This window comes from Geotrypetes seraphini, chromosome 1 (genome assembly GCF_902459505.1).
Source record: "Geotrypetes seraphini chromosome 1, aGeoSer1.1, whole genome shotgun sequence".
Taxonomy (NCBI): domain Eukaryota; kingdom Metazoa; phylum Chordata; class Amphibia; order Gymnophiona; family Dermophiidae; genus Geotrypetes; species Geotrypetes seraphini.
Window position 1 is genome coordinate 407,863,509 of NC_047084.1, and position 144,179 is coordinate 408,007,687.

Sequence of the window (144,179 nt, forward strand, 5' to 3'; positions counted from 1 at the left end):
GTTATTTGCGTGAAAATACGGTAATCCCATCTACCATGCCTGCAAGTATCACACCTTCCTTATCAATTAAATTAACCATTGTTTCAAACCGTTTACAAATTCTAAACAGAAAGATACTGGGACATACAATAGTTTCTATATTCAGAATAAGATTCCAAGCTATAAAAGCCTCCTCTCTGCAACACACATTCAGCTCTCTTTTTCTCTGTCTATCTCTCTGTCTATCCTTCTCTTTATCTATGGAACCTGAAACTTAGACCATCACCCCATCCCCCTTTCTCTCTCTCTCTCTCTGGCTCTCCTTAGAACTTCAGACTCTCTGTCTCTTTGCCTCTGAACTCTGTAAGGCAAGGAAACTGCTTTGCTCTCTACTTAATTGTAATGCTTATAAATATCGCTTTTCTGTAAGCCTATTTCTATAATATATTCTTTATGCAATCACCTCTGGCTGTGTTTCTTATTGGATTCTACTCCTGGTGAATCTTCTGTGAGGGAACTGAACCTGGGACCTGGCGTGTGTAAGGGCGCCTCTCACATAACCCCTATCACCATACATTGTGGGGGCCACTAACAATCCTTACACTGGGTTTTTCAAATTTAGCTAAATTTGCAACCATAACTGGCCATTACAGTTTTGGCCAAAATTGAAACTAAAATGGGCTGTATGTTTCTTCCTCTCCCCTGCTCCCCCTGAGTTCCATCCATCATCTTCTCTGTCCTCCTCCCCAAGTCCCATATATCTTCTTCACATTTCCCTCTCTTCCTGAGACCCATCCATTGTGCTGTTCCCCTTCCCCACCAAATCCCATCCATTTTCTCTGATCCCCTCTTTCCCTAGTCCCATCCATCTTTTTTTCTGTTTCCCTCTCCAGAAATCAATCCATTGCACTCTTCTCTTTTCCCCACCAAGTCCCATCCATCTTCTTCTCTGAACCCACAGTCCCATCCATTTTTTTATGTACCCCTCTTTCCACCCTTTTCTCTTTACCCCTCCCCTGAATCCCCTGAACATTATGTAACATTTGAATCCAAAACTTGATTTATTTGTCCCCAAATTAATTTCCAAAATATATTTATAAACGGACAAAAATATAGCAGATGATCCAAAGTCCCTATATCAATATGACAAAATGCCTGCATCTATTAGACTTAGAACTATCTATTTTATTTAATCAAACTGGGGTCCAGAAAATTCTTTGTAACAAAAATAACCATGTTTGTCTCATAGATGCTGACGCTGTGCACTTCAATCTCCAAGTCCAAATTCGTGGCCAACGAGACACAGAAATATACTGTTTTATCTCAAAGCTCCAGATATCTCTATGACTATTCTTTGTCTTTCTATTCAAAAATCCAGAATTCAATTTGTACCACTGGGCAGCCTGATGTCCTACTAAATCAGTTTGGTAGCAAAGGATTTGCAGACTAAAATAATTTTTTTAATGTTTCCATTCAGGGAACCCAATCTGAATAGCCTGCTTCAACTGCAACCACCTATATTGTTGAGACTTTAAAATGCCAAATGATTGTTGCAGCTGTGAAAAATCAAGCAGTTTTCCGTTAGACATAACATCATCTAATGTCCGAATACCTGCCTGTATCCAATTCTTCCAGGCGATCCCAGCACCGCCTATTTGGATCTTGGAGTTTAACCATAAGGACTGCAAAGTAGAATTCATTATAGGAACATCCATTAATTTATCAATAAATTTGATTGTTTTCCACGTGTCCAATAAAATCACATTTTCCTTAGCATAACTAGATATTCTGACACTTAATATATGTGAAAGTCGCATTGGGGACATGATTTTCCACTCTAGATATAACCAATCTGGTTGATGTTCCAAATGCTCAGGGAGGATCCAATACATACCTTGACGCATTATATAGGCTTGATGATACCTATAAAAGTTGGGAAAATTTACCCCACCCTCCGCAATTGGTTTTTGTAGAGATACTAAAGCAATTCTTGCTTTTTTCCCCAGCCAAATAAATTTTGTCAAAATAACATTTAGCTTTTTATAAAATGACCTTTGAAAATAAACTGGTAACATACCCATTTGGTAACAAACTACAGGCAAGATCATCATTTTGACCGTTTGAACTCTCCCCCACCAAGACAAGTGCAAAGGGTTCCATTGCTCACACGTCTCCGTGACTTTTAGTAATAAGAGATTTTTCATTTATCTTTATCATTTCTTCCAATGTACTTTTAATTAAAATACCTAAATATTTAATACCATCACCCTTCCAGATGAAAGGAAATTCATCAAATAGTCCTTTTGCACAATGTATATTTAATGGAAGAACCTCTGATTTACTCCAGTTTATTTTGTAACCAAAGAATTTCCCAAATCTATAAATCAAATCTAATAAACATGGAATGGTAATTTCAGGATTCCTCAAATGAAGCAATATATCATCTGCATATGCAGAAACTTTGTATTCCCAACCTGCATAAGGAATACCACGTATCTCCTTCGCTTGTTTGATAGCCAATAACAAGGGTTCCAAAACAATATCAAATAGCAATGGAGATAACGGACATCCCTGTCTAACTCCCCTTTTCAAATAAAAACGTGCTGAAAAAGTACCGTATTTTCACGCATATAACGCGCGCGTTATACGCGTTTTTACCTACCGCGCATACCCCTCGCGCGTTATATGCGTGAGCGCGGTATACAAAAGTTTTAAAACATAGTTCCCACCCCGCCCGACGCCCGATTCACCCCCCCAGCAGGACCGCTCGCACCCCCACCCCGAACGACCGCTCGCACGCGCTCCCACCCGCACCCGCATCCACAATCGGAGCAAGAGGGAGCCCAAGCCCTCTTGCCCGGTCGACTCCCCGACGTCCGATACATCCCCCCCCCCCGGCAGGACCGCCGACTTCCCGACAATATCGGGCCAGAAGGGAGCCCAAACCCTCCTGGCCACGGCGACCCCCTAACCCCACCCCGCACTACATTACGGGCAGGAGGGATCCCAGGCCCTCCTGCCCTCGACGCAAACCCCCCTCCCCCCCAACGACCGCCCCCCCCCCAAGAACCTCCGACCGCCCCCCAGCCGACCCGCGATCCCCCTGGCGACCCCCACGACCCCCCCACCCCCCTTCCCCGTACCTTTGGTAGTTGGCCGGACAGACGGGAGCCAAACCCGCCTGTCCGGCAGGCAGCCAACGAAGGAATGAGGCCGGATTGGCCCATCCATCCTAAAGCTCCGCCTACTGGTGGGGCCTAAGGCGCGTGGGCCAATCAGAATAGGCCCTGGAGCCTTAGGTCCCACCTGGGGGCGCGGCCTGAGGCACATGGTCGGGTTGGGCCCATGTGCCTCAGGCCGCGCCCCCAGGTGGGACCTAAGGCTCCAGGGCCTATTCTGATTGGCCCACGCGCCTTAGGCCCCACCAGTAGGCGGAGCTTTAGGATGGATGGGCCAATCCGGCCTCATTCCTTCGTTGGCTGCCTGCCGGACAGGCGGGTTTGGCTCCCGTCTGTCCGGCCAACTACCAAAGGTACGGGGAAGGGGGGTGGGGGGGTCGCCAGGGGGGTCGCGGGTCGGCTGGGGGGGCGGTCGGAGGTTCTTGGGGGGGGCGGTCGTTGGGGGGAGGGGGGTTTGCGTCGAGGGCAGGAGGGCCTGGGATCCCTCCTGCCCGTAATGTAGTGCGGGGTGGGGTTAGGGGGTCGCCGTGGCCAGGAGGGTTTGGCTCCCTTCTGGCCCAACTACCAAAGGTACGGGGAAGGGGGGTGGGGGGGTCGTGGGGGTCGCCAGGGGGGTCGCGGGTCGGCTGGGGGGGCGGTCGTTGGGGGGAGGGGGGTTTGCGTCGAGGGCAGGAGGGCCTGGGATCCCTCCTGCCCGTAATGTAGTGCGGGGTGGGGTTAGGGGGTCGCCGTGGCCAGGAGGATTTGGGCTCCCTCCTGGCCCGATATTGTTGGGGAGTCGGCGGTCCTTCGGGGGGAGGGATGTATCGGACGTCGGGGGGGGGGGGCATCAGGCTTTCAGGATGGGGACAGACCTCCAAGGGGGGACAGTGCACGGAAGTCAGGGGGGGTGAACGGAGAGTCGGGACAGCGCACGGAAAGTCAGGGCGGGCGAAAGGAGCGTCGGGCAGCATGCGCGGTATACCCGTGAGCGCGGTATACCAAAGTTTTTGTACATGTCATCGTGATTTCTGCGCGCTATACCCGTGTGCGCGTTTTATACGGGTGCGCGTTATTTGCGTGAAAATACGGTATTATTAATATGTAATCTAGCAGAAGGGGAGCTATACAAGGTTTGAATCATTTGTATAAATCTAGAACCAATACCAAACCAATCCATAGTCTGATACATAAAAGACCATTCTACTCGATCAAAAGCCTTCTCTGCATCTAAGGATACAGAAAATGCCAGATCATCCATATTTTTTGCCAAATTTAGCATATGAAAGGCCAGTCTAGTGTTGTTTGAAGAATGTCTATGAGCAACGAACCCCATTTGATAAATACCAATAATATAAGGAAGAACTTTTGCCAAACATAAAGCTAATAATTTAGCTAATATTTTCCATCTACATTAATCAAAGAAATCGGTCTGTAATTAGAAACCAACATGGGATCTTTATTTGGCTTGGGCAAAACAATAGTTAATGATTCTGCCATAGTACCTGTTATACAACCATTTTTCAGTTGATCTTGATATAAATTTAGTAGATGAGGTAGCAATATGTTTTGAAATGATGTATAAAATTCTACTGTAAATCCATCACCACCTGGAGCGGATCCAACTCTAAGGGACTTCAATGCAGATTGTATTTCTTTTTGTGAAATGGGTGCTTCTAATTTCTTTTTTTCAAGCTCAGGAATTTTAGGCCCCTCAATCAACTTTAAGAATTCTAATCCATCTTCCTCTTTAGTTAAATAATCCTCAGAAGAATACAAGTTTGTAGAAAATAAAACTGTTTATTTATACACTGCACATATCCCACACAGTCCATAATTGTGTACAAAAGACCAAAACTCAAATACAAACATTCAGGAAAAACACAATAAAAACAAGCACTTAACGTAACCGTCTCTCCTAAAATTTAAAGCTCTTCAAACTTCTGGACATAACGGGCAGAATTCTTTATAGGACGCCCAGTCTCAGAAGCCGCCTAACCTATATAGAATCGTGTCTGTCCTCATGGACAGATGCCTAAGCCTGCCTAACCACCACGATTCTCTAACCAGCGTCCATGTCACAGGCGCCGGTTAGAGAATCATGTTGCTGCTGAGCTGATTGCAGCAAGGGAATCTCCCTGCCGTGATTAGTTTAGCGGCAGGGAACCCATCCCCCCACCTCCGTGAAGACAACTAGCAGGAGGGATGCCCAGTCCCTCCTGCTGGAACTCCCACTCCCCCCCTATATATCCCCAGGCAGGAAGGATGCGCAGTGTATTCACTTAGGTCCCAGATTCCCTTTTCTGCTTTTCTTTTCTTTTCTTTTTTTTTTTTGGGGGGGGAGTTGTTTTGTGTTTTTAACTGTCTTCCCAGGATCACCTATTTTACATTTTGTCCCCATCTGTCCGCTCCCCTCTCGTCTCTATCCTGAGCTTCTATCCTCTGTGTCCACTCCATTCCCCTGCTTCCATCATCCCTCTGTCAGAATTACCCCTTTTCAAGCAATGTCCCTGTGTCCAGCTGTCCTTTTATGCTCCCGTCTCAATTCTTTCTCCCAATCAAGCATTCTGCTCCATGTCTGTCCCTCTCTGTGCCCAGCATTACTTCAGTGTCCCTCTACTTCCACTCAGTCCCTAACTAGAATCTCTTGTCTATGATATGTTCTTGGTGTGCTTGATCTTCCACCCCTGAGCCAGCATCTCTACCATACTCCATCAAGTCTGCATCTCTCACTCATCCCTTTCTCTCTCATGCCTGTACCCCCTCCCAACCAGCATCTCTTTCATCCCTATACCCCCCCAGTATCTTCCTCATCCCTGTATACCCCCAAGTCAGAATTTCATCCCTGTACCCCCCCCAGCCAGCATCTCTCATCCCTGTCCCCTTCCAGCCAACATTTCTTACACTCTTTCCTATACCCCCTGAGCCAACATTCATCACCCAATCATTCCCCAGCCAGTATCTCCTACCGTCTCTCCGTGAAGCTGCAACTTTACCTCAGTGTGCATTGTAAAGGGGGGCTCAGGCGGCTCGCTAAATACACAGTCTGACTCTGTCTGCTGTAGTCTTGCATGTGACACCTCCTGACCAATCAGCAGCAATGATCTCAGTGTGCTTATGACCCGGACCGATCTCATCATGAAATTTCATTGGTTCTGCTGCGGCACAATGGACCTATCAAAAACTACCTCAAAGTTCCTAAGGTCATTTGTGATTGGCCCGTTGTGCTGCAGCAGAACCAATGAAAAAAAAATTTGTAAACTCAGTTACTTAGAATACCCGCCCAAAATAGCCCATTTGCGAAAGAAAATAGCCCAAAAACGCACCACCCACCCAAGCCCTTTATTTCCCACCATGGAGCATAAAAAGTAGCCCAATTGGGTAGAAAAACCACCCAAATGGCAACACTGCCAGGAAGTGACTTCAGAAGGAGAGCCAAGACTGGCATGAGCAGCAGGAAGAAGGTACTGCTCACAGTCAGAGATTTCAAGAGGTGGGTGGGCGGAGAGAGGTACCGGCGTCCCTGCCCACATAGCACCCAGGGCAGTCCACCCACCCTTACTACACCACTGGATTCAATGGAAGCAAACCCTGGACTGGCTCGATCTGTTCTCCTTTTTCTAGAGCAGGGGTGTCAAACTCAGGCCCACAGGTCAAATTTGGTCCACAGGGTAATTAAATTTGACCTGAGATTTGGCCCGCAGTTCCTTCCCTCCCTCCATCCCAGCTTCCCGGTCTCATCTTCAAGGCAGCCTGCAGAGGATCGCCGGTCGGCTGCAGCGAACCAAGCAGGCTGCCGTCGACCTCCGCAGGACGTTCTGTCTGCCGCGATCCCGTATGTCAGCCTGCTAGGTTTGCTATAGCTGACCGGTGATCCTCTGCAGGCTGCTTTGAAGATGAGACTGGGAAGCCGGGATGGAGGGAGGAAAGGAATGCCAGGCCAAATCTCGAAGGTGAGAATGGAAAGAAGAAGGGGGGGAAACATTCAGGACTTTGGGGCGGGGAGGCGGGCCTTGGTATAGAAGTATATGGAGGGAGAGAAGGAGGGGTCCAAAGAGATGTGCATATGCCGGACTGAGGGTGGGGGGGGAGGGGAAGACGTAATGGGTCTAAAAACAGGGGAGAGGGAGAGAGATGGTGGACAATGGAATAGAGGGAGGGAAGGAACAGAAAGGGAGAGACGTTGGACACATGGGATGGTGTGGAGGGGGGGATAGAGATACTGGATAGGAAGGTAGTTGGGAAGAGAAAGGGAGAGTTGGTGGACACTGGGGTGGTGGAGGAGGGAGAGATGCTGGATGAAAAGGTAGTTGAGAAAAGGAGAGATGGTGGATCTGGGGATAGTGGGGTCCATCGCTACAGCTGCAGGATGTAGACAAAAAAAAGGAAAGATGCCAGACCTCCGGGGGAGGGAAGGGAAACGGAAGGGGAAGACAGAGATGGCAGATGGATGGTTAGCATGGAGAAAGAAGAAAACGACAAATGAGCAAAAGACCCTGGCAAGCGAGTTAACCAGAGCCTGGGACCACCATGATTTGAATAATGACCAGACATCAAAAGGTAAAAAAAATAATTTTGTTTTCTGTTTTGTGATTACAATATGTCAGGTTTGAAATGTGTATCCTGCCAGAGCTGGTGTTAGACAGCAAGCGTGAACTAGGACCTAAAAGAGAGAGGAAAAGTCTTTTTTATTTATGTCACAGAGCTGGTGTGGCGGTGGAGAGACTATAACCCTATTCTTCTACTAAGACTAAAGGGTCCTTTTATTAAGGTGCGCATTTAGCGCACGATACATCGGCTGTGTAACTTAATAAAAGGACCCCTAAGTATTTTTATAAAAAATTTGGCCCGTGACTTAGCCTATGTTTTAGATTTCGGCCCCTTATGTGATTGAGTTTGACACCTCTGTTCTAGAGCCAAATGGTAATCCTATCTTTTAGTCCTCATTTTCATCATCACCAAGTTTTCATTTAGGAGGAAGTTATTAATGTGGATTATTGTTTAATCAGGTTATTTTAGCACAGGGTCCCATTGCTTTGGAATTAATGTGTTTTGTTAATTGTGGGATTCCTGCTTCATTTTGAGGGGAATTCTATAAGAGGGTACCCATATTTAGACACCTACTTTCCTTATAGAGTATAAAAATGATCCCATAAAATTGGAGGGTACTGTGGCCAGGATTCTCAAAAAACCACATTAAAAAGCAACAGTCTACTAACACAGCCGTTTTGATAGCGAATTGAAAAAAGCGAGACATCCTAAAAAAAAAATCGCACATGCAAAGGAAGTTGGTGGACAGCAGCGAAGATTCGCTAAATTTGCATATGCCCATCGCTGGTGATAGCAATGGGCACATGCGAAGAAAAAACACGTAAATCCTACCCCCCAAACAAGCAAACACAACAGCAAGAGAGATGCCCGCTCTCTTCGCTGCCAAGAAATGCCTGCTGCCGCCAAGCCACATGCACTCCCTGCAGCAGGAGAGATGCCCACTCTCCCTGCTGCTAAGAAACGCCTGCCAGCATTCGGCCATGCACACCCCGCACAGTGGGAGAGATGCCCAGTCTCACCGCTGCCAAGTGACCCCCCTGCCATAGAACACCTCCCCCTGCCTCTGATGCCCCCTCCCCATTACCTCCAAATAAATGCAGACTCCCTCTTCCCAGCTGGTCTGCATCGTCGTAAATGGGCCTTTCCCTCTCCGGTGCATCTTGGGATGCACCGGGGAGGGGCCTGAGGCTTTCATTGGCCCAAGTTGTTTAAGGCCTCTCCCACATAAAAGAGGCCTTAGGCATCTGGGCCAATCAGAGCCTCAGGCCCCTCCCCAAATGCACCGTGAAGGGGCCTAAGGCTCTGACTGGCCCAGATGCCTAAGGCCCCTCTTATGTGGTGTCCAGGCCAATCAGAGCCGTAGGCCCCTTCATGGTGCATCCAGGGAGGGGTCTGAGGCTCTGATTGGCCCAGGTTGTATAAGGCCCCGGGAGGGGAAGGCTCATTTTCCACAACGCAGGCCAGCTGGGAGGAGGGAGTCCACGTCCCTTCATGCATCTATTTGGAGGTGAGGGGGCAGAGGTGGGGAGGGGCATCGGAGGCAGGGGGAGGTGTTCTATGGTGGGGGGTCACTTGCCAGCGGGGGAGAGTGGGAATTTTTCTCGCCTCGGGGGGATGTGTGGCTGAGATTTCTTGGCAGCGAGAGAGAATCGCCATTTCTTCCGCTGCAGAGGGGGTGTTGCCGCTGTTCTATGGGGGAGGGGTATTCGCTGCTGCTGCAGGGGAGGGGTGTTGGGAAGCAGCAGGAGAGAGAATGGGTATCTTTCCCACTGCATCACAACAGGCTTTCTAGCAATCTCTGACACTGACTGGCACCCCTGGACCAGTCGATTATTTTTGTTCTCAAAAGCTGACGCTTGGCATTTTTTAAGAATCCACCGGATGGCTCATTTCAGTGTTGAAGAGCCCATTTGCATGCCATTGTCTGAGACTGCTAGAAAGATTGCTATTGACAGAGATAATCCGTTTTGATAACCCGCCACTAAAATGCATACAGACTAAACTGTCTAAACAGTTTAGTGACGGCATTAAAGTTTTGAGAATCTGGGCCTGTGTCTTTAAAAGATGAAAATACAGTGGAAGTTTGGTTTACGAGCATAATTCGTTCCAGAAGCATGCTCGTAAACCAAAATACTTGTATATCAAAGCGAGTTTCCCCATAGGAAATAATGGAAACTCGCTTTGATACGTTCCCACCCCCCGAGGCCAGTGGTGCTGCTCCCCTCCCCGCTCACAAAGCCTCCCCCACCCCGTGCGAACTGCCACCCCCCGCTCGAACAACTTGAACTTACCCCCCCCCCCCCCCGTCTGGCACTGGCACGCAGCCCAGGAGAGGGAGAATTAGAAGGCCTTTAGCATGCGCAGATGCATGCTCAAGGCCCGGCAGAGGCAGGAAGATCTTCTAGCGGCACCGGCACATCCTGTGGGTTGTGTGCCGGTGCCAGACCGGGGGGGGGGGTAAGTTCAAGTAGTTTGGGCGGGGGGTGCCGGTTCGAGCGGGGGGGGGGGGCCTTTGCGAGCGGGGGAGAGTGATGCCGGTTATCGGCTGGGGGGTGTGCTCACAAATTGAGTCAACACTCGGTTTGCGAGAGACGTTTTGCGAGAATGTTTTGCAAAACACTCGCATACCGGGTTACTCACAATCCGAGGTTTGACTGTACAGAAGAAAGAAGCTGGCAAGCTCCTGCTGTTTTGCAAAGGTCTCTAATCCTGGTGCTGTGGTTACTAAGCAACAGTACACAGAGTGGGGGAGGGGACATTCCAGAGACCATTTTGTTCAGTTAGATTTGAGCTGAGTGAGGGAGAAGGAAGGAAGGAATAAACATTTCTCCTGTGTTTTTTTCTGTGAGGGAATCACATTTTAGTTTGGAACACAGAGCAAATAATTATTAAAACTGTGAATCTGAGAGTCTAGATAACTTTAACTGTTCTCTTTAATGTGTTGTGTATTTGCAGCTCTTTTATGAAAGAAATTAGCATATTTGTCTTAAATATTATAAGAGGAATTTGAGACCACAGCTGTTCTTTTTCTCTGTCATAGCTGCTTATTTATGTATATTAAAGAGAAATTCACAAAAGGATTCATTAAAAGCCACTCTAACAAAAATTTAATTAAAAAAAGTTGAAGAAAATTTCAGCATCAGAGTTACATTAATGTTTAGAAAATTCTATGTGATGTGCATCATAGATTAAAACAATCTTGCTGCTATTAAGAGTTCAACACACACAAGCCTATATGAGACAAAATTAGAAAATCAAAAACAACCACACTTAAGGGAATTTTCAAGTACCTTTTTTATTTCTAATCTTAATGTATATTTTCTGTAAACCGCTTAGAACCTAACGGATGTAGCAGTATATAAGAAATAAATTACATTACATTACATTACTTTCAAAATGTTTGCAGCACAGTAAACACACACACCACGTAAATGCTAAGGAGTGATCCACAAATAGTTTCCCAAGAGTCTACATAGAAATAAAATAGGGATTAGCAAGCATTAACTAAATGGTTTAATATTGTGAAAATGATCACGAGGTAGGAAAAAGCATCATATCCCCTCCTCCAACCCAACAATATGTTAAAATTGTAGATAAATAGGAGGCTTTGTAGGGGTTGATATAATCACTGGCATAAAAAAACCTCCTCTATAATCTTTCACTATATAAAAGCCTTATGCAATGCAGTAGAATCCCTAAGTTGTTTAAACTACATTGAGAGACTACAATGATTAAGCAGCTAATGCTTCATCAGAGCAATACTGATTGTGTCTGAAAGAGATGTGCCACCTGTCGACGATGGCCAGCGTTTCGCTTCAAAAAAGCTGCCTCAGGACGTACAGGTAACCAATCTCTTAGTGAAGCTCCGAGTCAAAAAACATGGCATGCTGTACAACCCCAGAGAAAACGAAGCAAATGCATTTCTTCCTGAACAGTGCAAGATATAGACAGCAGATGAAAATTCTCAAAATTGACACAGTTCAATCACTAGATTAAAAATAAAATCATTCCCCCTACCTTTGTTGTCTCCTTCCCTCCATGCTGTGCCTCAAATAGGTGCCTCCCTCCGGTGGGTGTCTTGTCTGCTGGCCATTTTATGTGGCTCACAGTGCACCCCCGGTGTTATCTTCTGGCCAGCTCCTTCTTCCTCACTGCCGCAGTGTGCACAAAGCTGCATGCGGTGGCTCCTCGCCCATCTCGCGCCTCATCCAGAAGCCTTTCTTCTGACGTTGTGATGTCAGAGAAGACTTCCGGTTGAGGCATAGGATGTGTGTGGGAGCCTCCGCCCGCGGCTTTGTGTCAGCAGTACTTCTTACTGTCATTTTTACACAGTGTTAGACAAATTCCTTACTCCTTATTCCATTTAATTTTTCATTACCACTTTATTAATATATTCTGTATAATGTTACCTCTTCATGGTACTGATTATATGACCCCATGCTCTATTAGAATAATATGTATTAGTACGTAATATCTTTATAGTTTCTCTGTTGTTATGTAACTACACCTGATTAGATGTATTATGTGCAAGTGTTATATACCCTTTAAGGTGTTCACACCTTTTGTGTTATTCTGCAATAATTAACACCATATGAAAATATTAGTATTTTTATTTTTCACAGCTATGATCTGTTTTGAGACAAGTACCTCACAACAGTAGGCAGGTGGTGGTGATGGTGGTGGTAGGGAGAGATCTTCACCCAATTTGTGTACTCATTCTACTGTAGTTCTACCTTCATTGGTACCAGAAGCAGTTAAAGACCCCAGATCGCACCTGCCTCTCAACACAGGCTTAGTGCCACCAGCTTCTTTGTTGTTTTGGTTTATTTTTTTAAAACACTGAATTTATAAAGCATACAGTTTTCTTATAGAATCCCTCCCTGGTACATCAAACATTTAAAACTAATTCATAAAAACAAAGATACTGGATCATGGCCAGAGTTTCCCAGACACCTGCAGGGTTTTCATTTAAAAGAATGTATATATTTTTTACATATCCATTCCTTGCAAAACTTAAAACAAGTTTCATAAATATTTTTTCTTATAAGTTGTTTGAATATGACAAGCCAATTTTCTCATCTAGACAGCACCTGGATGCCAGTCCTGAGTTTGACAGCACTCCTGGCGCACCTGTAGTACTAAATTCAAATGGGGAGGGAAGTAAGTTTGTAAAACATGTATGTGGAAAAACATTTCCCATCTACAAAGCCTTCTAGCACTTCAGTGATGGTAATATCTCTGTATGTCCACCCTGAATGGATTTGGGAATGACCAGGGGCATATAGTGTGATTTTTGTTATATTCTCAGTTTAAAGGCTCATGCATTTCATAGGTTTGGAGTACAGGCCTGCTTCTTTTTACCTTTACTTTTACCCAAGATCCAGCAGCAAAGGGTCTGCAAAAGAATATTCAGTGATTCCCAACAGCCAAGCTCAAGCTCCAGACAGCGACGGGAAAATGCGTCATGCCACCACCGCCACTGATACTTACTCAACTCTAAATGGTCTTACTCAGAATGGTAGCTGTTCCCACCAGACTGGTCTCCACGAGATTTGTGAATTTTCATTGGTTCAGCTGGGACACAATGGACCAATCACAAACGACCTCAGAGTTCCTAAGGTCATTTGTGATTGGCCCGCTGTGCTGCAGCAGAACCAATGGAAAAAAAACCAACTTCTTCTTTCAGCCAGTAAAAACCACATAGGGTACTGGAGAGTCACTTCAGTCCCCCTCTCCTGATTAACCCCATAAAGTATGGCCCTACTCAGAAAGTTTTCTGTTGTTTAAAGGAAAATGTCATGCCTGCCAGAGTATTTTTTGATGCTTTATTTCTCTTTAATGAATTAGAAGAAAAAAAGAAACCATATAAACCACCACACCTTAGTAAATAGATTCCAATGTATTTTAGATTTTGGTTTCTTAACCCTGATGGTATTGACTCCAGGCATAAGCAGCGGAACACTTTTTTGTTTTGGGGTTCCCAAAGCTTCACCCCAGATCCTGCCCCTGACCTGCCCAAGCTCCACCTCCATAATAATAATACTACTGTAATTGTAAATGCCATTTCTTCCATTCATTTTTCATATACACACAATATAATAGATTGTGAGCCCACTGGGACAGACAGGGAAAAATGCTTGAATATCTGAATAAATTCATATAAACCATTTTGAGCTCCCTTGGGAGAACGGTATAAAAAAAATTAAATTAAAATTAAATTATACAAAGCAGGAGTGGGGAAGTAGATGTTGGTGAGGGAACACGGCAGAGTGCTGACCAGGAAGCACGCTGGCCAGTAGCAAGATGCCGCTCCCAGCCTTCCTAGAAGTGCTTCTTTCCCTGCAGGATCGCCGTTGGACCCTGTTATGGTACTACTGGCAATTTATGGGAGGCCATGGCTCCTGTGTGCCCCACCCCCACCCCACCCATTCTGATGCCTATGGCTCCAGTTCCATTTGTTTAGCATCAGGAATCTGGGAAACTGTACCTTCTTTCCTGCTCTTCCTGAATATCTAAGTGTATTCATTTACTCTCCTTATTGAGATAAAACTATCAACTGAACCTTCTTGAGCATCACAATTTGCCCTTCGTGAGTCATACAGCTAGAAGGTACACTTGTGACATTTTTTTCTTGTGAAGCCCTGGTCAAATCTGACAGAATAAGGGATCTAGCTAGGTACTTGGGACCTGAGTTCACCACTGTTAGATCATAACCATCAGGAGTACAGACCTATTCACTAGTTCAAGGCTAATGCAATCACCGGAGAGGAAAAGATCTCAGAAACCCTGCAGACACTCCGTTCAGGATAAATTCAGTCTGTATGTAATCCGGTTCCAGTTTCATTCATTGATCTAAAAAAAACCTCTCTGGTACATTAAAGCTTTTTTTCTTCTTATCTGTTTAACTTTTAAACTTTTTTGTTTTGTTCTTGTGAATTAATCAAAAGATACTCAAAACTGGGGGCACAATAAAAGTCAAGGAATTTTGGACTTATCTTAAACAACGCCAGTAACGACTCCTCAATGAACAACTTCAGCATTCACTGCCTCCCCGGAGTGACCCATTTCGCTCCACAAACAGGGGCTTTGTCAAGGATTGTCACAGGAACTGTCTATAAAGCAATAAAATGTGTGTCATAAACATACCAGCATGTGAACAAAACACTGAATGAGCAATAATCGGAAAGCCAACTACATAACACCAGCGTGCACACTCTCACAGGGAAATTTCAGTGCTTAGAAACCCAAACATCAGCGCAGGAGTTGCCATGGAGACAACTCACTCAATTTTACACTGGCGCATGCGCACAACCGCTGCTTCTAAAATCAGCTGGGAAAGCAGCCGTCAAAGGAGGAGTGAAGTCTCCTATTGTTTATACCAGTGTTCTTCAACCACCGGTCCATGGACCAGTGCTGGTCCACAGAAATTTCCTGCCGGTCCACAGGGCCAGCACGTGCATCAGGCCCAAAACAGTGTTCTTCAACCGCCGGTCCATGGTGCGATCGATGCGGCGTTATCTTCGAGCCAGCTCCCTCTTCCTAACTGATTCAGTGCACAAAGCCACGGGCAGTGGCTCCTACGGGCATCCTGCGCCTTAACCGGTTGCAATGTCAGAGGGAAGGCTTCCAGATGAGGCACGGGACGTGCAAGGTGCAATTAGTACTATTATGGGGGTGGGGTCTGGGGTGGAGATTGGGTAGAGATGGGCGGGTTCTGGCCCACGACTTAGCCCATTGTTTTTCAACCGCCGGTCCACGGACCGATGCCAGTCCACAGAATAATTCTTTTATTTCTGCTGGTCCATAGATGTAAAAAGGTTGAAAAACACTGGTTTATACTACTGATACTAGTGCACATGCACATGCACATGATACTAGTGCACATGCACTTAAACCTTAATTTACATGATGTGGAAGGCAGCAGTGAACCTATCAAACAGAAGACTCAGAAAAGGCTATTTGTGAGAAATAATGCATAGAAACTCACCTTTAGACAAATATTATCTTAGATAAAATTGATTTTAGAAAAGGATTTTAGAAAAATATATGAACTGACATTTTAAAAAACACGCTTCAATTCAGGGAACTGTTTAAACTAGCAGGGAAAAGCGAACCCAATTTGAAAATCCATCTTGCCTCTCTCTGCAAAAGACATTTCTTTTTGTTCCCACCTCTTTCTTTACCAAGCTCTGTATCAATGCATAAGCACTTAAGTTCAGTGAACTTGTGCTTACAGTCCATACAATGAGACCAACGGTTCTGATAATTTACATAGTTTGTAATTATATTTATGTTTGTCATTCTGGTACGTAAACATCTGGTGGATCTCCCAACATAAAATTTGGGACAAAGACATTGAAAAATGTAAATAATAAAGGTTGTTCTGCAATTCGTGAACTGTCATAGAACAAATTCTTTGTTATCTACAAGATTTTTTAAAGATTTGATCTCTAAAGTTTGCTCACATATAATGCAGGAAAGACCCTTGTAATGTCCAAAAATGTCTTGTGTTTTTGCCTCTGTTCTTAGTATTGATGGGCTTAGAATCTCCTTTAGATATTTCTGTCTGGAAAACGCAATCCTAAAATTGGAATCTTGAAATGTCTGGTTGGAACAAACTATCGGCCAATATTTTCTAAAGATGTTGGAGATATCTGTACTCTGAGGGCAAAATTATAACACGCACATCTGAATTTGTTTGTCCTCATCCTTTTTCTTAGATGAAAGTAAAAAAATCTCTATTATAGTGCAGAGCTCTCTTGTAGGCTTTTTTGACTATATTAGACAGATAACCCCAGAAATAAATTTCTTCTGTAGTTCTTTGGCCTGATGTTTGAAAACTGAAACAAAGGAACAATTGCATCTGACTCACAAAAATTGGGAAAAAGGCAAGCTGTTCTTTAAATTTGAAGAATGGCAACTTCTATACTGTAACAGAGTATTTCTATCTGTTTGTTTTATATAAGTAGAAGTCACAAATCTCTAATCTTGTTGTTGAATCTTCAAATCCTAAAAATTCAACTCCTGACTTGAATAATTAACAGTGAACTTCAAGTGTTCATCGCAGGAATTTAGCTATCTAATAAAGGACATCAGATCTTTTTCTTCACCTTTCCACAGCAAGATGATGTTGTCTATATCAGTGTTTTTCAACCACCGGTCCATGGACCAGTGCCGGTCCACAGAAATTTCCTGCCGGTCCACAGGGCCAGCATGTGCATCAGGCCCAAAACAGTGTTCTTCAACCGCCGGTCCACGGTGTGATCGATGCAGCGTTATCTTCGAGCCAGCTCCTTCTTCCTAACCGGAAGCCTTCTCTCTGACGTTGCAACTCAGAGGGAATGCTTCCAGATGAGGCACGGGATGTGCAAGGTGCAATTAGTACTATTATGGGGGTGGGGTCTGGGGTGGAGATTGGGTAGAGATGGGCAGGGTTTGGCCCCCGACTTAGCCCCGTGTTCTTCAATCGCCGATCCACGGACCGATGCCGGTCCACAGAATAATTCTTTTATTTCTGCCGGTGCATAGGTGTAAAAAGGTTGAAAAACACTGGTCTATATAACGCTTTCAGGTATGTATAGCATCTTGGAACGGTGAGCAAGCAATCCAATCCATTTCAAATGTTCCCATATATAGATTGGCCACTGAGGGAGTGAAGGTGGCACCCATTGCCACTCCACTAACCTGTAAATACAATTGATAGTCAAACAAGAAGAAATTTTCTTTCATGTCAATGCGACTCAACTGCATCAAGAACTCCGTGGCTATCGTCATTGGTCTCATTCTCTTTTCTTTTTTTCTTTCTTTATTTATTCAATTTATTTAATACAAACAAGCAATAAACATACTTGTACACAGATTACAAAAATTATTGAAAGGAAAATCTACGACCCCAAATCCACTTAATACAGTGTTTTGGTTACTCAATTATAATTCAAGTTATTTAGTCCACAACTATTTGAGAGAGACTTAAGAAAAAATAAAAATAAGAAATAAGACAAAATCTTATCCAATTTAGAAAGCGGCACTTTCTGCGGTGCTACAGCCATTCATGGCAGGTTACTCATTTTCAGCTACAGGCACTACTTGCTCTTTAGATTCTATAAATCCTATCAGTTGTTTAGATTCAAAAAATAAGTAATTATTATTCTGATGTGAAACAAAACATTTTACAGGAAATTTCAACATAAAATTTGCTCCCAAGGCTAGGACTCTTGGCCGTAATGCCAAGAATTCCTTCCTACGCCTCTGAGATCTCAGAAAATTCTGAGATCAGGAAATATTCGAACATTAGAACCTAAAAACTGATCATTAATATGATGAAAAAACAAGCGTAGTATATATTCTCTATCACTTTCTAAAGCAAGAGTTATTAACAGGGTTTTCCTTTCCGTTATAACAGGGGTGTCCAATGTCGGTCCTCGAGGGCCGCAGTCCAGTCGGATTTTCAGGATTTCCCCAATGAATATACATGAGGTCTATTTGCATGCACTGCTTTCATTGTATGCTAATAGATCTCATGCATATTCATTGGGGAAATCCTGAAAACCCGACTGGATTGCGACCCTCGAGGACTGACATTGGACACCCCTGCATTATAACCTCTAAAGAGTTCTCCAGAAACATCGTTAAGTTCATGTTTTCATGATTTGTCCCTTGAATCTCATTAGGAGTGGAAACTTCCACAGGTTTCTTTTCTTGAAGATAATTAGCTCTACAATTGGTGGCAAACTTTCTGTAGGAATTAGCAAAATTTCCTTAAAATACTTTCTTGCCATCTCCATTGGTGAAATTAAGGGACATTTAGGAAAATTTAGGAGTCTCAGATTATTTTTCCTTAGTTGGTTCTCAAAACTTTCCATTTTCCTGGCAGTAAATGATCTTTCTTTTACCAATTCCAAGTCCAAAGTTTTCATTTCGGATATTCTTGACTCCTGTTTTTCTAATTTCTCACTTAAATCTTTAAGGACCAAACTCTGTTGCTCCACTTTAGAGTGGATAGTCCCATAATCAATTTTTAAAGTGGAAAAAGACAATTTGAGGTTAGTGTCCATAACTGATATGGCTTGCCATAAAGCCTCCATATCTATTTCCTTAGGCTTCTCCAGCACCCCAAAGTTAATATTACTTCCTCCCGAAGCTCCTCTCACCTCCTCTGCAGTGTGGGAAAACTGCTGCTGTTCTCTGGCTTCTTCAGCTCCCGATAGAATTGGAGCTAGCTGTCCTCCTTCTCAGAGGATCAATGTACCTTCCGGGGTCATCATTACCTCAGGAACTCCCGACTCTGCACTGCTTCCGGGTTGTGGTGGTGGCTGCCTCTGCTCCGGGCTCAGCAATGCCCGAATCTGCTGGCTGAGTTCGCCCGATGTATTCGGGCTTGCCCCTGAAGTAGCCCCCGAAGATTCGCTCAAGCGGGCCAACGCTCCCTGAATTGTAGTCTGCACCAGACGTGGTGCCACTACCGCCGCCGGAGGATTGCTGCGAAGGGCTCCTTTCCTCTTTCCCATATTGAGGTAAGAGGGTTGCTAGGTCACTCAGCAAACGCCTGCCGACTGCAAGAGAGGGAGCCTCCTACTCAGGCGTCCGCTCTCGTCGCCATCTTGTTTCTCTCTCTCTCATTCTCTTTTCTAAGAACTTGTCAATAACAATCTGTGCTTCATTTTGAGGAAATGATGTGTAAAATGCAGCCACATCCAAACTTACCATAGGAATGGAAAATCAGTTTGGGGGATTCCGCTCAGCATGTTGATGGCATCCAAAGAATCTCTCAAATATGATGGAAGCTTTTTCACCTCATATTTGAGGAAAACATCTGCAAAACAGGAAAGAGGTTACAATAAAGAATCTTTGGAGGACATTATTGGATGGCCAGGTGGATGCTCAAGATATTATGTATCTTAGGTAAAGTATACAGAGTGGGTATAGTGGAACCCTGCTTATTCAAAAATTTGTAGTCATTATAGTTTAAAAAACCTTCTGTCATGCCCTTTTTTGTGAGCTGTGAAATTCTCCTCTGTAGTTTCTTTGTGGGGACCAACCCAAGCCTCCAGTATGTAGATTCAAGAGCAATGTTAGGAAATTCTACTTTACGGAGAGGGTGGTGGATGCCTGGAATGTGCTCCCGAGAGAGGTGGCGGAGAGAAAAAACGGTGACTGAGTTCAAAGAAGCGTGGGATGAACACAGAGGATCTAGAATCAGAAAATAATATTAAATATTGAACTAATTTATAAGAACATAAGAACATAAGAAATGCCTACGCCGGATCAGACCCTAGGTCCATCTATTCCGGCGACCCGCACACACGGAGGCCAAGCCAGGTGCTCCCAGTTGGAGACCCTGGTTACCCATATCCATCAATATGTTTTTCAAGGAAGTATACATCCAACTTATACTTGAAACCCGCTTCGGTGATGGTATTTTTTAGTAGGGACCATGCTTGATCGACCGTTTTGATTCCGGGTGTCTTTTTCATGAGCTGTTTTTTAACCATGACTCTCATGCCGTCATAGTTCCCTTTTTTGAAGTTAAAGGCTGTGGTTTGGGTCTTGGTTTTTTTTCTCTTCCCAATGCCAATTTTAAAATTGATCATGCAATTTTAAAATTGATCATGCATTTAGGGGCAGTACTGTACCAGTACTGGGCAGATTTGCACGGTTTGTGTCTATATATGGCCATTTGGGGGAGGATGGGCTGGAAAGGGCTTCAATGGCTGGAAGGGTTTAGATGGGATAGAGTAGGTTTTAATAGAGATTTCAGCTAAGAAGAAAAATTTAAAAAATTTAAATTGAATCAGGTTGGGCAGACTGAATGGACCATTTGGGTCTTTATCTGCCATCATCTACTATGTTAGACTGGTCTTCAAGTTGACTCATTATTTCATTTTTGTAATCTTTGGCATCCTGCACTACAATGGCTCCCCCCTTAACTGCCTTTTTAATAACCAGGGATGGATCATCTATCAAATTCTTTGTCACCTCCATTTGTTCACTAGTTAAATTGTGGAAACACTTGGCACCTCATTGAAAAATAGTGTGATCTCTTTAATCACACACTGTTTAAAGATACTTAATGCCATGCCTATGGGTCCAGGAGAGACCGTGGAATGGAGACGTAGAATAGTTTTATCTTGTGACTCTTCTTCTATGTTGTCAAAGAAAATTCTCAGTTGTAATTTACGCAAAATTTTTCAAAATCTATCCTGAATTGAAAAAGATTGAACCACCTAGTAACCCTAATCTTGACTACATCAGGCTCCAGCAAATGTTCTTCTTGCCTGCCCTTCTCAGACCTCAGCAATATTTGCCCTGTTCCCTCCCTTCCAAGAACCCACCAAGCTCATTCCTTTCTTTCTCCTCTAGTTCAAGTAAACAATCTGTTCTTTTTATGCATGGAGCATTGCATAGCTGATGATAGCTAAGCCTATCCTCCATACTTCATGGCTGATGATAGTGCTTTAATCCTGAACAATTTCTTCTTTTAGCCAGTAAAAACCACATAGGAAATTACTGATTCACACCAGTTGCCCCCCCCCTTCCTTGATTAACCACATTAGGAGTGCCCTACTCAGAAAGTTTTCTATTGTTTAAAAGAAATCTTCCTGTCTGTTAGAGTACTTATGAATGCTTTATTTCTCTTAATGGATTAGAAGAAAACAATAAGTCATATACATCACCACACCTTATTAAATACAGAAACATAGAATATGACGGCAGAAAAGGCCGTCAGCCCAACACGTCTGCCCACTCAAAAGAACACTCCCCTAAGCAATTTCCCGAAGTGAACCAACATGTTTATCCCATCGTTTCTTGAAGTCGAGCACATTGCTGGCCTCAACTACCTGACGTGGAAGGCCATTCCAACGATCAAACACCCTTTCGGTGAAGAAGTACTTCCCGATGTCACCATGAAATCTCCCACCCTTGAGTTTGAGCGGATGCCCTCTTGTTGCCATGGGACCCATAAGAAAAAGGATATCTTCCTCCACCTCGATATGGCCTGTAAGATCACCAATCTGGGAGGAGGTGAACTCCGACCTCCGGAAGTGCCTCCGCCTATGGTGGATTGAGGGCGTGGGGAGGTGCTCTAACATCGGGGCTCAAGGATGTTTCTAATCCCATGGAGATCGCTGCAGTCTCGCCTCCACAGTACGTCTCTGCCTTCTCTGTCTCTTCCATATGCTCTGTTACTGTGCCTCTGCCTTCCATCTCTCCCTTCACCCCCCCCCCCCATATTGATCTGGCACCCATCTTCTTCCCTCCGCTTCCCCCACAGTCTGGAATCTATCTCTTTCTCATTTCCCTTCAGCATCTGTTCCTCTCCACCCCACCTTCCCCAGTTCCCTTCAGCATCTGTTCCTCTGCACCCCCACCTTCCCCAGTTCCCTTCAGTGTCTGTTCCTCTCTACCCCACCTTCCCCAGTTCCCTTCAGCATTGTTCCTCTGCACCCCACCTTCCCTAGTTCCCTTCAGCATCTGTTCCTCTCTACCCCACCTTCCCCAGTTCCCTTCAGCGTCTGTTTCTCCCCACCCCACCTTCCCCAGTTCCCTTCAGCGTCTGTTGTCCTCCACCCCACCTTTCCTCCCTTTCTCCCTCCCTTCCCCTTACCTTCACAGCAGGCAATTTCTAAATGTGCTTCCTACAAGCAGCCGGAGCATATAACAAACAGTAGTAGAAATAACAGAGGAACAAATAATTTACATCAGCAAAGTGAATAAGAGTCAGAGTAAATTCAGTATATTAAAAACTCTTAAAGGGTCATTAATCAATCACTGAGTCTTATGTTCACATACTAAATCCTGTGGAGCCATCACTATCATTAAGTCAGTATAAAACACATATGATCACCAACATGAAATTACAATAAAGGCAAACATTAACACTGCAAATATAAGGGCACAAAGAGGATATAACCAATTTAATAGCATGGATAAGGATAGCATTCCCATAAAAAAAATTTCAAAATTAATATAGTAGATATACCAATGGAGCCCTCAGTTGGAACACAAGTGCAAATTAATAAATCTCCAGGGAAGAAGTATAGAAAAAGACTTTATCCTAATCAAATTTCAAGTTTTATTAAAATTTTAATGTATCTCAATATCGTGAATTCAAAGCAATTTACAATTCAAAACAGAGTCTTAGGGCTCTTTTTACAAAGTCACGCTAGCGGGGTTAATGCGCATGACTTATATCACACGCTAACCCCCGCGCTGGCCAAAAACTACCGCCTGCTCAAGAGGAGGTGGTAGCGACTAGTGCATCCGGCGGTTTAGTGCGCGCTATTATGCGCGTTAAACCACTAGCGCGCCTTTGTAAAAGGAGCCCTTAGTTATTAACTACAATAGACACACAAACATTGCAGATTGATACATAAGGGAAGTGGGAAGAACTACAACAGGCATAGTAAAGAGAACATGAAAGGTAAGTACAAAAGGAGGGTAAAAATTTTAAAAGCATAATCAAGATTAAAAAAGAAAACTAAAATGGTTTTGTTTGTTTTTTAATTTCTTGGAACCTAAGACAGAGGAAACATGAGTTTCTGCGGTGAACGGGGTCAAAAGAGAATCCGAAGATTTGGTCTCAAAGGCGTCCTTGAACCACCAGCATTTTAACAATCCTTTAAATTTACTTAATGATTTTTCTTCCTTAATAAATGATGGTAAGGAGTTCCATATTTTAGGCGCTGCAACCGCAAAGATCGTATTTTGTCTTGTATTTATTGTACTAAGTGATGGAATTATTAGAAGGTTTTTGTCCTCTGATCTCAAACTTCTAGTAGGAATATATGGAATAATGTATCTTTCTAGGAATGATGGGGCTTTAGTTGTTAATATTTTGAATGTTAATAGTGTTATTTTATAGGAGATTCTGTGGACAATTGGAAGCCAATGAGCTTCTTTGAGCAGAGGTGTCACATGGTCAATTTTTTTCTTATTTGTTATAATTTTAATTGCGGTGTTTTGAATTAGTTGTAGTCGATGGATTTCCTTAAGAGCGATTCCTTTGTAGAGCGAGTTGCAGTAATCTAACTTTGAAATGATCAGTGAATGTACTAGGACATTCAGTGATGCAGAGTCCAAGAATGGAGCAATTGATCTGATCATTCATATCCTCTGAAAACAACCTCTCACTACTGCACTAATCTGATTGTGATATGTCAATTTTTCATCAAGAATAACCCCCAACACTCTAATCTTAGTGACTTCCTGTAATTGGATATTATTTATTTTGATTGGGGCAGTGAGTTTTAATCCTTCTTTCCAAGGGAAGTGTATTATTTTTGTTTTGTCTGTATTCCTTATTGGTTTATTTTTGTCGATTATACTTAATTTTTTATTGACATTTTGGAATTCCTCTGTGAAATATGAGTCTAATGGGAGTAAAAGTTGAAGATCATCCGCGTAGGTGAATTCTGTAATCCCAATAGACTGACAGAGAGCTAGCAGAGGGGCTAAAAAGATGTTAAAGAGTAGAGGGGATAATATCGACCCCTGCGGGATGCCATAGTTGGTAGATATCATGTGTGAGGTTGAATTATTAACAATAACTTTTGATGATCTATCTGAAAAATAAGACTGAAACCATTGAAGCACAGTTTCACTAATTCCAATGGATTTCAGTCTTGTTAGAAGATTGTGATCAATGGTGTCAAATGCAGAAGAAAGGTCTATGGATATAAGAAAAACAGATTGGTGGTGGTCCAGAAAATAAGGGATAGTTGTAGTCATACCTATCATCGAATGTTCTGTAGAATAATGTTTCCGAAATCCTGTTTGATTAGGATGCAATATTCCCGTTTTATCTATAAATTCGGATATCTGATTGAATACTACTTTTTCAGTCAATTTTGCAAGGAATAGAATATTAGCTATTGGTTGAAAATTTGCAGTGTCATTGAGATTTGCCTTTGGATCTTTAAGAATTGGGTGGATTATCGCATGTTTCCAGAATGGGAGAGATCCTGTTTCCAGACTGCTGGTGATGATTTTATGTATGAATGGCCCTAATTTATTGAAAAAACGTTTTAAGATAAATGGCAGAATAGTTTCAGAGTTATTGTGTTTTATGTTTATGGATTGAAACAACCGCTGAATATCGTTTATAGATGGTAGGTTGAACCGAGCACATTTTGGAAATGGCAAGATATTATCAGGTTTTGTGGGGTCTAGGTCAGGTTTTGATCTGAATCGACTTCTAATGCTGATGATTTTTTCTTTAAAGTAATGTGCTAGATCTTGAGCAGTGATTGTAATGAATGTAGACAGTGCCTAAAAAAAAAGGAAAAAAAAAAGTCTTGACAATTGTACATACATTCAGTCTGCTAGGACAGTACATTCTTTTAAACTCAAGAATCAATTTCTAAAGCTATATTTATGGAGAAGATAATGACAGGCAGACAAAACAACCTAGAGGCCATTGCCAACAAGTCTATCTCATCAATTAAGCAGCCTTTATCAATTATATGTACAGTTGACTCCACCTAAGTGCACGTCAGTTAAGCGCACACTTCGGTTATGCACAGCCTACCACCACGGTCCCCGTTTTTTTTTTTTTACATTAAAGTCAGTGGATGTAAACTCTGGATAATTGCAATTCTGATAAGCACACAATCCGCTTATGTGCACTGATGTTATAGGTCCCATCTCTATTCGTTCAAGTTACGTTCACTCCGGTTATAAGCAATCATGTTCTGATGTGGATGAGCCATGTGTTTAGGAACAGCAGTCTAGGCCTGGCCAGGTGTTTGAACTTTCAGAACCACACAATTGCATTGCATGGACAAAAACCATTGTCTTTTTTCCTATTTGATATTTGATATGTTAATTTGAATATTATTTATTGGCTTATCTTTATCTTTCTGCACAAGTGGATACTTGATTTGTAATTTGAAAATTATGGGGATAATAAAAAAAAAAAAACAAAAACGTCTAAAAAGTGTCCTAAGTGGCTACTTGGACGATCAAAATGCCTGTTCGTCCAAGTACCCATAACCAAAGCTGGTTTTTAGACGTATCTAAAACCAACTTAGGCCTTTCCCCTTCCTCTAAATGCACAGAGAGAAAAGAGGTGTGTTTAGAGGAGGGGAAAGGGCGGGCAGTGGGCGGGAGGTAGGCCGACCTACACCTAGGCGTACAACAGGTATAACCAATACAGTTTAGTCGGCACTTAGACCTTTTTCACTTAGACGAAATAAAACCAGGTCTAAGTGCCGAAAAACGGGCCGCTGAGCTGATGGCCATTGGCACCATCAGTTCAGCAGCCCGGCAACCTAACCATCGCGGCAGGAGAGATGCCTCATCTCCCCTACCGTGATGCCATCACTCTTCTACCTGAACTGCCGCGACCCGCGGCAGTTCGGGTAGAGGAGTGATGGCATCGCGGTAGGGGAGATGAGGCATCTCAACTGCCGCGATGCATCACTCCCCACCCCAAAACATCAGGGCAAGAGGGAGTTCAAGCCCTCTTGCCCCAGCCAACCGCGGCACCCCCGACATATCGGGGCAAGAGGGAGGCCAAGCCCTCTTGCCCCCCTGACTCACCGAATCCATCGGGGCAAGAGGGAGCTCAAGCCCTCTTGCCCCCCCCAACTCCCTGACTCCATCGGGGCAAGAGGGAGCCCAAGCCTTCTTGCCCCGCCGATCCTGCCCCCCCCGGACTCGTTCGGGCCAGGAGGGAGCCCAAGCCCTCCTGGCCCAGCCGATCCTCTACCCCCACCCCCCACAACATTACGGGGCAGGAGGGATCCCAGGCCCTCCTGCCCTCGACAAACCCCCCTCCCCCCAATGTCCGCCCCCCCAGAACCCCCGATCGGCTCCCCCTCCCAGCCGACCCGTGACCCCCGGCCGACCCCACGACCCCCCCCCACCCTTTAGGTAAGTTGGCCGGTCAGACGGGTGCCAAACCCGTCCGTCGGGCAGGCAGTCCTCCGACGAATGGGGCCGGATTGGCCCAGCCTAACCAAAGCCCCGCCTACTGGTGGGGCCTAAGGCGCCTGGGCCAATCAGAATAGGCCCGGGAGCCTTAGGTCCCTCCTGTAGTAGAGGCAGGCCATAATCAAAATAAGGACGTTTGTTTTGGTTATGGACACTTTCCCTGCTTCTGGGTTGAACGTTTAGGGACTTAGGCCAAAAGGGGACTTAGACACTTTTTTTGATTTTGCCCCTCTATATATATAAAAATCATTGTATGTGGCTGAACGTGTCCACCATGCTGGACAAAAGTCATTGTCTTTGGCTGAATGTGTTGATATCTTAAAGAGACTTGACCAATGTAAGCATCAGGTCTCTATTGCAAAACATTACAGCGTTCATTCTAGCTAGATTTCTTAGATTTACAAAAAAAAGCAAACCATGTTGAAAGACAACAGCAATCCTACCAGAAACAGAAAAGAATTGGGAAGGCTAGAGATGTTGAACAGACGTTGCTGTGATGGTTTGCTGAAGCTAGAAGTCGACAACTGCCAATCAGTGGGCCTCTGCTGATGGAGAAAGCAGCACAGGTATCCAAAGAACTGGGTGTAGAAGACTTCAAAGCAACAAATTGGTGGCTAGAGAGGTGGAAAGTTCGTAACGGCATAAAATTTAAGCAGCAGCATGGCGAAAAACAAGACGTGGATGAGTTTGGTGCAGAGAAATGGGTCATAGAAGTGTTGCCATCAGTCATTGGTGGATATAAACCATGCAACATTTTCAACGCCAATGAAACGGGCTTATACCGGTGTGCCATAGGGATGGAACATTGGCTTTCAAACGCAGCAAAACTGTTGGCTTCACAGTGCCAAAGGAACGATTGACATTGCTGCTCAGTTGCAATATGGACGGTAGTGAAAAGGTCGAGCCACTGGTGATTGGGAAGAATCGAAATCCTCGGTGCTTCATAAGAACATAAGAACATAAGCAGTGCCTCTGCTGGGTCAGACCAGAGGTCCATCATGCCCAGCAGTCCGCTCACGCGGCGGCCCATCAGGTCCAGGACCTGTATAGTAATCCTCTATCTATACCCTTCTAACCCCTTTTCCTTCAGGAAATTATCCAATCCCTTCTTGAACCCCAATACCGTCCTATCACACCCTCCGGAAGCGCATTCCAGGTATCCACCACCATTTGGGTGAAGAAGAACGTCCTAGCATTGGTTCTGAATCCGTCCCCTCTTAATTTTTCCGAATGCCATCTCGCTCTTGTAGTTTTTGAAAATCTTCAAAAACATTATACACTGTGGCACTGCCGGTGCCGGTTTGAATGATGGCCCCCGATCAGCGCTCAAAATAGACCGCGCTGGACGTGCCTCCAGGAGAAGCTGGAAGTCCTGCTGGTTCTTGGTCAGTAAGGAAAAACAAACAGTCAGGAACAATAAAGTTTCTAATATACCTGAGTCTCAATTTATTGAATTTATAGCCCCTTAGCCAGGGGTGAGTCCATTTATTTCATGAACAAACAAAAAAACATGAAAAGAATAACCGGGCTGTAAAACAAAAGCCCACACCTTCCTTATAGGTATTAAGAGGTAAGTAGTGTAACAGTCTATAATAGTCCAGTCCTAATAAGCCTGCCGTCCCAAGCAGGGCAGGAATAAGGCTGTTACAATCTCTCAGTTGTATGAAATTGTTCCAATTAGGCCTGGCTTGCAACAGGCCTGTCCCAACCAACTCAACAAGCAGTTGGTGGGGGAGGGGAGTAGCTGAATCCACTTCTTCAATAAGCTTGCCACAAATGGCCCCACAATCCCACCCAAGGATCTTGTGTGGATTCTCCCCACTCTACTACCCCTGCACACAGTCCCAAATCAGCCGCAAAAAGGCAAAAAGCAAAAAATCTTACAAACAAATTAAACCTGGCTTTAATGCTACCAGATCCAGGCACCTTCATAACCGTGAGCTCAGCACTGCTCACCGGGCTCCAAACAGGTGCTTACAGGTTTCCCAAAAACCAGAAAAGAAAAGTCCACCAAAATTAAGCACAGCAAAAAAGTAAAGTCATAGTACTCAACTCTCATCCTTTGCTGATGCTTCTGGTTCCATGGCAGTGTCCATAACCTCCATGGGCTCCGGGTTAGCTAGCTGGCTGGCTGGCTTCAGGAACAGGGGCTGCATCAATCATTTCAATATCCTGGTTTCCCTGAGACTCAGGAGACCCGTCCTGAGAACCTCCTTCCTGGGCTGACCCAGGGTAGACTAACTTAGTCTTTCTCAGGGCTGCTTCTAAAGCATTGAGGCGACCCCGCCCTGTCCTGAAAGGGGGAAGGGCAGCCTGTAGCTTTTGCTGGGTTTTTCCCTGGGCTCTAATTAGGCCCAGCAGCTGTGAATTACCTGAGCTTGAGGTTTGCTCTGAGGCTGTTCCTTTGTATAAGGCACCTCCCTCTGCTCCAGGCTGTTCTCCCCATATTCCTCACCTTCCCAGGGTTTTATAACATGGGGTTTGAATGGGAATTCAGAACCTTATTTTCTATTTGTGTCTAACCTGTCACATTGGTTAGCCCTCTTCAAGGCAAGGCTAGGGTTAGGCGGAGCCTTCCCTGACACAAGCCGAGCTTTAGGGCTAGGGTTGTGACATACCCACACCCTTAATGGCTGCCCGTCCCTAGTCTGTGGAGGAGTAACCCCATCCTCCTGGATTCTTGACAGGCTGTCCACATTGGTACTAAGTTTGCCCGGGCAATGTTTAGTAACGCCTCCGTGGTCTGTTGCCTTTTTTCCCTTGACTTAGGGGCGGTGTGTCTGGGTCCTCAAAATCCTCGGGCCACCTTAAAATGGGGGTCTTGTATTTCCCTTCTGAGGCCCCGCTGTCATAACCCTTTGGACTCTCCAACCCATCCACCCGTTGAGCTAAGGCTGCGATAACCTGAGTCATTCCCCCTAGCTCCTCTTTTTGCATTTGAGTGATTTGAGTGATTTAAAGATGTGTATGGATCTTAGGACAAAGAAAAATCGATTATTTTTTAACCGTTACCTGGTTTTTTATTTATTTATTTTTATTTTTTTTTTATATATTTTTTTTAATACAGCTATTATAACCTCCCTTTTTGTTCTCCCCTTTTATGTTTTTTCTTCTCTTCTATCAAAAATTGTAACTATTCCCCCTCTTAACCACACATGTCTTGTATGTCTTACCCACAAAATTATTTTAAACTTATGTCTACACTCAGTTTGTTAAGTGTGTTAAATTTTAACTAACAACAAATTTGTTTTTATGTCACCATTAACATTGTACTTGTTTCATTTATTAATATATGTTATTATTATTGTACATCGCCTAGCAATTTAAATAGGCGATTCATCAAGAATAAATAAACTTGAAACTTGAAACTTGTTCTTTTAACTCACTCATGCCTTGTTCCATTTTCTTAAAGGTGTCAATGACCCGGTCAAACTGCTGGGAGTGGTGCTCCAGCTGTTCGTCCTGAGCTTGTTGACGTTCAACCCAACTCTCTGCTCTCCCTGTTTTATTCGTTAGTTCACCACACACTGTCTTTATTTCTTTGACACTGTGCTGGACAGCTTGCTGTTGGGCTTGGCTTTCCTTTATCTGCTCCTGAACTAACTTTATTTGAGCATTCATTTGTTCTAACAGCTTCCTAAGGCTTTCGGATTCCCGCTGCACTGGGCTGTGATTTCCTCCCTGGATTTCTCCTGAGCCTGGTCCAGCGGATCCTTCCAAGATAGGAAACTAGCCTCTGCCTGTGACTGCAGGTTTGTTTCCCATTTTTGCTGCGCTGTTCCTAACTCTCCCCTCAGAGTTAATATTTCTGCACGTAGTGCAGACAGGGTTTGCTTCCTCAGGACTCCTGTTATCGGTACCTAAGGATTCAGGGGAAGGTAGAGATCCTTGAGCACTATTTCCCGTGGACCCAAACCCCTTCTGTCCCCTCTTTGTATCGGGGAGCCGCTCTCGTTGTTCCAACTTGGCGTGCCAAATTCTTTCACACACCATTTGGGCGATACGGTCCCCAGCTTGAACCCTGTAATCTGTATCCCCATGGTTAACTAATAGTACCGCCAGATTCCCTCTAAAGTCAGGGTCAATTACCCCTGCAGCCACATCCAATGAGTGCTCCAGGGCTAACCCTGACCGCGGGGCTATCCTAACATAGGAACCTGGCGGGGGTGACACTTGGATGTCTGTCATTACCAAGGACCTGCTTTTAGTTGGGATAGTTTGCGCTTGCGCAGCATAGAGATCGAACCCCGCTGCTTTAGCATAGGCTCGGGTCGGTGCCAAGGCCTTATCCGAAAGAGGGGCCCAGCGAATAGAAGGACACCACCCCCTTTGCCTTGGCCCCCTGAAACGACGCCACCTCCCTGTAGGGGCAATCACTCTATCCCCCAACACACACTTCCCCGGGCTCCCCCTTCCTTGAGGAATCTCTACACGAGCCTGAGCTAACCAGTCTCTGCCCAGAATTAATGGGTAAGGAGTAGATTTTAAGACTGCTACTTGTATGCGGGTTCTCTCCTTGCCATAATGTAATGTAATGTAATGTAATTTATTTCTTATATACCGCTACATCCGTTAGGTTCTAAGCGGTTTACAGAAAATATACATTAAGATTAGAAATAAGAAAGGTACTTGAAAAATTCCCTTACTGTCCCGAAGGCTCACAATCTAACTAAAGTACCTGGAGGGTAATAGAGAAGTGAAAAGTAGAGTTAGAGGAAAAATAAAAATAAAATAAACATTTTAACAAGACAGCATTGATCTAAATACTTTGGAAGGTAGAAGAGAGGAGAGAAAGGAATAGAAGCAGAAGGGGGAGCCGTTGAACAGTAGAATTCTGGAGAAATTTAAATGATAGAAATAGAACAAAACAAAGACAAAAGGCAAAACAATAGATAAGATTAAAGTCATGGGCCCTAGAGGATACTCCCTAGACTCCCCATGAATACAGGTAATGGGAACTTTCTCTGCCCCCAAGCTCTGATCCTTTCCCAACTCGGACCAGAGTTTACCCGAAGCCACCGATTGCTCGGCCCCGGTGTCGATGAGGGCTGAGACTTCCCTACCTGCCACAGAGACTAAAGCCCAATATGCCTCAGGAATCTGGGTGTTTGTCCCTTGGGTTACCATCAAGTCCCTCCTGTCTCTACAAAACCTCTGGGTGTGCCCCGACTTTCCACATCGATAGCAACGGAGCACCTCCTTGTGCAAGGTCTCCTTGGGTTTGGGATACCCAGTGGTTTTGAGAGGTTGAACTGGGCTCTTAACTGCCTTCCCCTTCTCCAAGCTCTGTGAGGAGGCTGTTCGCTCTTCAGCATTAGCGCCCTGGGCGTCCAAATACGCCTCAGCCACCTCAATAGCCTGGTGAAGGTTCTTGCACCCCTGTCTCCGAATCCAGCCCCGTAGGTTTTTCGGGACTGATTCTAGGAATTGTTCCTTTACCAACTCTAGGAACAAAGCTCTGGGGTCCCCTAAATATGTGTGCAGCCACCTCTCAGCTAATTTGGTTAACTTCTGCACCAAAGCCTTGGGTCTCTCTTTATCTTGCATTATAATAGACCTAAATCTTTGTCTATAGTGCTCAGGAGTGAATCCTAAATACTCCAGGATATGGTTTTTAACAGCCTGGTAATTGTTAGCTAACTCGGGGTTTAAGGTTTGAAATGCTGCTAATGTTTCTCCAGCCAGACAAGGTAAAAGCCTGACAGCCCACAGTCCCTGCGGCCAACCAGCTGCAGTAGCTACCCTCTCAAATGCAGACAAAAAGTCATCCGGTGCATCTGCCGGTGTTATTTTGCATAAGTTCAAAAGCGGTAGAGGGTTAGCTGCTACTGCCGGTTGCTGTGAAAAATTCAGTCCCGGCTCGCTGCCCATAGTTGGCGAGGGTCTCTGTAACAGTTGTGTCAGTATCTTAGTCTGCTCCCCCATAGCCATCACCATCTCATCCTGCTGTCGCCTTGAGAGTTCCTGAGAACGGTAACATAGGTCCTGGTTGGCTTTGAGCACAGCTTGCAGGTCCTCACTCTGCTTCTGTCTTTCCCTGGCCAGGAACGCCATCAGCTGCTGCTGGTCCATCTTCCTCCCGGGTCTGGAACAGAAACAAAAAAAAACAAAACCAAGTGCGGTACCTTCAGACAGCCTAGCTATCTCCCCTCACCAGCCCCTTAGCTCGGGTACTCTTACCAGAGGTGCTGGTGAGTCTGTGCTTTGGTTAATAGGCCTCCTTGGCCTCCAGTCGTTCTGTCTGCGTTTCTGTCCTCTCTGGAACCCGGTCTGATCCTTGTTGGTCACCTTCTGGATCAGGTCCACCTCAGGTAAGGCCAGGTCCCCTCTGGTTCCGTCCCCAAACTGCTTCCGCCCAGTTGTCCGGATATCCTTCGCAGAAGACTTGTCTCCCTCAGCAACCACCGACAGAAGAGCCTTGAAACCAGTCGCTCCAGGACAGGAACAAACAAAACAAACTAAAACAAAAAAAAAACCCAAAAACGTTTTTGTTTTTTTTTTCCAAAGAAAAATTCTCAAATGTCACCAGCAGGAGGCACTGTATCCCACTCCTGATACCACTTGTGGCGCTGCCGGTGCCGGTTTGAATGATGGCCCCTGATCAGCGCTCAGAATAGACCACGCTGGACGTGCCTCCAGGAGAAGCTGGAAGTCCTGCTGGTTCTTGGTCAGTAAGGAAAAACAAACAGTCAGGAACAATAAAGTTTCTAATATACCTGAGTCTCAATTTATTGAATTCATAGCCCCTTAGCCAAGGGTGAGTCCATTTATTTCATGAACAAACAAACAAACAAAAAAAAACACATGAAAAGAATAACCGGGCTGTAAAATTCTCAAATGTCACCAGCAGGAGGCACTGTATCCCACTCCTGATACCACTTGTGGCGCTGCCGGTGCCGGTTTGAATGATGGCCCCCGATCAGCGCTCAGAATAGACCGCGCTGGACGTGCCTCCAGGAGAAGCTGGAAGTCCTGCTGGTTCTTGGTCAGTAAGGAAAAACAAACAGTCAGGAACAATAAAGTTTCTAATATACCTGAGTCTCAATTTATTGAATTCATAGCCCCTTAGCCAGGGGTGAGTCCATTTATTTCATGAACAAACAAACAAAAAACAAACATGAAAAGAATAACAGGGCTGTAAAACAAAAGCCCACACCTTCCTTACTGGTATTAAGAGGTAAGTAGTGTAACAGTCTATAATAGTTCAGTCCTAATAAGCCTGCCGTCCCAAGCAGGGCAGGAATAAGGCTGTTACAATCTCTCAGTTGTATGAAATTGTTCCAATTAGGCCTGGCTTGCAACAGGCCTGTCCCAACCAACTCAACAAGCAGTTGGTGGGGGAGGGGAGTAGCCGAATCCACTTCTTCAATAAGCTTGCCACAAATGGCCCCACAATCCCACACAAGGATCTTGTGTGGATTCTCCCCACTCTACTACCCCTGCACACAGTCCACAATGCAGTCCCAAATCAGCCGCAAAAAGCAAAAAATCTTACAAACAAATTAAACCTGGCTTTAATGCTACCAGATCCAGGCACCTTTATAGCCGTGAGCTCAGCACTGCTCATCGGGCTCCAAACAGGTGCATACAGGTTTCCCAAAAACCAGAAAAGAAAAGTCCACCAAAATTAAGCACAGCAAAAAAGTAAAGTCATAGTACTCAACTCTCATCCATTGCTGATGCTTCTGGTTCCATGGCAGTGTCCATAACCTCCATGGGCTCCGGGTTAGCTAGCTGGCTGGCTTCAGGAACAGGGGCTGCATCAACCATTTCAATATCCTGGTTTCCCTGAGACTCAGGAGACCCGTCCTGAGAACCTCCTTCCTGGGCTGACCCAGGGTAGACTAACTTAGTCTTTCTCAGGGCTGCTTCTAAAGCATTGAGGCGACCCCGCCCTGTCCTGAAAGGGGGAAGGGCAGCCTGTAGCTTTTGCTGGGTTTTTCCCTGGGCTCTAATTAGGCCCAGCAGCTGTGAATTACCTGAGCTTGTGGTTTTGCTCTGAGGCTGTTCCTTTGTATAAGGCACCTCCCTCTGCTCCAGGCTGTTCTCCCCATATTCCTCACCTTCCCAGGGTTTTATAACATGGGGTTTGAATGGGAATTCAGAACCTTCTTTTCTATTTGTGTCTAACCTGTCACATTGGTTAGCCCTCTTCAAAGCAAGGCTAGGGTTAGACGGAGCCTTCCCTGGCACAAGCCGAGCTTTAGGGCTAGGGGTTGTGACAACACCTGCCTGTTGAATATGAAAGCAACAAAAACGCATGAATAACGGCAACACTTGATTTAATGTTTGCAGAAGTTTGACAATCTGATGAGAAGGCATAGGAGGCACATTGTAATGCTGTGTGATAACTGTGCAGCACACAGCAATGACGTACGACTAACCAACATCAAACTCATGTTTCTTCTGCCAAACATGACCTCTTTGATCCAACCGATGTACCAAGGGATAATCACAAACTTCAAACGTCATTACAGGTCGCTCGTCCTAAGATATGTGATAGCAGTGATTGATGCAAGCATGGGATCCAGCCCCCGAGCTGCTGAGCTCACAAGAAAAATGACGATGCTCGACTCTCTTCACATGGTACGGGAGGCGTGGAGTCGAGTCTCATCATCAACGATTTCAAATTGCTATCGACGGGCGAGCTTCATTTATGTATCTGATGAGACAACTGAAGCTGACACTTCGTCCACTGAACTCCCAGTTGGACTCTCGCCACAAGAGTTTGAGCTGTATGTCGCCATTGACAACGATGTGCCCACATCATCTGACAGCACTAATTCTGATATCTGTTCAATCATAAAGTACACTGCAGACAACCAAGAGTCTGATGAGGACGGAGCTACTGCTGCAGTCATCACAACTAATGAAACACCTGCAGAGATTGTTTCCTTCTCGCACATGCTAAAGTCCCTACACATGCTGCATTGTTATCTGGAGATAAATGGATGTCACGACTATGGACAGTTTTACAGCATCAGTAGTCAGAAACACAGCCTGAATCGTGCAATCTGCATGCAGAAAACAATGACTGATTATTTCAGTAGAATGTTGATTTTAAAAAAAGGTTTACAGTGTATTGCATTAGACAGAACAGTGCTGTTTCTATAACTGAACCGTGTTAAATTGTATTTAGTGTGTTTTTTGCAGAATAAAAGTTTTATTGCATTTGACTACAGCATACTGTGATTTTCCATGCCTAAAAAGTGGTACTCCAATTAAGCGCACACTCTGTTTAAGCGCACATGGCGGTCCGGTCCGGAGGCCTTGCACTTAAGCGGTTCAGGGGTTTTGGCAAGACCTAGCAGTTAATAAGTATAGAGGCACTATCATGTCAAATATACAGGACTGATGGAAGTTAAGCAAAGATCTGCAGTGCAGAATAAACAGACAATTAAAACCATAAGAAAAAAAATTTCCCCTTCCCAGCCAAATCAAACTTGATGCCGGCAGGAGGAAGAAGTAAAATAGCTTTAAAGTGTATCTTCAGAGAAATTTGGGCAGCACTGATATTGATTCCAAAAGTACCCGGCCATTAAACCGAATCAGGTTCAAGATAGAGTGCCACCGCGTGTTCCAAACGATCAGTCAAGTTAACGCTGACCATTAATACTCGGTAAGAATAAGTTACATAAACAAAAGGGGCCTATCTCATCAAGCTTGTTAGCCACTGCATATCAGTATCAAGTCAGTAACAGCGGGATCTGGATAGGCCCTGCTGTCAGCCTATATATCCAACCCACACTTCTTCTCTTAACCCTCTCTCTTAACTCTACCCAAAAACACTCTACAAAAGATTCATTGACAGAACCCTAGCATTCCAAGCGGGCAAATGGAACAATTGCCTAACCGACCTCATCTCCAACTCTCCGCCCTATCACCTGTTCAGGAAGTCACTAAAAACCTACCTCTTCGACAAATTCTGCTAACTCTGCCTGCCCTCCTTCCCTGCACCCTCCCGATCTCGATACGCCTCCATTCCCTCTGACTTCGCCCTCCTTATCAAGCCACTTATGGCCACTCTAACCCAATCTCTGTTTTGACCTAATGGCCCTTCAGGCCTCCATAGTATATGCCTTTTCTTGGCCATATATTCAACTTCACTGTAAATGTAACACCGTTATAATATGTATCATCGCTGTAAATGTACAGTCTCTTCTTTAGTTCATGCCTTTCACTGCCATATATGTAACATCGTTGTAAATGTAATAACGCTGTAATATGTAACTTCGCTGTAAATGTACAGTCTCTTCTATTGTTAACCGCATTGAACTTCCATGGTATTTGCGGTATACAAGAATAAAGTTATTATTATTATTATTATTACAATTAGCCGCAGCTCAGTTTATTAACCATAAACATAACATATCTTAACTTCATTAACATAATTAACATTGTATAAAGAGCTCCTCCCGAGCTACCAGATGAATTAGTTTTTATTCCCTTGACCCCGCCACCACAGCAAGAGTCAGAGGGGTGGCATGTCCCTCATGCCCCTTTTCCGGGTCACCTGACCCACCGGACACGGCTCTCCGCCGTTCCAACGCTGATGAGCCTCATGACCCAGTAGCTTGGGAATCTGCCACAAGCCTGTAACCTTACAGGCCCCCCCCCCCCAATAAACAGAGCTGTGACTACACTCTCAACCCCAGAACTCGCTCACAGCATACGGTGAAATCATCCAGGAGGAGATCCCAACTGATATCGGACAGGTTGACCCGATCTATATTGGCAAAAAAAATCACCCCAACCAAAATATAAAAGAAAAAATCCAAAACCAACCACAATCACCAGAAGAGGAACTATAAATCCAATAGAATTCTGGGCTCACTACGAACTACAACCCAAAACTGAAGAAATATAGGACTTCCCAACTAGATGGGCAAAGTTTAGCAAAGAAGTGTTAGATCAAATAGCACCATTCCAAACTTACAAAAAGAAAGAAAGGGAACTAAATGAAAGGTTACATTCTGAATTACTAATTCTAAAACAGGAACTGAGAAAACTAGAAAGAATCTGGCAAAAAACAAAGAGGAAGACAAAATACCCTGGAAACAAAAAATGAAAAACTACAAAAATTTGATTAAAGAAAAACGAACAAAACACTACGCACAAAAAATAGAGTCACCCAAAATAAATAGCAAAGAACTGTTCAAGTTGGTAAACAGACTACCGTATTTTCACGCAAATAACACGCACCCGTATAAAACGCGCACACGTGTATAGCGCGCAGAAATCACGATGATAAGCACAAAAACTTTGGTATAACGCGCTCACGATTATACCGCGCATGCTGCCCGACTCTCCGTTCACCCCCCTGACTTCCGTGCACTGCCCCGCCTCTCCGTGCGCTGTCCCGACTCTCCGTTCACCCCCCCTGACTTCCGTGCACTGCCCCGACTTTCCGTGCGCTGTCCCGACTCTCCGTTCACCCCCCCCTGACTTCCGTGCACTGCCCTGAATTTCCGTGCGCTGTCCCGACTCTCCGTTCACCCCCCCTGACTTCCGTGCACTGCCCCGCCTCTCCGTGCGCTGTCCCGACTCTCCGTTCACCCCCCCCCCTGACTTCCGTGCACTGCCCCGCCTCTCCGTGCGCTGTCCCGACTCTCCGTTCACCCCCCCCTGACTTCCGTGCACTGCCCCGCCTCTCCGTGCGCTGTCCCGACTCTCCGTTCACCCCCCCCTGACTTCCGTGCACTGTCCCCCCTTGAAGGTCTGTCCCCATCCTGAAAGCCTGATGCCCCCCCCCGACGTCCGATACATCCCTCCCCCCGAAGGACCGCCGACTCCCCAACAATATCGGGCCAGGAGGGAGCCCAAATCCTCCTGGCCACGGCGACCCCCTAACCCCACCCCGCACTACATTACGGGCAGGAGGGATCCCAGGCCCTCCTGCCCTCGACGCAAACCCCCCTCCCCCCAACGACCGCCCCCCCCCAAGAACCTCCGACCGCCCCCCCAGCCGACCCGCGACCCCCCCTGGCGACCCCCACGACCCCCCCACCCCCCTTCCCCGTACCTTTGGTAGTTGGGCCAGAAGGGAGCCCAAACCCTCCTGGCCACGGCGACCCCCTAACCCCACCCCGCACTACATTACGGGCAGGAGGGATCCCAGGCCCTCCTGCCCTCGACGCAAACCCCCCTCCCCCCCAACGACCGCCCCCCCCAAGAACCTCCGACCGCTCCCCCAGCCGACCCGCGACCCCCCTGGCGACCCCCACGACCCCCCCACCCCCCTTCCCCGTACCTTTGGTAGTTGGCCGGACAGACGGGAGCCAAACCCGCCTGTCCGGCAGGCAGCCAACGAAGGAATGAGGCCGGATTGGCCCATCCGTCCTAAAGCTCCGCCTACTGGTGGGGCCTAAGGCGCGTGGGCCAATCAGAATAGGCCCTGGAGCCTTAGGTCCCACCTGGGGGCGCGGCCTGAGGCACATGGTCGGGTTGGGCCCATGTGCCTCAGGCCGCGCCCCCAGGTGGGACCTAAGGCTCCAGGGCCTATTCTGATTGGCCCACGCGCCTTAGGCCCCACCAGTAGGCGGAGCTTTAGGACGGATGGGCCAATCCGGCCTCATTCCTTCGTTGGCTGCCTGCCGGACAGGCGGGTTTGGCTCCCGTCTGTCCGGCCAACTTCCAAAGGTACGGGGAAGGGGGGTGGGGGGGTCGTGGGGGTCGGCCAGGGGGGTCGCGGGTCGGCTGGGGGGGCGGTCGGAGGTTCTTGGGGGGGGGACGGTCGTTGGGGGGGGAGGGGGGTTTGCGTCGAGGGCAGGAGGGCCTGGGATCCTTCCTGCCCGTAATGTAGTGCGGGGTGGGGTTAGGGGGTCGCCGTGGCCAGGAGGGTTTGGGCTCCCTTCTGGCCCGATATTGTCGGGAAGTCGGCGGTCCTTCGGGGTGGGGGTGCGAGTGGTCCTGCCGGGGGGGGGGATGTATCGGACGTCGGGGAGTCGGCCGGGCAAGAGGGCTTGGGCTCCCTCTTGCTCCGATCGTGGATGCGGGTGCGGGTGGGAGCGCGTGCGAGTGGTCGTTCGGGGTGGGGGTGCGAGTGGTCCTGCTGGGGGGGTGAATCGGGCGTCGGGCGGGGTGGGAACTATGTTTGAAAACTTTCGTATACCGCGCTCACGCATATAACGCGCGAGGGGTATGCGCGGTAGGTAAAAACGCGTATAACGCGCGCGTTATATGCGTGAAAATACGGTAATAGACACTACCCAAATCCTGCTACAGGATAATAAATGTATACCCTCGGCAGAAACCCTTGCCACTTTTTTCAACAATAAAATCTTAGACGTAAGAGCGACCATACCTTCACCCTCACCCAACTTCGAATTCCAATTCGGACCCCACGAAAAAGAAACCAGAGTAGACATGCTCTGGAACCATTTTGAACCTTCAAATTGGCACCTATTTCTAATCCTGTTCAATAAATATACTAAATCAAACTGCCTACTGGACGTATGTCCTTCCAAGACCTTGAAAACAGCTACATTAGATTTTAAAAAGGATCTATTTAATTGAATAACAACCACTCTCACTGAAGGAACATTCCACGAGGAAATGGGAAACATACTGATCACACCCACCCCTAAAGATCAAAAATACTCACTAGCCCTGAAAACCAACTGCAGACCCATAGCAAGCATTCCCTTATTTACCAAGCTACTCGAAGGATTGGTCAACTTGGTGCTAGTGAATTATCTAGACAAATTTAATATACTCAGTGAACACCAATCAGGATTCAGAAAATGCTTTAGCACTGAGACAGTCCTAGCCTCAATCCTTAATCACCTATACGGCTTATTCAGCAAAGGAACAAGTGCTCTGATCTTGCAACTGAGGAACAAGTGCTCTGATTTTGCAACTGGACTTCAGCAGTGCTTTTGATCTTGTTGATCACAAAATAATGCTACGCTGCCTAGATGCAATAGGACTTACGGGAAGAGAAAGGAACTGGATACAGGGTTTCCTAACAAAGAGATCATACCGTGTGGTTAGTGGTGGGACATACTCAAACTCCTAGAAAAACCCCTCGGGAGTACCACAGGGTTCACCACTATCACCTACACTATTCAACATCTACATATCATCCTTAGGACACTTAGGCTCTGATTCTGTATAGGACGCCCGGGAGAGGTGTCCTATACAGAATCGGGCCTACACTAAACCCCGATTCTGTAACCGGCGTCCATGTTACAGACTCCGGTTAGAAAATCGGGTTCGATTAGACATGGCCGCTACACTTATCGCGGCAAGGGATATGTATAGCGGCCACCTGTCCGATCGCCGGCAGGAGGATGCCCAACTCCTCCTGCCGGAACCCCGTACCCCCCCTCCCCCCCAAACTCATAATCGCCGGCAGGAGGATGCCCAACTCCTCCTGCTGGAACCCCGGAACCCCCTCCCTCCCAAACTCATAATCGCCGGCAGGAGGATGCCCAACTCCTCATTTTGGAAAGCCGGACCACCTCCGGACCCCCCATGCTAACGACCCCCCCCAACTAACCTTTAAATGTTGGTTGGCTGGACGGATCTTGCTGCCGTCCAGCCGACAGGCCCGCCTCGTGGAAATGAGACGGGCCCGCCCTTCGCCGCTAAATCCAAGGCCTGATTGGCCCAGGCTCTAGAAGCTTGGGCCAATCAGGCCTTAGGATTAGTGGGGATGGGCGGACCCGCTATGCCTAAGGCCTGATTGGTCCAGGCTTCTAGCGCCTGGGCCAATCAGGCCTTAGATTTAGTGGGAATGGGCCGGGAAGGGGCGGGCTCGTCTCATTTCCACGACGCAGGCCTGTCGGCTGGACGGCAGCAAGACCCGTCCAGCCTACCAACATTTAAAGGTTAGTTGGGTAGGGGAGTCGTTAGCATGGGGGGGTCTGGGGGATCACGTGATGAGCTTGCTGTGAGCAGACGTGCGCCCTCGAGCTCTCAGCCCTCCGCTCTCTAAACATCGGCAAAAATCAGTAAAATACTGCCTGATCGGCATCGCGGTTCTCGGGGACCATCTCTCCGCTCTGGGTGAGAGTGTGATCTTTGCAGCGGCGGTTTGCGGCGGGAATGCCGGTCCGCTCCGTGAAGACACCAAAAAATAAATCTGCCTGCCCTGCACCTAAAATGGCGTCAACGCCGACTCTGTCTCCAGCCCCAGCGCAATGGGGAGAGTGGGCTCAAGAGATCTCCCGAATGGTGACCGCGGCACTGGAGGATCGGCTTCACAAACTTCAATCTGCAGTGGATTGTATACATGAGCATTTCGAGTCACAGGTGACTCGAATTGCGGCGGTGGAGCAGCGTGTCTCGGACGGGGAGGATGCGGCCCTGCGGGATCGATCCAGTGTTGACGCGTTGCAGGCCTAGGTGACAGTGTTGATGGACCGCATCGATGAACAGGAGAACCGTCAGCGCTGGAATAATCTGCGAGGCCTTTGGGAGGAAGCAGTTTGAACCAAATGCCATCGTTCCTCTGGTACCCTTCTGCACCATTTTTTGGAATGCCCTTCTTCTGCAGTATGGCTGCAAGTTCTCCCCTTTTTGAAGCACCTTCTTCAGAGAGATGTGCCCTGGGGGATCAACAAGACTTGATTGAGGGGGGCTCACACTTCCCCAGCGCAGGATTCTCTACATGGCTGTCTTGGTGGTCAAAAAGCTCTTGTTGCAGCATTGGGTGGGCGATTCTGTGGCCTCCTTTTCACACTGGCTGGCTCGTTTGGCGGCGGTGGGACGGTTTGAGCTTCAGCGTGTCCCTAAGGCTGGGACTCTGACCCACCGCTGCTATCGAGATTTGTGGCAGCGAGCGTTGAAACTCTGTTCCGGTCTGGATACCGGGGGCCCGAATTCCTCTCCTTGATTCGCTTACTTGAGGGGGCGGATGCTCTTTTCCTTTTGTCTTTCTGTTTTTGTTGCTTTTGGGTTTGTTCTCACTCGGGTAGTTGCACCTGTGGGTATGTGTGTGTGGGGGTGTGTGCATTTGGCTGGTTGGTTGTTTAGAGGCCTGTGTGTGGAGTGCTTGTTGTGGTTGGTGATGAAGGCGTGGGCTTGTGTGGGATTGTTTGGTGGGGTTGATATTTTAAAATGTCGATTGTGATGGGCACCCATCCATGAGGTTTTTTGTACTGCGTATACTTTGTTGTTGTATCCAGTGCTGTTTGCTGGATGCTCTGTTTTCTGCTTGTTTTGCTCATGGTTGTCTGTTCATTTGCAATTGTTAATAAAGATCATTAAAAAAAAAAAAAGCATGGGGGGTCCGGAGGGGGTCCGGCTTTCTGGCAGAAGGAGTTGGGCATCCTCCTGTCGGCGATTACAGGTTTGGGGGGGAGGGGGGTTCCGGTTCGAAACTGCGGAAAATTAAAACGAGATAAAGCATCAGCAACCCTAACCCTAACCCATTCCATAGCCCCGGCATGTGACACGCTCTGATAAACAAATTGAGTCGTAAGCAGCGCAAAACCAATGCCCTCATCAGCTCATTTACCGCTAAACAACGCGAAGCCTGTCTGTTAACTACCTCTACCACCCCCAGATTATCGCACCAAATAACCACCTTCCTGTTCTGCAATATCTCAGGCCAAAGGTCACATGCAACGACCAATGGGAACAATTCCAAGAAGGTGATGTTCCTGGTAACTCCCCCGTTGTACCCACTCTGCAGGCCACCGCTCTGCACACCAAGCACCCTTACAATATAGACCAAAACCCACACCTCCTGCAGCATCCGAAAACAGTTCTAAATCTCCATTGGACACTTCCGAGGCCTGCGTAGGTAACATGCCATTAAAATCTCGCAAAAAACACCCCCACATATGGAGGTACGCTCGGACTCCCGCGGAGAGACGCAGAAAATGCCGTTTGTCGCGCACCCCTGCTGTGGCCGCAGCCAACCGATGTGGAAACGCTCTGCCCATGGGCAAAACCCGACATGCAAAATTAAGGGAACCCAACAAGGACTGGACTGTCTGCAACATAGTTTTTCACGAGGACAGCACGAGCTCGATAAGGCCCAACAATTGGTGAACCTTGGCCCCAAGCAGGCGCGTCACCAACGCCTCCGAATCCAACTCAATCCCCAGAAACACAAGGGAGGTCACCGGACCTTCCGACTTCTCCCTTGCCAAGGGAATACCAAACTCCTCCGCCATCCGTTCAAAAGCCTTCCTTCAACTGTTCACACTCTCCAGTCCCTCCGGCGCCAATGAACAAAAAATCATCCAGATAATGCACCACCAAATCAAGACCCGTCCACCGCACTGTTACCCAATGCAGAAAGGAGCTGAACATCTCGAAATAGGCACATGAGATAGAACAACCCATAGGCAAACATCTATCATAAAAATACTTGCCATCAAAACAAAAACCGCGCAAAGGATAAGACCTAGGATGAATAGGCAACAGCCGAAAAGCCGATTCAACATCTACCTTCGCCAACAAAGAGCCCCGACACGTCCTAAGGATAAACCGCAATGCATAGCAGCAGGACCCCTTACTCCTCCTGCGTACAATCCACTTCCCGAAGGGGGAAAAGCAGGACTGAGTCCCCAAGCTCTGTGTATTTTTAACTTCGGCATAGAGCTGCCCCTAATCAATAGTTTAGCGTGGTTTCATGAGGCAGCCTCGGGTCCTTTGATAGCCGGCCCGCTTCGATGATGCGATATGGGCCGGCCTAGCAAAGGCCCCGAAGCTGCCTTATGAAACCGCGCTAAATTATTGATTAGGGGCAGCTCTATGCCGAAGTTAAAAATACACAGAGCTGCCGCTGCTGGTCTGGAGGTGCGGAGACAAGGCAGGAGGCAAACGCGGTGGAAGGCAGGAGTCCCGGCACCGCGACTGCAACAGGAAGTTGCAAGTCAGCTGACGCCGGCCTTTCGTTGCAGCGGGGACCGAATCCTTCGCAGACTGGCAAGATATTTTTGCGGACCAGCACCGGTCCGCGGACCGGCGGTTGAAGAACTGTGCGATAGAGTATGTGAAGGCCCATGCCTCAGAGCAAGAAAGCAAACAATCACAGTCTGACTCAGAGGAGTTACTTGGTGAAGGGAAAGCACATTCCTTAGCAGTCAAGATCACCTGAGAGAAGCAAGCTGAAGGTGGAGCGCATCACTGAGACAAAACGCCATTACAGTGGTCAATACACAAGTATATAATATAGAGCACTCAAATTTGTATATAATGCATAATTTATCTTAAAACGCAGGAAAAAAGACCTTATTCTTATTTTATTTTCATTTTTGATTATTCCACATTCTTAAGCCATGTGGCAAAACCATATTTTGGTCAGTTTTCAGTTTTATGATTTCAGGATTTTTTTGATTTAGATATCATGTTTCATGGGACAGTTTATAAAATTTGCGAATGTTCCATATTAAAAGAGCCCTTCAAGAATTCACAACTTTACACAAACACAACACAAACGTCATAAAAACTGACGTCAGTCTTAGAATCAGGATGATTGGTGAATCCAACTCAGCATCTTGTTTAAATATGGACGCCATTTTGTTTGTGTGTTGATGAGAGCATGGTGCAGGCAGCTTTAAAACAGTCGAGTGGTGCTTAATGTTTTGTCTTTTGATGACAATTTGTATTATCTAAATAAGAACTATTCAAATATTAGTCTTGATTTATTTAGCAAAATATAGATATAATACATTATTTTGTTTTCTCTCATTTTTTTAAAGATTTTTGGGCAACATTTAATTTGTACTGGTAAATCTACAAGCTTTATCACTTCCCTTGAAGAAGTCCATTGGTGCGAAACGGATGGGCCTCCGTCGGGTTACTAAAGATAAGTGCTTAATGACAGTTAAATATGAAACTAGTTGATCTATAGTTGCAGTTTTAAATCTATGGTTGCCAGCTCTTGTTTGTTCATTCAAATATGAGAGAAATAGATATCAAATCACACAATTGATGTAATTAAAATCATATATACTCACAAAATTTATTTAAGTAAAAACATTACACACGTGGAGGGGCATAATAAAAAAAAACGTCTAAGTTCCCTTTAGGCCTAAGGCCTTAAACGTTGAAAGTAGAAGCAGGCAAAATGTTCATTATCAAAAAAATGTCCAAAAGGAGGTTTTTTTTGATAATGGCCTGCCTTTACGTTCAGCTGTTTAAACGCCCAGACCACCACTACGTCTACACTAACAACATATAATCAACCTAAAAAAAGCCTAAGCCCCAAACGTCCAAAACAAGAGCTTTCAGGCGAAGGAGAAGCCAGTCCTTTGCCTAAAAGCTGGATTCTGTAACCAGTGTCTGTCAAAAACAACATCAGTTACAGAATTTACCCCCCCTCGACAACATCAGGGCAAGAGGTAGCCCAAACCCTCTTGCCCCTCCAGCGGTGACCTTCCCCGACAACATCGGGGCAAGAGGGAGCCCAAGCCCTCTTGCCCCGCCAGCCGTGACCATTCCCGACAACATCAGGGCAAGAGGGAGCCCAAGCCCTCCTGGCCCAGCGATCTTCCTCCCCCCCTCCTCCCACATGATCCGGCCAGGAGGGAGCCCAAGCCCTCCTGGCCCAGCGATCTTCCTCCCCCCCTCCCCACCACACGATCCGACCAGGAGGGAACCCAAGCCCTCCTGGCCTGCGACACCCTCTAACCCCACCCCCCACTAAAATACTGGCGATTGGCTGGCCTGAAACGTCCTCTCCGACGTCAGAATTGACGTCGGGAAGAAGGCTTCTGGGTGCGATTAGCAGCAGGGAGGTAAGCAGAGGAGCAGCGACGGTGGACCGGGGAAGTTTAAATCGGGCCTGGAGGTAGGCTTTTTTTTTCCGCGATAGGGGGGGAAGGAGGTAGGCAGGCAAGCTGGCTGGCTTTTGCGCGGCAGAAGAGGTAGGTAGGCAGGCTGGCTGGCTGGCTGGCTTTGGGGGAGGTAGGCCAGCAGGCTGGATCTGGGGGGAGGTAGGCAGGCAGACTGGCTGACTTTGGTGTGAGGGAAGCCGGCAGGCTGGCTTTGGGGGAGGGAGGCAGGCAAGCTGGCTCTGGGGAGGTAGACAGGAAGGCTGGCTGGCTCTGGGGGAGGTAGGCAGGCAGATTCAGTGGCGGGGGGGGAGGTACGCCCCGGGTGTATGCCCCAAGGGGGTGCACAGCTGGCCACCCACCGGGGAATAGGCTGCCACCGGGGTAAGGCTTCCACTGCCATCATCGGGAACAAGCCAGCTGAGTTCTCCCTTCTTTTCTTCCCTGCAGGGCCGACCAACTCTCGCCGCCCGACGCCAATTCTGACATCGGAGAGGACGTTCTGGGCCAGCCAATCACTGCCTGGCTGGCCCGGAACGTCCTCTCCGACTTTAGAATTTACGTCGGGCAGCAAAGAGTTGGTCGGCCCCGCGGGGAAGAGAAGCAGGGCGAACTCGGAGCCAGCCTGTTCCCGATGGCGGCAGTGGCAGCCTATTCCCCAGCAGCGGTGGCATAGGGGAGGGAAGGGAGAAAGAAAGAAAGGGGGCAGGGTGAAACAAAGAAAAAATGGGGCACGGAGAGAGAGAGAGAAAGAAAGACATACAGAAAGAAAGGGGGCATGGAGAGAGAAAGAAAGAAGGGGGCGGGATGAAAGAAAGAAAAGTGGGGGAGGATATGAGGTCTGGAGGAGAGGAAGCATACAGGAGGCTGAAAGAAGGGAAGAAATATTGGATGCACAGTCAGAAGAATAAAGTGTAACCAGAGACTGATGAAATTACTAAACAAAGGTAGGAAAAATGATTTTATTTTCAATTTAGTGATCAAAATGTGTCTGTTTTGAGAATTTATATATGCTGTCTATATTTTGCACTATGGCCCCCTTTTATTAAACTGCAATAGCGGTTTTTAGCGCAGCGAGCCTATGAGCATTGAGAGCAGCGTGGGGCATTCAGCGCAGCTCCCTGTGCTAAAAAACGCTATCGCGGTTTAGTAAAAAGGGAGGGGTATATTTGTCTATTTTTGTATAGTTGTTACTGAGATGACATTGCATAAAGTCATCTGCCTTGACCTCTTTGGAAAACCCGCGGAATATAAATGATAATTAACATTTTCTCTGCGTACAGTGTGTTGTTTTGTTTTGGGTTTTTTTCCACTTTCCAAATTTTTATTCATTTTCAAAATTCCATAAAGTGTAAGTACATATTCAATCAGATAATCAATGCAAATTTCACTTACATTCTATCTTTGGTTAATTACATAACTTCTTCCCCACCCCCTCCCATCCCTCCCTACCACATAACTAATAATCATATAAATACACATCAATACCACAATCCCCACCCTACCCTTTTAAATTGATATATTTAAGGGAAACGTATCCAGTTACTCTGTACAATATCTTGTCAATGGTTTCCACACATCCTGAAACTTCTTAAAATATCCTCTTTGCAATGCAATGAATCTTTCCATTTTATAAATGTGACATAAAGAATTCCACCAAAAGGTGTAATTCAATCTTCTCCAATCCTTCCAATTGTATGTAATTTGCTGAATGGCAACACCAGTCATTATTAGCAGTAATTTATTATTATTTGCAGAAATTTGACTTTTTGCTCTCATTTCCATACCAAATATCACAGTATCATAGGATAATGCCACTGGGTTATCTAATAAATTATTAATTTGGTCCCAAATTGATTTCCAAAAATTCATAATATATGGGCAATGAAACAATAAATGATCTAAAGTTCCTGCTTCCAATGCATACAGTGTGCTTTATGTTTTAAAATTTTATTGTTGGTAGATCATTTTGACTTGGCCATGAAGGTAAGGGGGAGGGAGGGAGGGGAGCTGCTGAAAGACATCTAGTAATCCTTGCAGGCTTGACTGTGCAGGGAATTATTTTTGTAAAATCATGTTTTGTTATGTTACTGGCATTATTTAGACTTTAATTTCTATGAATGAATAGAATTAAAATGATATAAAAATACTTGCTTGTTTTTATGTGCGTGCACTGAAGGAAAGTGGAGAGAGTGGGCTGAGGACGCTGAAGGGAAACGGGGAAGAGAGAGTGGGGAGAAGACGCTGATTTATAAATTGACAATTGTACAGAATATGGTTTCTTTTTATATTTTAATAAGTTCAATATAAAACAATTCAAGGCTTGTGTGGATGGAATCAGGTGGTTTGCGGGGATTAGTCCAATAAAATGATATTTTCTTATTTCTCATTATTTGTTTTATTTTTATTTGTTAATTTGTAAAGTGGTGATTGTTATGTATCAGTTTTTTCAAATTTACATCTACTGTCTTTATATTTTGCACAGTATTAGAGGACGTGTATTTCTGTTTTTGTGGTGGTGTAGTGTTGCATTGTATGCAGAGTCTGTTTTCTTGGCGGTTCAGTTTAACTTTTGTCTACATATTTTTATTTTTAGTTTGTGATTATTCCATATTGGGCGAGGGTGTATCTGTCTGTGTGTATGAAAGGGACATGGTTTTCTGATAGCATCGACTGTACAGGATCAATTGACTGTACAGGATCTGGCTTGTTTAGTTTTACAATGTATGTGTTGGTGTTCTAGTGCTCACTGCAGTGTTTAAGATACTGCCTTTTCGTAGGTACACTCTTGTTGTGCGATATGTGGATTGTTACTAAAAATCATATTTTTCATATAGATGGGGGAAGGTCAAAAAATGATGGGCCCCAGGTGTCACATATGCTAGGTATTAGCTTTGAAAACACAGATGTATTGAAAAACCAATGTATATAGACCAACACTTTCAATTGGCGACTGCTGTGAAAATAGGACATAAGAAAATATCGTTTTGCTAGAACATAGTGAAGCAAGTATCACCTCACATTTCACTCAAAAAGAAGGAAAAAAGCCTCAGAAAAGGCCCTCCCACCACCACAAAAGTGGATAACAAGGTGGTTAGACGGTAACCTCACAGGCAAAACCTTCAAAAAGGAGTTAATACGAGCAAAAGAACTTATGCTTCACATGTATGTAATTATAGATAGAGGAATAAAGCCACTTATCTTCAAAAGATAAGTGGCTTTATTCCTCTATCTATAATTACATACATGTGAAGCATAAGTTCTTTTGCTCGTATTAACTCATTTTTGAAGGTTTTGCCTGTGAGGTTACCGTCTAACCACCTTGTTATCCACTTTTGTGGTGGTGGGAGGGCCTTTTCTGAGGCTTTTTTCCTTCTTTTTGAGTGAAATGTGAGGTGATACTTGCTTCACTATGTTCTAGCAAAACGATATTTTCTTATGTCCTATTTTCACATATGCTAGGTATGCCACTGGGCAGACTGGCTGACTTTGGGATGAGGGAGGCAGGCAGGCTGGCTTTGGGGGAGGTCAGGAATATAAGGTCTCTGCTTATGCAGATGATATCTTGCTTCATTTGAAGAATCCTGAATCTACCATTCTGCATTTACTGGAAATGATTGATAGATTTGGCAAATTCTCTGGTTACAAAATAAATTGGAGCAATCAGAGGTTCTTCCACTAAACGTGCATTGTGTAAAAGGCTTATTTGATACATTCCCATTCCTTTGGAAGGAAGAGGGAATAAAATATTTATGTATTATGATTCAAAAAACTTTGGAGGACACAATGATGGTAAATGTAAAATCTTTATTGTTGAAAGTCAAAGAAATGTGTGAGCATTGGAACTGACTACATCTTTCTTGGAGGGGGAGAGTCCAAACCATTAAAATGATTTTGACTGTAGTTTGCTACCAAATGAGTGTGTTGCCGGTTTATTTTCAAAGTTCATTTTATAAGAAACTAGCTGATGCCCCGGCGTTGCACGGGTATTTAATTATAGCAATAACACTGTAAATGGATTCAAATAAAGATACTTTATAGTGGTGAATGAAATTATTTTTTTACAGCTTAATAAAAAGTACAATATTCAAATTATAATGTGAAATATTTGACAAAATGAATACAATACAACTAACGCAAAACGTGATTATAAACAACATTTTTAGTTTCACCTCCAGGAGCAAGAACATATAAATTGTTGGGTGAACCCACCCTTGAGCAAGCAACATAGAGTTGTGGGCCGAGAGACCCCCAGAACATATCACCCCAGGTAGTGAGGGATCTGCATACCAAGTTTCGTTGAAATCGGTCAAGCCGTTTTTGAATTACAGTGAGAATGGCAGCTTTTTACATTTTTTCCATTGACATGAATGGGTGAAATCTGATTTTCTGTTAGTAGCTCCGCCCACGTGTGCAGGTGGGCCGCGAGACCCCCAGAACATATCACCCCAGGTAGTGAGGGATCTGCATACCAAGTTTCATTCAAATAGGTCAAGCCGTTTTTGAATTACTGTGAGAATGGCAGCTTTTAACATTTTTTCCATTGACATGAATGGGTGAAATCTGATTTTATGTTTGTAGCTCCGCCCACGTGTGCAGGTGGGCCGTGAGACCCCCAGAACATATCACCCCAGGTAGTGAGGGATCTGCATACCAAGTTTCGTTCAAATCAGTCAAGCCGTTTTTGAATTACTGCGAGAATGGCAGCTGTTTACATTTTTTCCATTGACATGAATGGGTGAAATCTGATTTTATGTTTGTAGCTCCGCCCATGTGTGCAGGTGGGCCACGAGACCCCCAGAACATATCACCCCAGGTAGTGAGGGATCTGCATACCAAGTTTCGTTCAAATCGGTCAAGCCATTTTTGAATTACTGTGAGAATGGCAGCTTTTTACATTTTTTCCATTGACATGAATGGGTGAAATCTGATTTTATGTTTGTAGCTCCGCCCACGTGTGCAGGTGGGCCGCGAGACCCCCAGAACATATCACCCCAGGTAGTGAGGGATCTGCATACCAAGTTTCGTTCAAATCGGTCAAGCCGTTTTTGAATTACTGTGAGAATGGCAGCTTTTTACATTTTTTCCATTGACATGAATGGGTGAAATCTGATTTTATGTTTGTAGCTCCGCCCACGTGTGCAGGTGGGCCGCGAGACCCTCAGAACATATCATCCCAGGTAGTGAGGGATCTGCATACCAAGTTTCATTCAAATCGGTCAAGCCGTTTTTGCGTGATCGCGGCACATACACACACATACATACCTCCGATTTTATATATATAGATTTAATTGGGTTCTTACAAAATTTATTTGGCTGGGAAAAACTGCTATAATAGCCTTAGTATCTTTGCAAAAACCAATTTTAGCGGGTGGGGTAAATTTTCAAAATTTTTATAGATATCATGAATCTTTTATTATGCGTCAGGGTATATATTGGATCCTTCCGGAACTCATGGAACATTTTCTGGATTGGCTGATTTTAGAACGTTATCTTTTGTCCCCATTACGTTTATGCCATATTTTGAGTATCATGTTATCTAGAATATATGACAATAGAATTCTTTGTGCTACCTGGAATACCTTAAAGTTTATCAATAATTTAACACCTAATACAATACAACAATCCACATGCCAATCTTTCGGCAAGTCTAAGATTCTCTGGAAGCATTGGCTGCAGGCAGGTATACGTACTTTAGATGATGTGTTATCAAATGGGGAAATGCTTGATTTTTCACAACTGCAACAATCATTTGGTATTACAAAGTCTCAAGCATATAAATAGTTACAGTTGAAGCAAGCCATTCAGAAGGGGTTCTCTGATTAGCAGAATTTAAATATAAGTATAGCTTGCCAGTCCTATGCTTCCAGATAGATTTGTTAGGGCATCAGGCCGCCAAGTGGTATGAATTAATATCGGAATATTTGAATAAAAAACCCCAAAACTAGTCTTAAAGATATTTGGAGCATTGAGATTAAGCAGCAGATTTCTGCTAATCAATGGCCACGGATTTGGACTTGGAGGATGAGATGTACAGCATCAGCATCTATGAGACAAATTTGATTCTTTTTGTTACATAGAATTTTTTGGACCCCAGTTCATTTGCAAAAGTTAGATAGTTCAAAGTCTAATAGATGTTGGCACTGTCATCTTGAAATAGGGATACTGGATCATTTGTTGGTCTATTGTCTTTGATACTCAACTTTTGGAAATCAATATGGGGACAAATTAATTTGATATTGGAATCTTCGATTCTGTTGTCTTATGAGATGGTAATCTTTGGGACATTATTGAAAACTACACCTTCATTAGACAAATATAAAAGCAGGCTTCTAATTATTATAATAGGGATTGCCATGCAGATGATTACGAAAAATTGGGACAGGCTTAACTTTTCCTTTTGGTGGAAGTCTTTATGTTTATGTTATAAATTTGAAAAAATGAATTCAGTTATATTAGGTCATTATAATTTTTTTAAATTAGTATGGGGCCTATTAATGAATTTTGTTAACTCCGAGTAGTTGTGTATTGTTTTTATTGTTTTCCTTATTTGCACACATATCCAGGGAGGATAGGAGGGAGAGGGGGGGATACATTGGGTATTCTTGTTGATTGGCTATAATGAAAAGGGGGGGGGATATGTTTTGTATTGATATTGATTGAATATAAGTGCTGTCTATGATAATTTGTTGTGTATAATTTAATGCACTTTTGAATGTGATGTGAAAATTAATAAAGAATTAAAAAAACAAACAAACAACACTTTGTGAATAATCTGGGTGCTGATGCTAGGCCAAAGGGTAGCAACCTATATTGGTGTGGTCCTATAACTTGATCTTATGGCAGCTTTTGATACAGTCGATCATTCCCTTCTATTACACAGACTAACAACAGCTGATATCTCTGAAACAGTTTTAGAATGGTTCAAATCATAAGAATATAAGAATAGCCTAAATGGATCAGAGCAATGGTCCATCAAGCCTAGTGGCCCATTCTCACAGTGACCAATCCAGGTCACTAGTACCTGGCCAAAACCCAAGGTGTAGCAATATTCCATGCTACCAATACACGCCAAGCAATGGCTTCCCCCATGTCTTTCTCAATAACAGACTATGGACTTTTCCTCCAGGAACTTGTTCAAACCTTTCTTAAAACCAGCTATGCTCTCCGCTCTTACCACATCCTCTGGCAATGCAATCCAGAGCTTAACTATTCTCTGAGTGAAAAAAATTTCCTCCTATTGGTTTAAAAAGTATTTCCCTATAACTTCATCGAGTGTTCCCTAGTCTTTGTAATTTTTGACAGAGTTAAAAATCAATCCACTTGTACCTGTTCTTCTCCACTCAGATTTTGTAGACTTCAATCATATCTCCCCATAGCCTTCCCTTTTCCAAGTTGAAAAGCCCTAACCTCTTTAGTCTTTCCTCATACGAGAGGAATTCCATCCACTTTATCATCTTGGTTGCTCTTCTTTGAACCTTTTCTAGCACCACTATATTTTTCTTGAGATAAAGAGACTAGAATTGAATGCAATACTCCAGGTGAGGTTGCACTTTGGAGTGATACAGGGGTATTATAATATTCTTAGGCTTGTTAACCATCCCTTTCTTAATAATTCCTATCATCCTGTTTGCTTTTTTGGCCGCCGCCACACATTGGGAAGAATAACCTGATGCTCTCCTCACAACCAACATCAACTGTGTAATAGAGAAATTTCAGTAAATCAATTTCCCGGAAAACAAATCAGCTGAGAGATTAAGAGATTATCTGGATCGAGGATGGCTGCTAACAAAGTGGGTAAGTGGCACAAACCAGAGCCGTGTACTCCATCTAAAACCCTGCTCCTGATTTCAGAAAATGGAATTATACAGAAATTTTAGAAGAGCTGTGAGTGCTGAAATTATGAACGATACTACGGAAGACATCGCGGATCTGAACGAAAAACTACTAATCTGACTACAGAAGTTTAGCAATTTAAATCTAAATTTACTGTCCTTGAAATTAAAAAAAAAAACGTGGCAGAGGAAAACATAAAAATTTTACAAAAGCAAATCAAAAAATATCTTCTCTGGAGAAGGATTTTGAAGACGCTAACAACCATGCCAGAAGGAATAATCTCCATATTTTGGGTGTCCCTGAGGGTCAGGAAGGCACAGACATCATCAAATTTACTGAGAATCTCATCCCCAAAGTGCTTAATATCTCTTTTGATAGAAACTTTGAAGTGGAATGGGCTCATCGCACTCCTGCTTCAAGACCTACGACTGCAAGATTTCCGCATCCGATAATTGTAAAAGTATTAAGTTACCCACAAGATATTCATATTATGCAGAGAGCTAGAGTTAATACGCCTGTCAAACTAGAAGGTAACACCTTTCTTTTCCTTCCTGATCTCTGCAAGCCCGAAAGAAACTATTATCTTATCAGCCACAATGAAAAGAACTTGGGGCACGTTTTGGTATTTTTTACCCTGCCAGGCTTTGGGTTACCCATAGAAATGTCACCAAAGATTTTACTGATCCTGCAAAGGCTGAGGAATTTCTGGAGCAATACAACCCCACTCCTAATGATCATATTTGATTCTCGCAGCAATACTCCATCTTTGATTCGGTTCAACGGCTGAGTGAACCTGCGTGACTGGACATAAAATCTTTGCCAACTGAATTCTTATGGCTCTGTGAGCCTGCATTATTGAAATTAAATCCTCTGAAGTCTCCTGAAGTTATTTTACTTTCTTTTCTTGCCGGTATTAAGTTGTATTAAATGCCCTTTTTTTTTTCTTCACTGTGTATTGCTGACTTGATGTTTGACATGGCTGACTCATCCTGAAACCTTTCCATCAATTGCTTGCTTCAGTTGCTGCTTATTGTTTAACAATGTTGTGTCCTGCATAATTGATGTGACTGTGTTTCTTTTTGTTTGTTTTTCAATTACTGAGTCTGTATCTCTTTGTGTAATGGGCACTGGCTGGCATATGATGAGCTAGACTGCTGGCATCTCAGCTGTTATGCCTGCCTGATCTGTATCTCTCAATGGGAGCCCGAGACCTCAGTGTTGATGTAACATGGGGCTGGTAGAGCCCTCGTGTTGCCCATCGGCTGGGGGGTAGGAGGGAATTAGGTGAGGTAGGGGGAGGGAGAAAGAGGGGGACTTTGATTGGGCGGAGGGCCTGTCAGAGTTAGGAATTTCAAGGGATTGGTAGAGGGGCGCGGGGGCCAGGTTTTAAAGCGAGGACCCTGGAGGACTTGGCTCCTTCGGAGGTCCTCCAGGGCGTTTTTTGCATTTTTTGATGGAGTGGCGGCGGTTAGCCTTGGGTCGAACAGCATGGCGGCACGGGAGGAGTCCGGGTCAGCATCGGAGGGCGAGGTGGAGGTCTCGCTGCTGGCGGATGATTCGCTATTGGAGGTGGGTGGAAGCGGAGTTGGAGGGGGCGCAGGCCTGAGCGGCGGTCCAAGTCAGAGGCGCTGCCGGCCCTTGCGATCGCCGGCTCGGGCCTGAAACTGCGGAGGCGGGAGTCTGGCAGGACCGTGGGGCCTAGTTTGTCAGGAGGGAACAGGAGGGGAAAGTCGGGCAGGAGAGGTTCTGCTCAGCCGGTCGGCTGCAGCTCGGGCACTTCGAGTGCAGTGGGAGAATGGGTGGGACCGCCGTCGGGGGCTGAGTTGCCAATGGCAGGCTCCAGTGGGGTTTCCTCGGGTCCAGCAGCCCATGCAGGGTTCTCTGCTTCAGGGAGAGTGATGGGGGGCGGAAAGAGGTTCCTGCCTTTTGTTTTGGGGGAAGTGAGAGGGCAGATGGGGGTGTTTTTGATGGGGTGCGGCCCCAGACCCCTTTGGGCGAGGGGATAGAGTCCGGCTTTACTGGGTTTCAGGGTCAGGGGGGGCTCAGTGGGGTGCCCCTCAGTGGTTTGCGGGGCCTTTAGCGCGGCTAGGCCGGCCCACATCGCATCATCAAAGCGGGTCGGCTATCAAAGGCCCCGAGGCTGCCTCATGAAACCGCGCTAAACTATTGATTAGGGGCAGCTCTATGCCGAAGTTAAAAATACACAGAGCTGCCGCTGCTGGTCTGGATTCTTGGGCCACTGAAGGAGGGCAAAGAGCAGCTGTCCTGGAGGTTTCCCTTTCTCTCGCCTTTGCAGGTCCCTTTTTTCCACCTTTTTTTTTTTTCCTTCTTCAAACGGCAACGGGCCCCAGCATCGACATCAATCAAGTAAGTTCCACTGTTCCTTGCAAGCGGTTCTGCTCGGCCAAAGCTTCCCCTCTGACATAAGCCACCTCAGGGGAAAGAAAGTGACCTGCAAAGGTGAGGGGAAGGGAGGCAGATAATGGAAGTTGGAGGGGGGGGAGAGAAGGAGCAGATGATGGAATGGAGGAGATGAGAGAGAGAAGGGGACAGATGATGGAAGTGAGAAGAAGGGAGAGAGAGTAGAAGGCAGATGGATGTCAGTTGAGAGGGGAGAGCAGATGCTGAATGGAAGTGGGGAAAGAACACATACTAGATGGAAGGAGGAGATAAATAAAGGGGGAAGAAAATAGTAAGATAATGGAGGGGTGAGGGAAAGGGGTGACAAGCTGTGGGTAGACACAGTGAAAAGAGGGAAACAGGACTAAATAGTAAGAAAGAATTGAATTTAGATGGAGGCAGAAAATAGAGAAGGAAGACCAGAGAAGAAAAGGGAAGAGAGAGCAGAGAAAGATATCAGATCTGAGTGGAGGAAGTGATAAGAGAGAGATGCTAAAAACCACAGGGGGGAGGGAAGGACAGAGATGCCAGACCATGAGGGGAACAGAAGGAAAATGATGGATGCTAGACCAAATTGGGGGGGGCAGGAGGAGAGATGGAAGGGGCAGATGCTGGACTGAAGAGACAGAGAAGGTTATCATGCCGCTGTACCGGGCCATGGCACGCCCTCATCTGGAGTACTGTGTCCAGCACTGGTCACCGTACATGAAGAAGGACACGGTACTACTCGAAAGGGTCCAGAGAAGAGCGACTAAGATGGTTAAGGGGTTGGAAGAGCTGCCGTACAGTGAAAGATTAGAGAAACTGGGCCTCTTCTCCCTCGAACAGAGGAGATTAAGAGGGGACATGATCGAAACATTCAAGATACTGAAGGGAATAGACTTAGTAGAGAAAAACACTATTCACCCTCTCCAAGGTAAGAGGAATGAGAGGGCACTCTCTAAAGTTGAAAGGGGGTAGATTCCGTACAAACGTAAGGAAGTTCTTCTTCACCCAGAGAGTGGTAGAAAGATGGAACGCTCTTCCAGAGGCTGTTATAGGAGAAAACACCCTCCAAGGATTCAAGACAAAGTTAGATAAGTTCCTGCTGAACAAGAACGTGCGCTGGTAGGGCTAGTCTCAGTTAGGGTGCTGGTCTTAGACCAGAGGGCCGCCGTGTGAGCAGACTGCTGGGCATGATGGACCACTGGTCTGACCCAGCAGTGGCAATTCTTATGTTCTTAGGGCAGACGCTGGATGGAAGAGAGTGAAAAGGCAATGAAAGCAGAAACCAGAGACGACAAAAAGTAGAAAAAATAATTTTATTTCTATCTTGTGATTCAAATATATCAGATTTGAAGTATGTATCTTGCTAGACATAACTGGGGAGTGCAAAGCCCAGGCACTACTTCTTTAGCTTCCAGCTGGCTTAGGGCTCTCTCTGACCAGGGGGCAGTTGTCCTAGTTCTACTCCCCTAACACCATTCCTGTCATGTGTGACTGTGGTATTCTATTACATGATATTTGTGTACCATTCTGTAATAATTTAGCTTATTCAGTTTTCTTGATAGTAGAGGGGATATATGTGAAGGGGAGGGGAGACAGGGTTTTTGTTGATCTTTGCCCTGTATTATTTGTATTTATAAAATGACAATTGTATAGAATATTGTTTCTTTTTATACTTTAATAAAATATGTTCAATATAAAATCATAACTATTTGAGGCTTGTGCAGATGGGATCAGATGTTTGTGGTACTGAGCTCGCGGGGATGGGGCGGCGATAGTTTTTAAAAAAAATTTCAGTCTTAGTAGTTTGCCGGTCCACGAAATAATTATTTTTTTTCCGCCGGTCCACAGGTGTAAAAAGGTTGAAGAACACTGCTCTATCGTATGCTGTGTGGGATCTTCCCTTTTTATATGACTCAACTAAATCTCCCCACCAGCAGTCTCTGTGGTTCCCTCCAACACCTTCAGCTGCGCCTCAATGGCAGCCACTTCTTTTTGTTGCTGTAGCACCTTCACGGCAATATCAAGCTCTGCCTTTGCCTTGGCTCTATGTGCTGCTTCCTTCTGTTGTTCTATTTCTATGTTTAATTTCTGTGTTTCTATAATTGCTTCTTGCTGGCTATAGAGAGCTTTTGTTTTTGCAGCTTCTGCCTCCATTCTTAGTTTGACAGACAAGGAGACTATGGATGATCTGCTGGAATGGCTTGAGTGGTCTGCTTTGTGTGTTCTATATGTTCTACTGGTACTGGAGCTCTTTGTGGCGTACTTAGACCTGCCTGAGTTTTGGGATTCAGTGTCTTTATCTGGGGGCCCTGTAGGCTGCTCTGCCCTTTTAATAGCATCCTCTACTATGGCCTGCTATATGTATGGCCCTTTGACTGTCAGACTGGGCCATACTATTCATGAATGTGCTTCCTATCCAGGTATGCATTGCACTCTGCTGCTATGCCTTCATGTCTGATAGGCTGCTTCTATTTGACTGGGGCTTTCTCATTTATGTGCTGTATAACTTTGGCCCATAAACTATCTAATGACCTGTGATATTTCTGTATCTCTGACTCATAATTCTCTTGAGCCCTTTCAGTTAAGCTATGAACTCTTGTTTCTGTGCCTTTTTCCCTGCCAAGGTGTTTTTGTGCCATGCTGCTTTCTGCTATATCTTCTTCCCTGAAGTTGTTGGGATTAATACATTTTTTTGTTTTACAAACAGTTCTGTAAGGTGGGGTTGTTGTTTTTTTCTTTTTGAGCCTATGCAGTATCTATGACAACCAATTGATACTTTTCATTGAGCTGTGGGCAACCCTCTCCTGATGAACATAGGCTGTTTCTAAGACAACCAATTGACACAAATTGTTACTTTCAGTGAGGTGTGGGCAGCCCTCTCCTGCTTTATGAAATATTCTTTATAGCCTTCAGCTATGATTCTTTTAGTTTGATTTAGAACTTTATCAGCATTAGTGCTGCCCGATTCAGGAAAAAAAATTTTGATTCGATTCAGCCTAATGAATCGATTTAATTTTCCTGCCCAATTGGTTTTTATTTGTGTAGGGTTGATTTTTTTAAACATCCTGGTGGGTTTATTGTACAGCCTCTTCACCCCCTTTGCCTTCTCCTAACCACACTTGCGCTGTGGTGTAAACAAAATAAATAAAAAGACTTTTCCTCTCTGTTAAATCCTAGCTTATGTTTGCAGTCTAACTCTAACACCATTTCAAATCTGACATATTGTATTCACAAAACAGAAAATAAAATTATTTTTTCTACCTTTTGTTGTCTGGTCATAATTCAAATCTTGTTGGTCCCCGCCTCTTGTTGGTCCCCTTGTTTGCCAGGGTCTCCTTCTTTCTTCTTACTCCGTGCTTACCATCCATCTTCTATCTCTGTCCTCCCCTTCCGTTTCCCTTCCCTCCCCCGGAGGTCTGGCATCTTTCTTTTTTTTCGTCTCCATCCACAGATCCACCTTTTCTCAACTACCCTTTCATCCAGCATCCCTCCTTCTCCACCACCCCACGGTCCAGCGTATCTCCCTTTCTTTCCCAACTACCCTCCTATCCAGTATCTCTATCCCCCCTCCACACCATCCCTTGGGTCCAACTTCTCTCCCTTTCTGTTCCTTCCCTCCCTAAATCCCATTGTCCACCTTTTCTCTCCCTCTCCTCTGTTTTTAGACCTATTATTTCATTCTCCCAAAGTCCAGCATATACATGTCTCTTTGAACCCCCCTTCCCTCAATCCTTCTGTGTACTTCCACATCAGGGGCCCCCTCCCCTGAAGGTCTGTCCCCCCCGAAGGCCTGCACCCCACCCCTGAAGGCCGGACTGTCCCCCCTGAAGGCCTGTGCCACCATCCTTGAAGGCCTGCACCCCCCCTTTTGAAGGCCTGCACATCCCCCTGAAGGCCTGCCTGTCCCCCCTGAAGGCCTGTACCACCTCTCCCCAGAAGGCCTGCGTGTTCCCCCTAGCCTCCTGCGCACCATTTACTTAATATCAGTAGCCTGCAGACTCCCAGATAAGATTGCGGTGCTAGCGATCTTTGCAAACTGCCATAGGTCTTTGGAGCTGTTTCTTCTGCCGCAATCCTGCCTCTGACGTCAGAGGAGGGGCATGACCGCAGCAGAGGAAACAGCTCCAAAAACCTATGGCAGCTTGCAAAGATCGCTAGCACCGCGATCTTCTCTGCGAGTGTACAGGCTACTGATATTAGGTAAATGGTACGTGGGAGGCCAGGGGGGAAGCCGGACACCAGCACTTTCCGACTGACCCTCCTCCCTCGCCCTCTAAAACAAGTGCGGCAGCGGCCGGCTAGCAAGAGGCAGCGCTGCCGCTCCTGCTTTAGGGGGCGAGGGTAGAGGGTCAGTTACCGAATCGGGAGGCTGATTTTTTTGTTGTTGTTGTTTGTTTTAAAACGATTTGAATCGATTCACCTGAAGTGAATCGGGCAGCACTACTCTGCATAGTCCCCCAGGTTTTTGTACTGAAGCAAGGACTTCTCTAAGTTACTGGCCACTGTAAGAGTTTCCTGTTCAGCCAACCCCTAATTCCTTAATTTTGATGTCACCAGTCAGACTCTGAATCAATTGAACAGTTCTTTAATAATGAAGCAAACAACTTACAGTCATATGATAGTTCAATGTAGTTCAAGCCTGTACATTCCTTCAGTGGCGTACCTAGCATATGTGACACCCGGGGCCCATCATTTTTTGGCACCCCCCCCATCTGTACAAAAAACATGATTTTTAGTAACAAGCCACACGTCACACATGAGTACCTAGGAAAAGGCAACATCTTACATACTGCAGTGAGCAGTACAACATCAATACACCCATTGTAAAACTTAACAAGCCAGACTAGTACAGATCAATCCTACACCGTCAATCCTCACAGAAAACCACGTCTTTCGAACACACAGAACACAGAAAACACCTTTGCCTAATATGGAATATGTCATCACAAACTAACCCCTCCCCTTTTACAAAACAGAGCTGCTACCACCACATCTGGCGCTAAAAAACGCTCCACAGTTTTGTAAAACGGGGGATAAAATAGAAATACATAGACAAAGGTTAAATTGAACCAGTAAGAAGCTGAACTCTGCATACAATGCAACACCACAGAAACAGTGCCACATGTCTCCTAAAGCAATAAATAAATAGAAAATTTTTGTTCTACCTTTATCTTCTCTAGTTTCTGCTTTCCTCGTCTTCTCATTCAATTCCTTCCATCCACTGTCTCTCTTCTCTCTGCGTCTTCCATTTGCTCTCTTAATGTGCCTCTCCCTTTCTCCCCCCTTCCAAATTGGTCTGGCACCCATCTTCTTCCCTCAGCTCCCCCCATAGTCTAGCATCTCTGTCTTCTTCCCTGCCAGCGTGTTCTTCCCACTCTCTCTTCCCCATGTCCCCAGGGGTCGGTGCTTGGACCACTGCTATTCAATATATTTATAAATGATATAGAAACAGGGACGAAGTGCGAAATAATAAAATTTACAGACGACACCAAACTATTTAGTGGTGCTCGGACTAAAGAGGACTGCGAGGAACTACAAAGGGACCTGAATGAACTAGAGGAGTGGGCGGCGAGATGGCAGATGAAGTTCAATGTAGAGAAATGTAAAGTATTGCATGTAGGAAGCAGAAACCCGAGGTACAGCTATACGATGGGAGGGATGTTTTTGAGCGAGAGTAACCAGGAAAGGGACTTGGGGGTAATGGTGGACAAGACAATAAAGCCATCGGCACAGTGTGCGGCGGCCGCTAAGAAAGCGAATAGAATGCTAGGTATAATCAAGAAGGGTATTACAACAAGAACGAAAAAAGTTATCCTGCCATTGTATCAGGCGATGGTGCGTCCGCATCTGGAGTACTGCGTCCAATATTGGTCGCCGTACCTCAAGAAGGATATGGCGATACTCGAGAGGGTTCAGAGGAGAGCGACACATCTGATAAAGGGTATGGAAAACCTTTCATACACTGAGATTCTGGAGAAACTGGGGCTCTTTTCCCTGGAGAAGAGGAGAATTAGAGGGGACATGATAGAGACCTTCAAGATCATGAAAGGCATAAAGAAAGTGGAGAGGGACAGATTCTTCAAATTTCAACAAATAAAAGAACAAGAGGGCATTCGGAAAAGTTGAAAGGGGACAGATTCAAAACCAATGCTAGGAAGTTTTTCTTCACCCAACGAATGGTGGATACCTGGAATGGGCTTCCAGAAGGCGTGATAGGTCAGAGTACGGTATTAGGGTTCAAGAAGGAATTAGACAGTTTTCTGAAGGAAAAGGGGATAGAGGGGTATAGATAGAGGACTACTACACAGGTGCTGGACCTGTGGGGCAACCGCGCGATCGGACTGCTGGGCACGATGGACCTCTGGTCTGACTCAGCAGAGGCACTTCTTATGTTCTTATGTCCTTTCAGCGTCCTCCCCACTCTGTCTTCCCCATGTCCTTTCAGCATCATTTCTCCCCCCTCTGTTTTCCCCATGTGCTTTCAGCGTCCTTCTCCCCCCCTCTGTCTTCCCCATGTGCTTTCAGCGTCCTTCTCCCCCCCTGTCTTCCCCATGTGCTTTCAGCGTCCTTCCCCCCTCTGTCTTCCCCATGTGCTTTCAGCGTCCTTCTCCCCCCTCTGTCTTCCCCATGTGCTTTCAGCATCCTTCTCCCCCCTCTGTTTTACCCATTTCCCTTCAGCGTCTTTTCCTCTCCACCCCACCTTTCCTCTCTTTCTCCCTCCCTGCCCCTTACCTTTGTGGCACTTTCTTCCCCCATCCCCCGGACAACAGGCCCGGTCTGAAAAACGTCCCTGCCCTGTGGCCGGCGACGTCTAAACTGATTTCATACAGTATCCGGCTGCTGTATGGCTGCCGTAAAGGTCGTCTCTGATGCAACTTTGCATCAGAGATGACCTTTACGGCAGCCACACGCAACTCCAGCTGCTGTAAGAGGGTAATTTAGACTCGCGGCCACAAAGGTAAGGGGCAGGGAGGGAGAAAGGGAGCTGTTTCAAATTCACCGCTGAATTTTCCGGACCTGGCCGGCTGTGCATCCCCCTCCCCCTTGCCCCCCCCCTTGGTACGTCATTGCATTCCTTCTCACTCCACTAACATATCACGTCTAGGTTAGGAGTGTCCACACTGTGGAGATGACACCGTTCTCCAGACTTAGAAGTAATCTAAGCTGTATTTGATTGTCAGAATTAAAGGGGTGAAAAACCTGGTTGGAGAACACCACTCTCAGGTTCTCACTCTAGCATGTGCTTAGCAAATATGGCCACTGCTCTTCTCAGACTGAAGAAGGAGGCAGGCCCATGCTCTGTGGAAGCAGCCCAGACTACTGGAAGCAAAGCTCTCTGGGTAGATGAGTCCACAGAGCACCCATAACTACTACACATTTAAACAAACATTAACTGAGCAAATGCCCACATAACATAACAGTTAAGCTAAAAAAAAAGTTTGTTTCATTACATTTTTGCATCATAAATATATTTTCTTCCTGATATCATTTTAAAATAAGGAACAGTGGAAAGAAGCATTCTTAAATATGATCCCAAAATGTCCCACAGGAATGTCCCTCTTTATGGGGCTGAACATGGACTTAAACGGCATCAGGAATGTCAGTATTCATCTCAGTGAGCCCAAAAACTATGGGTTATACACTATCTGTCGTTTTCAATAATTTTTAAATATCACCCCCCTTCCCACCCCCTCAGTATTTTTTCCTAGATAGTAAGTGATATGTATATGAAGTTTGGTTGAAATCTCTCCATGTGTTTCAGAGTTATGCTGAGAATTCATCTCAGCAAGCCCTAAAACACCATGGGATAGACCAGAGGTGGGCAACTCCGGTCCTCGAGGGCCGGAATCCAGTCGGGTGTTCAGGATTTCCCCAATGAATATGCATGAGATCTATTTGAACGCACTACTGTCAATGCATATTCATTGGGGAAATCCTGAAAACCCAACTGGAAGTTTGGTTGAAATCAAACTTTGTGTTTCGGAGTTATGCTGGAACACACACACACATACATCTGATTTTATATCTTATATAGATTTTGTCATTATTAACACCACATGCACAGACACAGATTGACACACATATCTTTCAAGCATGAATTTAAATACAGCATTAATTTGTTAGTGAATAATTACAGTGCTGTGTTGTGGAGGGAATTGGAGCCCAGCTGAAAAGAGAATATATTGTCTCCAATATGCAGGTCTCAGTGTTATACTGTCAGTTCTGCTTTTTGTCCCGCAGAGATTTTTCAGTGCTGAGGACACTGGCAGCTAGAATTGAGGTAAAGTCTCTAGACTGTGGCTCTATGGAATGAAATTGTTAATCCTATTTTGTACTGCTGTGAGAATGAACCCTTGGTTTGCTTGTGAATTCTCTAGTGCAGGGGTAGATAATTCCGATCCTCGAGAGCTAGGTCAGGTTTTCAAGATATCCACAATAAATATGCATGAGATAGATTTGCATCTCAAGGAGGCAATGCATGCAAATCCATCTCATACATATTCATTGTGGATATCCAGAAAACCTGACCTTGCTGCGGCTCTCGAGGACCGGAATTGTCTACTCCTGCTCTAGTGCAAGGCAGAGGCAGTAGAACATCATTTCCTTTGGAGGTGCCAAACAAATCAAGCTCTAGCCCTGCCTCCAAGCTCTCTAGTTGTTGATGCTGTGTTGGGAAAATATTGGTGGGGCCATGGAACCTGTGGCCCACCACATTCAGAAGAATGGTGCAGGAAGTTGTGAGAGATATACCTTGTGGAGGCTTATCATGTATATAATGCAGTACAATATCCCTGTTCTTGGAAGTAAAGACCCTTATTGAGACATCATAGGTTCCAGACTGTGGGCCTTGTTGTGTTACAACTTGAGTGGAGCTTGATCACTACTGATTGGTAAAGATGCATTTCCTGTAGTTGTGACTGTGGTCTGTCTAGAATTTGTAGGTCTGGTAATTATATTTGGATGGCACGGATGCCATTTCTAATATGATGAAGTTTCCTGATGCTTTGAATCAGAGGCAGCTGGTGCAGGGGTAGTTATCAGAACAGAATTAAGAGGCATGAAAATAAGATTTCTTGTCTGCTGAGCTTTGGAAGATGAAGATTGAGCAGCTATCTCCTAATCATTACAGTATAGAGCTTCAGAAGTTATATCCTGTTGAGGATGAGCCTGCTTTAAGCAAATATAGATTTTCCATTACATGGAAGAGTGGCAGTCCTTGTAGTGGTGAAGTTTATAATACAGAGAATTTTAAGAATTTCTCCTTGCTTATACTGATCCTGCTTTTGATCAGATTCTGCTTTAGTTGTGAAATCTTTAGCACATTAAGTATTAGGGATTACATTCTTATGATTTTGGCCCAGTTCCTGGCCTGATACAGATTTCCCCTTGCTTGGGGAAGAGGCAGCCATTAAAGCGAAACATTCTTGGCACTTGGCTTTTTAGAAATTGCATCCTTACAATACTGATCTAATTTCCCAGTCTGATATAGATTTCCCATTGCTTGGAGGAGAGGCATCTGGTATAGTAACCATATTTTTTTAATACATGGAGTTTGTGGGATTTTACACAGTTAAGAATGATTCTGCTTTCGACCTGCTGTATATTTCTCATTGCTTATAAGAAAGGTAGTGAAGCCTTTGGTGCATGGAGCTATAGAAATCATACCTTGATGTTGCTGATCCAGCTCTTGATCTGATCCAGCGTTTTCATTGCTTGTAATAGTAGTGGAAAGCCTGGTAGTGAAGTCTCCTATTTCGAGAGCTTTAGATGAACTCAGGGGATCCTTTTCATGGTCTGGCTGAATGCGCTTCTTTTTGTCACTGAGTACAGCAGAGGATAATGATGCATGGATGCTTCGGAGGTAAACTCTGTTTATGGATGAGTTTATGAAGGAGACTGATGCCTCTTCAGTTGATCTTCGAGCCCTTCCACCAATTGGTTGCCACATATTCCCTGAGTACGTATTGTTTACCCACATACAACTTACTCCCAAAACCACAATCCCTGCAAAATAGAGAACAGCGCCACTGGCCAGAATACCCACCCCCAGTGAAGAATAGCTATTCAAGTATCCGATAGAAATGAGGATGATTGATCCTATAAACATAAGACTAGCAGTTGCAGAGATGATACCTAGAATGAACTGTTTTCTTCTCTCTTGTCCATCTGTGGTGTTGCTGAACATTTCCATATCTTCAAGTGCTGTATAAAGCTATGGCTGTCTTTAGCTCTCTTTCTCTCCAAAGTTTGTGAAAGCACGGCTGCAGTGCAGAAATCCACTGACCCCGGCAAGTTATATTATCAGTAATTTCACTTTCTTTGCTTCCTTCTCTTCCCCCTCCCAGTACTCAAAAGACTGCCTCTGTTAGTCAGGAACAAACAAAAGAAACAAGAAAAACAACTTTGGAACATAATACATACTAACTAAAGGTGCTTGTAAGAACTGTTCATACGCTGAAGGAACTCAACTAGCTTTCTAGTTATGAAAGCGTTAGACAAGACATGGTAAATCTTTAGACAATAGTTATTGGTATTTAAATTTGTATATTCATTAAAAATCACACTAGATTACTACAACAAATGTTTATGCTTTTTCTCTAAGCATGCCCTATTAGCATTTCTAAAACATTGTTTATAGGATGCTACAGTATATTATGCTGTATATGGAAAGTTGGGGACTGTATAAGGAAAGGGTTGTATAAGCTCCAGGGAGCAAGATCTCCAACAGAGTTAGTTTTACACAACCATGACAGAAAGAACATAAGAATAGCCTTACTGGGTCAGACCAATGGCCCATCAAGCCCAGTAGCCCATTCTCACAGTGGCCAATCCAGGTCATTAGTACCTGGCCAAAACCCAAGGAGTAGCAATATTCCATGCTACCGATCCAGGGCAAGCAGTAGCTTTCCCCATATCTTTCTCCATAACAGACTATGGACTTTTCCTCCAGGAAATTGTCCAAACCTTTCTTAAAACCAGCTAGGCTATCCGCTCTTACCACAACCCCGGGCAATGCTTTCCAGAGCTTAACTATTCTCTGAGTGAAAAAAAAAATTCCTCCTATTAGTTTTATGTTTAAACAATTTTATTGATAACTTGAACATTGCAATACAAGAACAATTGCCGAAAGACAAAATACTGTCATCCATTTTATGATATAGATTATACAAAACCTCACTACCAATCTTCCCAATCTATCATAGTCCCCAGGAGCCCGTTACAAAATTCCTATTAAAAGGATGGACAACTACCAATAAAATCAGGAGCCAATGCTCTTAGGACTCCTGTTGCGAAAGGGCACCTGAGGTCCTTAACATTCCCGTCCCAAAGAGTCTCCCCTCCCCCCTCCCCCCAAGAGAAAAAAGAAAACACCATAGTGCACAGGTCAAAACCCATTATCAGTTCCCAGACGCTAATAAGCAAGTCCTCAAAAGAGCAAAAAGCATATCAAGACAACGTCAACTAATTCAATATGACCTATATGGCATAAAAGCACTTCTGGTTTTTAAAGGTAAGATGTAGAACTTTAAGTTCCATCAACAAAAGTGCATGGATTATTGCACCAATGCCAGATAGAAGGAGCTGTGCCTTGCATCCAGTAGAGAAGAATGGTCTTTACCCCCACCAAACAAGCCATCCACACTCAAAGTTTCTGCCCCCTTCCTCTGACCCTCAAGGTGGCTAACTGGCCCAGCAATAGCCATGCAGGATGTAAGCTAAGGAATTATTTAAAACCCAATTATCGACCACCAAAAGGACTGAATAGGCACACAATCCCAAAAGGCGTGGACAAAGTTCCCCTCCTCACTGTGGTATTTCAAACACACAGCAGTATCAATTCCTCCCATATAAAACAGCCCGGACTGTGAAATATAAGCAGCCTGGACTGTGAAATATAAGCTCTGTACACCAGACGATACTGGCATTCCCACAACTCTTCAGAGTGTATCCAGTGAGGAATGGAACCCAAGAAGTTAATCAAAGCTGTTGGAGCAATAGGGTAATGCAACTTGGCGAGCCACCTCGGAGAAACAGCTGTGTGTTAAACCCTGTGTCAGCTTTCTATAAAACAGTGAAATTGTAAGCAAATCCTCCAAGGGAGTGTCAAATAAAGCCTCCAATTTGGCCACCACATCTAATTGCAGAGAATCCGCTAGAAAGGTCCATACATACTGCTGCAGCTGCATATACGCACAGTGATCTGCAAAGGAAACCGCAGAACCAAAATTAGCCTCCAAGCTCTTCAAATGACCCGGAGTAACCACATGATGCAACTGGGAAATATCCTTTGCTTCCCAAGAAGCAAAACAAGAATTGTCCATGCAGGGCAAAATGCACTATTCCCTCTCAAGGGTAAAAGACAACTACTACTCTGATGAAACTTTCCGCAAACTGCCAAATTTTGCCACTACCTGCGCAGCACACGGAAGAGTATAGAAAATGAAGTAAGGGGGCAAAGCCTGGTTCGGAGCCTGCTAAATGTAAGACCAATGGAGTGGTAACCTAGCGAGTGCTCCATCTGCAGGGGGAAATAGTCATCCGTATCATGGATCCAATCTCCCAAATGATGTAATTGACATGCTATATTATAAAACTTAATATCTGGGATGCCCAGTCCCCCCTCTGCCAATTCCCCAGAAGACATCTGAGCTCTAGTGGTGTCCCCAACAAAAACAAAAGAGAAGTTTGTGAAGGGCCTGAATATCCTTTTTGAACAGATAAAGGGGAAGAGTCTACAGAAAATAGAGCAATTTAAGAAAAATGACCATGGAGTATAAACTACGCAATCCACCCTATCAGGAATAAAAGCAAACTCCTTCACTTCTGGAAGTAAGTTTTTGTGGTTTCCAATAAATAAGAGACATTGAGAGGGTGTAAGGAGGAAAGAACCATACTCAGGAGAACCCTCAAGTACCGAAAGGATTCCGCTGCATATTTAAATATTCTAGCTTGTGGTAGCTGCTGATGTAAGTTTCTGATGGAGGCCAGATATTCAGATTTATGCAGATTTAATTTAAAGCCGAATAATCCCCAAATTCTGCAAAGAGTTCCAAAAGGACAGGAAGGGAACCAGCCGTGTTCTGAATATGGACCAGAAGATCATTGGCAAAAGCCAAAAGTTTGAAGGTTTCCAACTCAACTGAATATCTTCTATTTCTGGGTTAGCGATAATATCCTGAAGCAGAGAATCCATTACCAAGACAAACAGAAGGGGAGATAGCGGACACCCCTATCTCGTTCCTCGGCCAATATCAAAGGGCAAGGAACAACTATTATTAACTCCAATCTTCGCTCCTAGAGAATGATAGAGAGTTTTAATACCAGAGAGAAAAGCCCCCGAAAATCCATAAGCCTTTAGAACATCAGACAAAAAGGACCAGTACACCCGGTCGAAGACCTTTTCCGCATCAAAGCTAATAAGCATGGCAGGCTGCGTTTCTCTCTTTGATTGTTCTAAAGATAGCACAATTTGTTGAAAATTCTTAGCTGTTCTGCGGTCCCGTACAGAACCCCGGAGAAAAGGCAATAAATGAGATAACAGGTTAGCCATAATTTTCGCAAAAAGTTTTGCCTCAAACTAAATTAATGAGATCAGGTGATAAGAATGAGGCGATAGCAAATCCCTTCTCGGTTTGGGCAACACAAAAATCAAAGCCTCCCTGAAGAGAGCCAGAAGTGGCAAAAGATGAGAGTTGGATTTATATCAGTGCAGAATTGTTAATGGTGTTGGTTCAAAGGCTTGAGGCAGGACACTAGGAAGACAAAAGAGGGAGGAGGTAGAGAGAGAAATAATAGCTAAATTTACAATGAACTACAAAGTAAATGCATGTTTTACACATTGATCAAGACCATACAGTTTCAGAAGTGTCCCTGAAGAGAGCCAGAAGTGGCAAGAGATGAGAGTTAGATTTATATCAGTGCAGAATTGTTAATGGTGTGGTTTCAGTGACTTAAAGCAGGAGTAGTTTCAGAAGTGTCCATGAGGAGAGCCAGAAGTATAAAACTGAACTAGTCTAAAACTGTATGTTCTTGTTCAATGTGTAAAACTACTCCTGACTCAAGCCTTTGAGCCCACACCATTAAGGCTAAAAGCTTGGAGAAAGGGAAATGTCTTTTTTTTTTTTTTTTTTTTCAAAGGCTGGAAATCAGAGAGAAAAATTATTTCTTTAAAAGGAAAAAGGAAAAAGTCAGTCTTAATTCTACAAACCTAGAGAGAAGATGTCTGAACCAAAGACAGAAATCTGGAGAGAGAAATAAACAATCTGACCCCAATGTTTACAAATCTGGACAGAAGAAAAAAAGTCTGTCTTCACAGGGTAGAAATCTGGAGAAAAAGAAAATGTATGTAGCAAAGGATAGAAGTATTAAGAAAGGGAATAGGTTTGTCCAAAAGCTGGAATTCTGGAGAGAGTGAATAGGTCAATAAAGCTAGAATTCTGGAAAAAAAATTGGCAGAAAAGGACAGATGTATGTGGAGTTTAAAAGAAGTCTCCAAGGAGAGAAGAAACAACTGTTCCCATTGGCTTACACTCTGGAGAGGGGGTAAAAGACTGTCCCTAAATATCAGAAGTCTAGATACACAGAAATCTAAAGAGAGGGAAATAATCTTATCATAAGGGCTAGATGTCTAGAAAAAAGGAAAATGTCTGTCCTCAAAGGCTAGAAGTCTGGAGAAAGGGGAAAGGTTTGTCTGAAAGGCTAGAAGCATGGAAAAGGGGAAATGTCTTTTTTCCAAAGGCTAGAAATAAAGAGAGAGAGAGAGAAATTCTGTCTTTAAAGAATTGAAAAAGGAACAAAGTCAATCTTAAAACCTAGAGAAAAGAAAAACATCTGATGCAAAAGATAAAAATTTGGAGAGAAGGAAACAATAAATCCAAAGTTTAGAAATCTGGACAGAAGAAAAAAAGTCCGTTTTCACAGGGTAGAATTCTGGAGAAAGGAAAGAAGTCAACCCTAAAGGCTAGAATCCTGGAGAATGCTGAAGCTGAATTGAGCAAGAGAGGAATTAGAGGAAAAGCACAGAGGGATTGGTCCGTTCCATCCAGAAGAAAGGCTATACAATCAGGAGAAGACTGTCTAGAACAAATTAGTAATTTGGATTGAAGGATGTATGTCGAGTAATTTCCTAGGGACAAATATCCTCGGTCCATTGACAGAAAACCCAAGAATTAGAATCTCAAGCTGAGGTATATAGTACAGTGGAAGTTGTGCAACTCAGCAAGAAGGAGAAATTGAGATAAAGTACACCCCAACACAGAAATTATCTGTGCATGAAAAGCAAACATGAAAGAAATGTAAGAGACCTGTATAGAAAACCCAGTAGGAACAGGTCTGTAATGCACATAGATTCCACAAAGCAGCTAAATGGACAAATGCACCACAAAGTGGCTAAATGGAATACACCACATAGCGACTAAATGGACACATGCACCACATAACGGCTAAAGGGACAAATGAACCACATAGCAGCTAAATCAGATTTGGGCAACTCTGGTCTCGAAGGCTAGAGTTCAGTCGGGTTTTCAGGATTTCGCCAATGAATATGAAAGAGCTCTATTTCCATGCACTGCTTTCAATGCATATTCATTGGGCAAATCCTGAAAACCCGACTGGACTCCAGCCCTCGAGGATCAGAGATGCCCACCCCTGGGCTAAATGGATAAATGAACCACATAGCGGCTAAATCAGGGGTGGGCAACTCCAGTCCTTGAGGGCCAGAATCCAGTTGGGTTTTCAGGATTTCCCCAATGAATATGCATGAGATCTATTTGCATGCACTGCTTTCAATGCATATTTATTGGGGAAATCCTGAAAACCCGACGGTATTCCAGCCCTTAAGGACCAGAGTTGCCCACCTCTGAGCTAAATAGACAAATGAACAGCAAAGCAGCAAAATTGACAAATGAACCACATAACGGCTAAATAGACAAATGAACCACAAAACAGCTAATGGACAATTGGACTACAAAGTGAATGCTTCAGATTTACACATTGAACAAGAACATACAGTTTCAGAAGTATTCAAAACGTCCAAAATGTTTTGATACTTTTACTTTTAAAGAAGTACAGGATAACATGTTATGTGTACTTTTAACTGAAGTAATACTTTTGCCAGAAGTAAGGCCGCTATTCCCATACAATGAAGAGAAGATTGTTTAGAACAAATTGGTAATTTGGACTGAAGGATATATGTCGAGTTAATTTCCTAGGGCCAAATATTCTCGGTCCATTGACAGAAAACTCAAGAATTAGAATCTCCCGCTGAGGTATATAGTACAGTGGAAATTCATCAACTCAGGTAGAAGGAGAAGTTGAGATGAAGTGCACCTGAACACAGAAATGTATCTGTGCGTGAAAAGCAAACATGAAAGAAATGTAAGAGACCTGTATGGTAGGTACAGGTCTGTAATGTGCATACTGACTCTAGAACAGGGATCTCAAAGTCCCTCCTTGAGGGCCGCAATCCAGTTGGGTTTTTAGGATTTCCCCAATGAATATGCATTGAAAGCAATGCATGCACATAGATCTGGTGCATATTCATTGTGGAAATCCTGAAAACCCAACTGGATTGCGGCCCTCAAGGAGGGACTTTGAGACCCCTGCTCTAGAATACATAAGTGTCTAAATGTAGATTATATAGAAGAAAACGTCAGTCCAGAGACTATGAGATAAACTGGAACAAAAAGAAAAAAACATCCTAAAAGGATGTAGTGGCCTCCTCATCTCCCCTTATAGCCACACCCAATCCTCCGGGCCTTTTAGAATCTAAAGAAGATGGAGCAAAACATTTTGGGAATTCTGGAGAGAGGAGAAAGGTTTTGTCCTAAAAGCTAAAAGCTTGGAGAAAGGGAAATGTCTTTTTTCAAAGGCTAGAAATCAAAAGAGAGAAAAATTCTGTCTTTAAAGGATAGAAATCTGGAAAAAGGAAAAAGTCAATCTTAAAATTTAGAAACCTAGAGAGTGTGACAAATCTAGCTCTCCTCCTAGCTTTGTCACAGGAGTAACTAGAAAGAGCAGTAAGCCCCTATGCAGGAAAGCTGACCAGGTTGGCTCTGCGGAGTGTGATAGCGCTGACCTCCCTTACACCAATATTGATAGACACACAGTGACTGCCAGGGAGAGTTCAGGCCAGTTGCAGGTTACTCTCCCAAGCCTGCTATTAGATCTCATAAGACCTCAGGGGCCAGGAAACTACATCTCCCAGAAAGGCAGAGAACTAGCAGGAAGTTGTCACATGACCCATCACAGCTGCAGAGGGAGATTTCTCCCTTCCCCCTCTTTAGAGCAGGGAGGGGTGATTTGGAGCCTGTTAAAATGAGGCAGCTGAGACCCAGAGGGGGGGAGGAGCAGAGGAACTGAGAACATGATCCAGAGAGGCAGCATGATTTCTCTGCCCGGCTGAATGCTGATGAGCTGGGGGAAGAGTGGGAGATGGTGGACCTTTCTTAAGAGTCTGAACCAACCATTGAGAAGCAGTTTGAAAGCTGTGAACCTATGGATATTGGTTTGTCCAGTGAGCCTAGTGAAAGGCTAGAAGTCATGGACACAAGCTGAAAAAGTGGGAAGTGTTTGATACTTTTTTACCTGTTTCATTTGGTGAAATCCTGAGACTGAGTTATTTTTGGTGTATAGCAGAATTGTCTCACTTTTCAGAGCTAGGTTGTGAAGAATGCTGTTACATTATTTATAACTTTAAACTGCTTTAGCAATTTACTACAGAGCTTTTTGCTTATCTCTTCTCCACACAGCTGAAGACTAATTGCTGTTGATAAGCTACTGCAGGGAACGTCAGCCACGGAGGAACTTCATTTGAATAAGTTCCTTGACTGCAGTCAGCCAGTGTCAGAGCCCTCCAGCTTTAACAGTTTACTTTTGGCTTATGAAAAATTTATTGTCATACAACAAGAACTATGTGTATGTTTCCTTATTGCTGAACTTACTTTTATCTATTTAGGCTGGTGAAGAGGACTGAGCTGTAGAAATTGAAGTCCAGCCATAGTTTTGGTTTTTGTGTTTCTTTTTCCCTTTTTGATTTTGGAAATAAGGGTCATTCTGATGGTGGTGAAACCAGTGTGGTCAGGTTGGCCTAGCATTGTATGTTTTGGCTTTTTGCACCAATGTATTGGAAAATATTATAGTCTGCTAAGAACCTCAGAGCAACCTGACTCAAGGTCAGGAATAAAAGTCTAACTTTATTTTTTAACCTCTTTGAGTGTGTGTGGATTCCTTGCTTGCTTGTACTGTGGACATTTTACCTGCTGTTCTACCTTAGGCTGTTGTCTAGGGGGCCTGAAGGATTCCCTAGTTGGAGGGAACATGCTGAGAACAGTAATGGTCGCAGTGAACCCAGCTTGCTGCGGTGATCAGGAGCCTGGGGGTTGCGACAAGAGAAAAAAAAACCCACATCTGAACCAAAAGAAATTACTGTGAACAAAAGCAAGAGCTAAGAAGATTGCATATCCAGCTAGAAAAATGGTGAAGATACTAGAAGGTGCAACATTATACTTAACAGATAAAATGATACAAATGTAACTGGATCGCTGGTGAAACATACCCCCTCTTCTATTAAACTATGATAGCAGTTTCTCGTGCGGGGAGCCCCGCTGAATGGCCAGCGCTGCTCCCGTACTAGAAACTGCTACTGCAGTTTAGGTTGTAACAATTTTTATTGACATGAAAAAGAAAAGGCACGCATTAGTGAATACAGCAACAACAAATGCCAGCACAAAGAAAAAGATACAGTGGCTGCATAAACAAAGACAAGCATACAGAAGCATGTCAAAAATACCAGCCCCGAAAAATACCCAACCACCTCAAAATCCCGCCTCCCCCAACCCCCCCCAGCACCCCCCACCCCACCCCCCCCCACCCCCTAAAGAAGTGGAACGCCCGACTTAGAAAAGCACAAACCAAATTCCCCCCCCTAGGGTCTGGTCTCTGATGACCCTAGGACAACAAACCAACTAGGCATCCCCCTCCCCCCCTCTAAACAGAACCCCTCCAACCCCTCCACAACCCCCCCCCCAAACCCCAGCCCCCAGAGCAGAGAGATGTCGAGATCCAGAACTAGCCAGGAGAAAGCCGCTTCAAGTCAAGGTGTTCAGAAGAAGGCCACGTCCCCTAGGAGACATAGAATTGACATAAGGATCCCATATCAACAAAAAGCTCCGCCGACGCTTAAGGGAACCCCCCACCTCCCGGGCCTCCTGAAGAACCAACTCATGGAGAAGAGCCCTCAAATGCCAAAAAGACGGAGGAGTCGAGGAGGTCCACTGCTGCATGATACAACGACGGGACAGGAGACACACCTTACGACACAGCCATCGAGCTCCCGGAAGCAAGGAACGAAAAGCTCCCGGTAAATCCAGCACCACCTGCTCAACCGTGCCCTCTACCAACGTCTCCAAAAGCGAGCTCAAAGCCCAAAAAGCCTGAGTACACCAACAATTCCACAAAGCATGAGCAAACGTGTTCGGATCCCGAACACATTTGAGACACAGGGGAGAAGCAACACCACCAAATTTGAATAGTTGAACTGCAGTTTAATGGAAGAGCTCCATAATGTTGCATTGTTGGAAAAATGTCCACTATTTCAAATTATACTACTGAATAAATTCAATTTCTGTGGTACTTAAATATCGACACAAGTTTCTAACAAAGGTCCAGAAAATTGCAACGTAAATGTCAATCAGTAAAAAACTAAGCCAAAACCAATGGAACAATTATTACTCATAAGATTAACTTACTATAAAAATAGACCTACAGGAGCCTCATTGAATGGCTTGTGCTGCTCCCAATGTTCATAGAGTTCCTATGAGTGGGAGCAGTGGGGGCCATTCAGCGCCATCGCATGCTCCTTCTACTGCGCATGTAGAGGCCCAGAGGCACGGAGTTTAAAGTGTGCATGCATGCTAAGGGTTTTATTATGATTGATGCCTAACAATTAGGCACCCATGACAAGTCTCCCACCAAAACCATGTCCACTGATTGGATGTCCTTTGGGTGTTTTTCCCCACACACACCTGAGCAATAGTTAGCACACTGGCAATAGTTATCAATGAGTTCTTACACTGAACCATTCCTCAGCTGATTAGTCTTTTGAGCTGCCTGTTATATGATTCTAAAAAGAATTACCTTTAGCACTATGAGTAAAAGCACTGCTATCTTCCTAACATTATAGGTTCCACTCTTAGGTACGGTTAACACATATTCATGTGACTTACATATCCATTTTCCTGGCACAAATGTTTCAAACAGCATGGGTGTTGTTTCAGCAAGCACACCTGGACTGTCATGGTTAGCCCAGTCAAGAATACAGTCCTCAAACCTGCAATCCCTAAAATAAAGCTTGTACACCCTGCTAAAAGCCCTAGTTTAGGACAGAAAGACAGAAGGGAGAAAAGCCAGGTGATGTCACAACCAGGAATTCCAGCAGGGAGGGCACACAAAACATTATCTATCCCCTATTATTCCTTTCCCTGCTCTAAGGAGAGTCAACACAGAAGGAGTGGAGTTTGCTACGAGGCTCTGCAGTCACGTAAGCCTCAAGCAGGAGGAAGGCAGGTAAATAAATTAACCCCAGCTGACTCTAACAAGGGAGGCAGAATGCAGCAAACTGAGAGCAGCCCAACGTCCTTTGCAAACCTCCAGGAACGTGTGATTGCCCCAGGCCAACAAGCAGGGAGAGGAATCCATCTGCCAGCTAGGTATTGTGAATTCCCAGGGGAGCCTGAGGGGGTAGAGCTAGAGGTTCATTCAGAGGAGAAGAACCTGGCCAGGAAACTTCCCCAAACACACAGAGGGGGATGGGAGGTGGTGTGACCAGTCAGACTCTGTGCCTGACGTGTTCCCAGCTAGAAACCCCAAGAGAGGCAGAGAGGGGGCTAGGAAAGTTGTTCCCAAGTCCCGCAGAGTCTAGCAGCCTAGGTTCCCTGTTTACACTAGGGAGAATTTGACTGAAGATGAGTTTCTTTCTGACCATTCAGAAGCTGAGGAGATGGAAACACAGCCCAGTTCTGCAAGGTTTGTCTCCAAACCTGTGAATATTAGGTTTAGGCAAAATGCCCCTGTGAGAAAACCCTGCATTTACCCGACCATCCACAGGGAGAGCCCAAGAGAGCCTCAGAGCAGGGCAGGTACACTGAGAGCAAGGTATGGCTCTCACACTGAAAAGCCAGCTGCTTTCCTTCAGAATTAGAGAGGCCAAGGAAGAGAAAAGGTCCTCTCTCACATGTTCAGCAGCCAGCCAGCCAGCCTGGACCCCATGGAAGTGGAGATTGGAGCTCCTTGCCAGGAAGCTGAGGCATACCTCAAGGGGAAGCAATGGAGGTTTGTGAACAAATACTTCCAGAACCTGAAGCAATGGAAATTGGTATTGCTTGCAAGGCTAGTACTTGAAAAACTGTGTTTTCCTTTTTGTGAAGTTTTCCAAGCAAGCTACTGTTTTAAAGCGAACTGTTTTTTAATGCTATCTTGGATGGTTGTATAGACAATTACCAGGGCTTGTGTTACAGCCTCCAGCTTAGTGAGAAAGAGTTTTGGGGTTGTTTTTTTTTCTTTTTTGCTACATGGGCTCACAGTGCTGCTGAGGCCCAAATGCAAAGCCCCAGGCGGGGGCAGGGCTCTTTAGCTGTAAGATTTAAAGGACTGTTGCTGGTACTTTCACAAGTTGTTTTGCTGGAGAAATGTTTTGGGTTTTCTCTTGTTTAAGCTGCATTGCTTTTGGGTTTGGATGCAGTAGCATACAGGAACTGAGAGCTGTTTCAATGAGGAAGAAGTCTTTCAAAACCTCGGGTGAGAATATTTGAATTTTATTGAAGATAAACTTGGCAGTTCTCCCGCGCTGAACATTTATTTTTTGCTTTGGTGTTTTGTGGAAGTGATGCACTGTGATAGTTGGATTTAACTCTCTTTTGAGAAGGGCCCAGTTTTAGGGCCAGAACCAGGCCTAAGCTCAGGTGAGGCCTAGCTTCAGAAAGCTGTGCCAAACTTGCAAAGGCACAGAGACTTTGTATATCCTGATTTGCTGACCAGGATTTTCGCTTGGAGTTTTTCCTTGTTTCTTGTTTGTCATTCTGATTTTGTTTTATGGAATAAAGAACCCTGGATAGGATTTTGACTAATTACCTGGTTTTCTTTTAACTGTTTTATTTTATATTTTGCCTGTGAGGACTGTCTCCTTATCGAGCAGCATGCCTTCAAAGGGGGGGGACAGGTCTTTAAAGGGAGGACAAGCCAGAGATGGTGGCATAAGCCTTCAAGGGGGACAGGCAGGCCTTCAGGGATGGGGGTACAGGCCTTCAGGGGGGAGGTGCAGACCTTCAGGGGAGGGGGACCCTGGTGTAGATTTACACGGAGGGAAGGAAGGGGGGTTCAAAGAGATGTGCATATGCCAGACTTTGGGGGGGGAAGAAATAATGGGTCTAAAAATAGAGGAGAGGGAGAGAGATGCTGGACAATGGGATTTAAGGAGGGAAGGAACAGAAAGGGAGAGAAGTTGGACACAAGGGATGATGTGGAGGGGGGGATAGAGATACTGGATAGGAAGATAGTTGGGAAAAGAAAGGGAGAGATGGTGGACCCTGGGGTGATGGGGAAGGAGGGAGAGATGCTGGATGAAAGGGTAGTTAAGAAAAGGTGGATCTGTTGATGGAGATGAAAAAAAGAAAGATGCCAGACCTCCGGGGGAGGGAAGGGAAACGGAAGGGGAGGACAGAGATGGCAGATGGATGGTTAGAACGGAGAAATAAGAAAGAAGGAGACCCTGGCAAACAAGTTATCAGAAAACAACCAGAGCCTGGGACCAACAAGATTTGAATAATGACCAGACAACAAAAGGTAGAAAACTAATTTTATTTTCCATTTTGTGATTACAATATGTCAGATTTGAAACATGTATCCTACCATAGCTGGTGTTAGACCGCAAAAGTGAGCTAGGATTTAAGAGAGAGAGGAAAAGTCTTTTTTGTTTGTTTATTTTGTTTACAATACAGCGCCAGTGTGGTTAGGAGAAGGCAAAGGGAGTGAAGAGGCTATAAAAGGGGTGAAGAGGCTATAAAATAAACCCACCAGGATGTTTGAAAAAAACACTCAATTGGGCAGGAAAATCGAATCGAAAAACCAATTCAGTAGGCTGAATCGAATCAAATTTTTTTTTTCCTGAATCGGGCAGCACTAATGTAGAGAAGTGCTGGCACCTGAAGTGCCAGAGCTGGGCTGTCAAGGACCGTGGCATAAAAATGTTTAAATTTTTTTTTTAATTATTGGTAAATGAATTCCATTAATCCATTCATAATTTCACAGGCAATTTTTCTATCTAGAAGATATTATCACAGATGCTTGATTTTGCATTTCTCAAAACTGTGAATTTGCGTCTGCAGAGATAACATGCTTCTTCGCAGCAAAAAGTTTATAAAATATAGAGTTGAGAAAAAGACCTTAGCCCCACTGTTCCTTTGGTAATTGATGTACACAGAATCAACCTCTTACCTAAGTAGCCAGCAGCCCTAAGAAGGGCATACTAGCCTAGTGAGGGATGAAGAAGTCCTATTTTGATTTTCATTTGCTTATAAAGTGGTGACAAGCACTGTTCAGTCCCTGGACTATATTTTATACAACAGACACTGGAATTATGTAAAGTGAACTGTGTGACTAGTGACTGTGAAAACAGATTATGTTTTGGGATTTTCTTTTTCCTTATAATAAACCCAGTGAAGTTTTGTTTGAACTGAATCCAGTGTCTGGGTTTTCCTTTCACCGACCACATAAAAGGCACACAAAAATCTTACCTGTGGTCCGAGCCGTGTTTTCCCACTTACTCGGGACCTGGCCCGGCCACAATATACATCTTAGGAGCCATGTCACCACCTGCATACAGCATTCTAATTGCAAGCATTTGCCTCAGTTTTTGGGGAGGGAAGGAGGTGTGACTCTGCCATCTATTTGCACCATGGACTATGCATTTTGCCTTCTATTGGAAGGAAGGGGGTGATGAATGTGCAATGGCCATCCAATGGATGTTTTGCAATATAATCAATCAAATAAATTAAAAATATAACTGTTTCTGAATATACTTTATTGCATGAGCTGTTCATCAGGTGCTTCATTGAGCTAAATTGCTGTTTTAAATGCTTTATAGAAGTGGTTCTCAACCCTGTCCTGAACGACCTACAGGCCCGTTAGGTTTTCAGGATAGCCTTAATGAATATGCATGGGGCAGATTGCATGCCTGAAATGTCCATTAGATGCAAATATCTCTCATGCATATTCATTAGGGCTATCCTGAAAACCTAACAGGCCTGGTGGTCGTTCAGGACAAGGTTGGGAACCACTTCTGTAACGCATTTGAGCTTTACAGCCTCAAGTAGGTGGCACCTTTTAGGTGTGAGCCTAAAACTTGACAAAGACAGCTTGACAGTTTATTGATATCGGCAGTGCATTTATTTAAAATTTTTTAAAATTTATTTAAAATTTTTGAATATTATGTGCAAAAGTTGTTAAAACCTCTGCATACAATTTCAAACTGCAAAATTCCATCCATCAAGTAAATTTGTAGTTATTTCCCCCCTCATACTATTCTCTAATCCTGAAGCCTGAAATGGCTTTTTGCTGTTTCAGTCTCTGCAGTGCATTATACCCTACTAACTGCAGTTATTTTGCTCTACCTCACACTCCTGCCTCACATGCACCCTCAATCCCTTCCTTGCCCCCATAGTCTGACATCTTTCCCTCCACTTCCTTGTTCTTTCTTTCTATATCTCTTTTTGACCTCTTCCACATGGATCAGCACTTCTGGAATGATGATAAAGGTCTTTTATGACAGTGTTATGATGGTGGTATTTCTTTACAGCCAGGAAAGTACGTGATGCACTCAGTTGGCGAGTAAAGTAATGGTTCTACTTCAATGGGTGGAATCTCTTCTTCTTCTTCTGTCAGTGCATCATTTTACAGGACAGAAAAAGGGTTTAGATAGACTTTCTCACCACAAAATCTGAGCATGGACCGTCCATTGTATGTTAAAATGTACAGCGCTGTGTATGCCTTTCAGCGCTTTAGAAATAATAAAATCTTCTACATCCTGGAAATTGGGAACTATTTGCTCAGGCATTCCAGCTCTTTGTATAAAGGTGAGATATCCTAGAACTAGACCTCATGGCCTCGTCTCGAAATTCAAAGCTTCCTAGCTTCTTCAGCAGACGCAGGGAGTGGCAGTCAGAGGGGGTAGCAGCATTGCTTCTTTCTCACCTCTGGTTTCTCTTTTTAAGTGTTTTCCCCTGGCTGATGATTGGATGGATTTGCCATTTCAAGCTTGCTTTCAGGGCACAGTAATTAGAAAATCTCCGGATTGGCTGCACCATCCTTGCTATGTGGATCTGATGAGTCTTTCGACGGCTGAACTGTTGAGATTCCTGGTATCTCCGGATTTACTCACCTAGGGTCCAATCAACATGGATATTCATCCTACTTTGATATTACGACCTAACTTTTGAAAGTCATGGCTGACGTGTAAGAGTTATGCGAAGCAGGTTATTTCTTCTCTTCTCCAGGCGATACAGACGTCTTCACCTGTGGCTTATGCTTCCTTTTGGAGGCTTTTCCTTTCTTGGGTACTTCTCAACATTGGTACCCTTCCAGAGTTCTATGTTTTAGATTCTTTCTTTTTCGACACAAGCATATTGCCAAGGGCATAGCATTCAATTCCCTTCAGCTTCAAGTGGCAATCTTAGCTTGTTACAAGGGCTAGGTATCTCGCTTTTCGCTTACTTTTCAGCTTAATGTAGTTCAGTTCCTAAAAGGAGTACAGTATATTCATATACCTCTTAAGAAGCCCTGTCCAGAGTACATGAGGAGGCTGCGTTTAGTGCTTCGGCTGTTGTGGAGGCGGCGTTTGCTTCCCACCCAGATTGAGGATTGCTTTGCTACATCCCATTGGTCTCTGGATTCATCTGCTGCTGTTGCTAAGGAAAGAAAAATTATGTTCTTACCTGTTAATTTTCTTTCCTTTAAACTCAGCAAATGAATCCAGAGCCCCACCTTTCTGGATACTGACTGTTGGTTTTTTTCTTTTGTAACTTTTGAAGTCTGTTATTGATGGTTGTATTCTGTATTATTACTTTTGAAATTTGTTATGGGAAAGAAGTTTTTTACATGCTAAGCATATTGATGGTAATGTATGCTTGGGCAAGGAACAATACTGAAGATGCAGGAGGCGTGCCAGCCAATAGGACCACCTGTTAATCAGTTTCTCTATCTCCACCTGCTGGTAGATGTGTACTATCCCATTGGTCTCTGGATTCGACTGCTGCATCTAAAGGAAAGAAAATTAACAGGTAAGAACATAATTTTTCCTTCCTACCATTATGGCTTGTAGTTGAGAGCAAATTAATGCACAATGTTGACCTCATTGTGAGATCATCTAGATGCACCTAGATGGCAGATTGTCACCAACAAATTTAATGTGTTGGGGTATCCCACCATCATTTGTATTTGATCCCCCTGGCCTTCAGAGGCTAAGAGAGGTGCCATTAACTGTTGAGCCACAGCCACTTCCTTTGAGTTAGGGGTTTCCTACCATGACAGCTTAGGATGTCCTACCCATGTGAAGGTGAAAATAAGTTTGCTTGGAAAGGCTAATTGCTGATGAAAAATGGCAAAGTCCACCATCTATACTCTCTTATGAGAGCTAATAAGAAGCTGTTAAAATTAGTGAAGGTGAGAGTGTGATTTGAACCAGTGGGTTCATAGACAAAAGCGTGTGACGACAAAGGCGTGCCGACAACCCAGCGCAGACAACTGAGCGCAAGGCGGAAGCGCGCCAAAGAAAAACAGTATTTTAAGGGGCTCCGACGGGGGGTGTTGCTGGAGAATTCCCCCACTTTACTTAATAGAGATTGCGCCGGCGTTGTGGGGGGTTTGGGGGGTTGTAACCCCCCTCATTTACTGGAAACTTCACTTTTTCCCTCTTTTTTAGGGAAAAAGTGAAGTTTTCAGTATAATGTGGGGGGTTACCCTGCCCCACGACCATGATTAAACAACTGCAAACAATCCAGAACACAGCCCTGAGACTCATCTACTCTCTGAGAAAACATGACCACATCACCGAGGCGTATCTCCACTCACACTGGCTACCAATTCAAGCCAGAATACAATTCAAGTTCTACTGTCTTCTATTTAAAACCATGAATGGAAACAACCCAATATACCTAAACAACTGTCTAATCCGAACCACCTCAACCAGACAAAGGAGAACCCACTCTCCATTCACATACCCCCCAATCAGAGAAGTCAAACGGAAAAAACGGTATAATGGCCTCCTGGCCACACAAGCAGCGAGATTAGACCGCCAACTCTCTACTTTGCTGATAACGACCACTGACTACAGAACATTTAGAAAAGAAATAAAAACCATACTATTAAAAAAATCCCTGATACCCAACAATCAAAACCAACTTAACGCCTCCCCACTCTCTAAAACAACCTAATGCCACAAGAACGTTGACTACTCCCTAACTATTCTATAATTCCTCTGTAAATGGCCAGATAGATCCTTTTTTTAATCCGCCTTGAACCGCAAGGTAATGGCGGAATAGAAATCACAAATGTAATATAATTTCTCGATACCTTATTCATGTCACCACATCTCCAGACTTAGCCAAGGGAGAGATGCCTTAAGATGAGGTCTGACAACTACGTTCATGAACTTGCCACCGTGCGCTTATGTTGGCAGTACTGTACAAACAGTTCAGTAAGGTTTCATAACCTTGGTATATCAGTGTCTCACAGCTGTGTTCATGTCTAGCTGAGTGGCGTTCATTATTGTTGTTACATGTTTTTGTGTGCTGTCGCAAGAATGTTGGAGCTTGAAATAGAGCAACAAACAAACATTACATTTCTTGTTAAGCAAGAGTGAAAGTGAATCAGGGACATATTAGTCCATCTTTAAGGGGATAATGCCATGAAGAAAATGGCAGTGTACAAATGGATTAAACATTTTTCTGAGGGGAGAGAAAGTATCACGGATGAATAGAGGTCAGGGCAGCCAGTAATGAAGAGAACTGATGAAAACATTGCAAAAATGCATCAAATTGTGCATCAAAATCGTCAGGTGACTGTGAGAAGCATAGCAGACCAAGTAAACATAGAGAAACAGGAAAATTTTGGCATGAGAAAGGTGTGGACAAAAATGGTCACTTATGGCTCTTGCAACACAACAATGCACTAGCTCACATGGCACTGTCTGTGAGGGAGTTTTTAGCTAGTAAACAAATAACTGTATTGGAATTCCCTCCCTACTCACCTGATCTGACCCCCAGTGACTTTTTTCTTTATCCAAAGATAAAGGAAATATTGAAAGGAAGACTCTTTTGCCTCTTGAACACTCAAAACCGCATTTCTGGCTTTTTTTTTTTTTTTTAAATTTGCGGGTTTACCTGGAACGGAACCCCCACGAATTTCAGGGGAATATTGTATAACACTTTTTCTAGGATGAGTTCATGAACTTAATTGTCAAAACTTGTATGGCTGAGCCTCCTCTTTTTGTATTTCCTTTTCTCCTCCTATTTTTGTGTCTGGGCTGGGTGCTGGAAATATCCAGAAACAGGGAAGCATTGCAAACAGAGGAAGATGAAGTAGAAGATTGGTGCACAGAATGCCTGTGTACCAATCAAGAGGAAGGTTTGTTACAAGAGTAGCAGTAAGAGTTTTGGAAAGCATTTGCTAGGAGCCCAGGCTGGGGAAAGGTTTTGGACTACCCTGCTTGCCCTGTGGATGGGGTAAGTGCAGTGTAAAAGAGGAGAGGAGTGGGGAAGGTAAATCTGGGGGTCAGAGTAGCATTTTTGAGTAGGTCATCCTAATATGTCATGTTGGTGGGTTTGGAAGAGTAAAGATTCAATTTGGAAGGAAGGAGATCACACAGTCATGGGTTCTATGGGGGATCAGAGCATGATTTGGCAGTACCATAGATCAAACCAGATAGGAAGACTATCCGTAGGATGCTTAGTGTACTTCAACCATAGGCATCAGAATGAGGGGGGGCACAGGGTCCATGGCCTCCTCAAAAATTAGCAGTGGCTCTGCTCCCCCACCTACCTCCTCTTCTGGCTGCTCTAATTTTAAATCTTCAGCGTGTAGCATATGTTCTTTCCTCTCCCTACCCCCAGCAGGTACCTGTGGCCAGGGCCGCCATCAGAAATTTCTGGGCCCCTTACTGAGCAATCCTATTGGGCCCCCCACGCACCCCTTCCCCCCCCTGACGCCCCCCCCCCTTCTTCCATGGGCCGAATACACACATACTTTTCTGCTAATGCTCCACCTAAGCCAGTCACTTAAAATCTTCTCACGTCCATTGGGTGATTTGGCATAGAGGAGATATTCATTAAAAGAACGTACGTCAAGATCTTTACTCATAGACTGTGCCATTTGCTTTAAATCATCTTCCATCATTAATCCAAATTGCACAATTCTTTCTCTGTCTTTGTCCTGAATGACATCTGGCCACATTGCTGGATCCTTCCAGTCAACAAATTTATGAGCAGGCGCGGAGAACGCATTTTTAAACAAATGTAGGAAGAAGCACAGGGCTCGGGAAAGCGGCGAGAGTTCGCTCCGCCCACCCCCACCGCGTCAGAGGCAGCGTCGGACTCCCCCTTGAAAAGGGGGCGGAGCCAACGGCGCGCAGCCGTTCGGCGTGCGGCGAAGGCGAACGGCAAAGGCGCTCGCCTTAGCGAGAGCGCTTTTGCGAAGAGCATTTGCGGAGGGATAAGGCACTACTATCAAGAACAAACGGAGTAAGTCAGAAGGGTAAAGAAGCGACAAGCACAAAAGAAAAGCACAGAAGGTAAGAAAGAGACAGACACAAAGGGCCAAGCCATTCACACAAGTATACCAAGGAGGCAGCAAGCAGGCAGAGGGAGAGAGGACACCAGCGGCTGGTAGAGAATGAGAGGACACCAGCAGCAGGTAAAGAGAGATACCAGCATAGAACACCAACACAGAGAGAGAGGACACCAGCACAGAGAGAGAGTCAGGGAAGACACAAGATAGGGAGAGAGAAAGGACACAGGGCAGACACAAGTCACAAGTAATCACAAGTCACAAGTAATCTCAACTGGTATCTTAAATTAGGAACAACAATGGAAGCAAAGAAAAGCCAGAAGATGAGTTTTCCAGTGTTCTGTACAGACTGTCATATGTATGACTATCTCCCCTCGGGGAGACAGTCATATGTATGCAGTCGGTGTCAGGAGCTGAAAAGCTTGAAGAAGGAGGTCAAGCGACTAGAGGACAGGATACAGGAGCTAGAAGGTTTTCACATCACGGAGAGACACATTGAGGAGGAAGTCAGGGAACTCGAGAGATTCATTGAAGAGGCATACAGGACGAAGGTGGAGGAGAACGAACTTCAGATGAAAGAAGAAGCTACACGGATACTAACATGCAAGGGAGAGCAAGAAGAAGATTACCTCAAAGATGACACCCACAGAGGACTACCGCAAGAGGGGGAGATTTTGGCTAGTCGAGGCCCAGAAGTGGAAAGAGCGAAGCACATTGAGGACATTGACCTGAGACCGAAGCGAAACCTGAAGAAGGGGAAGTCAGCGATCCTAGTGGGAGACTCAATCCTTAGGCATGTGGACAGCCACATAGCAGGAGGGAGAGAGGACCGACTGGTGACCTGCCTTCCAGGAGCAAGAACCAAGGACATCGTGGACAAAAATGAAATGATACTGGAAGGGGCGGAGACAGAAGAGACCGCTGTAGTGATCCACATCGGGACGAATGATGTCAGCAGGAGAGACTACAAAAGAAGCACGCTACTAGAACAGTTCAAGATTCTGGGAAGGAAGCTGAGGATGAGGGCCCAGAAGATAATGTTCTCAGAGATCCTACCAGTACCGAGGGCAGATGTGAAAAGGCAGGAGGAACTACAATCAATAAATGCGTGGATGAGAAGATGGTGTGAGGAAGAAGGATTCCACTTCGTGAGGAACTGGACGGCGTTTTGGGGCAAGAGCAAGCTCTACAGGAAAGATGGACTCCACCTGAGCGCAGCGGGAACTAAACTCCTAGCAAACAACGTCAAGAGAGGAATAGACCTGGCTTTAAACTAAGAAGAAGGGGAAAGCTGACAGTTGACCTAGGGTCGACAATTCGGAAGACGGTATCCTGTGAAGATACTGAGGGGAAAAATGGCTGGGAAGAAACAATGGATAAATTGCAGGAGTCGACTAACCCAGAAGAGGTTACAATGTTTACAGCAAAAGAAAAGAAATTAAGGACCGAAGCACAGGGAAAGGAAAGGAGGACAACAAAATACCAAGATCTAAATTGCATATATGCTAATGCAAGGAGCCTAAGAAACAAAATGGGGGAACTAGAAGCCGTGGTCGATGCAGAAGACATCGACTTCATTGGAATCTCTGAAACATGGTGGAATGAGGAAAGCAAATGGGATACAGCACTGCCGGGATACAAGCTCTATCACCAGGACAGGTCAGGACAAAAAGGAGGTGGAATAGCCCTGTACATAAAAGAAAGCATACAATCCACAAGAATGGACACAGCAGAGACGACCCACAAGCTGGAATCGCTATGGGTTAAAATACCGGGAAGGAAAGGGCCTGAAATAAAGATGGGCCTATATTATCGCCCACCCGGGCAAACCGGAGATATCGATGAGGAAATGGAAGCCGAGATGAAGCGAGAATGCAAAAGTGGCAACACGGTTATTATGGGAGACTTCAACTACCCCAGGATAGACTGGAGGCTTGGAAGCTCGAAATGCGCTAGGGAGACAAAATTCCTGGAAGCCACACAAGATTGCTTCATGGAGCAGCTTGTTAGAGAACCGACAAGAGGAAATGCCACTCTGGATCTAATCCTAAATGGGTTAAGAGGACCTGCAAAGGACGTTGAACTAGTGGGGACGTTGGGAAACAGCGATCATAATATGATCAAGTTCAAGGTTGAGGTAGGAGTATCAAAAGGCAAGAGATCCATAGCGACAACCTTTAACTTCAAGAAAGGAAATTACGAAGCAATGAGGGTATTGGTAAGGAAGAAACTTAGGAACACTTCCAAAACATGGCTAACGGTAAATCATGCCTGGTCCTTCATCAGGGACATGGTGAACGAGGTGCAAAAAATGTATATCCCCAGATTCAGGAAGGGGTGCAAAAAGAATCGAACAAAAGACCCGGCGTGGATAACCAAAATAGTGAAGGAAGCGATAGGCAATAAGAAAAATTCATTCAAGAAATGGAAAAAGGACAAATCTGAGGGGAACTGGAAAGAGCACAAGAAGTATCAAAAAGAATGTCACCGTGAGGTTCGGAAAGCTAAAAGAGAGTATGAAGAAAGGCTAGCCAGGGAAGCAAGAAATTTCAAACCGTTCTTCAGATATGTTAAAGGGAAGCAGCCAGCTAGAGAGGAAATGGGACCGCTAGACGACGGAGACAGGAAGGGAGTGGTGAAGGAGGAGAAGGTAGTGGCAGAAAGGCTTAACATGTTCTTCTCGTCTGTATTTACTAATGAAAACACGTCCAACATGCCGGAACCTGAGCAATTCTTCAACGGAAGTCAAGCAGAAAAATTAACATTCATAGAAGTGAGCATTGAGGACGTTCGCAGGCAGATAGAAAAACTAAAAACTGACAAATCCCCGGGTCCGGATGGCATACATCCAAGGGTTCTGAAGGAATTAAAGGAGGAGATAGCGGAACTATTGCAGCAAATTTGCAACTTATCCCTGAAAACAGGCGAGATCCCGGAGGATTGGAAGATAGCCAACGTTACGCCCATCTTTAAAAAGGGATCAAGAGGTGATCCGGGAAACTACAGGCCAATGAGCCTGACTTCAGTTCCTGGGAAAATGGCAGAAGCACTGATAAAAGAAAGCATCGATCAACATTTTGAAAAGCACAAACTTCTGATAGTCAGCCAGCATGGTTTCTGCAAGGGACGATCGTGCCAAACAAACTTATTGCACTTCTTCGAAGGGATTAACAAACAGATGGACAAAGGAGACCCCATTGACATCATATATCTAGATTTCCAAAAAGCCTTTGACAAGGTGCCCCATGAACGTCTACTCCAGAAACTGAAGAACCATGGGGTGGAAGGAGACGTACATAGATCAGAAACTGGTTGGAGGGTAGAAAACAAAGGGTAGGAGTGAAGGGCCACTACTCCGACTGGAGGAGGGTCACGAGTGGTGTCCCGCAGGGCTCGGTGCTCGGGCCGCTACTATTTAATATCTTCATAAATGATCTAGAAACAGGGACGAAGTGCGAGATAATAAAATTTGCGGACGACACTAAACTATTTAATGGAGCTCGGACTACAGAGGAATGTGAAGAATTGCAAAGGGACTTGAACAAACTAGAAGATTGGGCGACGAGATGGCAGATGAAGTTCAACGTTGAGAAATGTAAGGTATTACATGTGGGGAGCAGAAACTCGAGGTACAACTATACAATGGGAGGGATATTATTGAATAAGAGTACTCAGGAAAGGGACTTGGGGGTATTGGTGGACATGACAATGAAGCCGACGGCACAGTGTGCAGCGGCCGCTAAGAGAGCGAATAGAATGCTTGGTATAATCAAAAAGGGTATTACAGCCAGAACGAAAGAGGTTATCCTGCCGTTGTATCGGGCAATGGTGCGCCCGCATTTGGAGTACTGCGTCCAATATTGGTCGCCGTACCATAAGAAGGATATGGCGTTAGTCGAGAGGGTTCAGAGGAGAGCAACGCGTCTGATAAAAGGTATGGAAAACCTGTCATATGCTGAGAGATTGGAGGAACTGGGACTCTTTTCCCTGGAGAAGAGGAGACTTAGAGGGGATATGATAGAGACTTATAAGATCATGAAGGGCATAGAGAGAGTAGAGATGGACAGATTCTTCAAACTTTTGAATAATAAAAGAACAAGAGGGCACTCGGAAAAGTTGATAGGAGACAGATTCAAAACAAATACTAGGAAGTTCTTTTTTACCCAACATGTGGTGGACACCTGGAATGCGCTTCCAGAGGATGTGATTGGGCAGAGTACGGTACTGGGGTTCAAGAAAGGATTAGACAAATTCCTACTGGAAAAGAGGATAGAGGGGTATAGATAGAAGATTACTGCACAGGTTCTGGACCTGCTGGGCCACCGCGTGAGTGGACTGCTGGGCACGATGGTCCTCGGGTCTGACCCAGCAGAGGCATTTCTTATGTTCTTATGTTCTTATGTACTCCTTATGTAATTTTAATCATCTATGGATATGTTTGTATGTTTATTGTTCAAATGGTTTTATTTATTTCCCCAAATTTATTTTTGTTATACGCATTGAAAATATTTGATATTGCGTTTAAATCAAAATCTCAATAAACTTGAAACTTGAAACGAGTGCCCATGAGATTGTGGGAGGGTTAAATACTCAAAACTTAGAAGAATAACAATTTACTTAAAGTTTTTGCTACGCCAGCTTTCTGGTATCTTTACATACAGTGGCGTACGTAGCATATGTAACACCCAGGGCCCATCATTTTTTGGCATCCCCCATCTGTAAGAAAAACATGATTTTTAGTAACAAACCACACGTCACACATGAGTACCTAGGAAAAGGCAGCATCTTACATATTGCAGTGAGCAGTACATCAATACACCCATTGTAAAACTAAACAAACCAGACCAGCACAGATCAATCCTACACCGTCAATCCTAACAGAAAACCATGTCTTTCGAACACACAGAACACAGAAAACACCTTCACCTAGTATGGAATATGTCATCACAAACTAACCCCTCACTCTTTTACAAAACTGTAGTGTGGATTTTAGCCACGGTGGTAACAGCCCTGACGCTCATAGAATTTAGCTACCACCACGGCTGGCGCTAAAAAACGCTCCACAGTTTTGTAAAAGGGGGGATAAAATAGAAATACACAGTTTCAACGCTCTAGCTCAGAGGTGCCCAAACTTTTTGAGCTTGTGAGCTACTTTAAAATGACCAAGTCAAAATGATCTTCCAATAATAAAATTAAAAAACACAAAGCACACTATACGCTGAGAAAATGTTAATTATCATTCCTATTCTGGGTTTTTTTCAAAGAGGTCAAGGCAGATGACTCTATGCATTGTCACCTCAGTAACAACCATACAAAAATAGACAAATATACCCTCCATCCTTTTTATTAAACCACAATAGCAGTTTTTAGCGCAGGAAGCTGCGCTGAATGTCCAGCGCTGCTTTTGACGTTCATAGGCTCCCTGCGCTAAAAACCACTATTGCGGTTTAGTAAAAGGGGACCATATTGTAAAATATAGACAGCAGATATAAATTCAGAACTGTGTATAGTAAGTGAAGGGAAGTTTTCATCTCTGGGAATTTAACTATTAAGTTATTTGGGCAAATTCCTTTGAAAACTGTGGTAATACTGCCTCCACTTTGCTAAATTTAAAATAAAATCATTTTTCCTACCTTGTCTGGTGATTTCATGAGTCTCTGGTTGCACTTTCTTCTTCTGACTGTGCATCCAATCTTTCTTCCCTTCTTTCAGCCTGTATGCTTCCTCTCCTCCACACCTCATTCCCTCCCCCAACGTTTTCTTCCTCTCTTCATGCCCCCTTTCTTTTCTTCTGTTTCTCTTCTTTCCTTCTGTCTCCCTGCCTGCCCCCTTTCTTTCTTTCTCCCTGCCGTTCCCCAAGCCTGCCACTGCCACTGCCGCTGCCATCGGGGAACAGGACCCACCAATGGATAACAGGCCCCAAAGCCGACGCCGACGCATGCTCTCCCTGCTTCGGGCCGATCAGTCTTCCTCTCCCCGACGTCAATTCTGCCGTTGGAGAGGAAGTTCCGCCCAGCCAGGCAGCGATTGGCTGGCCCGAACTTCCTCTCCGATGGCAGAATTGACGTCGGGGAGAGGAAGACTGATCAGCCCGATAGATTAGATCGCCAAGACAAAGTGAGTCCTGGGTGATCGACTCACTTTGCCTTTGCGAGCTACTGGTGCCCCTGCCTTAGAACACTGCCTAGGACCCTGGGGGAGCCCGGGCCCCCTGTCAGCTCCGGGCCCCTGAATGCAGGACTGGTAGTACTGCCCTGATGGTGGCCCTGCCTGTGGCATGACCTCTCTCTTCAGTTCCTTACTCCCCCACACCTCCTCCCCGGTTGCTGTTATTTTAAATCTTCAGGCAGCCATAGCAGCAATGAGATGAACCTTCTGCCATCAGCCTGCCCCAGAAATCTTCATTCAGCAGTGCCTTCCTATTCCCACCTAGGCAGGCTGCTGCTGAATGAAGGGTTCCAGGGCAGACTGATGGCAGAAAATTCATCTGTTTGATGCTGCAGCTGCCAAAGATTTAAAATAACAGTGACCGGGGAGCAGGTGTGGGGGAGTCGGGAACTGAAGAGTGAGTTTGTGCCGCAGGGTCCTGCTGGGGTGGGGGGAAGGAGGAAAGAATATATGCTACACGCCACATGCAGGGGATAGGGGGATGAGAAGACAGAGAGGACAGATGCTGCATGGGCTGAGGGAGGTAGGAAGGCAGGGAAAGACAGATGCTGCATGGATTGAGTGCTGGGAAAGGAGGGAAAGAGAGATGCTACCAGTGGGGAAGGAAGAAAAAAAGAGAATTGTTGGACATAGGTGCATGGAGTGGGAGGGAAAGAGATATGGTATACATGGGGAAAGTAAGAAAGAAGGAGAATTGTTGGGCATGGTAGTGGCGGAGAGGAGGGAAGGAGAAATGTTCCACTGGGAGGGAGGAGAGATGACAAAAAAGGGAGAGATGTTGGATTCTGGAGAAGGGTGATGGAAGGAAAGAGATAGTTGTCAGACCACGGGAAGGGGAAGGAGAGACAAATGCCAGGGAAGGGAAGGAGGGGAGAGAGAGAGATACCAGATCAGGGAAAGAGAGGAGAAAGATATGCCAGACCTCAGGAAGGAGAGGAGAGAAATGCCAGGCCTCGGAAAGGAGGGAAGAAAATGAGAGAAATGATAGACCACAGGGCAAGAGAGGGAAGAAGAGAGAGATGCCAGACCATAGGCGGGGGAAGGCAGAGATGTCAGACCATGAGAGAGGGAGACGGAGAGATGGTGTACACGGATGGATGGGAAGTGGAGAGAGAGGGAGGAGATGGTGAACAGCAATAGGTGTGACAAGTATGAGAGAGAGAAGAAATGCTTCTTATGGATAGATGGGAATAGGGGTGAAGAAAGAGAGAAGATGGTATACATTGATAGATGGGAAGAGAAGACATAGAAATGTAGATTTTGAGAAGAATGCAGAAAAATGTAAGAAAGTTGAATGTTAAAAGTTTTAATGCCAAAGATAGATATAAGGGAGAAAGTGAAGAAGGAGAGAAAAACAACAAGTAGATAAAAAGACCTTGGAAACACTGTTAAGAGCACAGACAGAAGGAAGCGCAAACAGAGACTGGGGATGATGATTTGAAAAATAAAAATCACTAGCCAACAAAGGTAGGGAACATGATTTTATTTTCAATTTAGTGAATGAAATGTGTCCGTTTTGAGAATTTATATTTGCTGTCTATATTTTGCATTGCTCAGGAAGAAATGTTTCTTTTTCTCTGGTGTTATAATGCATGTAGAGTCTGACATCTTAGAACATAAGAACATAAGAATTGCAACTGCTGGGTCAGACCAGTGGTCCATCGTGCCCAGAAATCTGCTCACGCGGCGGCCCTTAGGTCAGATCAGTGGTCAATCGTGCCCAGAGGTCTGCTCACACGGCAGCCCTTAGGTCAAAGACCAGTGCCCTAACTGAGACTAGCCTTATCTGCGTACATTCTAGTTCAGCAGGAACTTGTCTAACTTTGTCTTGAATCCCTGGAGGGTGTTTTCCCATATAACAGCCTCCGGAAGAGCATCCCAGTTTTCTACCACTCTCTGGGTGAAGAAGAACTTTCTTATGTTTGTACGGAATCTATCCCCTTTTAACTTTAGAGAGTGCCCTCTCATTCTCTCCACCTTGGAGATTGTGAACAACCTGTCTTTATCTACTAAGTCTATTCCCTTCATTATCTTGAACGTTTCGATCATGTCCCCTCTCAGTCTCCTCTTTTCAAGGAAGAAGAGGGCCAGTTTCTCTAACCTCTCACTGTACGACAACTCCTCCAGCCCCTTAACCATTTTGGTCGCTCTTCTCTGGATGCTTTCGAGTAGAACTGTGTCCTTCTTCATGTTCAGTGACCAGTTCTGGACGCAGTACTCCAGGTGAGGGCGTACCATGGCCCAGTACTGCGACATGATAACCCTCTCTGATCTGCTCGTGATCCCCTTCTTAATCATTCCTAGCATTCTGTTCACCCTTTTCACCGCCGCTGCATATTGCACGGATGGACAGCTTCATCGACTTGTTGACCAGTACTCCCAAGTCTCTTTCCTGAGGGGTCTCTCCAAGTACCGCACTGGACTTGTATTCATGTATTCATTCTTGTATTCATGTATAAGATTTTTGTTACCGACATGCATCACCATACACTTATCCACGTTAAACCTCATTTGCCATGTCACAGCCCATTTCTCAAGAGTGTTTAGGTTACTGTGCAGGTCTTCACAATCCTTTCGCGTCTTCACTACTCTGAATAACTTTGTATCATCTGCAAATTTAATCACCTCACTTGTCGTACCAATTTCCAGGTCGTTTATAAATATGTTGACGAGCACCGAACCCTGTGGCTCTCCACTCACGACGCTTTTCCCGTCTGAGTATTGTCCATTTACCCCCACTCTCTGTTTCCTATCCACCAGCCAGTTTTTGATCCATGTGAGTATTTCAACCTCAATTCCATGGCTCACAATTTTTTGAAGTAGTCGTTCATGCGGAACCTTGTCGAACGCTTTTTGACAATCCAGATATACAATGTCAACCGGGTCACCCTTGTCTATCTGCCTGTTTACTCCCTCAAAGAAGTGCAGCAACTTCGTCATGCAAGCTCTTCCTTTGCTGAAGCCGTGCTGGCTGGTCCTCATCAGATCGTGTCCGTCAAGCTGATCAATGATGCGATCCTTTTTCAGCGTCTCTACCATCTTTCCTGGTACCGAGGCCAGATTCACCGGTCTGTATTTCCTGGATCTTCCCTCGAACCTTTCTTGAAGATTGGCGTAATATTCACCATGTTCCAGTCTTCCGGAATCCAATCGACAGATTGGCTATTAGCTTAAGCAGTTCAGCTATAGCCCATGGATGCCATCCGGTCCCGGGGATTTATCATTTTTAAGCCTATCAATCTGCCTGCATACCTCTTCTAGAATGACCATCAACCCCATCAGTTTCCCGTCTTCGTTTCCTGCGTATAGCCTGTCGGCTTCCGGTATGTTGTGTATATCCTCTTCGGTAAATACAGACGCAAAAAATGTGTTCAATTTGTTGGTGATGGCTTTGTCCTCCTTTAGCACTCCCTTTATTCCATGGTCATCCAACGACCCCCACTGCTTCATTCGCGGGTTGTATCCCCTTAATATATCAAAAGAACGGCTTGAAGTTTTTCGCTTCCTTGGCTATTTTTTCCTCATAGTCTCTTTTGGCCCCTCTTACCGCCTTATGGCACCTACTTTGATGTTTGTGCTTTTTCCAGTTTTCGTCCATTTTTGACCTTTTCCATTCTTTAAATGAAGTCTTCTTGTCTCTTATCGCTTCCTTCACCATTACCCACGCCGGTTCCTTGTTCTTTTTCCTCTTGGATCCCTTGTTGAGACGCAGTATATATAGATTTTGTGCCTCGGTGACCAGTACTTTTAGTTTGTAGTCCTGTATTCTGCATGTGTGACCAAGGCCAGGTGTTCTGGTAGGAATGAATATTAAGAAGTATACAGTGTAGTTTAATTTTGTGGTTAACCATTATATGTTGTTAATAAGACTATATTGTGCCTTCTAAGAGAGGAAACAAGATGGCGACGAGAGCGGACGCCTGAGTAGGAGGCTCCCTCTCTTGCAGTCGGCAGGCGTTTTGCTGAAGTGACCTAGCAACCCTCTTACCTCAATATGGGGAAGAGGAAAGGAGCCCTTCGCAGCAATCCTCCGGCGGCGATAGCTGCACCGCGTCTGGTGCAAACTACAATTGAGGGAGCGTTAGCCCGCTCGAGTGAATCTTCGGGGGCTACTTCAGGGGTAAGCCCGAATACGTCGGCGAACTCAGCCAGCACATTCGGGCGTTGTTGAGCCCGGAGCAGAGGCAGCCACCACCACAACCCGGAAGCAATGCAGAGTCAGGAGTTCCTGAGGAAATGATGACCCCGGAAGGTACATCGATCCCCAGAGAAGGAGGACAGCCAGCTCCAATTCTATCGGGAGCTGAAGAAGTTAGAGAACAGCAGCAGCTTTCCCACTCTGCAGAGGAGTTGAGAGGAGCTTCGGGAGGAAGTAACATCAACTTTGGGGTGTTGGAGAAGCCTAAGGTAATAAATATGGAGGCTTTATGGCAGGCCATATCAGTTCTGGACGCTAACCTCAAACTATCCTTTTCCACTTTAAAAATTGATTATGGGACTATTCACTCTAAAGTGGAGCAACAGGGCTTGGTCCTTAAAGATTTAAGTGAGAAATTAGAAAAACAGGAGTCAAGAAAGCGACAAACACAAAAGGTAAGGAAGAGACAGACGCCAAGGGAACAAACCCACACATACAATCAAGGTGAGGTAGAGCGGAGACAGCACACACAAAAGAGACAGCAAGGCAAGCAACATAAGGAAGCAGCAGGAAAGGGACACAAGCACACACAAGGGAAGTAAGAAATGGAATCCCAAGGAAGTCAGAAGGTGAGCTTTCCGGTCTTCTGTATCGGCTGCAATATGTATGACTACCTCCCTTCGGGGATCCAGGCATACATTTGCAATCGATGCATGGAGATGGATAGCTTGAAATGTCAGGTAAGACTATTGGAAGGAACAGTGATGGAACTCGAAGACAGAATCCGAGCACAGGAGAAGATGCTAGTGGAGTACAGCCCAAACGACGAGGCCAAGGAACTAGAAATGTTCATAGAGGAAGCTCATCAGCACCACGTAGAGATCCCAGGGCTGGAAAACTGTACTCAGGAAACCGATGTGAGGAGAGAAGACACCCATGCAAACACAGAAGAAACTGAAGACGAGGTAGGAGACAACCGCACATCAGGAGGAATAGTGAGAGCACAGGAAGACATCGCCCCACCCAAAGAACAGGAAACAAGTTCAAGAGTATCATTGGAGGAAGAAGACTGGCCCTACTCCAAGGACGTGGACCTACGCCCCCCAAGGAATCCCCGAATAAAGAAGATGGGGATCATCGTAGGCGACTCCATTATACGACATGTGGACAGCCACACCGCAGGAGGAAGAGAGGACAGAGTCGTCACCTGTCTGCCTGGAGCAAGAGTGAAGGATGTGACCAACAGGATCTCCAGGATCATAGATGGCGCACGGGGAGAGGACACCGCTGTGCTTATCCACGTGGGAACAAATGATGTGAGCGGGTGGAAGTATGACAGGGAAGAGCTGAAGGGCCAGCTCCGCTCACTTGGAAGAAAACTGAAGATCAGGGAGGTGAAGGTGGCCTTCTCTGAGATCCTCCCAGTACCAAGAGCGGATGGAAAGAGACAAGGGGAATTGCAAGTAATCAACGCCTGGATGAGACGATGGTGCGAAGAAGAAGGCTTCGACTTCGTGCGCAACTGGACGGCGTTCTGGGGAAAAAGCAAGTACTACAGAAGGGACGGACTACACCTCAACAAAGAAGGAGCAAGAGTTTTGGCAGGCAACATGAAGAAAGCAATCGAGAAGGCTTTAAACTGAAAGATAGGGGAAAGCCGACAGTCGACCACCGGTCGATGGCACGGATAGCAGGATGCCCCGACGAAGAAGCCAAGGAAAACTACTCCTACACAAGAGAAGACGACCTCACGGCAAATAAGGGAGAAAAAGCAGGAAGGGACAAATCAGACACAGGAGGGGACGACCACACAGCAAACAAGGGTGATAACACAGGAGCAGTTAAGGATATCGTAATTGAAACTACAGGGGCGGCCAAGAGTAGAAGGTCCAAAAAGGTAACACGTAGGGAACTTAGATGTATGTATACGAATGCTAGAAGTCTAGGTAACAAAATGGGGGAACTAGAGACAATAGCAAGACATGACATATTGGATATCATTGGCATAACAGAAACATGGTGGAATGAAGAAAACAAATGGGACACAGTACTACAGGGATACAAGCTGTATAGAAGAGATCGAGTAGGGCAGAAAGGTGGAGGTATTGCTCTGAATAGATTCAGTTGAAATGGTTACAACAGAAATGAAAGAGAAGCTTGAGTCACTCTGGATCAAGATTCCTGGTCAATTTGGAGCAGATACGAAAATTGGCCTTTACTATCGTCCCCCAGGACAGGCAGAGGAAACTGACTCAGAAATGATGGAGGAAATCAAACAAGAATGCAAGACAGGCAATGTAATTATATTGGGAGACTTCAATTTCCCAGGGATAGACTGGAAACTAGCAACCTCCAACTGCGGCAAGGAGGCCAAATTCCTGGAGGTGCTAGGGGATTGCTTCCTGGAACAAATGGTAAAAGAGCCGACAAGAGGCAACGCCACCTTGGACTTGGTCCTAAATGGCCTCACGGGACCGATAACAGTAGTGGAAGTCATGGTTCCACTGGGAACGAGTGATCACAATGTAATTAACTTTAAACTTGACATCGGGAAAGGGAAACATGCCAAAACCTTAACCACCACATTGAACTTTAAAAAGGGTAAATACGATAGCATGAGAGCCATGGTAGAAAAACGACTCGAAAAGAAGGTGGACAAACTTGAAACGGTAGATCAGGCATGGTCCCTACTGAAAAATACTATCACAGAAGCACAAGATCTCTACATTCCGAGGATTTCCAAAGATCGGAGATCAAAGAGCAAAAGAGAACCGGCATGGCTTACCAAACAGGTGAAGGAAGCCATAAAAGAAAAGAAGGACTCTTTCAAAAAATGGAAATACATAAAGACAACCGAAGCCTGGAACAAACATAAAGATGATCAGAAGAAATGTCACAAGGCGGTGAGAGATGCAAAACAGGAATATGAGGAAAAAATAGCCCAGGAGGCCAAAAACTTCAAGCCCTTCTTTAGATACGTGAAAGGGAAAAAACCTGCAAAAGAGGCAGTCGGACCCTTGGACGACCAGGGAAGAAAAGGGTACATCAAGGAAGATAAACAAATCGCAGACAAACTAAATTCCTTCTTTGCGTCCGTCTTTACGAAGGAGGACACCTCAACAATACCTGAAGCGGAGAAAGTGTTTGCAGGAGAAATAGAAGACAGCCTCACCACAGTTGAAGTGGACTTAGACCAGATATACTATCAGATCGACAAACTTAAAAGTGACAAATCCCCTGGACCAGATGGAATTCACCCGAGAGTCTTAAAGGAATTGAAGGTAGAAATCGGAGAGTTATTGCAAAAACTTGCAAACCTGACAATCAGAACTGGACAGATACCGGACGACTGGAGGATAGCGAACGTCACCCCAATTTTCAAAAAAGGATCGAGAGGGGAACCGGGCAACTATAGACCTGTGAGTCTTACGTCTGTCCCCGGCAAGATGGTTGAAGCACTGATCAAGGATAGCATGGTCCGGCACTTGGACTCACACGACTTGATGAAACCCAGTCAACACGGATTCAGGAAAGGGAAATCATGTTTGACGAATTTACTCCAATTTTTTGAGACCGTGAACGAGCAAATTGATAGTGGGAAGCCGGTGGACATAATATACTTGGACTTCCAGAAAGCGTTCGACAAAGTTCCACACGAAAGACTTCTCAGGAAACTACAAAGCCATGGCATAGAGGGGGATATACAAAGATGGATAGGCAAATGGCTGGAAAACCGAAAGCAGAGAGTGGGCATAAATGGGAAGTTCTCCGACTGGGAGAAAGTGACTAGTGGTGTACCCCAGGGCTCGGTACTTGGGCCGATCCTTTTTAATATTTATATCAATGATCTGGAGGAAGGAACATCCAGTGAGATCATCAAGTTTGCAGACGATACAAAACTATGCCGGGCGATCAGATCGCATGAGGATAGAGAGAAACTCCAGAGCGACTTGTGTCGGTTAGAAACATGGGCGGAGAAATGGCAGATGAAGTTCAATGTGGAGAAATGCAAGGTAATGCATTTAGGCAATAAGAATAAGGAATACGAGTATACAATGTCAGGTGCAACTCTGGGGAAGAGTGAACAAGAAAAGGACCTGGGTGTACTGATAGATAGGACCCTGAAGCCGTCGGCACAGTGCGCGGCAGCGGCAAAGAAGGCAAATAGAATGTTGGGCATGATAAAGAAAGGAATCTCGAGTAGATCGGAGAAAGTTATAATGCCGCTTTATAGGGCAATGGTCAGACCACACTTGGAATACTGCGTCCAACATTGGTCTCCCTACCTAAAGAAGGATATAAAACTGCTGGAGAGGGTGCAGAGACGAGCAACAAAACTGGTGAAGGGTATGGAAAAACTGGAATACGAGGACAGACTTATAACACTGGGATTATTCTCCCTTGAGAAAAGGAGACTGCGTGGGGATATGATCGAGACCTTCAAAATACTGAAAGGAATCGACAAAATAGAGCAGAGAAGATTATTTACATTGTCCAATTTGACACGGACTAGAGGACATGTAATGAAGCTAAGGGGGGACAGGTTCAGGACTAATGTCAGGAAGTTCTGCTTCACTCAGAGAGTGGTTGACACCTGGAATGCCCTCCCAGATGAGATTATTGCGGAATCGACTGTCCTAGGCTTCAAGAGCAAACTAGATGCATATCTCCTTAAGAGAGGCATGTAAGGATATGGTGGACTATAAATTACGACAGGTGTACACCTGGCAGGGCCTCCGCGTGTGCGGATCGCCGGACTTGATGGACCGAAGGTCTGATCCGGAGATGGCATTTCTTATGTTCTTATGTTATGTTCTTAAGAATATCCGAAATGAAAACTTTGGACTTGGAATTGGTAAAAGAAAGATCATTTACTGCCAGGAAAATGGAAAGTTTTGAGAACCAACTAAGGAAAAATAATCTGAGACTCCTAAACTTTCCTAAATGTCCCTTAATTTCACCAATGGAGATGGCAAGAAAATACTTTAAGGAAATTTTGCTAATTCCCACAGAAAGTTTGCCACCAATTGTTAGAGCTAATTATCTGCAATTAAAGAAACATGTAGAAGTTTCCACTCCTAATGAGATTCAAGGGACAAATAATGACAACATGAATTTAACGACGTTTCTGGAGAACTCTTTAGAGGTTATAACGGAAAGGAAAACCCTGTTAATAACTCTTGCTTTAGAAAGTGATAGAGAATATATACTACGCTTGTTTTTTCGTCATATTAATGATCAATTTTTAGGCTCTAATGTTCGAATATTTCCTGATATGTCATTGAGATCTCAGAGGCGTAGGAAGGAATTCTTGGCATTACGGTCAAGAGTCCTAGCCTTGGGAGCAAATTTTATGTTGAAATTTCCCGTAAAATGTTTTGTTTCATATCAGAATAAGAATTACTTATTTTTTGAGCCTAAACAATTGATAGGATTTATAGAATCTAAAGAGCATGTAGGGCCTGTAGCTGAAAATGAGTAACCTGCTATGAATGGCTGTAGCACCGCAGGAAAATGCCGCTTTCTAAGTTGGATAAGATTCGTCTTATTTTTATTTTTTCTTAAGTCTCTCTCCAAAAGTTGTGGACTAAATAATTTGAATTATTATTGAGTAACCAAAAACACTGTGTTAAGTGGAATTGGGGTTATAGTTTTTTTTTTCTTATAATATTTTGTGTAATCTGTGTACAAGTATGTTTATTGCTTGTTTGTATTAATTAAATTGAATAAATAAATAATTAAAAAAAAAAAAGACTATATTGTGTGTGTATATAGGAAAAATGAATGGAACAACTTACATTACAATTAGTGCTATTATTATAGGGGTGGGTTCTGGGGCGGAGTTTGGTCAGGATCTGAGGTGGAGTTTGGCTGGGGTTTAGGGCAGACTTATGGGCCCCTCCAAACAAAAAGTGTTCCGCTGCCTATGACTTCAACAATGGTTAGATTATAATCAACTAACTGAAAGATTAATATAGATATTGATAATGGGGGAAGATAGATTTGATGGGATGAGAAGGAACGCATCTGCCTCAAGGCGATGAGGAGAATATATCCTAGAGCAGAACTGAGGCAGCTTGTAGTTGAGGGGAGATGCAAAGAGGTCTATTTGAGGAGTCCCCCATTGAGCAAACACATTACGAAGTGAGGAATTGAGTGTCCATTCGTGAGGTTGTAGAAGATGACTCAATTTGTCTGCAAGCTAATTGTGTTGACCTTGAATGTATACAGCTCTGAGAAAGATGTGCTGAACTGCCCAATTCCACAGTTTCAGAGCTTCTTGGCAAAGGGAGAGGGATCTCGTGCCTCCCTGCTTGTTGACATAGTACATAGCGACTTGGTTGTCCGTACAGACAAGGACTACCTGATTGTGAAGAAGATGCTGAAAAGCTTTGAGAGCATTGAAAATCGCTCTGAGTTCCAACAGATTGATGTGACAAAGATGGTCTGTGCTGGACCAATGGCCTTGAATAAGGAGACCATCGAGGTGGGCTCCCCAAGCGTAGGTTGAAGAATCTGTTGTGAGAACCTTCTGATGAGGGAGAGTGTGGAAAAGCAAACCTCTGGAAAGATTGGAAGACAGCATCCACCAGTGGAGAGACTCTCAACAAAGGAGTTACTGTGATGTGTTGAGAGAGTGGGTCTGAAGCTTGCTTCCACTGAGATGCCAGGGTCCACTGAGGTATTTGAAGGTAAAGTCTGGCAAAGGAGTCACGTGAACTGTAGAGGCCATGTGACCAAGTAGAATCATCATGTGTCGTGCTGAGATTGATGTGAGGGCAAACACTTGATGACAAAGGCGAATGAGAGCATCGTGGCATGGTTGAGGCAGGAATGCTCTGAGTCAGATAGTGTCCAGGACGGCCCCGATAAACTGAAGAGTTTGAGAGGGGTGCAACTGGGATTTTGGAAAATTGACTTCGAAACCCAGACATTGGAGGAACGTAATAGTCTGTTGGGTCGCTGCAATAACCCCTTGTTGAGAGGGGGCTTTGATGAGCCAGTCGTCAAGATATGGAAATATTTGAAGACCCTGGGTACACAGGGCTGCAGCTACCACTACCAGACTCTTCGTGTAAACTCTGGGGGATGATGCAAGTCCGAAAGGACGAACTCGGTATTGAAGATGAAGATTCCCCAACCAAAATCTTAAGAATCTGCGAGAGGCTGGATGAATTGGGATATGAGTGTAAGCCTCTTTGAGATCCAGAAAGCAAACCAATCTCCTTGATCCATCAGGGGGGTAAAGAGTTGGTAAAGAAGCATTCAAATTTCTCTTTGACTAGATATTTGTTGAGGGCTCGGAGATCCATAATAGATTGCAAATCTCCCGTCTTCTTTGGGACTATAAAATAAGGGAATAGAACCCCTTGTCCCTTTGGTTCAAAGGAACCTCCTCAACAGCACGAAGGTGAAGAAGAGCCTGAGCTTTCTGAAGGAGAAGGGGAAGTTGCGACGAACTGGAAGGAAATTCTCTTGGAGGGAGATCTGGAGGTACTTGAAGAAAGTGAAGTAAGAATCCCTCCCGAAGGATGTTGAGAACCCAGAGATCTGAGGTGATCAGCTCCCACTGGTGATAAAAATGGTGGAGCCGACCTCCTATGGGCAAAAGAGAAGTCTGATGGATGGAGGTTGATATGCTCAGACTGAGAATGTCAAAAAGACTGAGCCAGCTTAGCCGCAGCAGAAGTTTGAGGTTTTTGCTGTCTCTACTGCTGTGACGGCCGTCTAGGCGGAGGCTGGAGAAAGCTGGAGTCATTTTTGAGAATAACAACGCGGAGGAGGCTTGTAAGGCCGAGCAGGTGGAGTCTTAGCCTTTGGCCGGATCAAGGAGGCAAAGGAGCGCTCATGTTCAGAGAGACGCTTAATAGCAGCCTCGATGGAATCATCAAAAAGTTTGTTTCCTTGGCAAGGCAAGTTTGCTAGACGGTCTTGCAAATTGGAGTCCATATCCACAATGCGGAGCCAACAAGGCGACGCATAGCCACAGCAAAAAGCAGTAACCCTGGATGATAACTCAAAGGCATCGTACGTGGCTAGTAGCAAGAAGAGGCGAAGTTGTGACAGAGTGTGAAGAATCTGTTTGAACTCTGGAAGACATTGCTCCTCAAGAGCAGGAAAAACTTAGGCATTATTTTAAGGTAGTGATTAAAATAAGAGGTGAAGATGTAATTGTAGTTGAGAATTCGAGTTGCCATCATGGAATTCTGATAGAGCCTGCGGCCGAACTTGTCCATGGTGCGGCCTTCCCTGCCTGGAGGCACTGCAGCGTAGACCTTAGAGAGTTGAGCTTTCTTTAATGAAGATTCCACCACTAAGGATTGGTGAGATAACTGCGGTTTTTCAAACCCTTTGCAAGGAACCGTGCGATACCTAGATTCCATCTTAGAAGGTATGGCCGAAATAGAGTAAGGGGTTTCCATATTCCTGAGAAACGTTTATTTTAACACAGGAGGCATGGGAAGCCTCAAGGTTTCCGTGGGTGGATGAGGCAACTCCATGTCAGCCAGATACTCAGGAGTGTACTTAGATTCAGAGTGTAGATTCTGGTGAGGAGCCTGACCCATATCAAAGACAAACCTCACAAACGAGGACTTTGAGATGGAGGGTTTCTCCGGAGGAGACTGAGACTTGGGAACAGCCGAATAAGATGGTGAAGCTTCTCTGGAATATTGAGAAGGCATTTCAGAATCTAGCGCCATGGTCACTGAAGAAGTTCCACTGCCTGTCATAAGAGGAGTCAGAGAGTGTTTGCACTTCAGAAACCTCGATGGAGAAGTACCCAGAGTCCGAGGAATGGATCGGCTCAAGGTAGATAGAAAAGGTTCCCTCGCAGATGGTCTCGATGGAGGGGAACTCGGCTTGGATGGGCTTCGAGGTGAAGCAGAAGGTGTAGAAGACTTGCGAGACCGAGATTTGTGCTTAGGCCTCTAAGGAGCATCGACGGCCTTCGATAAACGAGGCATAGAAGACTCAGTACTATGAGGAGGTGAGTCCTTGTGTGTTAAGTAATCTGAGTGGTCAAAATGGCTTTTAACATGTCCTCGAACATAGGCACCAAGACCAACATGTTGAGAATATCTGCCTGCTGTCCCTGGATAACAACTGTTACGATAAGTAACTGTGCTTTTTCTCCTGCTGCTGGGAGCACCCTTCCCTCAAACCCTGACACTGCAGCTTCATATCACCCACCTGATATCTCAACACCTTACTCTGATCCTGCTACCACCATATCCCCAAACCCCTGAGTATCTGGGTGCAGTATTTGGTGGTTTCATGTCTGTGTCGAGTGTTAGAGGTGAGGTATTGGTGGAGTGTGTGTGTGGGGGAGGGAGGCTGGCCCCATGAGGGAGCAGGGATCCCTTCTGCAGATGTCAGAGATGTATATGGGCCTTTGCTGCAGCTGTCAGAACTGATCACAAGGGTGATTCCCAGAAGCTGTGGTTGTATGTGAGGATTCTGGTGTTGTCCTCAACTGAAGGTAAGGGATACCTTTCCATAGACAGGGGGCTGAGCAGCTTGTCTTTATGATCAGACAGATGGGATTCTATAAGTAGGGATAGTTAGAGAAGGGGGGTGGGGATTTGCCAATAGGTAAGGTGACACAGCGGTGTAGCACATACAATGATACAGCTATAACTTCATCAAATGTCTCCCTCCAAATGGGGGAACACTATCCAGCTCTCATAAGGGGATGTGTCCAAAACACAGAAGCCATGCACAGAACAACCTCACCAATAGTAATCAAACAACATTTGTAAAAGAAGGTGTATGTGCCTGGGGACACCTGGGAGAAACATATATATACACTTGTCAGTATAAGGCTGTATGTGAAACTGCACAGTTCAACTGTGCACATGGTGTGGGAAATTGTGAGGTGGCCGGATGAGGCCACCAACAGAAACAAAAATACCTCTACCCTGGGGACATCCCTGTCATATAGCGGTATTATGATGGTCATATGTAACTTATGAAGAACATTTCAACTGCCTTACTCGGGCAGGCCAATGGTCAGGCCTTCTTATGGTGACCAAAGCAGCTCCCTAGTATCTTTGCAAAACCCAAAGAGTGCTATGTTACATGCTACCCATCTGGCTGCCTCCTCATATCTTGATCACTGATTATGGACTTTTCCTCCAGGAACCGAGAGCAACAACTATGCCTTCGTCACTGAAAGGCGTAGTCTGCCCTGTAGATTGACATTTCCTAGAGGCATCCTGCTCAGAACAACGTCTAAGAGTGAGCCTTGTAAACATTACAACTGCCTTACTGGGTCAGGCCAATTGTCCATCTAAGGCAGTAGCCCCTTTTCATGGTGTCCAATATATAATTTTTTTTAAAAACACCCAAGTAAAAATGCTGCTTATTTGGTATATGCTCCAATGAAGTATTAAGTGGGATTTGAACTAGCAACCTCAGAGGTTGGGGGTGGGGGTGACATCAAATTTACAACTGCACCACAGCTCCTCTACACATAAACATGATAGCATAGATGGTAATGTGCCGTTCAAGTTTGCTACACTATAGATTGTACTGTAATGTCATTTCTGCTGCTGTACTGTTACTAAGCTATACCATGTGATTCTCATACTCCATGTCCCTAGGATTAAGCAAAGGTGAAAAAATGTAGCTCACATGTGTCATGGCCCAGATACAAGAATATAATCAAAAAATATATTTATCCAAGGTGATACTTATAAATAACTCTTTTACTAATCACCTTTCTTTACTTCAAGCACTAATTTCAACACAAAGCTGATGTGGTTATTTCATCCCCAACAAAGGGAGAAAAGTGGGGCCTTGGTATGTGTATTGCCCTATTCCAATCGAAGTCAACAAATTAGAAAAATCATTTTGAAACACTGGCCAGTGCTGCAGGTGCATGAGAGCTTGAATGACATTCCTCTATTTGCCCACACTAGGGGCCGGAACTTAGGTCAGATTTTGAAACATCGTGACCCTGTTCAACAGAACAGAGAGGGTCCTCATGTACGTTGTCATCAGTGTGTATATTGCCCTCATGTCCTCAACACTGACCAAGTGGTAATTCCTCAAACAGGGGATAAGAAATTTTATTTAAGAACAGGCACCAATTGTTTGTCATCTGCAGTAATATATTGCATTATTTGCCCTTGCGGGCTATATTACATAGGACATACTCGGCGTGCTATTAAAATCCGCATTGCCGAACATTTGAGTAATATAAGATGCAAACGAGTAACTGCCCCCCTGGTGAGCCATTGGATTGAGCAACAGCATTCGATAGAGGAATTACAATATACTGTTCTTATGCGTGCTTATAAAGATTCTGGAAATATCACTCAATATCTCCTTTATTTGGAGCAGAAGTTTATATTCCAATGGCATACCTTGGATTAAATAATGATATCAAATGGTTTCAATTATAATTTTTCACTCATGATGTAAGGAGTGATGACGTGGTAGGTAGTAAAAGGGGAGTGTATTTAAAGCGTGGCCTGCTGGGAAGTCCCCTTTGTCAGCAGCGCGTGTGTGTGCAGTATGGAGTATTTGTGCCGGTAAGTCGCAGAGAGAGTGTGTGCATTGAGTATTTCAAAATGTTTAGTTTATTAAGAAAGCAAGCTGTGTGGTGCAGTGTTGATTTGAGTCATCTTGTAATTTTAATACCCCTCCTGAAGAAGCCAGCGGGTGAAACCTAGGTTGGGGGGTCGGTAATGAGAATAACGGAGGAGCCCGGAGCAGTTATGTTTATCATCTACACCATTCAAAGTTAAGTTGTTGTTAAATTTATTATTTTATTTTATTTAAGTTTGATTTGCTGTTATTTAGTCTTTGTTTGGTGGAGGAGACTGTGAACAACTATGATGGTCTCCTTAACAGCTGCTCCGTGATTTTTTTCACCGGACCTCAGCTGCGGGTCTGAGTGTTCACTTAACCACATCAGCTTTGTGTTGAAATTAGTGCTTGAAGCCATATACAAGAATGCCATTTCAAGGAGCCAAGGGAAAAGCTACTGTGGGTCTGAGTGGAAAAGCACCTTTCTTACTACCATATCTTCCCACCAGCAGGGTGGTGAGATATTTATGTAGTACCTTTTTTGTGAAAATCACAACAGTGCCCTGTAAGGTGCCCCACTATTCTATTGCTATGTCTGGGTGGTCAGTCCATCACTTTGCTGACCCCTCCCACGTCCAAAAGGTCCAAAAGACGTTATAGATTTGGATGAATTTTTGGACAAGAATGTGGTATAAAGATAGACGACTTAGTGGTCTGGACAATCAAATGGGCTGGACATAGAAGTAGACAATTTTTTAAAAATATATATATATATATTTTGGATGTATTTTTCGAGAATGGACTTTGGATGCTGTCAACTTTGGACGACTAGTGCTGTAGGCCCAAAATGGACTTAGACACTTCTTTTTTTTTATTATGTTGCTCTTTTTTTATTGTACTAGCTGATGCCCCGGCGTAGCACAGGTATTTAATTATAGCAATAACACTGTAAATGGATTCAAATAAAGATACTTTATAGTGGTGAATGAAATTATTTTTTTACAGCTTTATAAAAAGTACAATATTCAAATTATAATGTGAAATATTTGACAAAATGAATACAATACAACTAACAGAAAACTTGATTATAAACAACATTTTTAGTTTCACCTCCAGGAGCAAGAACATATAAATTCTTGGGTGAACCCACCCTTGAGCAAGCAACATAGAGTTGACCATGGGAAAAACAGGGGGATCTTAAATCCACTCCACAGTATGTAATAGTCTGTCCCTGTGATTTGTTGATTGTGATAGAGAATGCAAGTATCACTAGAATTTGCAATCTCTTAAACTGAAAAGGAAGATGTGTAGCAAGTTTCGGTCAAATCGGGCAAGCCGTTTTTGCGTTGGCAGCTTTTTTTTGTCATTGACATGAATGGGTGAAATCTGATTTTCAGTTAGTAGCTCCGCCCACGTGTGCAGGTGGGATGCGAGACCCCCAGAACATATCACCCCAGGTAGTGAGGGATCTGCATACCAAGTTTCGTTCAAATCGGTCAAGCCGTTTTTGCGTGATCGCGGCACATACACACACACATACATACATACATACCTCCGATTTTATATATATAGATTGATATAATCACTAGGGCAGAAGAGTAGTAACCTTATAAAATATGAAAGTAGTGTTTCTGCAGTTGGGTCACCAGGGGGTGCTGTTGCCAAATAAACCAAAAAATCCCACTGGTTTAACAAAGAGCTCTTTTTTAAAACCTTCTTCACAGGAAAAGTGTTTTTTAAAAAACTTAATGGAACCCTTCTGGCTGAGCAACACACCGAAGAGTCTCACCTTTAACAATTTTCACATCGCTGCTCGAGACTTCTGCTTTCTCTTCATGCTGAAACGAAGAGGACGCAGTGCCGCTGGAGCCTCGCGGCAGTCCGGTGCAGCGGTGTTCGGCAACTTTGAGGAGATTCTCCGACGTATGCAGGAAACACCCCGGGCGTCGGAGGTACCGCTGGAGTCACACCGGAGGAGCGGAACGGATGTTAACTCCTTGGGCTTGGAAACAACATTAAGCCCCGATGCCAGAGCACCTCCCCCTCCGCCTCAGATTACCAGCTCCCCACGAGAGGAGGTGCTGTTGGAGCATGGGCAGTGCTCTCCCTCAGAGGCCACAGAGATCAGAGAGGGGAGAATGGAGACTAACTCTCGTTTTCAGGAGAGTTTGGAAGAGACTGAGAGTCTAACAATTGAAGGGGTAATTTGGAACCAGAGGAATGCTGCTCAAGAGGGAACATCAGCTGGTGAGACTTCTCATTTTATTAATGCTTTCCATATTGAAAAACCCAGAGAGGTAGGATCTGGTGGCAGATTTGGCAAAATCTGTGAAACCCCAACTGAGTCAGTTGGAAGAAAGACTTAAAGTTCAAGAGGTTACGATGGGAAATTTAAAAGCTGAATTTGATGAATCTAAAAGTTCCCTAGAAAATATTCACCAGGAGTTAAAAGTTTCTAAACAGATTAGAGAAACACTAATTAAAGATAACACCAATCTGAGAAGGAAGCTGGAATCCTTAGAAAATTCTTCTAGAAACAATAATCTCAGATTAATTAACTTTCTGAGGGTCGCAACAATATCACCAAGAGATATAGTGAAATGTTATATGATGGAAATATTGGAAATTTCTGAAGATATGTTGCCACCTCTCACGCAAGCTTTTTACCTACCATCAAAAGAGAGGAACAGCAGCGATTACAAGAAAAGGACCAGCAACCGTTAGATGTCACTGCAATATTGGAGCGTTCTGATATAGAAATGGTTATGCCAGCAACACTTTTGATTACAGTAGCCTTAGCACCAGATAAAAACTGGTTGCTCAGGCTTTTCTTCAAAAATAGACTTAAAAAATTTATGGGACTTAAAATATTGATTTTTCCAGATCTGGCTCGAGATACACAAAGAAGGAGACGTGAATTTCTTCTTTTAAAACCAGGGGTTATAGCTTTGGGAGCGACTTTTTATCTTCGACACCCTTGTAAATGTGTGATACAATATCGTATGAAAAAATATGTTTTCTTTGATCCAAGCCAGTTGACAACATTCTTGTCTACAGCACCTCAGGTTTAAGGGGAAATAAGAGGATAATTGATTATTGTTAAACCTGTCTCAGCCTAAAGGGCCTATTTTCTTTTATATAACAATTTAGTTTATTAATATTACCTTAATTTTCCGCTATGTATGCCTTGGATCCTTATTGTGGACTAGAGTTGAAGTTAAGTTATAATGATTTTCTTTGTAATAAGTTTGGGATGTAGAATGTTTATATTAGTGCTTATTGGCTTATCTTTATTTTTCTCTACAAGTGTACTTGAATTGTAAATTGAAAACTATAAATAAAATAAATAAATAATTAAAAAAAACCCTAATGGAAGATGGTAAGGAACACATTTAACTTTTCTCTAGTACAGAAGGAGCATTTTCCCCTTTTAATTTAGGATCCGTGTCTAATTCAGACTACCAACACCTTATGTGGATGTGTTTCTTTTTGGTCATGAATTAGTATCATTTCACTTTGGCAACAGAGCACAAAATACTCTCAAACACAAACGAGAAACTTTGCACACCTTTTCTATGTAGCTAATACTGGTGCTGAATATCCATGTTTTTATAAAGCTGCTGTGGCTAGTGTTTACAAACAGTAATGACCACAGTGGATAACAAATCTATGCACTATTTTTTTAAAGCTTAATGGCAAATATTACAAATCAGAAGAGCTAAGGTTGGAGTATTCTAGATATGTGGAGGGGCATAATTAAAAAAAGTCTAAGTCCCCTTTTGGCCTAAGCTCCTAAACGCTGAAAGTAGCAGCAGGGAAATGTCCATTCTAAAAAAAAAAAAAAAAAACATCCAAAATTAGGGTTTTTAAAAAAAATAGAATGGCCTACCTCTATGTTCAGCAGTACCAGACCACCACTACGTCTAACCTTAAAACACATTCCCAACCAAAAAATCGCCCAAGTCCCAAATGCCCAATAAGACCATTTAGATGAAGGAACGGCCATTCCTTCACCTAAAAGCTGGATTCTGTAACCGGCGTCTGTCAAAAAAAACAACAGTTACAGAATCCCTCCCCCACTGCAACGATTGTGGCTCTGCTGATGCCCCCACCCGAACCTGAGATTATGGCAGGAGGGATCCCAAGCCCTCCTGCCAACACACCCGAATCCTCCACCCCCGCCAATACTGGCTGGAGGGATCCCAGGCCCTCTTGCTGAAGACACAGCCGTCCCGTGAACTCTGAACCCCCCCCCCGACAATACCAGCAGGAGGGATCCCAGACCCTCCTGCTGAAGATGCAGCCCCCCCCCTCCGTGAACCCTCCCCCCGACAATACTGGCAGGAGAGATCCCAAGCCCTCCTGCCAACACCCCCGAACCCTGCACCCCTGACAATACTGGCAGGAGGGATCCCAGGCCCTCCTGCCGAAGACGCAGCCCCCCGTGAACTCTGGATCCCACACCCCCCAACAATACCGGCAGGAGGGATCCTAGGCCCTCCTGCTGAAGATGCAGTCCCCCCGTGAACCCCTGAACCCTCTACCCCCTGACAATACCGGCAGGAGGGAGCCCAGTCCCTCTTGCCGAAAATGGCCCCCCACAACCTCCGTGAACCCCCGAACGCCACCCAAACAACCCCACCACCACCCCGGACCCCTCCAAACTAACCTTAACATTAGCCGGCCGGGTCCCCGATCCATCAGGCCAGCAGGCAACTGGGCCAATTCCGGTTGGCCCAGTTGCCTAAGGCCCTTCCTATGGGTGAGCCTTAGACGCCTGGGCCAATCAGGCCCTAGGCCCCTCCCTGGTGCATCCCATAATGAACTGGGAAGGGGGCAGGCCTGCCATTCCGAGGATGGCGGGCCTGCCGGCCGGCCGGACCAGGGTCCCGGCCGGTCGGCCAACATTAAGGTTAGTGTATGTGGGGGGGGGGGGGCTGGATGGGGGGGTTGTTTGGGGGCATGCTGGGGCTGTTGGGGGGTTCGTGGGAGTGGGTGCCATCTTCAGCAGGAGGGCCTGGGCTCCCTCCTGCCGGTGTTGTAGGGGGGTGGGGATTTGGTGGGTTCGCGAGGGGGCTGCGTCTTCAGCAGGAGGGCCTGGACTCCTGCCAGTGTTGGGCAGGTGGGGGGTTCGCGGGGGGGGGGACTGCATCTTTGGCAGGAGGGCCTGGGCTCTCTCCTGCCGGTATTGTCGAGGGTTCGGGGTTGTCGGCATGAGGGCTTGGGATCCCTCCTGCCGGTTCGCGGTCTTTCAGGGGATTTACGAACGCGGTAAGAGAGATTAGGCATCTCTCCTGCCATGATCGTTGCGGGGGATGGGGTGGGCAGGTTGCCGGGGCTGCAGTGATCAGCTCAACGGCCCCTATTCGGAACGTATACCCTAGACTTTTGGTTATACTTGCAGTATGACTAAGTCTAGGTCGACCCACCTCTTGCCCATCTCCCGCCCTTTCCATTCCTCTAAAAATGCCTTTTTTCACTCTAGGTGTTCAGAGGCAGGGTAAAGACCTAAGCTGGTTTTAGATTATTGGTACTTGGACGATCTGTCTTTTTGATCATCCAAGTACCAATTTAGGCCACATTTTGAACATTTTTTTTTTTTAAATTATTATTATTATTATTATGAGACCCAGATTGTTCCCAATCTAGATCAGCCCATTAGACATTTATAACATTTGTGAACTTATTTCATATTCTATAGAATGTACTTTGATATTAATTTCTATCATAATTTGAGATATGTAACAATCAAGAATGCAGCCACTTGTTCTTATTACTGTTGTTTATTTCTTATTGGTTAAAATTCCTTTTGTATTTCTATTGTAAATTTAATAAAATTTAATTTAAAAAAAGAGAGAAGAGTTAACTTCAGACACAGACAGAGAATAAGAACAGAGTTGCCAGAAGCATTTACTGTTAAAAATAAGTTTCATTCTCACTTAAAATCATATATTCAAGTTATTCTCAAAGTGTACACAATCACAATGCAGACGCAGCAAGCTTCTCGCATCTCAGTGAAACAGAAATTCTAGTAAAACAGAGGGTGTGGCTTGGAAACCTAACATGATGGTTGTGTAATTGCTAAGCTCTGTACCTCCGGGAAGCCGTTGAATAGAGTGCAGAGTGAAATTTCCCTCAATAACGATATAACCAGGTAAGGAGATACAGGTTGTTAAAATGTCCTCAACAAGGCAAATGAAGATTGATTCAGTGTTCGTGGGAGGAAATGCCAAGAGGATTAAGGCTGGCCCACCGACTTCCTCTAGAGTACCACTTCCAGTAGACAACGCAGGCATTATAGTGGAGCTACAAAACATAATGCTTGAAGTTAAGGAGGAGGTGTCAAATTTAGCGAAAAAAATTGAAGTAGCTAACTCCCGTGCAGTTCAGATCGAAGCATGGGTAGAGAAAGCAGAAGACTGGGCAGACTGGATGGACCATTCGGGTCTTTATCTGCCGTCATCTACTATGTTACTATGTAAGAGGCTTTGCTACAGTGTCAAAATGACTGTAAAGAGGTTCAAAGTCTGGATAAGAAGGTGGAAAACATGGAAAATCATTCCAGACGGAATAATTTATGAATTTTGAATTTACCGGAGGGTTTGGAGGGAAAGGATGTGGTAACTTTTGTAGAAAATATAATACCTAAATTAATGCCTTTAAATTCAAGATTTCCATTGGAGATTGAGAAAGCTCATAGAATTCCTGTAAAATCAAATAGAATAGGGTATTGAAATTTTGAGCCTAGCCAAAGCTAACAATGAAATTAAATATAAAGGTTCAAAATTAATCTTTGTCCCTGACTTTGCCAAAGCCATGGCAGAGAAGCATAAAAAATTTTTGCAACTGAGACCCAGACTAAGGGAGCTAGGAGCAAGATATGGTCTTCTGTATCCGGCTATAATTCAGGTTACGCTGGATAACAAGACAATCCAATTTGAAGAGCCAGATAAACTAATAGAGTTCCTGAATCAACAGAAAAAGCCAATGAATATGTAAAATAAGCATTGTAAATAGAAGGAAAATTTGCAGATGAAAATATGATTGGTTATATTAATGGGGTCAAGTGTAGTGAAGTTGAATTGAAACTGTATCTTATTACATCTGTCTTCAAGTAATATTAGTGCAGTTTTCCTCATAGTACCAGGGACGTGTCATACGGGGAATTTTAACAAAACGAGAGATTTAGGAAGTGGACAACATAGAGCATTCTGCTTTGTTACCTATGAAGTTCAAGTGGAAGGTTTCGATGAAATTGAACTGAGGTCAATTGTAAATATTTTATCTCTATGGTATAAGGATCTGCACGGATATTATCATATGATACTATTTAAACTGGTTACGTAGAGAAAATATAGTCCTTTTAAAAGGTTTTTCAAGACGGTAACCAGCTAATTCATGAGTAATTAAAAGAATTCCAGCAATGAAAATAGGGCAGTTATAAGGATTTGACTGTGAAGAGCATTCTGCTTTAATGCTTTAACATTCAAGAGCCCTTAAATAATTGGCTATACAAGAACTGGAATTGATATGTTAAATATACCAGAAGAGAGAAAATATTTTTCCAGTGTAATAGTACTAATATACTCCACATTCATAAGGAGAAATGAGATACGCGATGCTCAGAGGGTCCGATTGCCCATAGATTCAAATGGGTGAAAACCCATAGAATCCGATCTTCATGGGATCCAAATGTATCTTATTTAATATATTTTTTCTTTTTTCTTTTTCTTTTATCCAATAATAAATCATGAATGAATAATCTTTACTTAGCTTATATTTAGCTTTAAACAGGGAGGCGCTCCCTGTTTAAAGCTAAATATAAGCTAAGTAAAGATTATTCATTCATGATTTATTATTGGATAAAAGAAAAAGAAAAAAGAAAAAATATATTAAATAAGATACATTTGGATCCCATGAAGATCAGATTCTATGGGTTTTCACCCATTTGAATCTATGGGCAATCGGACCCTCTGAGGATCGCGTATCTCATTTCTCCTTATGAATGTGGAGTATATTAGTACTATTACACTGGAAAAATATTTTCTCTCTTCTGGTATATTTAACATTCAAGAGCGGCAATGTTCTAAAAATCTGTTACTATTTAATCTATATTTACATGGAAAGTGCTGTTCTGTTAAAAGGCTCTTCAGAGCGAAATTCAGATTATTCGGAGACATGTCAGTTGGAAAAATTTAAAGCGGAGAATGTTCTGTTTTAATGCTTATGTTGGGATGAAGTTGATTAAAGTGTTAACATTTATTGGTGCTGTGATTAATGGGAAATCAAAGAATGGCATAGTTCTAATAATTTGTTATTAGTTAAATCGATATTATGTGAGAAATGCTGTTCTTTAAAATATATTTTAGGGTGGGAATCAGAATACTTAGAGGGTTATTTGCTGCAAGGTTTAACGGATGTTATGATTCTTATAGGGGGGTCGTATATAGTGATTCAATGTACTTAATGAAAATTAATTTAAAGTTATAAGTATTTCAAATATATTGATAATATTATATACAAGGTGTTCCTATAAGATTAAGTAATACATTTAATATAAAGGATTTAGATTATGCTAAATTATAGAAATGGAGATGAAATTATAGAGATGCATTTCACAGCATTGCACAGCATCGGACAGGAAGAGCAGCAAGAATAGCTAAGGGAGAGCAAGAGAAGCAGGAGAAAAGCTGTTTAAAGGCATAAGAACATAAGCAGTGCCTCCGCCGGGTCAGACCATAGGTCCATCCTGCCCAGCAGTCCGCTCCAGCGGCGGCCCAAACAGGTCACGACCTGTCTGAATCACCAGAAGGGGCTCCCTTGTCATCTTGGTTTCTCATTGAAGTCCTATCTTCCCATCGAAGTCCTAACCCTCTGGTCTTGCACATGCACGACCTGGTTGGGTTTCTATACTTATTACCTGGTTAGCTTTCTATACTTGTGTTACATCCCAGCTCCTCCCTCAGTATCCCACGATCCCTTTATCCCTCAGGAATCCGTCCAATCCCTGTTTGAATCCATTTACCGTACTCTGCCTGATCACTTCCTCCGGTAGCGCATTCCAAGTGTCCACGACCCTTTGGGTGAAAAAAAACTTCCTTGCATTTGTTTTGAACCTATCTCCCTTCAGTTTCTCCGAATGCCCCCTCGTACTTGTTGTCCCCTTCAGTCTGAAGAATCTGTCCCTATCCACCCTCTCTATGCCCCTCATGATCTTGAAGGTCTCTATCGTATCTCCCTTGAGCCTCCTTTTTTCCAGAGAGAAGAGCCCCAGCCTATCCAACCTCTCGGCGTATGGGCAGTGTTCCAGCCCTCTTACCAGTTTCGTTGCTCTCCTTTGGACTCTCTCAAGTACCGCCATGTCCTTCTTGAGGTGTGGCGACCAATACTGAACGCAGTATTCCAGATGTGGACGCACCATCGCTCGATACAATGGCATGATGACTTCCCGCGTCCTGGTTGTTATGCCCCTCTTTATGATGCCCAGCATCCTGTTGGCTTTTTTCGAGGCTGCTGCGCACTGTGCAGATGGCTTCAGTGATACATCCACCAGCACACCCAAGTCTCTCTCAAGTCTTCTGTCTCCCAACAATGCCCCCCCCCCCAATTTGTAGTTGAACAACGGGTTCTTTTTCCCTATATGCATGACCTTGCATTTTTCCACGTTAAAGCGCATTTGCCATTTGTTTGCCCAGTCTTCCAGCTTGTCCAGGTCCCTTTGCAGGTCCTCACACTCCTCCCTGGACCTAACTCTGCCGCACAGTTTGGTATCGTCTGCAAATTTTATAACCTCGCACTTTGCCTCCTTTTCCAGGTCATTGATAAATATGTTGAATAGTAACGGCCCCAGCACCGATCCCTGTGGCACACCGCTCGTGACTCCCCGCCAGTCAGAATATTGGCCCTTTACTCCGACCCTCTGCAGTCTACCCGACAACCAGTGCTCGATCCATCTGTGCACATCCCCTCCCACCCCGTGGTTCCACAGCTTCCTAAGCAGCCTTTCATGTGGCACCTTGTCGAAAGCCTTTTGAAAATCGAGGTAAATGATGTCTATGGGTTCCCTATTGTCCACCCGACTGTTTATTCCCTCAAAGAAGTACAGAAGGTTCGTTAGGCACGACCTTCCCTTACAGAATCCGTGCTGGCTTGTTCTCAGTAGGCCATTCCTCTCGATGTGCTCGCAAATGCCGTCCTTGATCATAGCTTCCACCATCTTCCCTATAATTGAAGTCAGGCTCACTGGCCTGTAGTTCCCGGGGTCACCCCTCGATCCCTTCTTGAAGATAGGTGTGACATTCGCCAATTTCCAGTCCTCTGGTACCTCACCAGTTTTCAAGGATAGGTTGCAAACATGCTGGATTGTGCCTGCTATTTCTTGTCTTAGTTCCTTCAGAACCCTTGGGTGGATCCCGTCCGGGCCCGGTGATTTGCCGCATTTTAACCTGTCTATCTGTTTGAGGACATCCTCCTTACTTACCTCTATGTGCTCCAATTTTTCGGCCTGATCCCCACTCATGAGCTTCTCTGAGTCCGGTATATTAGATGTGTCTTCGCTCGTGAAAACCGATGAGAATAACGTGTTCAACCTCTCAGCTACCTCTTTATCCTCCTTAATCACTCCCTTCCTATCCCCATTGTCCAACGGCCCCACCTCCTCTCTCGCTGGTCGCTTCCCCTTTACTTAACTGAAGAATGCCTTGAAGTTTTTCACCTCCCTGGCCAGCCCCTCTTCGTATTCCCCTTTTGCTTTTCTAAGCATTCCTTTTGGCATTTCCTGTGCGCCTGGTGATTTTCCTCCGTTGGGTCCTTTTTCCATCTCCGGAAGGATACCTTTTTGTCATTTATTGCCCTCTTTACTTCAGTTGACATCCAAACCGGGTCCTTTGATTGTTTGTTCTTGCAGCCTTTCCTGAAACTGGGGATGTACATTCTTTGTGTTTCCTGCAGGTTGTCCCTGAATAGGGTCCAGGCAAGTTTAAAGGCAAGAAAAGAGCCGAGGAGGGAGACAGAGAAGAACAGGAGGCTAGGGGCAGGGCGAGAGTAAGCTCTGCCCACCCCCACCGCGTCAGAAGAGTCAGCGTCCGAACTCTCTTATAAAAGGGGAGGAGCCAATGGCGCGCAGCCATTCGGCGCGTGGCGAAGGCGAACGGCAAAGGCGAGAGCGCCTTTGCGAAGGGCCAAGTCACTACACCCAGGAGCACAGGGAAGAACTGAAAGATAAGGAAACGACAAGCACAGAAACACAGAAGGTAAGGAAGAAGCAAGCGCAGAAGGAACCAACACACACAAGAAGCAGTAAGGTAAGGAAGAACAAAGACAGCACACACAAGAAGGCAGCAAGGCAAGAAGCAGGCAAAGAAGGAACAACCACACACAAGCAAAAGTTAGGCAAGGTTGTGCAAAGGCAGCAGGCACAGAAGGAACAAACACACAAGCAAAAGTAAGGAAAGGTAGAGCATAGGCAGCACACACAAGAAGAAGGCAGCAAGGCAAGAAGCAGGCGCAGAAGGAAACAGGCACAGAAAGAGCACGTAATCTTAACTGTTATCTTAAAAGTAGGAATAACGATGAAAGCAGAGGGAAACCAGAAGATGAGCTTTCCAGTGTTCTGCACAGACTGTCATATGTATGACTACCTCGCCTTGGGGAGACAGTTGTATGTATGCGGTCGGTGTCAGGAGCTGAAAAGCTTGAAGAAAGAAGTCAAGCGACTTGACAAGATACTGGAGCTAGAAGAACTTTACACCACGGAGGACCCTATCAAGGCATTTGAAGACTTCAGAAGTGAGAAACACATCGAGAAGGAAGTCAGGGAACTCGAGGAATTCATTGAGGAAGCATACAGGAGGAGGGTGGCAGAGAACGAACTCCAGATGAAGGATGAAGTTCCACCAACATGGAAGGGGGAGCAAGAAGCAGATGACCTCAAAGAAGACAACCACAGAGGAATACCACAAGAGGGGGAGAAATTGACTAGTCGATGCCCAGAAGAGAGAGAGAAGCACACCGAGGACATTGACCTGAGACTGAAGCGAAAACTGAAGAAGGGAAAGTCAGCGATCCTAGTGGGAGACTCGATCCTGAGGCATGTGGACAGCCACATAACAGGAGGAAGAGAGGATCGACTGGTGACCTGCCTCCCAGGAGCGAGAACCAAGGACATCATGGACAAAATTGGGAAGATCCTGGAAGGAGTGGAGACGGAAGATACAGCAGTAATGATCCACATCGGGACGAATGATGTCAGCAGGAGAGACTACAGAAGAAGCACACTTGTAGAACAGTTCAAGATTCTGGGAAGGAAGCTGAGGATGAGGACCCAGAAGACAGCATTCTCAGAGATCCTACCGGTACCGAGGGCAGATGTAAAAAGGCAGGAGGAACTACAATCAATAAATGCGTGGATGAGGAAATGGTGTGAGGAAGAAGGATTCCACTTCGTGAGGAACTGGACAACGTTCTGGGGCAACAGCAAGCTCTACAGGAGAGATGGACTGCACCTGAGTGCGGTGGAAACAAGACTTCTAGCAAACAACGTCATGAGAGGAATAGAACAGGCTTTAAACTAAAAGGAAGAGGAAAGCCGACAGTCGACCTAGCGTCGACAATTCGGAAGAAGGTATCCCGTGAAGATACTAAGGGGAAAAAAGGCTGGGAAGAAACAAGGGACAAATTACAGGAGTCGACTAACCCAGAAGAGGAGGTTAGAAAAAGTGTAGCAAAAAAGAAGACACCAAAGACCGAAGCACAGGGAAAGGTAGTGAAGACAACAAAATGCCAGGACCTAAATTGCATATATACTAATGCAAGGAGCCTAAGCAACAAAATGGGGGAACTAGAAGCCGTGGCCAATGCAGAGGACGTAGACATCATTGGAATCTCTGAAACATGGTGGAATGAGGAAGCAAATGGGGTACAAGCTCTATCACCAGGACAGGTCAGGACAGAAAAGAGGTGGAATAGCCCTATACATAAAAGAATGTTTCCACAACAGCAGGGACTATGTATCAACAGGGTCAGAAAAATTATTGAATAGCAAAATAGAGACTGACTCCCTCAATGAAGCCAACATATAAGAAGGACAAGCACTGCTATCTTCAGAGCTCAGAGACTTGTAACTCTGAAGAGGGGAAATTAATCCTCTCTTAGGATAAGAGTTTTTCATCCAATCATAGCTAGAGATGCAGTAAGCAAGTCCAACTTAAGAAGGCAATTGTTTGTAATACTTGCAACGCTAATATATGAGTAAATTCTTTTTTTCTCAAAAATTAGGAGATTGCATTCAGGTTGTACAGAGAGTGAACTTATCTTATAAGCATGAAGATATATTCAGGGTCCCGACGCGGCCCCGTTTCGGCGTCTGCTTCAGGAGACCCCGCCACACACTGAAAAATGCTTGCAAAAGAGTCACACTGATAATGGAGTTCAAACTACGGTCTGAAATACAAAAACCAATAAGCAAATTGAAATGCTACAGATACAGCACACTGACACTCAAAAAGCTGCTGGACCTGTGCAATTGTCATAAAAATTAACGGCTGAAGTACATGAAAGGCACACAAAGCATACATACCAGTCAAACAATAGAAAACTTCTGTGCAACAAGGAACGCCGCCTCCCGCTCCGATATTTAAAAGCAGGAGGGGGAGGGGTGCTCCGAGCGCACGGACGTGATGACGTCATCAGTTCACAGCTGATGCATGAAAAAACTGTCAAGCGTACTGCACAAGCAGCTGATGTCAAAGAAAAGCAGCCCATTCGATTTCGCCATTAAGGCCATGAGGGTGCAAAGTGTTTAGATTGAAGATCCACTTCTGTTCTCTCCTCCACAAAAATCGAGCGATGTCACCATCCCTAGGGCACTCAATACTGTCCAAAACTGTAAAAGTCAGATCTTCCAATGCATGGTGTGCTTGTTGCCAGTGTTGAACCAAAGGGGCCTCCTGCACCCCTGTTCGAATGCGACTCATGTGCTCCCCAATCCGTAATTTTAGTCTACGTGTAGTACATCCAACATACACCAGTTGACACGGACATGAAATCGCATACACTACATGATGTGAGTTACAGTTAGTGCTGAGATGGGTATACTTCAATTGAGGAGGTAGTGACATTTGATAAATTGGTACACTGAGCAAGCAAACCTTGCAATGTCCACACGGAGAATGATGTCCCAGAGGAGATAGCTGAGAGGGTTGACTCAAAAACTGAGAATGGGTCAATCTCTGTTTGAGATTCATGGCTTTAGAAAATGCAAACATGGGAATCTCATGAAAGGCATCATGAAACTGCAAAATGGGCCAATGACTTTTAATGATCTTTTTAATGTGGAACGCATGTATAGAATATGGTAAAACACACACCAAGGGACGTGATGATGGAGCAGGATGTGACTGTAGCAATAGAGAACGATTGGCGTACAAACCTCGCTTGTAGGCCTTCTTAAGGGAAATGGTAAGGAAGAAACTTAAGAACACTTCCAAGAAATGGCAAACAGTAGAACATGCCTGTTTTCTTTTTTCAAGGATACTGTGAGCGAGGCGCAAAATCTGTACATACCCAGATTCAGAAAGGGGAGCAAAAAGAGTCAAACAAAAGACCAGGTATGGCTGACTAAAATAGTGAAGGAAGCGATAGGCAATAAGAAAAATTCATTCAGGAAATGGAAAAAGGACAAAACTGAGGGGAACTGGAAGGAGCACAGGAAGTATCAAAAAGAATGTCACCGTGTGGTTCGAAAAGCCAAAAAAGAGTATGAAGAGAGGCTAGCCAGGGAGGCACGAAATTTCAAACCGTTCTTCAGATATGTTAAAGGGAAACAGCCAGCTAGGGAGGAGGTGGGACCGCTGGATGACGGCGACAGGAAGGGAGTAGTGAAGGAGGAGAAAGAAGTTGCGGAAAGACTTAACATGTTCTTTTCGTCTGTATTTACGAACGAAGACACAACCAACATACCGGAACCTGAGCAATTCTTCAATGGAAATCAAGCAGAAAAATTAACATCCATGGAAGGGAGCCTTGAAGATGTGCGAAGGCAGATAGAAAAACTAAAAACTGACAAATCCCCGGGTCCGGACGGAATCCATCCAAGGGATCTGAAGGAATTAAAGGAAGAGATAGCGGAACTACTGCAGCAAGTTTGCAACCTATCCCTGAAAACAGGCGTGATACCAGAGAATTGGAAGATAGCCAACGTCACGCCCATCTTTAAAAAGGGATCAAGAGGTGACCCGGGAAACTACAGACCGTTGAGTCTCACCTCGGTTCCGGGGAAAATGGCGGAAGCGCTGATAAAAGAAAACATCGATGAACATTTGGAAAGAAACGAACTTCTGATACCAAGCCAACATGGTTTCTGCAGGGGGATATCGTGCTTAACTAACTTATTGCACTTCTTCAAAGGAATCAACAAATGGATGGACAAAGGAGACCTCCATAGACATCATATACCTAGATTTCCAAAAAGCCTTTGACAAGGTGCCTCACGAGCGTCTACTCCAGAAACTGAAGAACCATGGGGTGGACGGAGACGTACATAGATGGATCAGAAACTGGTTGGCGGGTAGGAAACAGAGGGTAGGGGTGAAGGGCCACTACTCGGACTGGAAGAGGGTCACGAGTGGTGTTCCGCAGGGCTCAGTGCTTGGGGCGCTATTATTTAATATATTCATAAATGATCTAGAAACAGGGACCACGTGTGAGATAATAAAATTTGCAGACGACACCAAACTATTTAGTGGAGCTCGGACTAAAGAGGACTGCGAAGAATTGCAAAGGGACCTGAACAAACTAGGGGAATGGGCGACGAGATGGCAGATGAAGTTCAACGTTGAGAAATGTAAAGTACTGCATGTGGGAAGCAGAAACCCGAGGTACAACTATACGATGGGAGGGATGTTATTGAATGAGAGTACCCAAGAAAGGGACTTGGGGGTAATGGTGGACATGACAATGAAGCCGACGGCACAGTGCGCAGCGGCCGCTAAGAAAGCAAATAGAATGCTAGGTATAATCAAGAAGGGTATTACAACCTCGAAAAAAGTTATCCTGCCATTGTATCGGGCGATGGTGCGCCCACATCCGAAATACTGCGTCCAATATTGGTCGCCGTACCTTAAGAAGGATATGGCGTTACTCGAGAGGGTTCAGAGGAGAGCGACATGTCTGATAAAAGGGATGGAAAACCTTCCATACGCTGAGAGATTGGAGAAACTGGGTCTCTTTTCCCTGGAGAAGAGGAGACTTAGAGGGGATATGATAGAGACTTATAAGATCATGAAGGGCATAAAGAGAGTAGAGAAGGAAAGGTTCTTCAAACTGTCAAATAATAAAAGAACAAGAGGGCATCTGGAAAAGTTGAAAGGGGACAGATTCAAAACAAATGCTAGGAAGTTCTTCTTTACCCAACGTGTGGTGGACACCTGGAATGCGCTTCCAGAGAACGTAATAGGGCAGAGAACGGTACTGGGGTTTAAGAAAGGATTGGACAGTTTCCTGCTGGAAAAGGGGATAGAAGGTTATAAATAGAGGATTACTGCACAGGTCCTGGACCTGTTGGGCCGCCGCGTGAGTGGACTGCTGGGCATGATGGACCTCAGGTCTTATCCAGCAGAGGCATTGCTTATATTCTTATGAAAAATTTATCTCTTTTATTGTTAGAAGCAGATTTATTGGAGTTGTCCTTAGTGATGATACTAAGTACTCCTTTTATCAAGGCGCACTACACGGGTTAGCGCATCGAACATTTCATCAAGCGCTAACCCCCGCAGCAGCCTAAAAAAATCTAATGCCTCATCAATGGAGGCATTAGATACTAGCATGGCAGGCGGTTTAACACACGATATTCCGTGCGTTAAATTGCTACCGTGCCTTTGTATAAGGACCCCTAAGTTATTTTGTTGATAAAATAGGGTTTGTAATTCTGATTCTTGGTAATGGGATGATTTGGGCAATTGGTTTTGTTATTGAGGATATGAATTACCTTTAGGTATCATTAAATATTTTGATAATGATTTATTAATTAATAGAATTCTTATATACTGTAGTTGAATTTTAATGGGATTTCAGCGATTTTAATATTTCAGTATAAGTTTAGAATGGGGCAGAATATGTGGGGTATTTCATGAGGATTGATGGAATTAATATGTTCTTTTAAATAAGTTCATTATAATTTAGTTGCTAGGAAGGGAAGAAAATGTGATATGAAATATAATTGTGGTTGATTTGTTGCAAAGGGGATATTATATTTATTAAGTTCATAAACAGTATTTAATATGATATGGTTCAAATATTGCATTGTGTTAATTAACATAATAATCTAATATTATAATAGAAATGTGGTATGTGGATGTTATGAAAAAAAAAGAAGGGGGAAATCTATATAATAATAAAACCCTAAGCGCTCATGCGCACTCCTACCCGCCACGGACATACGGATCACAGAACACGCAGATAGGAGTGCGCATGCGCACTTCGACTCCCTCCTCAGTCACTGTAATGCAGTTCATCGTTTTCGCACCCCCCGGTGCATCCAAACCCCTATTGACCCTCCCATCCAACCCTCCCACCGCGAGACAACTACAAACCTCCCTTCTCCAGCAGCACTCTAAATACGCTGCTTTGCGGCCGTCTACTGCCCTGATTTCCTCTTCTGCGTCTCTGTCTCTGATGATGTCATCAGGGACGTGGCAGAGGAAATCAGGGCAGTAGAAGGCCGCAATGCAGCGTGTTTAGAGTGCTGCAGACGCTGCTGGAGCTGGGAGGTTTCTAGGTCGTCTCGTGCTGGGAGGGTCGGATGGGAGGATCAATGGGGTTGGCTGCAAGGCAGCAGTTGTGGTGGGGGGGGATGGAAACATGCTGCTCAACGGTTTTACACAGGGGGGTGGGAGGGAGGGAGGGAGGCAGGCTGGCTACAGGGGTGGAGGTGGGACAAAGTCTGGAAGACAGTGAGGGGGGTCATAGGAAGGAGTGAGGGGGACATAGGAAGGAGGCATTGGGGCACTAAGGACATAGGAAAGGGCACTGAGGGCACTAAGGACATAGGCACTGAGGGAACTAAGGTCATAGGAGGCACTGGGGGAACTAAGGACAGGACGGAGGCACTAGGGGCACTAAGGACACAGGACGGAGGCACTGGGGGCACTAAGGACACAGGACAGAGGCACTGGGGGCACTATAGACACGGGAAGGAGGCACTGGGGGCACTAAGGAAGGAGGCACTGGGGGCACTAAGGGCATAGGAAGGAGGCACTGGGGGCACTAAGGGCATAGGAAGGAGGCACTAAGGACATGGGAAGGAGGCACTGGGGGCAATAAGGACATAGGAAGGGGGCCACAGAGAGACAGGCAGGCATGGCACAACAGAGAAATACAGGCAGGCAGGGGGCCAGGGAGAGACGCAGACAGAAAGAATGACAGACATACAGGGGTGCCAGGGAGAAACACAAACAGAAAGAATGACAGACAGACAGCGTCCAAGGAAAGAGAGACAAAGAAAAAAAACCCAGACAGATAGACATCTACTCTAGCACCCGTTAACATAACGGGCTTAAACACTAGTGTTAAGATATAAGAATGTTGGAAAGGGAATAACATGATTGTAATTAACTTATAAGGGGTTTTAGTCAATATGGGAAGAATAATGAGAGTTAGGATAAATAATTCAAGGTTATTTTGTCAGTTTGTCAGTTGTTCTTCTCCTTGCCTTATGTACTTTCCCTAAATGTTTTACCCATCTTTTTATGAAAATGTAACTTCATTCCCTCCCTTACCATAACTGTTTCTAGTATTGTTAAATAAGTTTTGTCTGTTTTGTCCACATTCTTAATCTGTATTATTTTTAATTTGTAATTTTACTTTGTACATCGCTTTGAATTAAGATAAAGCGATTAATCAAATCCAAATAAACTTGAAACTTGAAACTTAGGGGTACGTTATATAAGTTATATAGATATGAGATTAAAATGTTATTTATATACATAATTTCTTTGAATATAATTAATTTAAAGGTTTTATGTGAAGGTTATGTGACAATAAAAAGGGAAATTCTTGTAATATAAATTCCGGGGGAGGGGGCTTTAGGTTATAATTCCACATGGACGTTTCCAAGCAGTCAAAATATGTAAGAGGGAGGGAGGGGTGGGAGGAAAGGGGGGGTTTAATTGGATGGGGTGGACATGTGTTATATATGTAATGTTTAAATATGGGAAAGATTGGGATTATGTTTTAAGATATCAATTTATTAAAAAATATAATGAATTTTAAACTTTTTTCTTTGAATGTTAATGGCCTCAATCATCCTATTAAAAGAAAGAAAACTCTAAACTTTTTAAATTGACAAGATGCTGATATTTATTATATTCAAGAAACTCGCCTTTCTGCAATTGAATCAACATAACTAGAGGGAGGTTGGCTAAACATTGTTTTTTTGCTCCAGCTGTGGGTAAAAAGGCAGGTGTAGCTATTTTGGTAAATAAGAAGTGTTCTGCAAGTTTTACATTAATTTCTACAGATATTTCAGGAAGACGGGTCCAGGTGAATATGAGCTTAGGGAATGATACCTTGACATTATTTAATTTATACGCACCTAATTCGAATCAAATGGAATTTTTTTAAGTCTCTTTAACAGTTGATTCTACCACTGGCTGCTTCAAATTTGGTTGTGGATGGGGACTTCAATGCGGTTATGGATTCTTTGATTAATAAAAAAACCTAGTAGAATTATCAAATCATTAGGTTTGGATAACTTGGTTCAATCCTGTGGATTGAAGGATATATGGAGGGTACTTCATTTTAATGCTCAGGAGTTTTCGTTTTATTCTCAGGTATACAAGTCATTTCCACGGATAGACTACATTTTTTTTCGGACAAATTAGTTCAGCAGGTCACAAAAGCCGTCATTGATCCGATTATTTTATCAGATCATGGAGGTGTTTGGATTGAGTTTCAAATGTCTGGACAAGATTGTGGTAGTCCTGTTTGGAGATTTAATAATGCTCTGCTTGGTGAGACTAACTTTATTGAAGAATTTCAACTAAAAATGAATGAATATTTTCAAATAAATGCTTCAGAGAAGGTCTCTTTAGAAATATTATGGGATGCTTTTAAATCTATAACATTAGCATTTGCATTCCCGTCACCTGCAACTGAAAGCTAATCACCATCATTCAATAATCACACAACTCAGTTTTATTGGAATAAATATTTGGCCGCAGCTTTATTATCTATCTGAATATTATCTTCACTTACAATACAATCTGTGTCCAAAAACCAACAAACCCCCAATGCATATTTCACCCCCCCCCCCCCCCCAGGGAGCTATTCGGTGTCGAAACTAGCTCCCGTTAAGTCTTTAAATTTATAACATTCCCCCAAACATGGCCCACGGTGACGCAAGGCCATGCTTCCCCTCCCTGCCCCCCAAACATGACCCATGGTGACTGTGGGAGTTATCAAGGAATGTAATCCTGTACTGCAGTTTTCACATGCTAGTTTGCTGGACTTTGTGAAAGACACAGTAATCTCTTCAGGAAATGTGCCCAGCCGAACCAAACGCTAGGCTGTAATTCTAGCCCAGCGGTGAATTGATTGCCATAGCAATTAGGTAATTAAATTAGCCTGCATGCCTCTTAGGAAAAGGAGATTAATCTTCTCAGCCTAAAGCCTGCTCCCTTTCCGGGTGGGAAGTCCAGCCCAGCTGGAGAGATTGAGTGCACTATAGGAAAAGCACAGAATGTCTCTTAGGCATGAATATGAATGTCTCCTCTGTAGCTCTACAGTGAAGTTATTTTTGCCAACTGTTCCACCTCTAAGCCTTATAGCTAAATGACTGTATATGAATTGCCAAGCAAGCTCAGAGCTGATTCCTGAGGGATAGTGAGTGAAATGAACTTTTTATTTTTGGTTTTGTATTATGTTCCTGCTACCAAGGAAACCTGGAGTGGCACAGTGATTCTATGGCTGGTGGCCAAATAAAAGCTTATGTTTTTGCACCAAGGCCATTCTGACAAGTGTGTTTTCTTCAAAGCCCTTGGAAGTAAGCTTAGTTACGCATTTGCTTAGAGGCGGCCAACTTAAAAGGACACCCTAATTCTAAAGGGACCACACCAGTAGCAAACATCGTGTCACTACCCGACAGCTCAGGGTGTCCACAGAGAGCATGGGTGTGACATGCTGCACTGCATCCCCTGCCCTCTTACTCTGGATTTGCTGTCTAATAAAAGGGGAGTCATCTCATGCATACTTAGGCCACATAGATATTTAAACATCACTATTATCTCCCTTCTCATGCCCTTCCTCAATGTATACAGATGGAGATCATGAACTCAGTTCCCATATGCCTATAGGACATAGACCATCAACCCTTGTAGTAGCCTTCCTTTGAACTGAACTTAAATGTACACAAAATTCACAAGGAGGTCTCACCAAAATTTTTAGAGGGGCAGCAAACTTCCATTGTCCTGCTGGCCATACTGATCCCCATGCACCCAAACATCCTGTGGCTACACTTAACAGCTTGGTTCCTTTCTGCCTGACAGACTCCTCACATTTTTCTCAGTCTGTTCAAGATATTTTGGTTGCTTCCAGAAAGCCATCCACTTGACAGTGTTACGGTCAGAAATGGACTAGATTTTCTGCTTGGTGTTCCACACGTCAGATGGAGCCTATGTCTACATCCTTGGCTTTTGTTTTGGACTATTTACTTCACTTATCGCAATCTGGACTTCAGTCTACATCTATCTGAGTCCATCTTAGTGCTTTTGCTGCTTTTCATCAGCCTCTCGATGGGAAACCTCTCTCTGCACACCCAGTAGTTTTCCGATTTATAAAAGGACTCTGTCTTTTCATTTTTCTTTTATGGGGCAGATATTTTGCATGTGTAACACACACAAAATATCTGTGCCATGGGAAATGAATAAAGACAGGCAGGCTTGTCAAAAAATCTACAGACCTGTCGACCAGTCGAGTTTGCCAATAGTAAAACCCGATTCAAAATAGCCAAGCAATTGTTAGTGAATCAATCACTTGGCTATTTTGCATGGGGTTTTACTAATTTGCATGTGAGGATCGGGATCGGATCACTATAGGCCTTAATGAATAGTGCAGGAGGGAAATCTGGTTGCAAAGTGGTTGCAAACCGATTGGTTTGCTTTGTGAATCTAGCCCTTTGCTCCTCAGATGCCAAGGTGCCTGACAATAGCATATCAAAGAGAAGAAAGGAAGATGGAATGTGCTAGGGCTGCTAGGAACACAAAGGTGTGCGGTAAAGGTGTGGGCACTGTTTGGGGAGAGGGGAAGTGTTGTTCACTTACATATATAGGGGTATTTCAATCAGAAAAACAACATTTAAGATTTCACAACACAATTTTTGTTGTATTAATAATAAGAGGAAAAGATCTCAGAATGCCTGCGCTGATTTACATCAATGAAGACAGTCTATAAGCAGGACAATCTTTTCTTTCATAGATCAAAAATCTCCCGTGAAAATTTAACTCATGATCTTGAGCAAATTTAGCTCCTAAATAATTCAAATATCAAAAAATAAATAAAGAGTGTGCAAAACACCCGCACTTATCTTTAAAGTGACATATTGTTTATTCACAGTAGCATATTGCTCAGTCTAGGCATGGGTCCAATCAGCTGCCACAGCCTCCCACTCCCTGTGGTACCCATGAGCTATGTGCCTTGCTTTGTTTCCAATCAGAATTGACCCTGGCCATCCCTTCTCTACCCTCCCTAGGGACCCTGCCTCTCCCATGGGTGCCATGGGAGTGAAGTCCCCCTTTTCCCTGCCTGGGAGAGTGGATGGAGCACAGGGGACACAAACAGTACAGCTTCTATCCTCCAAATGTACCTGACTCCTGTGCTGCAGCTGAGGTGTCATGGATGCTTACCTGGGGGAGGAGGCTGTGAGCAACACCCTGTCAGTCAGCTTCCCTGAGTCTTATAATGTCACAGTCTTTACCACAGCAAAAATTCATCTTTTCAAACTCCCTTTAAAAACACAGCAGCCCCAGAAACTCCTTTTTTTAAAACCAGAAAATCATTAACTCATCCATTAACCACCACATTAACCATTACAACTGGCACAAACTTGGGATTAGCTACTGATCACATTAGCACACATTTAGGACTCTTCTCAGAGCCGGTGCCATTCATTATTGTGAACTCTTTGTTGTTTTATGGACTTATAATATTTATAATTGCATGCATTGTTTTAAATTTTTATCTTTTACTTGCATTAAAATTAATCTGGTCCTTACAGGTACAGCTACTCCACTTTTCCAGTGTCCTTAATTGCCAGAATTTGTTTGTTAAACAACAGTACCACAGTTGATGCAGTGTTGGCATCACTTAACTTAAAGAATGTTTGTCACCTTGGCAGAAAGGCATGGGATGCTGTAATATATGCACTGGACAGATAGAGAATCACTTATATCAGTAATTGCTATGTACACATTTAGCTAGGGGTATGAATGCAGAAGATGGACCATATGGATCAGTGCTGGCTATTCCCCAAAGGACCTTGCATTTCTTAGCTATTTAATTTTTTTTGTCTTCTTCCTGGCCTCTCTCTTTATTCTTCACAAAGGCTGATATTAGCTTTGCCATGAACCATAATGGTCCTCAGGTGACTTTTCTGGACCAATCAGGTCCTGAATAACTGTTCAGCAGATGAAATGCAGACCCTGAATAACTGCCCATTGCTAGGGTTACCAAATTTTTCCACGGAGAAAGTAGGACACATGGTCCCACCCCATTCTGCCCCAGCCCTGCCCTGTCCTGCCTCCAGTCCCATCTCCACAAAGCCTCGTCTTTCTTATCTGACCTCTGGACTGTGTCTGGAGGGCCTCCAAGCATGCGCAAATGCATGTTATATCATCCACACATGTTCAGAGGCTCTCCAGATGCGGCCGGGAGGTCAGGTTTTAGAAAGTCCAGACAGTCCTCTAAATAGAGGACATGTCCGGGTTTTCCCAGACATCTGGTAACCCTACTCATGGTTCTTTCAAACATACTCCCCAGCAGAGCTGATGCTAGCAAAGTTTCAAGTTTATTAATTTTTAATATACCGACCATCAACGAGTATCTAGCCGGTTTACAATAAAATGCTATAATAGTGATAAAAAATGATACTTAAAAGAGATATCTATAAAAAGGAAGGGGAGTGTACATTGAAGACAATGACAAAACGAACTCGAGAGTGATGATTAGAAGGGAGGAGGGGGATAAAGCTTATTTCATTCTTGTATCTGTGTAAATCTTTCCTCTTACCGACTTCATACCAGAGACAAAACACAGATGTTCAGTATATCTTTGAGAGATATCAGTCAGAGTAGTGATACAGGAAGTCCTTCAGTTAGCCTTGATGACATGGTTCATAAAAGATAGATCCTGGCCTAGTTAGGCCTCAGTTGTACAAAAAATGAGACACAGGGGACACCCATATAGTATCCCTCCCCACTTTTGAAGGTAGAATAACTACAATAGAGCCTATCCCATCTTCAGCAAGTCTAATAATATAACTAGGGAGTGGGGAAAGGAGTCGGGACACAAGTCAAACCACTATAAGGACTAAGTCTTTATTTATCCTTTTACTTTTTAGTAACCATTTTGGCTTGATTTTATGCAATTTGGCGCCATCTACTGGGTAGGTCTGGTTTTATCTTGTCTTTCATTCTGGTTTTTATCCAGTTTATATCTGCTGTTTTCATTTGCATGTCATTTTATTCCGTTATACAGTTTTGTTCACATATTTATGGTATTTATATTTCATATATGTATTTATGTTTTATTCCTTCACTGCTTGCTCACAATGTTATCTATGTGCATACCTCAGCAGTTTTTTAAGGTTTAACCTCCGGTACATATTACATTTGTTCATATGTATTTTTATAGTTTACCTGTATTTTCATTTTGCTGTTCTGTTTCTTTAGGCTTCTTTTTACACCCCTAAGGAAGGCCTATTTAGCTGAAACACATACCGTGTTGGGGTCCAGTATATATTTTATTATAAAGGACTTTCTATGCCTGTCATGTTTTACTCATACATTTGTGTACTTTTAACCTACATTTGTTGACATTTTAATAAACAAATTGTCCTTATACTGGTTTGACCTGTGTTCCTTCCCCACTCCCTTTTCGGCTTTTACAGTTCGCACGTGAGGTTGTGATTTTTTCCTTTATATTGAATGATATAATAATATAACTAGGCATGTTAGAACCAGGAGCATGTTCAAAAACATTCAAAATCTTCATAAATGAACCCATATAGCAGAAAAATGAGCACATGAACAGTAAAAATATTAGTAAAAAGTCTTCACTAAAGAAACAATGAGATGAACACGTGGAGGGGCATAATAAAAAAAACGTCAAGTCCCCTTTTGGCCTAAGGTCTTAAACGTTGAAAGTGGAAGTAGGGAAAATGTCCATTATAAAAAAAAACGCCAAAAGGAGGTTTTTTTCGATAATGGCCTGCCTCTACGTTCAGCTGTTTAAACGCCCAGACCACCACTACGTCTAAACTTACACCATATAATCAACCTACAAAAAGCCTAATTCCCAAACGTCCAAAACAAGGGCTTTTAGGCGAAGGAGGAGCCAGTCGCCAGTTGGGTCCATGTGCCTAAGGCCGATTCCAGTTGGCCCAGGTGCCTCAAGCCCCACCTGTGGGCGGGGTTTGAGCCGCCTGGGCCAATCAGGCCCTATGGCCAGCCATTCTGGAGATGGCTGGCCTGTCGGATAGACGGGCTTGGCACCCATCCTGACCAACGATTTTTAAGGTACAGGGTGGGGGGTCGGCGGGGGTCATGGGTCGGCAGGGGGGGCGATTAGGGGTTCGGGGGCAGTCGTGGGGGGGTTGCGTCGAGGGCAGGAGGGCCTGGGATTCCTCCTGCCTGTATTTTAGTGGGGCGGTGGGGGTTAGGGGGTGTCGCCAGGCCAGGAGGGCTTGAGCTCCCTCCTGGCTGGATCGTGGAGTGGGAGGGGGGTTGGAGATCACTGGACCAGGAGGGCTTGGGCTCCCTCCTGGCCCCATCGGACTCGGCAGGGGGGTTGGGGTTGGGGATCGTGGGGCAACCCAATCCAACCCCTACAAGCTATGATAACATCAAAGGATACTATCTAAATACCCGCTCCGTGAGAAACAAAGCACACATAATATACGACTGGATACTACAAACGCAACCGGATTTTCTGTTCCTGACAGAAACATGGGTGATCTCTGATACAGATGCTATCATGAAAGAAATCCTACCATAGGGATACAAAATACTCCCACTATCAAGAAGCTGGAAAAAAGGAGGTGGCCTAGTGATTATACTAAAAGAACCCTTTAACTACAGCAAGACAGATTCCAAAACTTCAGAAAACCTAGAAATACTAACTTGTAAAATCACTAATGCTCAATTAGAAGGTCTACTGACAACAACTCTATTGTATATCCCGCCCAAAAAGTGGTCAAGCGCCAGAGAAGAATTCTTTGAATTTCTAACCGTTAACACCCTAAAAGGCCCATACAATCTACTACTAGGGGACATAAACATTCACTTAGAACAAAAGGGAAAGCCAGAAGTAACCGAAATTACCAACTTCCTAATGTCACTCGACTTCCCTATTCCAGACACAGAGATAACCCATGAAAAAGGCCACAAACGACATAGTTAACTTCTCTCAAAAAGAAATCCTAGACCCCAAAATACAATATCATTCAGGGTCCTGGGAAAAATGCATCTGGTCGGACCACTATATTGGCAATTTCCACTTACACTGGCAAAAACAGAATTCCCAGCCGAAACACAAGAGCAAAAACACGAAAACAATAACCAGCCGAAGTACTATAAACCCAACTGAATTCTGGGCCCACTATGAGCTTCACCCTACAACCAATGAAATACAGGAATTCCCCACAAGATGGAAAAAGTTCAGTAAAGAACTCTTAGACCAAATAGCTTCTTACCAAACACACAAAAAGAAAGATAGAGCACACAATGAATGGTTTGACTCAGAATTACTAACCAATAAACAGAACTAAGAAAGCTGGAGAGAATCTGGGAAAAAACAAACAAAGAAACAGATAAGACAACCTGGAAACAAAAAATGAAAACATACAAAAATATGATCAGAGAAAAACGCACAAAACACTACGCACAAAAAATAGGTACGGAAAAAATAAACAGCAAAGAATTGTTCAAACTAGTAAAAACACTAACAGACACAACAAGAATCCTGAAAAATGACAATGAGAACACCCCATCTGCCCAAGCCCTAGCCAACTTTTTCAAAAACAAAATCGCAGACCTTAGAGCAACTCTACTCCCTCCCACAAACGATATCCTCCACTATCTCGAACCCCACGACCAGAACACTAGAGTAGACATGAGCTGGGACCACTTCGAATTCCCAAATTGGCATCAGTTCCTAAATTTATTCAACAAATACAGCAAATCAAACTGCCTACTCAACGAATGTCCCCCCAAAATCATGAAAACTGCCCACCTTAATTCAAAATGGAACTATTCACTTGGCTAACCAAGGCCCTTACAAACAGAATACTAAACAAAGACATGGGCCACATACTGATTACACCAATCCCCAAAGATCAGAAAACCTCTACAGCACTAACATCCAACTACAGACCCATAGCAAGTATTCCCCTCTTCACAAAACTACAGGAAGGATTGGTCAACCTCCAACTGGTAAACTACCTAGACAAATTTAACATCCTCAGCGATCATCAATCAGGTTTCAGGAAAGGATATAGCACAGAAATGGTCATAGCCTCCATATTAAACCACCTCTGTGATCTCTTCAGCAAAGGCAAAAGCGTACTGATCCTACAATTAGACCTCAGCAGTGCGTTTGACCTAGTAGACCACAAAATCATGCTACTGTGCCTTGATGCAATGGGAATCACGGGAAAGATAAAGAAATGGCTCCAAGAATTCCTAACAATCAGATCCTACCGAGTAACCAGCAATGGAAATCACTCCAACCCATGGAATAACCCGTCAGGGGTATCCCAAGGCTCACGTCTATTGCCTACTTTATTCAACATTTACATAGAATCCTTAGGTCACCGTCTACAAAAATTAAACTTAACACATTACATATACGCAGATGACATATCCATCCTAGTCCCCTTAAATGATATCTCAACTGAAATTATAGACACCCTTTCACACACAATGAGAGAAATCAAAAAATGGACCATCAATTTCAAACTGAAACTAAATACAGAGAAAACAAAAGTCTTCTTGGCAAGGCCCAACGACAAATTAATGAAAACATCATTAAAAATAAACAGCCACGAATATCCGATTTCCAAAACCATAAAAATCCTGGGAGTCACTCTAGACACGCACTTGACCATGGCTGACCACACAAACTTAATAGTGAAGAAATGCTTCTTCGCTCTATGGAAGCTAAGGGAGAGCCGCGGAGATTCGAGTACAGCCGGTGGGGGAGGCAGGAACCACCGGAGCTGCAAATTCTGTAAGGAGATAGTCTTTATTCTTTTTTAAATTACTTATACCAGCAAAGGCTTGAAAAGATCGCAGGCAGCACGGGGTAGACGAGAGGTAGCTCTGCCCACCCCCAGCGCGTCAGAAACAGCGCGACTCGGCTCACCCTTATAAGGGAGAGCCGCGGAGATTTGAGTACAGCCGGTGGGGGAGGTAGGAACCACCGGAGCTGCAAATTCTGTAAGGAGATAGTCTTTATTCTTTTTTAAATTACTTATACCAGCAAAGGCTTGAAAAGATCGCAGGCAGCGCGGGGTAGGCGAGAGGTAGCTCCGCCCACCCCCAGCGCGTCAGAAACAGCGCGACTCAGCTCACCCTTATAAGGGAGAGGGCCAACGGCGTGCGGCCATTTGGCGCACGGCGAAGGCGAGCAGCAAAGGCGCTCACCTTAGCGAGAGCACCTTTGCGAAGACGCCTTAAGAAAGAGCCAGGAAGAAAGGCCAACAAATTAATTGATCCCAAATCCTTGGGTCATAAGGAGGCTATGAGCGCCCACGGAAGCCAGAAGATGAGCTTTCCAGTCTTCTGTACCGGCTGCAGTATGTATGAATACCTCCCCTCTGGGACTATGGCATACATTTACAGTCGGTGCAGGGAGCTGGAAAGCCTGAAACAGCAAGTCTGGTTGCTGGAGGGAACGGTGAAGGAACTAGAAGAACTTCTCATTATTAAAGAGGAAAATCGCACGCAGGAGAGGTTGACTGTGGAGTCCAGCTCTAATGAAGTGATTGAAGAGTTGGAGAGATACATCGAAGATGCCCACCAGCAGATTGTGGAGACCCCAGGGCTTGAGATCAGCAACCAAACAACCAAGGAGGCTGGAACAATTGATGCAGAAAGAGACAACAATCCAATCAGCAGAGACGATAGACCAACTGAGGACGAGACACAGATGAAGGCAAGCATGACTTACGCCGAGGATACAGACTTAAGACCCCTGAGTATCATCCAACTAGAGAAGATTGGGATTATAGTCGGAGATTCCATAATAAGAAATGTGGACAGCCACATTGCGGGAGGAAGAAGGGATAGATTAGTCACCTGCCTGCCTGGTGCAAGAGTCAAGGATGTGACCAGCAGGATCACCAGGATCATAGATGGAGCAGGGGGAAAGGAAACTGCTGTGCTCATCCATGTGGGAACCAATGATGTTTGCAGACGGAAGTACGACAGGGAAGAATTAAAGGATCAGCTCCGCTCACTTGGAAGGCAGTTGAAGGTGGAAGAGGTGAAGGTGGCTTTCTTGGAAATCCTTCCGGTACTGAGAGCGGATGCTATGAGACAGGATGAACTGAGAGCTGTGAACGCCTGGATGAGGCGTTGGTGTGAAGAAGAGGGTTTTGACTTTGTGCGAAACTGGACAACATTCTGGGGAAAGAGCGGATATTATAGAAAGGACGGACTTCACCTAGCCAAACAAGGAGTGAGAGTTCTGGCTGAGAACATAAGGAAGTTCACTGAGAAGGCTTTAAACTAAAGATCAGGGGAGAGCCGACAGTCGACAGCCGGTCGATGGCCCGGACAGCAAGATATCCTGAGGAGGCAACTCCAAGCAATCATACAGATATAGGGCATGAATATGAGGACACTACAAGAGGAAATAAAAAGGATCAATTAGATACAAAAAAGGATGTGTGGACCACTAAATCCAGTAACTTAGCACGAACAGAACTTAAATGTATGTACACGAATGCCAGAAGCTTAGGAAACAAAATAGGAGAGCTGGAAGAATTAGCAAGTAGACAACATCCGGATATCATAGGAATAACAGAAACATGGTGGAATGAAGAAAATGAATGGGACACAGCATTACAAGGATATAAACTATACAGAAGAGATAGGATAGGGCAGAAAGGGGGAGGTATTGCCCTATATGTCCAAGAAGAAATAGAGTCTGTTAGAGAAGGAGAGATAGAAGCAAATGGAAAACTAGAATCACTCTGGATAAAGATTCCTGGACATAAAGAGGCGGACACACAAATTGGCCTCTATTATCGACCTCCGGGACAGACTGAGGAAACAGACAAAGAAATAATGGAGGAAATTAATCGGGGAAGTAAATCAGGCAATGTGACGATCATGGGAGACTTCAACTTTCCGGGGATAAACTAAAATTTGGAAACATCAAACTGCGGCAGGGAGATAAAATTCCTGGAAATGATAGGAGATTGCTTCATGGAACAAATGGTAGGAGAACCGACAAGAGGAAATGCAGTCCTGGATTTGGTCATAAATGGCATTTCGGGAAGAGCAACAGATGTAAAAGTTAAGGCCCCGCTAGGGACAAGTGATCACAATATGATCTTTTTTACCATAAGCATCGGAAAGGGGAAACCAATCAAGAATAAAACCACGACCTTTAACTTCAAAAAAGGGAATTACGACAGCATGAGATCCATGGTTAGAAAACGGCTCAAGAAGCACAAAGCAGAAAACCAAACAGTTGATCAAGCATGGTCTCTGCTGAAAAACACCATCACAGAAGCACATAATCTTCACATACCGAAGATATCTAAAGGAAGGCGGAAGAAGAACAAAGGAGAACCAGCGTGGTTATCAAAAGAGGTGAAAGATGCAGTGAGAGAGAAGAGGAATTCGTTCAAAAAATAGAAACGAGAAAAAACATTAGAGGCCTGGAACTGTCACAAAATTGACCAGAAAAAGTGTCATAAAGTGGTAAGAGACGCCAAAAAAGTCTATGAAGAAAAGATAGCTCAGGAAACCAAAAATTTCAAGCCCTTTTTTAGATATATAAAAGGTAAGAAACCAGCAAGAAAGACAGTGGGCCCTCTCGACGAACAAGGAAAGAAAGGATCAATTAAAGAGGATAAACAGGTTGCCGATAGGTTAAATTCATTCTTTGCCTCTGTCTTCACAAATGAGGACATTTCAACAGTGCCAGACACAGGAAAGATATTCACCGGAGGCATAGAAGAAAGCCTCACAACAGTAAATGTGACGTTGGACATGATATACTTTCAGATTGACAAAGTGACAAATCCCCTGGACTGGATGGAATTCACCCGAGAGTTTTAAAGGAACTTAAGGTCGAAATTGGTGAATTGCTACAAACTGTGGCTAATATGTCAATTAGAACCGGGCAAATACCAGAAGACTGGAGGATAGCAAATGTTATCCCAATTTTCAAAAAAGGATCAAGAGGTGATCCAGGAAACTATCGACCTGTGAGCCTCACTTCGGTTCCTGGGAAGATAATTGAAACACTGATTAAAGACAACATTGTACAACATTTGGAGGATCACAACCTAATAAGGGCTAGTCAACACGGATTCAGGAAAGGGAAGTCATGTTTGACAAATTTACTACAATTCTTTGAGAAAGTGAACAAACAAGTGGATAGTGGGGATTCAGTGGACATAGTCTACTTGGACTTCCAGAAAGCGTTTGACAAGGTTCCACATGCAAGGCTTATGAAGAAACTACTAAGCCATGGAGTAGGAGGAGAAGTGCACAGATGGATCGGCAAGTGGTTGGAGAACAGAATGCAGAGGGTTACCATAAATGGGAAATTCTCGGACTGGGAGAGGGTGACTAGCGGCGTGCCCCAGGGCTTGGTTCTTGGGCCCATCTTGTTCAATATTTTTATAAATGATCTGGAAGAGGAAACAACTTGCAATATAACAAAGTTTGCAGACGATACAAAACTATGTTGGGCGGTTGACTCTCAAAGGGACTGCGAGGAACTCCAGAAGAATCTGAACAAGCTGGAAGCATGGGCAACAAAGTGGCAGATAAATTTTAACATAAACAAATGCAAGGTGATGTATCTAGGAAAAAAACCAAAGAACACGAATATAAGATGCTGGGGGCGACATTAGCAAAATGCGAACAAGAAAGAGATTTGGGGGTACTGATTGACAGAACCCTAAAGCCTTCGGCACAATGCGCGGCAGCGGCGAAGAAAGCAAACCGGATGTTGGGCATGATTAAGAAGGGGATCACGAGTAGATCGGAAGATGTAATAATGCCACTTTATAGAGCAATGGTCAGACCGCAATTGGAATACTGTGTACAACACTGGTCTCCATACCTCAAGAAAGATATAACTCTGCTGGAGAGGGTACAGAGGAGAGCCACGAAACTTGTCATGGGATTGGAAAATTTGAGCTACAAAGAGCGCCTTAGGAAATTGGGACTGTTTACCCTCAAGCAGAGAAGACTGAGAGGGGATTTAATAGAGACTTTTAAATTAATAAAGGGATTTGATAAAATAGACCAAGAAGAAGCATTACTAACTTTTTCGGAGGTGACACGGACAAGAGGTCACAGACTGAAACTGAGTGGCAGCAGATTCAGGACGAATGTCAGGAAGTTCTTTTTCACACAGCGAGTGCTGGGAATTTGGAATGCTCTCCCGGAGTGTTGTGACAGAGATTACTGTTCTGGGATTCAAGCGCAAGTTGGATGCACACCTTCTTGCAAATCATATTGAGGGCTACGGTATATCTGGGTCTCCAATCAGGAGTACCTAAATGGGCTGCCGCGTGTGCAGATCACCGGACTGGATGGACCTCGGTCTGATCCGGTGAAGGCTTTTCTTATGTTCTTATTAAAAAAAATACTTTGACACAACATATAGAGGCAGGGGAAAGGCCTAAGCTGGTTTTAGATAACGTCTTGATTATGGGTACTTGGACGATCAGGCTTTTTGATCGTCCAAGTACCCATTTAGGCCACTTTTTAGACTTTTTTTTTTTTATTATGAGCCCCTAAGATCCTGATTCTATTAAAAGCACCTGCCTTTAGGCACCTAGATCGGCGGGCCTAGCCAATCTAGGCACCTTACTTAAATTTTTTAATTGGTTCAATCTGAACTGTTAATTGAACAGCGCCATCAAAAACCAATTAAAAAAAAATTTTTCAGGTAGACGCCTATCTCGGTAGGCCCATATAGGTGTCTACACCAAGGCACCTAGTGGCACTTACATGAAAAGTAGGCATGGTTGGAGGCACAGTATAGGCATGGACTGACTTAGGCACCAGCATCTAAGTTACAGATGCAGCCTAATTTGCAGCACCTAAGTTACAGCCTAATTTGAGTTAGGTGCCACTAGGTGAGATTCTAAAATGATACCTAACTTTGAATATCAAAAAGCCTAAGAATGTATGTATTTGAGGAGGGGTCAGTCACAAGTACAAATCAATCCCAAAGACCTGCTCCTAGTCCTTTGTATTCTATCTTTGCACATGCACACCTACCATTCAAAAAGAAGACATTGTATTAAGTTAGATTTAATATGATTTACACAGGGTGACTAATCAGTTCATGGGAACTTCCTAACAAAAATTTTATATAAGGAGTTCACCTGGGTATATCCTCAGCGCTTGAGCGCAGAAAGCGCCCTACAAGGTTTTACCCACAAACATCACCTTCCATCACCCTGTGAACCTTTTAAGTGCAAAAGTGCTTTTTTTATATATGAAAAAATAAATAATAAAGTGCCATATGCAAGTTTAGAATCAAAGAAATCATCAGTGTATCAATAAAAACATTCAAATCAAACAGTTATTGATATTAGCAGTTTCCTCCACTAAATCAAATATGAAGGAAAACTTAGCTTTCATGGGTCCACAAGGAATCCAAGCTCTCTCTTTTAGGGGGTGCCTCAGCCGAATGCTCTACAGAGTCCCCTGTTTCGTTCTCATCCTCAGGGGCAATGTGAGGGGCATATCCCATTGCGTATGAAGAATATGTCCTTGCCTTCTTTCCACGGCTTAACTTTGAATAACATGCAGTAGGTGCCATTTTCCTAGGCACCTACCAATTTAGGTGTTGTTTATAGAATCAGGCTCCAAATGCATGGCAAGGGCAGGGTTAGTACACTAACATGATGAGAAAAATATAAAGGATCATAGTGGAAGAATTCATTTCTATAAGCCTCCACAAAATCTTGCAATTCTGTGGTCACTGGAGTTGGGCCTTTGTGAATAATATGACAAAGAAAAAAATTCCTCTTGTCAGGAATAATTACAAGTACTGTAACAGAATAATGCAGATATCTATTTTGTGTAAAACTCAGCCAGATTTTTTGTAATCTTTAGTAGTATGTATTGTTATATGCTTGTTTGCCAAATTTGCTAATTATCATTATTATTCAATGCTGTAGCTAGGGGTGTGAATTCACAAATTGGATTGTATGAACCCATTCTGGATGTTCCCCAAAGAAGGAATATGCTAATGTACATAATTGTCCAGAGTAATTACTGATCTAACTGATTTTTGGTTTGTCCAATAAACATACTACAATGCTATCTCAGCAATTTGCATTGAGCAATGCTGGTTGAAGGGATTTGGATCTGATAATTGAGGGAGATGCCCAGGAACGGATTAATGAATAGTCCTAGTAGGCATGTGCCTAGGACCCAAAATGGTCAGGGGGGCCTGCTGAAGGAGAACACTGAAAAAAAAATTTTTTTTTAACACCCAGCATAGATCGGCAACACCGGGCCCCCCCCCCATTGATCGGCAACACCGGGGTCCCCCCCCTTGACCGGCAACACCGGGCCCCCCCATTGAAAGAAACAGGGCCTGCGACTGCTCTCTCTCTCTCCTGCCGCTGCCGAAGCCTGTACTGTAAACAAATTTAACACACACCACGGGGCTCTAACAGTGCGCGTGACGCTGCCGGATTTCTCCTCCTGCTCCTCCATAAATTAAATAGGAAGTTACGTCTTGAGGGGGAGGAAGGAGGAGGGAAGCCATCAGCGGCACGCGCATTGTTTGAGCGTGTGTTAAATTTGTTTACAGGCTTCGGCAGCAGCAGGAGAGATTGTATTATCTTATTTTCCATTTTTTGTTTTATTTTTATTTGTTAATTTGTAAAGTGATTTGTTATTTCTCTTTTTTCAAATTTACATCTGCTATTTTTATATTATGTTCAGTATTGGGGGGATATGCATCACTGTTTCTTCACCCCCCTAAACTGTACCGTTCCTTCGGTTTGTAGCACAAACCAGCATGCTGAATGCTCTGCACTGGTCCGATGGTCACATAATTCCTATGATCATCAGAACAGCGCAGAACATTCAGTCCGCCAGCCAGTACTAAAAACCTCTTCCGTGCTTTTATAAAAAAAGGAGGGGGTTAGTTTGTGATTACTTATTCCATACTGGGTAAGGATGGTTCTGTGTCCTGTATGTATGAAAGATATGGTTTTCTGTTAGCATTGACTAGCCTTGTTTGGCGAAATGCATCAGGCATGGTTCCTGGGAGCGCCTTGAATAAACCTGATTTGTCTTTATTGTCTGCCAATCTTCTTTTGTTCCACATTGGATTCTTTGGTGGATGGCTTGCCTTGTTGTTTTGTTACAAATTAACATACATGTGGAACATATCAGAGGAGATACAGATTTGGTTGTTTATACATACATATGGGTTAAAGTT

At 44.4% G+C, this 144,179-nt stretch overlaps 1 protein-coding gene across 2 annotated transcripts; it reads right to left on the reverse strand.

Annotated features, from left to right (window-relative positions):
• Positions 1-14,692: 14,692 nt before the first annotated feature.
• On the reverse strand, positions 14,693-66,853 carry LOC117347421. Of its 2 annotated transcripts, XM_033918342.1 has the most exons (3): positions 66,245-66,853; positions 19,392-19,500; positions 14,721-14,800 (listed from the first exon to the last, which is right to left on the reverse strand). In XM_033918342.1, coding segments are annotated over exons 1-3 (636 nt in total). In that variant the 5' UTR covers positions 66,771-66,853; the 3' UTR covers positions 14,721-14,799. The 2 variants fall into 2 exon arrangements, with proteins under 2 accessions (XP_033774240.1, XP_033774233.1); XM_033918349.1 differs by lacking the exon at positions 19,392-19,500 and having other exon boundaries at positions 14,693-14,800.
• Between the last annotated feature and the right edge of the window lie 77,326 nt (positions 66,854-144,179).

Bases quoted from the DNA above. Each gene is read 5' to 3' on its own strand.
- LOC117347421 (XM_033918342.1), bottom strand. From the start codon at position 66,770: ATGGAAATGTTCAGCAACACCACAGATGGACAAGAGAGAAGAAAACAG. The intron at 19,501-66,244 runs GTATGATTTCTA...CCTGTTTTGCAG, and splicing joins GCTGGATCAGCAACATCAAG to ATGTTTTCCTCAAATATGAG.